The sequence below is a fragment of the Monodon monoceros genome, unplaced genomic scaffold (assembly GCF_005190385.1).
Source record: "Monodon monoceros isolate NGI ecotype Baffin Bay Population unplaced genomic scaffold, NGI_Narwhal_1 Super_Scaffold_20, whole genome shotgun sequence".
Classification (NCBI taxonomy): domain Eukaryota; kingdom Metazoa; phylum Chordata; class Mammalia; order Artiodactyla; family Monodontidae; genus Monodon; species Monodon monoceros.
The window spans coordinates 68,160,603-68,304,781 of NW_021703777.1; the positions used below are offsets into that span (position 1 = coordinate 68,160,603).

Here is a 144,179-nt window from a genome sequence, read left to right on the forward strand (position 1 = left end):
CTGGTGTAGTTCCTGTCCAAACCCAGACGACTGAGAACCAGGAGGCCAGACATATGAGTTCCAGTCTGAGTCCAAAAACCCAGGAACCAGAAGCCCTGCTGTCCTAGGGCAGGAGAAGATGGATATCACCATTCAAGAAGAGCAAGTAGATTTGCCCTTCCTATGCCTCTTTCTTCTAATCAGGCCCTCAACAGATTGAATGATGCATTGGTGAGGGCAATCTTCATTACTAAATCTACCAATTCAAATGCTAATCTCTTCTGGAAATACCCTCACAGACAAACAAGCTATTTTTACCAGCTATCTTGGTATCCCTTAGTCTAGTCAAGATGACACAGAAAATTAACCATCATAGTATCCTGAAGATAATAATAGCAATAACAAAACCCAAATAGAGTTCAACTACAAACTAAATTAGCTCATCCCCCTACACTAACAGCATAACAAAAGAGGCATGACCATTTACGAGCATAAACACTATTTACTTCAGTCTTTATTATTTTACATACAATTCCTGATACTCAAGAAAATTACGAGACATTGAAAAATGTAAGGCAAAAAATTAAAATTATTGTCAAGAGATAAAGCAGTCAACAAAATCAGACTCAGAGATGGCCCTGGTCTTAGATTATGAGATAGGGACATTTACATAACTAAAATTAAAATGTTAGAGGATCTACCAGAAAAAGTGGACAACATACACATGTGAGGAAAGTTTAGTAAAATGATAGATAACATAAGAAGGTAAAATAAGAATACTAGCATGCTAAAAATGCTACCAGATATAAAGAATTCCTTTAATGGATTTATTAGTAGATGGACATAAAAGAGAGAAAGAAGAAAAAAGAGAGAATCCAAGAGCAGAGAAAAAACATGGGACAGTCAAGTATATGTGTAATTGGGGTCCCAGAAGGAGAAGAGAAAATTTGGGTGCAGAAGAAATATTTGAAGAGATAATGATCAAAATGCCCATAGAATCTTAATCAGTATATATACAAAGAGAAACAAACAGATAAAAAAACTACCCACTTAGATACATCATAGTCAAAATGTGTGGGGGGAAAGAAGATTTTCAAAATTTTGTATGCAATCAGAGAAGAAAACATTACACACCAAGAAAAAATAAAAATAATCTTATTGATCAGAAATTATGCAAGCCAGAATACAAGATTTTTACATCTTCAAAGGACTGGGCAAAAAATAAAAACAAAGTGGAATTGTACATCCAAAGAATATATCTCACAGAAAACTAAGATGAAATAAAGAACATTTTTAACTGACAGCATGCCATGTTAAGAAATTTTTCATACCATGTTAAGTAATATGATACCAGATAGAAACTTCAATCTGGGCAAAGAAAAAAGAATGTGGGAAATAATACACACAAAAAAGATGCAAATAGAAATTACATATTTTCTTATTTTTAATACTTTAAAACATATTTGATTCTCTAAAGCAAAAATGTGAAAATATAATGTGGACCTTACAGCATATATAAAAGTAAAATTATGAAAAAACAATAGTAGAATGGATGGGAGTGCATAATTGGAATTATACTGTTATAATTTTCTTAAACTCTTTGTGAATTGGTATAATGTTATTTGAATGTAAAATGTGATAAGTTAAAGAAGAATATTGTAAGCCCTATGGCTACTGCTAAGGAAAAGAAATATGAGTAACATACATGCAAATTGTATTAAAGCCTTGAACATAAGACCTAAAATCATAAAACTCCTACAATAAAATATAAGCAGTAAGCATCTTGACATAGGCAAGACTTTTATAATCTGACACCAAAAGCAAGAGCAACAAAAGCAAAAATAAACAAGTAGAACTACATCAAACTAAAAACTTCTGTATAGCAAAGGGAACCATCAACAAAATGAAAAGGCAACCCAATGAATGGGAGAAAATATTGGCAAATCATATATGTGATAAGAAGCTAATATCCCAAATATATAAAGAACACATACAACTCAATAACAAAACAATCAGATTAAAAAATGGGCAGAAGATCTGAATAGACATTTTTCCAAAGAAGACAAACAGATGTCCAACAGTTACATGAAAAGATGCTCTACATCATTAATCTTCAAGTAAATACAAATCAAAACCTCAATGAGATACCACCCCACACCTGTTAGAATGGCTGTTACAAAAAAACAACAAGCGCTGGTGAGGATGTGAGAAAAGGGAACTTGAGTACATTGTTGATGGAAATGTGAATTGGTGCAGTCACTCTGGAAAACAGTATGGAAGTTCCTAAAAATGTAACTAGCATATGATCCAGCAAATCCACTTATACAAAGAAATAAAAATACTAACTCAAGAAGACATATACAACTACATGTTCATTGCAGCATTGTTTACAATAGCCAAGATATGAAAACGATTTAAGTGTTCATCGATGGATGAATGGATAAAGAAATTGTGATACGAATTGTAAGTATATTACTCAGGCATAAAAAAGAATAAAATCCTACCATTTGTGACAACATGGATGGACCTAGACAGTATTATGCTAAGTGAAATAAGCCAGAGAAAGACAAATACTGTATGATCTCTCTTTTACGTGGAATCTAAAAAAAAAAGAAAACAAAAAGCAAAACCAAACTCACAGACACAGCGAACATACTGGTGGTTGCTAGAGGTGAGGAATGGCATTGTGGGAGAAATGGGTGAAAAAAAAATAACCTGTGCCTCCTGGTATAATGCCTGGAAAAGGACACAAAATTTTTTCATTTGTGTTCTTGCCAAAATCATGTAACCTAAATCTAGTCAGAAGGAAATGTCGGAAAACTCCAGACAGAGGAACATTCTACAAAATAACTTGTCTACTCTCTTAGAAAATATCAAGGGTAAAATAGACAAAGATAGATTCACTATAAACAACATTATTGGAACAAATGTCAAAGTATGAATAATGTCTATAAATTATATAGTAGTATTGTAAAAATCTTAAATTCCTAATTTGGATCATTGTTCCTAGGAAATACACACAAAATTATTTAGAGTTGAGAGACAGCATGTCTACAACTTACCCTCAAATGGTTCAATAATAATGATAATGATTAGTAACAATATTATGAAGAAGAATATGTATATACGGAAAAAATAAAGGTGTGGGGAAATTTTTACAGTTGGGACTATCACAGAAGGGTGTCCCTATATTTCTTCTTATCATTATTTTCTGTAAGTCTGAAATTATTTCAGACTAAATATTTACTAAATAAACTTCAAAAAGAGATATAAGTAGTAGTGAAAATAAATGAAATCATGAAAATAATTAATACAAAAAGGCATGAAAAAGGATGAAAAAGAACAAAGAATAGATGGAACAAACAGAGAATAAGGATTAATATAATAGACTGACTAATCATATCCCAGATCAAGTTAAACTGAAATGGTCTAAACACCCCAGATAAAATGAAGGGCTTATCAGATTGGATAAAAAACAAGGCTGAGCTACGTATGACCTATAAAGAAACTACTTATTTATAAAGGTATATATAGATTAAAACTAAAAAAAGAAGGAAAGAAGAAGTAAAAAAATAAGAACAGAAATCACTTAAATTAAAAACAGAAAGACACTAAAGAACACAAATGAAGCAAAAAAGGTGGTTCTTTGAGCAGATCAATACAATTAATAATCCTCAGCCTGATTGATCACAAAATCGATTAAAAAAAAAAACAACACAAATTACCAAAATCAGGAATGAAAGAAGTGACATCTCTAGATACTACAGACATCATAGCAAGTATTGGTAATTTTTTTTCTTTATATGGACCAATAATAAATACTTCAGAATTTTTATGCCACAATACAGCCTCTGTAGCATATTCTTGTTTGTTTGACTCTTTTTGTGGCAGTTTAAAAATGTAAAAAACATTTTCACTTCATGGGGTGTATAAAAACAGGGCCAGATTTGGCTCTCAGGCTATAGTTTGCCAAACCCCAGTTAAAAGGACATTAAGGCAAAATTATGAACAATTTTAAGTCACTAAATTAGTAATTTACATAAAATGTACAATTTCCTCAAAATATAGAAACTTCCAATGTTCACTCAGGAAGAAATAGATAACAGGGCTGATTACATGTCTATTAAACGAATTGAGTTTCTAGTTAAAAACCTCCCAACAAAGAGAACTCCATGCCCAGATAACTTCAATGGCAAACACTAACAAACATTAAAGGAAGAATGTACTAGTTATACACAAATTCTTCCAGGAAATAGAAGAAAGTTGAGAATTTCCAACTCATTTTATGAGGGGGAAGAAAAATCCTACTAAATATCCCTCAAGAATATTGTATTAGTTTCTTCTAGTTGCTATAACAAATTACTACAAATCTGGTGGATTAAAACAAAGGAAATGTATTCTCTCACATTTCTGGAGGCCAAAAGCCTGAAATCATTATAAGTGGGTGTAAATCATGAGTTGGCAAAGCTGCACTTGCTCCAGAGGCTTTTAGGAACACTTCATTCCTTGCCTTTTCCAAAAAGAATTTGACATTTATGATAAAAACTGTCAGCAAAGGAGGAATAAAAGGGAACATTCTCAACCTGGTTAAAGGCATTTACCAAAAAAAAAAGCAGCTAATATCATATATATATATTCATATGTGTACAGTAATATTGACAAATGCATTCCTGCTAAGATGGAGAGTAAGGCAATGATGTCCTCTCTAACCATTATTACTCATATCATAATAAAAGCCTTAACCAGTAAAATAAGGCAAAAAAAAAAACACTAAAAGTATAGAGATGAGAAAGAACTAAAATTTATTTTATTCATATTTTGATATAATTGTCTACATAGAAAATTCCCAAAGAATTTACAAATTTTCTCTAGTACCAATGAATGTATTTAGTAGGGTTGCAGGATACAAGCCCTACTAAAATCATTTTTTATATATACCAGTGATAAAAAATCTTTTAATTTAAATTTTAAGAGACTATTTAAAACAGTATGAATAATGACAACTATAGGAATAATTTTAACAAAATATAGTCAATTTAAAAAATAAAAACTAGATAAATGGGGAAATAAAAATTATACTTGCAGTAAACAACTGAAAATCAAAATTTTAAAAATTTTATTTATAATAGGATCAAAAAATGTGAAGCACTTAGGGAAAAATCTAACAAAGTCTGTATAAGATGAATATGATGAAAACTAACACATCAATGAGAGAAATCAAAGAAAATTTAACTAAATGAAAAGTTTATTTGGAAGACTCAATATTATTAAAATATCAATTATTCCCAAATTGATTTGTACATCCAAAGCAATTTCAGACACAATCCCAGCCGTTTTTTTTTTGCTTTTTGTTTTGTTATAGATTAATAAGTTTATTTGAAAGTATTTATGGACATGTAAAGAACCTAAAGTAGTCAAAACAATTTTGAGAACAAAGAATAAAGTATGAGAACTCCCAATTTCTGATTTCAAAGCTTACAACAAATCTATACTAATCCAGATAGTGTGATATTGGCCTAAGGATCATTGGACCAGAATAGAGTCCAAAAATAGGCTTACATATATAACAGTAATTAATTTTCAACAAAAGTTGACAAGGTAATACAATGGAGAAAGAATAGTCTTCTCAACAAATGGTGATGCACCATTTGGATATCTACATGAACAAAAGGAGACTTTGATGCATACTTTGCACAATACACAAAAATCAACACTAATTGGATCATAGAATTAAACACAAAACATACAACTACAAAACTTTAGAAGAAGTCGTAAGAGAAAATCTTTCCAAGCTTGGATTAGGAAAAATGCTTTTAGGTCATCCCAAGCACAAACCATGAAAGAAACCAAATTGATACCTGTACTTCATCAAAATTAAAAACCTTCTAACCAAGAGAATGAAGACATATGTCCACAAAAGACTGTATATAAAGGTTTATAGCAGCAACTGGAAGCAAGAAAAAGATACGTCAACTGCTGAATGGATAAATAAATCTTGGTACATCCATACAATTAAATATTGTTCCCAATAAAAGGAACATAATATTGATAACATCTAATAGAGCAGAATCTTAAATTTATTATGCTAAATGAAAGACACAAGAAGACAAAATTGCATACTTTATGATTCTGTTTATATCATGTTCTGGAAAAGGCAAAGAACAGAGGTAGATATCAAGACAGTGATTGCCAGGACTGAGTATGAGATGGATTGACTACAAAGAAGTATGTTGAAAATTTTCAGATAGTAGAAATATTCTGTACCTTCATAGTGACAAGTGTCAAAACCTATGGAATAGTATTCCTAAACAGGGTAAATTTTACCAATTGTAAATTATATCTCAATAATCATGAGATATAAGCAATGTTGTTTACACTCATTCCTGTTAGGTTTTATCTGCGTCAAGATTTCCCAAAGCTAAATTCTGTCATCCAGCATATAAGTAAGCTTTCTCTTCTAGCTTCCTATTTTTCAGTCTTGCAAAAAATGCCTTTTAATTTTCTTTCAAGGTGACATTGATCAACTAAATCTATTCTGTCCTTGTTTGGTTGACTAACCAACTTTAAATCCACACAGACTACAGCTACTAAACAGACTGAAACAACATGGACCCCAAGGACTTCAAAGCTATGATCCTCCACCATGTGTGTTGGCAGCAAATTCCTGCAATGTAGTCAACTGAGAGGGTTGATTAAGTTATCTCAAAGCAAAAATATCTGTCTTGAATTCCAAGATGAAAAAATTAAACCTCTGAGGCTATTCCACATGTATATTAATGTGGAAAAATGATATTATTTGGCTTCTTTTTTTCTGATCACACGTCTTCCTTTTTATTCTAAGGGTATATAGATTCTTGATAATTGCACTTTGCTTAAAATTTAAATGATGTTAGTTGTGAGCCTGGAGGAAAGAGCGTGAATGCAAATCAGCAGCAATACGAGTAATTTAGGGCAATAGTTCTTAACCTTTGGGGGAGAGAAGAAAGAATCCCTTATAGATAGTCAAATATTTGCTGAATCAATGAGAATGAGATGAAGCTTCTTCTCAGAAAAAAACATGTATATTATTCATGTAGAATGGAGTTCAAAGACTATGAATCCAATTCATCTTTTCATTAAGAGGTCATCAAACCCTAAGAGAAGGATCACCATTATGTTGTCTTATAAATACTTGTAAAGTTCTTGGAAGTATTTTAACATTCCTTGGAATGTGATACGTTTAGCAAAGCTGCAAAGCTGGTCACATATATTCAGTGAGCAAATATGTATTGACTGCATTTTGCCGTTGTATATGGTATCAGTGGTTTCAATGGAAGTCTATATATCATTTGTTTAAGCATCTCCTGAGAAGCTTGTTAAAAATACAAATTTCAGGATTTTACCTACTGAAACTCTGAATCAGGTTGTACAGGGTGGTAGAATTTCTATTTTTAAAGGCTCCACTAGACCTTTCTGTTCAATAGCCTGGTTTGGAAATATGGTTCAAAAATTACTAAGTCCTGGACTACTTTTCAATGTTTATAGAGACATGAAATTATCTAACATGTTCTTTAAGTTAAACTTCTTCTCAATGAAAACAAATTACTGATGATAAATTTATTCCTAAAGACTACAGCAGTTAATTCCATGCCTTCGTAACCATTTCAAACATTTGTTCTGGGCAGAATAATTTATGGATGTTTTTAGCAATAATGAAGGAACCATTACAAAGTGAACTACTGACTTTGAAGAAATAATACTGTAATTCTAAAATAAAATCCAGTTTTCAGAGAATAGCACACTGATGTTCATAATTCTTCTCATGGGAAAATATGACAGAAATTAATATTGTAAAGACTTTTAAGAATCAGCTCTACTAATCAAATACTTAGTATTGGGGAAATACAATATTACGCATATGTGTTGTGTAAATTTGTAGATGCTTTCTCCTCTCCATCTATTCCACTTGTAAAATATTTTAATACAAATTTGACGTTGTTTTTATATTCCTCACTTCTCTGCCTCATAATTTGTTTCAAAGATTAATTGTCCATACTCCTGTTCTACCCTGGATATCCGGACAAATATATTCCTCTCTTTTACCCATGAGGTATGACATAATTTACCTGATTAACTTTATAAGTCTTGTTTTGATCAGCAAAAATTAACTTGCAACAGATCCTTGCACCATCTCAATTTCTGCTGAGAAACCTCTCCCCATATTAACCCTGACATCCCATCCTGTGTACCCAAATTTGTGACAAGTCTTCAATTCTTGATTATGTTTTCATGACTTAAATGCTGGTCTTATTTCTATAGCTAGTTATCTAAATAGATAAACAGACAGACTGACAGACAAGATAATTCACGAATTCACTCTTTTTCATCCAACAATTACAGTGTACCTACTGTAGCTAGGTATTATTAGGGACACAAAGACAAAAGAGAGAGTCCCAGCTACAGAGAGTATGCCATATGGTGTTATGACAAACACCATAATATAAAATACTTACTGCTATAAATGGAACACATATACAGTGTAGAAATACAGAAAAATAGATGTCAATATCTGATGATGATTGTGTATATGTAGAATCTGTCCACAAAGATTTAATGTAAAAATATATTTTACATTGTGAATCAACACATTAGGCAATATTTATTCCCCCAAATTTAGACACTAATATTCTTGGAGACTTTGTAATTTGGACTTTTCTCAGACCACCCTTTTGTTCAAAATGAGTCAGACTTCTATAGAATTTCATGGGTGGTGGTTGGTGATAAATGGCTATAGGTCAGCAGGGGTAGCAGTTGTGGAAGAAAGCTGGCTGTGAAGGGATAGAGAGCAAGGAAAAACTAGAAACTGGGGTGTTTCTCACAACCTCCAATCTTGACAACTCAGGTAATTTTCAGAAGAAAATGGCATCCATGGAAGGGTCCAATTCAATCCACGTGCTATCAGGTGGCTAATTAATGCTCTTGTGCAATGGTATCATATTTGGAGCTAAGTGTTAGTATCTGTTATTGACTGGCTGGAAATCTGCCAAGTCAGACCACACTTGGTGCATCTATATTACTGACTCTATGTATAACATTCATCACTTCGTGTAAAAGCACAGTCTATAAGGACATGGGTGGCTGGAGAAAGAGGGTAACTGATAGTCACACAGCACATCATCTTGTTCACTTGAATACAAAGGTCTTGTTCTGGTGAGGCTATCTTTGGTGAGAATCATAGATGGAATGAAAAATATGTTGACATTCTGTGTTTCTTCAGAGAGGTCTATTCAAATATCTCTTCCCCATTCTCTTGCCACCAATTTTCCAAGTGTGTCTCTTCCAAGCCTCTGACCTTTAGACACAAACTATAAATCAATGAAGATTCTACTTCTGACAATCTCTCATTAAAAAAAAAAATTCAACAAAACAGTTATACTACTCAAAGTTCTGCCTACTGGGAGTTTTCTTCACTTTATTCTGGAGGCCCTGGAGTAAGCTGAAGTTGTCTACTTTTGTCTACAGAATCATTTGTAAATAAGGCCTGATTTTTTTTTTCATCTTGTTAACTACTCATAGGAAATTCCTAATGAGACTCTAGGTGAAGATTGAGAGAGATGGGCAAAGGAGCTAGAGTAAGGGCCATAGGCATTTTAGCTATTTGCTTGTGTGTCTCAGTCTATGCCTCACTCAAGCCTGATCGCTTATGTGTTGCTATCATTTGACTATGGACTTCTGCCCATGCCAACAATACCAGTTCATGAAGGGTAACTCAGGTTGTATGGTAACTTGGTGGCTCACGTGAAGTGTTCAGTCTCTACTAGAGACCTGTAGCAAGCCAGAATCTATTTCTTAAAAGGAGAATAATAATCTGAAGAGGATGGCACAGCTTTGCTCTAAAATTTTAAAAGTCTTCTTTGTGATTCATTAACAGGAGTCTGTTCATAAGTGCCATACAGCATCCCTATATGCTACAATCATTTCAAACATAATTGGATTAGTATTCTTTCTTGGCCCAAGTGGTAGAGGCTCTTATGCAGTAGTCTAAACCTATTGCACAGATTTTTTCTTTTTCTGAGGCCTAATAAAAATAATAAAAGCCCTAATAAAAAACAGACTTTAAGGTTACTCAGTAAATAGGTTGGAGTAATAAACCTAAATAAAGGATATGTTATTTCTACAATCCAAAGAGACATTATGATCCTTCTTTAATGATAGGAAGGACCCGATGCACCAAATTTTCCTTCACCTTCACAGGAATATCTCCACACCCAGGTCACTGAACCCCTAGTAATTTCATCAATGTGTAAACAAGGCCCTGAATTTTTGTGGAATTCTTTCCCCACATTTTGGTATGCGTGTGTCTTACCAAGGTGTCTAGAGTAGTTTCTTCTTCCTGTCCACCAGATCCAATCAGAATGGTGTCATCAACTTAATGGAAAAGCATGATGTCTTATAAAATAAAAAGGCAGTCAAGGTCCATTTAGACTAGACTATGTCACTGGCTGGATGTTTGATTTAGCCCTGAGGTAAGTCAGCAACAGTGTATTCTGACCCTCTCCTCTGAAAGTAAACTTCTAATGAGTTTCACCACTGAAATGTTTGCTACACATCAGGTATCAAGAGACTCTGGAAACTCCAGTAATAAAAACAAACTGCATAACAAAAACAGCTGCATAATAAAAACAGCTGCAATTGGAATCATTACCTAATTAAATTTTTGATAATCTACTCTTATTCTCTTATACCCATCTGCATTGTGTATAAGCCAAATAGACAAACTAAATGTATCTTTAGTAAGAAGTACCACTCCTTCATCTTTTACGTTGTTGATGTGGTAGAGATGTAGCATTACATTTTGTTTATTATATTGGTAGGTAAAGAGAGTCCTGGGGCTTTTCTTGGTTTTTTTTCCCACAGGTCAAAGAATTAATTTGGTATTCTACAAGTTGCTGAGTATGTCCCTCACAACTATGCATTGTATACCTGGGATAAAATCACATGATGGGTTCAGGTGCACATAGGCCTACTTTGGAATTACCCCAAACCATAAATCATCTCATCTCTGTAGATGTCTACTATGGCTTCACTGGACCACAGTGGCATTTTGGATCTCCAGGAATTGCTGTAAGTTAAAACCAGGGCCTTATAATCTCAAAGAATCTGGTTATTCAGCTTCTACAGTCACTCTGATAAATGGTGGCAGGACTTCTGGGAGGAAGAATAGGACATAAATTTACAGAATAAATTTTTGTCTGTGTAGCTACAATCTTCCTTAAGCAAAACCCATCTCCCCTTCATTAAGAGGCTCTAGACTCAAGACTAGAAACTGGTTTGAGGGGCTTGAACTCTTTTGTGATAATTCAAATCACATCTTTCTTCACCAGACCTAATGCTTTGCTGACTATACACATCACTAAGGTTCTATAGGCTGATCATCTACTTCAGTTCCAAGGACACCATTATCATTTAACAAACAACAAAGATCTCTGCAGCTCAGACTATGCTGATTACTGTGTTGCCTCTGGTGTACATTTCTGTACCCATGCCCATCTTTACTCTGGTGATTAAGTGCCACCACCTGACCCCTGATATTCTAGGATTTTATCCTGTCCATTGAATACAGAAAATCCCTGAGATCCCATTATCTCCATTGGATTTGGGAATCCAGTTTGATGGCAGCATTTCCCACTATCATCTCTGGCCTAGAGACAATAGTCACCCAAGAGCTCGTCAAGGCTGCTGGAGCTCCCCTGATGAATACATTAAGGGAGTGTGCTTGGACAAATTTAGGGGCATAGATTGGAGTTGGTGAACAGGACAAATCCATGCTAACATCTATTTATTCTTAAAACTTCGGATACCTACTTTTCAGTATCATGGATGTTTTAACTTCATAACTTGCTACTTTGGGGTAAAGGATCAGTCAGTCATTAAAGCAAACTGCTAGAAATACTCTTGATTCAACATATTGAATCCAGAATCTTCACTTAGTGGAATGTACCCATTTCAAAGCATTTTGACCCACCCAGCATTATAATCCTTCTACCCTGATCCAATATACTTAAATTTTATTTTCATAAAGGCTCCCCAGATTTCTGTCAATAAGGACAATTCTCTTGGTGTTCATGGCACCTCCTTGTGGTCTAAAAGGAGACTTGAGGACTATAAATGCTTTTCTGGTACATACATGTTGTCACTGCATACTTTGCTGGACGAAGAGCTATTGTAAGACAAATTAGGGAGGAAATATGCAAGTAGAAGGATGTGCTCTCTTTGTGGAGCTTAAATGGCCATGGGAAACTATATTATTCTTTAGCTGCTAGTCAAAACCATACAAATAGACATACTGCAGGCTATTAACTAGATAAGTAGGGAGTTAGTTACTAGATAGGACCCATTCAAAGATGCCCTTGGGGCTGGGGCATTTCAATGCCAGTCCTGCTAGTGAGACTTTTTAAAAATAAAATATATTAGGCCATATACAAGGTGAATGAGTAATTGATATAAAGCTCCATCAAGATCTTTAAGGTTTTCATTAAATGTCAGGCTTTGATATATCTCCAAGTGCCGTACCTTTTCCTGTAAGTGTCTCATATTCTGAACAGGACTGTATTCCTTTGAATCACGGCTGCTAAAGGGTCATTCTTCAAAAACTCTTTCCCACCTTTGACATTTTTATGGGATGGCCCTTTAAAGTAAAATATGGAAGGTTTTCATGACAGTGATGTCCTGGTATGTAGCCACTAAAATAACAGTGTTGGTTAACCTGAGGTTGGAAAAGGTGTCCTGGGCAGAAATATAAATTATCTTCTTTAAAGCAGAGATCATGACTCATCTGTCATCGTAAAGACAACATCACGCAGCAGCTCAAACATGGGCTCTGAAAACTGACTCCCTAGATTCAAATCCCAGCTCTGCCATTTACTTGCTGTGTGACCTGGGAAAGTTACTCAATCTACTAGATCAGTTTCCTCATCTATAAAATAGATGTGCCGGAAAAGAAATGCTAGAAAAGAAAGCATGAAACATACAAGAAAGAACAGCGATAACCAGTGGCAAAAGGTCAGATTCAGAAACTACTATACAGAAACCCAAAAATGGGATGGACTTAGATGCTTTAGATCCATAGCTGCCTGCTACCAATGATCAGTACTCCCTCTCTTTGCTGTACTCTAGAGGCCAGGTATAGGATTAAGGAGATTGAACAAAGAAAGGGTGTGTGTCTTCAGTTTTCTGAAATCTCTTTGAGCTGGCCCTCTCTTCTGTTTGATTTAAATAATAATCTTATTGCATAAATTAAAGTGCTTGGGTTTGTTAATTTTTATCATGGCAATATGTAAATAGGAAAAATAGTTAATTTCCATGGTGTGATAAGAAGGAATAAATCAAGCAACAAGGTCTGGATTTTGTCTAATTAGAGATGGGCACTTGGAATCTATGCTGTTGAAAGAGATCCCTTAATGGCTGCAGAAGTATATAAAAGGAATAAAGCTATGCATGTGTTTGTTTATTTATTTAATTATACACTGAATACTTATTCATTCTACAGATATTTATCGAGTACCTATTACTAGCTAGCCATTGCTTTGGACAAAAGGGGTGAGTGGATGAAAACAAATGAAATCCTTGACTTCACAGAGCTAAATTATAGGGAGAGAAAGGTATTGACCAAATGTACACATAATATTAAATACAGATAAGCTATAATAACATTAAATATATACATAACAATACCAGGTTTGATAAGTACTATAAATTTTTAATATATAAAATTTTAAAACACAGAACTGATAATTTGGGTAGAAATACAGATACTTTTAAAAAATGTGTTATGTGCTATGATACAAATATGAAATGGTTGCTTTAAGTGGAGAGAGTATTACATGCATCTATAATGTAGAACCATTAAGAATAATGCCTGGTGACACATAGAACTCAATAAATATTAACTATTATTATAGGACAGACTGTACCACAGACTAGCATGCAGTGAACAAGCAATAAAGCCTCCTTGGGGGAAAAAAAATGACACCTAAACTTAATCAGAAAGAATGAAGAAAGACGAGGCAGATGGAGAAGAGGGAAGGGCTTTCTAAACTGAAGGAATAGCATATGACAGGACAAAACAAACAAACACACAAAAGTATGATATTGAGTGATAAGTTTAGGAACCTACAATTGTGATTTTGACTGAAGTATAGAGTTTGTGGCCATCAGAAGAAAAGTGTACCAGGAGAACTAGAAAATGACTCCAAATGTCCTCTTGCTCTGGAAAAGTCAGGTTTCAGGACAATGTTGAGAGTGGGGTGAGAACATCAGTGTCTCCTAATCTTCTCCATTCTCCCTGTTAGACTGTACATTCTAGAAATTACTACTCTGTGCCAGATCCTGTAACCAAGCGCTGGAGTGAATGAATTAGATTTGAAACCTACTCTCAACAAGTAAGCAACAGTGACAAATAACATTTTTTGAGTAATCTCTATTATGCATGTACTGTTTAAAGCAATCCCCATGTCTTCATGCATTTGATGCTTAAAACAACTCAGTAAACTAAAAATTCTTATAACCTTTCTATAGATGAAGAAAGCAAGGCAAAAAGTGGTAAGTCTTGGGGCTTCCCTGGTGGCGCAGTTGTTGAGGGTCCACCTGCCGATGCAGGGGACGCAGGTTCGTGCCCCGGTCCAGGAAGAGACCCACATGCCGCGGAGCGGCTGGGCCCATGAGCCATGGCCGCTGAGCCTGCGCGTCCAGAGCCTGTGCTCCGCAATGGGAGAGGCCACAACAGTGAGAGGTCTGCGTACCGCAAAAAAAAAAAAAAAAAAAAAAAAGTGGTAAGTCTTGTTCACCATTGTATTCTCAGTGCCTGGTACAGTGTCTGACATCATAATTTATTCATAAATATTTGAATGAATACATTAATAATGGACAAGTGAATCATATGGAAATCTAGCTTTGCTAGGCCAGGGTTGCACATTCATAATCAGGTCACTGTCTCACTGGTCATTTTGTGGGACAATTATAGGACAATGGTTTTCAAATGTTTTGATGCATGAGAACCTCCAGAGGTTCTTGCTAAAGATTCTAATTCATTTGGTCTGGGGAGAAGCCCATGTCTTTGCATTTTTAGTAGATACTCCAAGCATTTTATTCTAAGGTGATACTTGGATACATTTTGAAAAAAATGCTGTGAAATATGAGTTGATAATCATCACAACTAGGTATGAAATTAATGAATAATGGTTATGGCTTAGCCTGTCAAAGGAAGGAGAAGGGGTATGGTGACTTCAATGACAAAATGAAGAACATCAGCTGCAATGGAATCATTCTACTGATCCTTCTCATCCGTATGGCAGGGCTTCTCATTTTGGGCACTATTGAGGGCTCGGACTCGATAATTCTTTGTTGTGGGATGGCTTTCTTTTGCGTTTTAGAATGTGTAGCAGCAACTCTGGACTCTACTTACTAGATGCCAGTAGCTCGTCCATCCTCCAAGTTGTGACAACTGAAAATATGACAACTGAAAATATCTCCAGACATTGAAAAATGTCTCATGAGGTCAAATTGCCTAGAATTGGAAACCACTGCCATAGTGGAAGACAGGGAGCTGTCTCCAGACACTTTCCTACAGCAAATTCCGGCCTTCTAATCTAGATTTGTATACAGTATAAGACACCTGATCTGTTTCTCCATAAGTGTTCCTCTGTGAGACACTATGGTTTGTTTGATGAGCACAGTGTACCTTCTTGGCTTTTTTTCAGAGCTCACACTATGTGTCATCCCCCCTCCCACCATACACAAACACATACATACACACACACACACACACACACACACACACAACTGATTTAGCAAATCAAATGAGACAGACTGTCAGCGTCAAGACATGGCTGATATACAAAATCATCATTCCTTCTTCAGGTTCCAGAGGGCTCAGATCCCTTTAACATAGTTTACAGGAAATTATAGTTAATTTTGACAGCAGAATAGGATCAGTTTCCCAGAAGACAAATATTATAAGAAGGAAAAATAAATCAAAGGAAGAGACAGAGAAATAAAAAGTCAGATAAAATTTCTTGAAAGAAAGAATTTAAATAAGTTTGAAAAATTTCAGCCCCAAATTGGCAAAAACATATATTTCAGAAAATACAGAAACTTTCCCAGTTTGGAAATTACTCCAGTCCTTTATTTTTACAAGAATAAACAGACAATGTGTAACTGCCTAAGGATATATCCTTCACCTTTTCTCTTCATTAATTTCTCTTAACAGTTCTCAGCATCTTTCAGTTATGTATGAGAACAATAAAAGTAAAACCTTGTTAAGAATTTTTGATGGGAAAACTATAAACTACTGTTGTATAAAAATATGCAATATCATACTGCCACTGATTATATGCAGAAAACTTACTTAATCTTAGCAAAATGCAAAGAGTACCTAGACGAGTATTTGTTATTCACTACATACGTCTAGTGAATTCATTCCTAGTTCACTGGCTAATCAGAATGGTGATTTAGTGTGTGCACCCAATGAAACAGTTAAATAGCTATGCAAAGCATATTCTTAATTGGCCAGAAAAAAAAATAACTACCCAGATTCATATTGAAATCAACTTTAAATTTATTCACTTCAGAATCTATTATAATGAAACTTTATTGTTATACAAATTATTTGGTATGAGCTACCTTGACTAACATACTTTGTGGAAGAGAATAATGCTTCCTAATTAACAAGTAGTAGAAGAAAAACAAGGAAGTCAATACCTATTTTCAGAGAAGACTAGAAAGATGGAGAATCAAAGAGAGGGGAGAAAAGCCCAGCACTGCACCATCTGTTATTCTGGGCAAGAGAATACCTGTAACCTTGTTACCTCCATCCAGTTCCTTTAAGTGATTTCAGACGGCAGGGTAGCAACAGCTACTCATGCACAAACACTGTTACTTCTACCTTGAACTATTTGCTGGGAGACAAATACTCTAAGGTAACTCGGTGGTTAATTGCAGTTCACCCCTGAATCTGGTCAATTCCAGGTGGTTGTGAGGTGATTAATGACAACCAAAGACCCCAAACCCAGGGCTTCGGTGGGAAGCAGTGATTTAGAAGGGCATAGAGGCGGAAGATGGCTGGGCAGAGCAAACCTGTTTCCACCACCACCACTGTCTTAGCCTTTACAGTTTGTTCGAGCTGCCAGAGGCTTTCTAGTTGCCATGGCAACTGTTGGGCTCTGCTGCAAACTCAAAGCAGAGCCTCTGAAGTTAGGTACCAAACACTGGAGCTCAACAAACGCAAAGGGGAGAACAAGGATTACACATGTAATCGATCTCCAGCTCCTATGACTAAAATAACCTTTTTAAAATCGGCTTTTTGTTTATTTCTTTGTAAAAGGAGATTATTCTTGTCTAGTATTGTTCATTAGTATCATCTTCTGGTGCCCGGAGAGAGGAGACTGCAAATCCTCTCTTATAAGGCAGCAGAAGGGGGGTGGGTAGGAAACGTGATTACCAGGAATGCACCCAGCCCGCTCATTCATTCATTCAGTTATATATTTCAACATCTCCCGAGGACATATTTGTGCTGGGCATCGTGCCAGGTGCTGGGTCTGCAAAGAGAAATGAACCGCTCCCTCCCCCCCAACAAAATTAACAACAATAATTAACAAAAATTAGCAGAATCTTCGCGAGCCTTGGGAAAACCAATTAGGCACGGCAAACTCCCCACGGATCCCTCTTGGAAGACAGATTCAGAATCCAAACACGGGAGAGGAAACAGATCGCCGAAATAGAGTCAGGCAGGAGGGAAGGCTAGAGGGAAGAGGGAAGCCGTCTTTCCCTAGCGAGGGAAATCTGTCAGGGCCACTCAACTGCTTCTCTGAGGCTGCCAGGGAGAAGAGGTTTGTTTTTCTTTCAGAAAGACGGAGCCCTTTTCCCTACTGGGCTCGATTTCTAGTAGGGGAAGCCCCGCCTTTTGGGGCCTTTGATTGGTCCAACTTCTTTTCAGATAATTTATGCCAGCATCCTCTCGGTCTGATTGGCTCCCTTGCTCAATTCCGCTGGGAGTCGCATCCTACCTGGTTGGGAGGTGTACTGCCTTCCCACACTCTCCCTTCTGTACTCACCAGGCTGCAGCTAAGGTGGGAGAAAAAGTCCTGGCTTGGAGAACTGAGCGGAAAAAGCGATCCCAATGGGTTCTTGGAAAACTCTTCTCTTCTCCCCTTTTCTTCTGTGCAGTCAAAGGAAAGGGTTGAGGTTGATGTTCCTGTTACTGACCCTGCATCTGGGAAACTGGTGAGTAAATTCAAGGACTCAAAACTATTCTTTGGTATCTACCCACTCCCCCCTCATTTCTCTTTTTTTTAAAAAAAAATCATTCTAGGTTAAATAATTTGCATTTCCCTGGGCACATGTGCAACATTTTACCATCAGTTTATTTTTTAATTAGATCTACTCTTTTTCTGATAGAATGAAATTAGCCTATGTGTGAAGCATGGAGATTAGCTCAGTTGAAGCAGAGTAGAAACTAGTAAAGATTCAGTTACTGGAAGTGGGGAGGGGAGTAGAAATGTTTTCGCTACTACATTTAGTCAATGAATGCCACTGATGAACTTTCTGGATGATTCTGCATTTTAAAGACAAAGTTATTTTAGAAACTTGTTACAGAGCATGGCATGTATGATGCTTTTTTATACACTAATATTGCCTTTTCCCTTACCTTTTTGGTATTCTAAAAAAAAAATCAAAGTTTTACATCAAGAAAGATCATAAATATGGCTAAAAATCCATCAGGGTTGAAGCTATGTTACATTTAAGTTAGAAATAACCATGTATATTTTACTGAGCCAGCTTTGAATCATTTTTTTTAACTTGGCTGTGTACAAGTAAATAAATATTGTAAGGTGATGTGATTGTCCTGTGTGTGTGTGTGTGTGTGTGTGTGTGTGTGTGTGTGTGTGACAGAGAGGAAGAGAGAGAGGGAGTGCTTAGAACTCAAGAGTAAAATGCAATCACTATAGAGATGGAAAAATGCCTTTTTAAGTACTTGCATCACTGCTAAAATTTATTATTATGACGATTATTTTTAGCATATAGCTAGAGTGGATTTTCACCATTACTAACAGATAGAACAACTGTATTTTCTCTCCAAAAATAGAGAATAAAGTATGCTAAGTAATATTAGACTTGCCAGAATATGTTTGACACTCAATGTTTTTTAAATATTACAGTTTTAGTTTATTTACCCTTTTCGCTTAGAAACATAAATGTTCTGCATGAGCACAAACATACTACTTGATTAATTATTTCTTATATTTAAGTGCATTGTAATGGTTTATTTCTTTTAATATATTATAAAATTATGGAAGATATTTTGGTAGGCCATGTATTAGTGCTCTCATGCATCTTCATAATATCGCAAATGAATCTGTGTTCTCATAAGTAAAAACAGACTAACCCAGTGATTTTCTGAAATAACAACCTGTAAGCTGATTTATCACTGTAAGTGCAAGTTTCTCTTGCAACCTAACAGACGAGCTGCTTACTAAAGGGCATACTGTCTACTTAAAGAGATGTTTGGTTTTAAATAATACATTTGCTTCTTGAGGATATTTACATTATGAGAATCGTGATGGGTTTCAGACTCTCTTCAAGCTGCTCAGAATTAACAAGTTGTGTGGTATAGTGGACAGAGATGGGCTCTGGAAGTCTGGAGACATGATTCTATGTGTCAAGGGTCCTTAACCACTCTGAACACAGTTCCTTCATCTAGGAAATGAAGGGCAGTAGTAGATCATTTATGATTTCTTCAAGTTTTCATATTCAATATTTCTAAGATTTGAACTGAAACATAAAATAACTCAACAGCTGCATCACTGGCTTTTTGTAGCAGTTTTCAAGAGGGAAATTCTAATTGGGAATGCTGTGTACTTTTGTTTTGGTCATATGTATGAGTGAGAGAGAGAGAGAGATGCGTTATGCAGCTAAAATAAATAAATCATTTTATCATAGTACTATAGAGAATATGGATTATTCTGGCCAGTGAAAAAATACATATTAAAAAATAAAGCTGTATGTTGCTGTTGTAATTAACTCTTCGGGTCTCAGTTATGGGAGTGTATGTCTTCACTTTTCAAAGCAGCTAGAGTTGTGATGAACTTTTTATCCTTTTAATATTTAGTTGAAGATAATTGATGTCAACATGTATAAACCATTTACATTCATAATTTCTTCTTCCTTTCTTCTTCTTTTGAGGGACCTTTCTAAAAGTAATCACAGATGGTTCTATTTGTAAGAATTTTGATGTCTGATGCCAGTTTCTAAATTAAATTTTCAGTCACCTATTTTGGGATTTACCGAATTGGAGGCTATTATTTTTTGTATCTAATCAAAGACAGTAGCTTGTTTACTCATTATTTTTCATCAAGAGCATAAAGGAGAGGCACTTTATTGATTTTTACATTGCTGAACTATGAAAACCAATCCTGTTGTTGTAATTAAAAGCTGTAGTCATGGTTCCTATGTTTCATTCTTTGTGAGGCTCTATGACATCTTGGCAAGTTGGTTAAAATCTCTCAAGCTTGAGTTGACTTATTTGTAATGTTGAAAAAAATATAATTATAATCAGACTTTTGAAAAGAATTGAAAAAGTGCTTTGAGATTTTACATAGTCTAAAATGTAATTTATGGTAAGCTTTGACTAAGAAGTTATACTTTGAGAGAGCTAAAGAGAGATTGTTTTAGAGATTGTTTCTAAAAACAATCTCATGAGTCAATAATCATACAATTTAGCAGTCAGTTGCCCAAATGACAATATTTAAGTATAATTACATTATAAAATATATTATTTTAAAATAATTTCAGTAATATATTTTGTGGAGATGGTAATGCATGATTTTTCTTTAGGCATACAGAGCTTTGGCTTCATTTTCTAATAAAATATAGATGCAAATGAGTATAAAATGACTAATGATGCTCCATGATAATTAAATATTCAAAGAAGAACTGAGGGACAAAATGATTTTGAAGTTAAAATGTAAATGCTATAATTGATAAATCCCCTGTGTATAGAGTCTTTTTGGTATACTCGTCTTCCTTTTTATCCTATTATATACTATGAGTCACATTTTTGGCTTATCAACAAAAGGAAATGTTTGATTTTTTCATCTTAAAAATGAAAGAGACAAATCTAGTATTTTATATTTATATATTTATATAAAGGTGATTAAAATTTGTCTAAGAAAATAATAATGAAGGTGGGGTCCCAAAGAAGAGGAGACAGGCAGGGCGAAAAACTGAAAAAAAAGGGCTCTTGAGATATTGTCAAAATATGATGAAATGACTGCCACAAGCCTCAGAATAATAATTCACATATATGCATGCTACCAACTGAGAATCCTAGACTCGACCATTAGATGTAAATTCTAGTTTCAGCCTCAGCACTTCCCACTAGGCTGAAATCAGGCAAATCTTTGAGACAGAGACTCCTCGTTTGTGAAAAGTAGAACTGGCATCTACCTTTCCAGCTTGTTTCAAGACCAAGAGAGAAAATTTTTGCAAAGTACATGACAGTTAAAGTTTTAACTGAAAAGTCATAACAACAGATATTCTTGGAATCTCAGTAATTCTAGAATTTTTTATTCTAGTTAAATTTAAGTGCAGTAAACTCCTTGAATTGTTTGTGCATTATTAACTATCTTTTGGATTATGGGAGAGATCATTCAACGAATATTTATTGAATACCTGCTATGTGCTCTACACAGTGCAACTTGCTGGGTTTACAGTGGTGAATAAACTAGACATGAGAACTAACCATATGGATAGTGCTTGTGTCTAGTGTTCTACATGAGTACTACCATTATACACACTGCTGAGGCTGAGGTTTATGGTATTAACCAAAGGAAAACATCTTGTAGTCAAAATAAGGAAATATACCTTCACAACTCCAAAGATAAACAGGAGTCTAAATTTTTAAGGTTAGAGGGTACTGATAGAAAAGATCACAATCAGGGAAAGAGAATTAGAACATCATGAGATTACTCATCTATAATACCAGAAAACCATGGAGGAAATGTCTCCAAAATTCTAAAGATAAATGTTCAACCTGGAAGGTTATACTTAGCCGAACTACCAATCAAAAATGAAGGGAAAATAAAGCCCAGATACTGTTATTCTCCCCATTTCACAGATGGAAAAACCAGGGCACAGCAATTTTTACAAACTCACTAAAGATCATCTTGCTGATAATGCTGAATCCAAGACTCAGATCCCATGTGCTCTATGCCCAGAGCCTGCATTTTTAATCACCTTTCCTCCAAGATTACAAATACCATATAAATCAAAGCAATTAACGTAACTGTGGATGAGGGGGTTGGAAAGTAAGGGAGGGAGGGATAAAAGGAAGAAAGGAAAGGAAATGAAAAAAAGGAAAAGAAAGGAAAGGAAAGGAAAGGTGAAAGGAAGAGAGGAGAGGAGAGGAGAGAAGAGGAGAGACAGTAAAATTGACACAAGCTCAGTAAGTTACAGCCCGCTGTGTATTTATCACATAATCTAGAATATTATATGTAGTGCTGGATTAATTATTTTAGGAAAAACTTAAACGAACTGGAGTTCTTGATCTAGAAAAAACACCACTGGATAGAGAGTTAAAAGCAAGAATTTTGAATTCAGGTAAATTTTGTTGAGGAATCATATATTCTTAAGGATGCTAGAGAAAATCATTGTTGAATTTATTATGTATAGATGTTACAGACAAACCATAAACAAGTAGTGAAAGCTATGCGAAGCCAGATTTTCATCAGTACAAAAACACTCTAACAAAATAATGGATGTCTTGTCACTAAACTTCAAGCAGAAGCTTGTTAGAGTTCTTGTACTCTGTGAGAGCCAGATGAAATTTATGTTTTTTTCTACTTTTAAATATCTCAGAATCTAATTCTATCTGTACTAAAATGGTTTAACCAACTGAAGCCCCATGTTTCAGGAAATAGTCTTAGCTATTAATTCATTCAATAAACAGTTATTAAGCATTAGCATTCATTCAACAAATATTTACTCAGTGCCTACCATGTATTAAGCAGGGAAGTGGAGATACAGTGGAAAGCAAGACATAATCTTTGTGCTAGTAATGTTTGTATAGTGTATATAGGACATATTTGTGATAGTATACGTGCTGGACAAAGAAGGCAGAGCCCCTAACCCCAGTGAACTTAAACTCTAGTAGTTAATGTTGAGACGGTCTATCAATATAAACAAGTAAAGACAATAAAATGCTATAACAGCTACTTGCAATTCTAGATGAGCTATAGTGGTGACACTAAGGAGATTGGCATCAATTGTAACTCTGGGAAAAGATTGAATGCTCTTAGCTGTCATAGGCATAAGTTCAGGTCAGTGTTAGTGAAAAATATACGTAGGAAGATAACACTAATATTCTGTGGCCAGAGGTATGGTCTCATGCTTTGGTGGGCCTTTTGAAAACTATATTCCTAAGATATCCTTTACTTTGGTCATCTAACATATGACATTAAGATAGCAACGTCCTATTAAAACCTATATAACTTAGTTTAGTAGTAAATTTTTGAACTGTAGGCATTCTCTCCTTACAAATACAATTCATTTAGAGATTTAACATTTCTCCCTATTTTTAGACAAATATATTGAGTGACAAATATTTTGAGTAACACAGTGGTAGAGACTGTGATAAATATTAGGGATATAGAAAGGAAGTTAACATAGACCCTGAACTCCAACCTGTAGGTAGATGAGCATATCAGAAGATCTATGATTAGAATATAGTAGGTTAAATATGAAAATTTTAATATTGTTGTGATCAGGGTGTGATGTGGTTCTCCACATAGATGTAGGGCTGCTAGAATCAAGGGTTCTGGAAAACAAGTTAATCTTTCGGTAGATTGCTAGGACCATGACTTGTGGTTGCAGAATTTGTGATCCGTCTCAATATAGGCAGGTCATTTACCTCTCAGTCGGCCTAGATGTGTACCACTATTAGAATAATTTTCCAACACATGCAGTAGAGTGTTTTCAGCAGGGATTACTTTTCTACTAAATAGCCACATTGAGTAGAACAATGTAGCCCTATTGGTTGGATTAAATTTAAGTTTTAATCAGACATCTGTGTTCTACAATTTGTTACTCTGTGCAGGTGTCTTATGAGTGTATATTTCTTTCTATCATTTCCTTAGTACAATTCTTTCTGAAAAACCTGCAAATTATCATAACTGGAGTTGACTAGAAAGAGTGTTTTGTTGTTTCTGTTCTACTCATTTGTATTCTCTCCCTTTTGAAGTGAAAGTTCTGAGAGGACACTTATGTCAATGAAACTATTTTACCTCTCATTTTATGGTCCCAAGACTTAGGGAGAAGGTATATCTTTTAGCATTCAAAAGAACGACTCCCATTTCTTTCTTCCATTTAATTTTAAGATCTTTTCATATCGTTTATAATTTAATAAGCCTCAATATTATGCCTTAATTTTACAAAAATTTTAGCAGTCTGATAGAATTTATCTGATGCATAAGTGCATCAAAGGCTTAGAGAATGTGAATGTCATGAAGTGTTATATGTTTCTAAGTCTAATTTATGTTCTGTTATGTTGTATGAATATAAAGTGGAACAATGGAAAATTTGGTGTTCAGTTTAATATACTTTCAATCCAGCGGTAATTTTTTAATGGACTGTGAAGAAAATTATGGTTTCTTTCCCTTCCTCCAAAAAATATTCACATGGAACCAGTCTCAAAAGAACATTTATAATCTCTGTGTATTCATCATCCCCCTAAAGACTATTCTTTGGAAGCACGATTCCCAATTTTCTAAACTCTGTTTTAACAAAATAGCGTTGGCCTGCCAAACAAAGCAAATAAAAAAATCCCAAAACTGGAAAAATATATTGTTTTATTATTAGTACTAGTTGTTATCTTAAGGATCAATCACTAAACTATGAGCAAAGATGTTACAAAAAATAATCTGCTATATTTTATATTTTTCTGTTTTTGTTTTCTTTCTAAAAATATGTTACTATACTAATTTTTAAAAATCGATTCTGATATCAATCTGTCGCTTTTCTCATTAACTAATATAACCCTACACTCCTGTATCTTATCTCACCAGATCAAACTATGTTCTACTAGATTTAGGAATTAGCCATACCCCTTTTGAAACTAACAGTGAAGCTCTCTGTGCCCCAAGTAATCTCTATTGCCTTTAATTTCCTAACATTAGTGTAATTTTAAAGATGCTATGTATTCTACCTTACCAAGGAAACTACATAAAAATCACAGTGGATGAAGATGTCACATTTTATTCTTTCTCTGAGACTAATATTCCACATCTCAAATTGTAGAATCATTAATATATAATCCAATTTCTGTTCTATTCTGTGGACATAAAATATTTTAAATTTTTTACCACAAATAGTTTAGACCTTATTTTTCTTTACTTGTTTTCTTAAACAAACAATTTAAGCAATCTCTAAGTGATATAAATATATGTTGTTGAAATATATGGGAAAAACAAAAATTTTTTCCCTAATGTCATAATCGTTTTGATCATATAATGTAAATAATAATGGAATAACACTTAGTCCATTCTACTCCTCAAAATTACTTAGCAATTTGGAGCCTATACTTCCAGATTTTTCCATAAGTTTAAACAAATATGTGTATACACATTTGTATGTATATTTTTTATACAAATGAAATCTAACAGTTGTTTTTGTCACACAGCTAATATCAAAGATATTTTTCTAGGTTTGTACACCTACTTAGTTGTACCTCCTTTTTAATGATAATATGGTATTCTATATTAAGGGAGTATCATAATTTCTTAAATTTTTCCATTACAGATTCTCTTTTTTGTTATTACTAATATTGTTACTGTGTATATATATATATACATATGTACATGCTTTTAGTTTCAATATTTCATCAATGTTGCCAAATTACTCAATTTATTCTATTAGAGCAATTTATTCTATTAATGGTTATAAAAATGCCATTTATCTATATTATCAATGGTACTGAATGTAATGAATCTTTTAATATTTTGCCAATGTGATGGCTAAAATTTGTCACATTTTAAAGTTATTCTCCCTTGCTACCAGTAAATGTTAGCACAGTTTGTTATTTTTATTAGTCTTTTTTTCCCTCTGAAATTTCTGTATGCCAGTTATGTTGTAAATATCTTTGTCTCAATCTATCCTTTGTCTCCAGTCTTTGTCTAAACCGTCTTATGTCCTCCATGAGTTATTTTTCCTTTTTTTTTGTCATTTTTTTTTCCTTTCCTGGTTTGGTTACATGTTGCATAGAAAGACCTCCTCATCTCAAAAGTTAAAAAACGTTTTCAATATTTTCTTTAATAGTTTTATACTTTATTATATTTTGATCTCTAATATATCTGCAATTTATTGTCTAAGTAGTAATCTAATTTATTTTTTCTAAATGGCTTGATAAACCTTTCAATCCAAGTTACTGAATAATTCATCCTTTCATTTCTAAACTGACTAGTCACGTTTATTGTATACTGAATTTCTAGACACTTGGGATCTGAATTTGAAGGTTTGATTTTGTTTTCACTGATTTCTTTATGTGTTATCACAATATGGTTTTGATTACAGTAACTTTATTTTGTTTTCTTTTTATTCTGGCAAATTTCATCTAACAATCTATTTTTCAATAATTTCTTGTAATTCTTATATTGATTCTTCTACTTAATTACAGTATAATGATTTTAATCTGTTATATAGGAACTGTGGATTTTAATTAAAACTTTATTAAATTTATAAACTAATTTGAGAATTATGTATTAATAATATTGTTTTATAGCCAAAATGTTTATTTCCCTTTATTTTGTTCTATTCTTATATTCTTCAATTGGTATTTTAGTTTCTTCACATAAGACAGATCTTCCCTGCTATATTTTTTGTAATTGCTTTATAGATTGTATTATCATTGTGAAAGAAATCAGTTTTTTTTTTTAAGTTTATGATGGATGAATACTAGAATCAGAAAGCTACTGCTACTATGTTTTAAAATTTATATTAGGCTAACTACAATCAATTCTCTGATTAACACCAATAATTACAGTTTTCAGTTGTTTATTTTCTTTATTCACTGTATTTTACTTGTAAACAGCAAGATGATTTCTAATATTTGGTCCATTTATTCATTTACTTAGTGAATTTTTTTTTAATTTTATACATACTATATGTCAGGCTAAGTGCCAATGGTATCACATTGAAAACCTTAACCCTGGCTTTCAAGGAGCTTACAGAGGGTCATAAATAAATAAAGTAAATAGCTAATTAAGATGCAGTGTGATCAATTTTATGGTAAAGTTAAGCACTGGACAAACTGGAACACACTTATTTAATATTCTAGGCATGCTTCCCTTCCCCCTCCTCAAATTTTCAAAGCATTCCTCTCTGTGCCTCAAGTGATGGGTCCCAAATTCTTTTGTGTTAAGAGGATAATCACAGAATTGAGTGGACTATCACTTCACCTCTCTAAAACTCTGAAAGTTCAAATCTGTAACTCTATTATCTATCATCTTTTACTTATTTCGCTTCCCTACCAACTTTTATGAGCAATAAAAATGATTCAGCATTACTACCCTAAAAAGAGCTTTGTACAAAAGAATTAAGCAGGTAGAATATAAAGGCAAAAAGAAAATAAGAATTAAAGTTTTTAAATTTTATTTTCTTTGAATTTCAGATCTAAATTCGGTGCCTATACATACTCTTTAAAAGTTAGCTCCTGTAGGCTTTGACATTAAAATATAGTCTACTCAGAAACATTAGAAGAGGTATGTTTCTTCCCTGGAACTTGTCACTTGACTTATAGAAATGTATCTGATGTTCATAAACAAACACTAATTTGTCATGAGCAACAGATCACAGATGAGGCCTTGTTTGGAACTTCATCTGCACTTTTTTTTTAAAAATAACCCATTTTATTTATCCATTCCACTACTGATGCATATTTGGATTTTTTTTTTCTGAATTGATGGTACATCCACTAATGCTTCTCTGAATATTGTGGAACAAGCATTCTGGTGAACATACTATGCATCTGTGTTGAGTATGTACCTGGGAGTGTAATTATTGGGTCATAGAGTGTGTGAACATCCATCTTTAGGAGATAACACCAAGGAGTTTTCTAAGTGGTTTTAACAGTTTGCCCTCACAGCCCTGTACAAGAGTTCCAGTTGTTCCACAACCTCATCAACACTTGGTGTTGTCAAGGTTTTTTATTTTAACCACTGTGGTTTATGTATAGTGGTATCTCATGTTTTTAATTTACATTTTCCTCATGAGTAATGATGTGGAGTGTCTGTTCATGTACTCATTCCCATTTGGTTATCTTTGCTTGTGAAATGCCTAATCAAATCTCTGCCCATTTTTTTTTTCCTGATGGATCATCCATCTTTTTCTAAATAATTTATGGGAGTTTGTTACAATCTTAGAGATGAGTCTTTTTTTTTTTAAGTTTTGCTATATGATTTAATATTATTTATTGCCTTGTCCTAAACAGCTTGAAATTCAATTTTGTAATCATAGCATCAGCAATATGTATCGTATTTTTTTTACATCTTTATTGGAGTATAATTGCTTTACAATGTTGTGTTAGTTTCTACTGTAAAACAAAGTAAATCAGCTATACATATACATATATCCCCATATCGCCTCCCTCTTGCGTCTCCCTTCCATGCTCCCTATCCCATCCCTCTATGTGGTCACAAAGCACCGAGCTGATCTCCCTGTGCTATATAGCTGCTTCCCACTAGCTATCTATTTTACATTTGGTAGTGTATATATGTCCATGCCACTCTCTCACTTTGTCTCAGCTTACCCTTCCCCCTCCCAGTGTTCTCAAATCATTCTCTACATTTGCATCTTTATTCCCATCTTGCCCCTAGGTTCTTCAGAACCCTTTTTTTTTTTTTTTTAGATTCCATATACATGTGTTAGCATATGGTATTTGTTTTTCTCTTTCTGACTTACTTCACTCTGTATGACAGACTCTAGGTCCATCCACCTCACTACAAATAACTCAATCTCGTTTCTTTTTATGGCTGAGTAATATTCCATTTTATATATATATTATATATATATATATATATTCACCACATCTTCTTTATCCATTCATCTGTCGATGGACACCTAGGTTGCTTCCATGTCCTGGCTATTGTAAATAGTGCTGTAATGAATATTGTGGTACATGACTCTTTGAATTATGGTTTTCTCAGGGTATATGCCCAGTAGTGGGATTGCTGGGTCATATGGTAGTTCTATTTGTAGTTTTTTAAGGAATCTCCATACTTTTTTCCATAGTAGCTGTATCAATTTACATTCCCACCAACACTGCAAGAGGGTTCCCTTCTCTCCACACCCTCTCCAGCATTTATTGCTTGTAGATGTTTTGATGATGGCCATTCTTATTGATCTGTGTGAGGTGATACCTCATTGTAGCTTTGATTTGCATTTCTCTAATGATTAGTGATGTTGAGCATCCTTTCATGTGTTTGTTGGCAATCTGTATGTCTTCTTTGGAGAAATGTCTATTTAGGTCTTCTGCCCATTTTTGGATTGGGTTGTTTGTTTTCTTGATATTGAGCTGCATGGGCTGCTTGTATATTTTGGAGATTAGTCCTTTGTCAGTTGCTTCATTTGCAAATATTTTCTCCCATTCTGAGGGTTATCTTTTTGTCTTGTTTATGGTTTCCTTTGCTGTCATCTGCACTGTCTTACTAGATAATGGAAGAGTCTTCCCTAGGTGTCAGAACAAGGGCATTTGCATTGAAGTAAACTTTATATGAACTATATCCAGGGTGACTTTACAATTTATCATCCAAATTAGGCCATTTTGTGAGTGAAAGAGGTTACTATTAATATTGTAATTATTCTAGGACAACAGGTGTAAATCAAGATTGTCCTGGGAAAATCTTGATGAATATTTACCCTATGTATGAAAAATAGTTTATATTGATTGATTGACTTGTTATAGACATATATATATATTTTCTAGCTGTAAAGATGAATTCTCCTCATGATTATATGGCTTAGCATGCCTTGTCTTCACTTAACCTATCTCTCAGTTATCATTAGTTTAAAACTTTTGCTTGTCATATTCAGAAGAGTAATACAATCATTAAAGTACTCTTTTACATACAATAATTTACTATGTAATCAGATGGATTTGTCAAGGTATTAAACTAAGTTAGTAAGACCAAAAATAACAACACTGATACAGGTGACTCAGAAATTTTCTTTAGTAACAAGTTACAAGTGTCAATTAAAGAATATGAGAAGCGAAAGCCTCAGAGAAACAGATGCCAAGTTGGGATTGGACATGTAAGAGATTTTTGAGAGAAATGCCTGTGCAGGGTAAATGAGAGGAAGTGGAAGTAAGCAGAGAGAGCCTTCAGATAATAACGGAGGTCTGATCCCTGTGCAAGTATAAGGCAAAGAGGATGTTTGGGTTAAAAGAGTCTCAGACTAGAGAGCCCTACTAAATAGGCTTTGGCCAGGCCAGCAGGATTCATCCAACACAAGTTGCCCTTTAGAGGAGGCCCTAGTCTTGCAGGAATGGGTCTGTACTACCATTGCCACAATGTTCATTTATTGCCTGAAAGCAACCCGGGGAAGCTTGGATCTGGTACAGATGCAGTGCTCATCCAGAGGGCTGGCGCCTGGGCTGTCAGTCAACCATGTTCCTACCCCAGGAGAATCGAGTGGCAACTTTTTAAGGCTGCCAATTTCATTTTCTTGGCAGAGTGTAAAGCTCTACTTGTCTCTATAAAAACCTCTACTTAATTACTTATTTTTTATGATTAGAAATTTATTTCTGGGCACTATCTGGTGTATAGGAAGAAGCAGTTCATTCTTAGGTAGGCATTAATGTCAAATTAACTCCTTTTCATATAGTTATATTACAAAATTATGCAGAAAAATTGTAGTATACTATTAATATACAGAACAAAATTAAATTTTCTATAGCTCCACTAGCATAGAATACTTAGTGTATTCATTATACTGCTTTCCCGTTAAATCTTTAGCCATTTTATACCTAGGTTTTGATCAAGGCAAATTATTATATGTTACTTTGCATATAACATTAAATTATGAAAATAATTTAATATCTTTACAGGCTTTTCATAATCACCAATTGAATGGATGCATCAATCACACCATATGGACATATAATACTTTACTTAAACCTGCTCTTTTGTTTAAAATTTGTGCTACTATAGATAACACTGTGATAAGCATCTTTGTTTATGATGGTTTTTTGTATCATCTGAATAGTTTTCTCCTTCATTAGAAAATAAGATCATATAGATCAAGAATAAAATTTTACTTATCTTTTTGTCTTCAGCAATTAGCATATTTTGTAATACATGGTATTTCCTCTATAAACGAATTAAAGCATTGGACTGAAGACTGAGCACACACTTTAGAAAGTCTTTTTCATCAGAGAGAGTGTGTGTGTGATTCCTTGAAATTATTATTCTAACTTCTCAGAACTCAAAGGCAGAGACTAAGCATTCTACCCATGCACAACCCAAATGCACTTGCTAACTACTTACCATAAATGTTGTGTTCTTATAAATTAGAAAACTCAAAATCTAACTACCCTGGATTGTTTAACAAAGATAAAGTAAGATACCATGGAAACTTCAAAGAGAAAAGGAGTCTTCAAGCTAAATCAATCTTGTTTCAAATCCTGGCTCTATTATTTAATAGTGTGGGTCCTGCGAATTCTATAAATCTATTTTTTTCTAATTTGTAAAACAGGACTCGTAATGTTTATTTCATGGGATTACTCTGGATTAAATGACATACCTTAATATGGAAGAAACCTAGCACTCAGTTCATGAAACATGGTAGGAACTTACTCAACAGCTGATAAGAACAATAAAAGCATCAATCATCAAAATAAACATTTAGTAAAATTATATACTAAGGAGTATATTTATTTCCAATAATGATAAAATTATACTCATTCAAATTATTTAAGAGAAGTGCTTGCAAATGTCTACAACTTCCCATAATATTATCTACGAAAATAATACTTGTTTCCTCCAAATGAATGTTCACTCAACATAGGTAAATGTTACAAAACTTCCAGTCTATGAATGATAGTGAAACATCAGATATGCTATATGAACTATCTTTAAAATTATAAGTGTTTTTTAGTCACCAAAATAATACCAGTGTGAAATTAAGGTAGTTAATGAATATTCTGAAGGTAATTCAGAAAGTGTGGAGGAAAAATGAAGAAAATTAACTATAATGAAATTTCTTTTCTGCTTTGACAAAAATGAGGAAAGTTAGTTTATGAAGTCATTGAGGTCGATTTTTATATTACCTCTGAGATAGCTGGGAAAAGGGGATATAAATCAGTATAAGCATGTGCTTCCTGGATTACCAAGATGTTTCTACCCTAAAACACAGGAAAAACATATTTTTTCTGGGAACTTCCATTTGACTACAGTTATATTTCAAAGAAAAATCAAGTTCTTATACGTGCAGTGGTCTGCATCTATCCATCAGATGTTTTATTTTATAAAACTGGGATTTAAAGCTAGATGGATGCCCTAAATTTTGGTTGTTGACAATATCTCAGAAGTTCTAATTAGATAAAATTTTCCTGGAAGACACATGAGCAGGATTCTTAATATTTCAGTACTTTTAATGCTTTAATTTATAAATGAATGTATGTATGTATGTATGTATATATTTTACTGAGAGAAAATAAGAAATTATTTAAAGGAAATCATACAACTGTATTTCAGTAGTGTATATTTTTGAAGTTAAATATAGCAAAACAATTAATATAAATGAGCACTTCATTAAAAATCTGTTAAATAAATGTACTCCAGGAGTTCACATAGGGATAAAATTTGTATACTGTGGTAATAAACTAAAATCTCAGTGGCTTACAATACTAAATGTTTATTTCTCGCTCAGGCTACATGTCCATTGTAGGTCAACTGTGGCTATGTTCATGTTGCCTTCACTCTGAAAGTGAAGTCATGGAGTAGTAGCCTCTGCCTGAGTACGGCTGGTCTTCTGGCAGAAGGACAGAGATATGGTGAACCATGCACTGACAATAAATCTGCTTGGTAGTGATGTATGTTACATGTATTCCATTAACCAAAGCAAATTGCAGGGCCAAACCTGAGTTTAATGGGACAGGGATGCCTTGCAGAAAGGATTATTTCAGGTCACATGACCAAGTTAGAAGTCAGTGGAGTGAAAAGAATAATTCTCTGATAGGAAGAAGAGGAAAAATATTGAGAAGAATAATGTACTCCATTATCCATTAACTCTCCGTTAATAACTATCAATACAATTATTGTAAAGATAAAATGAGGTACAAATACTTACAGGTTAAGTTTTAATTTACAATGTTAATTTATACTCTTTAAAAGAATAAAGAGAGTGGATGTTAACTAAACTTATTGTGGCAATCATTTTACTATATATACATAGATCAAATCATTATGTTGTACACCTTAAACATATACAATGTTATATGCCAATTAGATCTCAATAAAACTGAAAAATAATTTAGAAGGATAAAGGGGGTAAAGGCTGCATTAGCTAAGATGTTTAGGTTCACAGCAAAAGAGATTTGAATGAATAGTGTAGAAATATCAACTAAGGCTGTTAAGATAAACTTGAATATCTACTGTGGGAGGGAAGCTCATCTCTCAAATATATGTAAATAAATAATATAGATTTACCTGATTTTACCAGTATAAAAGTTTATATATACTTTTTCAGTGGAGGACTAATATTTACTAAAGTTGGGTGTAAGTCTAGGTTGATCTCACTCAAATGAAGGTGGGGTTACTTACGGGTAATAAACAAAGTAGTTTGTTACTTTTGGTGAATTATAGATGAATATCTATGTTACTATATGTTTCTACCACAATTCATAAGTAAGCTGAAACTTTATGCTTGTTAAACACACAGGCGTAGCAGGAAGCATTAGCTATAGGACCAGGGTTTGAGTCTCAGTTTTGAAAATAAATGAGTTTGTGCTTTGGTTGATTCCCTACTGACTTGTTTCCTCATTTACAAAATAAAGGCAGTGGGTTATTTGATCCCTAAAGTCTAACTTCTAGTCCTAAAATGTGATAATCATGCTTTCCATATATATACACATATATATATGGAAAGCATGATTTTATATATATGTGTATATATATAGACATGTATATATATATACATATGTGTATATATAATATGTATATATATGTATACGTGATTATATATTTATGTATATATATGGAGAGTGAGTCAACCACTCATGATTTGGTGAGACAATCTTTGACAGAGTTCTTGGAATAGATGTCTGGGGTCTCGGTTCTTCTGACTTAAAAGGAAGAAGCATAGGTGTGTTCAATACTTTTTCCTTTTTTCTTTGAATCCTTCTTCACTCATCTTTCCTTAAGTCTTCTTTTCTACACGTGCATTTTAAAATACATTTTACCAGACTGATGATTACAACTTTTCCTGCACTTATTTACCTTTTAATTTTTATTTTAGGGTGTGGTGGTATAGAGTCACTTACGTATGGTTGTGCAGATTGTGTACCGCACAAATCTGGGGCCACTCCTCACATTATCAGTGCATAATCTCTATGGCCTTAAATGACAGTTGTGGGAGTGGCAAAACTTTATTACATTAATATTATATGATATTTTCTTGCACTGGATTCTTCATTTTTGAGTATTATTAAAACAGGACAGTTCATATGATGTAGGCCTTAGTCTTACTGAATGTAAAATATTTCGAATGCTTTTTTTCCCCTCTTATTATTCTCTTACACAATTAGAATAATCTTAAACTATTTTTTAAAATACACTACTTGGTTGAACTTTCTATTATACAATTTTTGTTTTTGAATTCTTTAGTGTTGATAAAGCAGATGATGAAGATGATGAGGATTTAACAGTGAACAAAACTTGGGTCTTGGCACCAAAGATTCATGAAGGAGATATAACACAAATTCTCAACTCCTTGCTTCAAGGCTATGACAATAAACTTCGCCCAGATATAGGAGGTAAGTTCGAGTAATCATTCTTGGATTTTGGTGACTGTGAAAGCCACATTTGCTGATGTTATTTTATCATATTTCATATTCCTTGAGTGTCCGATGTGTGTTAGAGACTGCGGGTTTGGCAATTATTATTTGGAATGGTACTGCTTTGAAAGCTTCACAGTTTGACGTGGGAAGAAAGACATCTAAACATTTTCGATGTAATTATTTTACAATTGCTACAACAGAGCAATTTTTGATAAAACTGCCTGAAAAACTAAGAGATATTTCATAAAAGGGAATATTTGAAAGGTATGTAGGAGTTCCAATTTTTTGCATTGCTGCACTGTTTTAGTTAATGTAGAATTATAAGCCTTGAGAGTATATTTAGTGTAGACAATCCAACATTGCTCTTCTTTGTCAAAATTGTTATTCTCAGTTCTGAGCATTTATGTATACATTTTATAAAATAAATAATCTCTAAGTTTCCCACTGCAACACTTTAAAACAAACAAAATATAAGTCAGCCAGATTTTTATTGGGATTGCATTAAATCTACAATCAATATAGAGAAATTGAAATGTTTACCATACTGAATTTTTACTGTACCAAATTCATGATCATCATATATTCTTCCACATATGTTCAATTTTTTATTAACGTCTTCTGTAAAGAAGTGCTGAATATATTTTACTAGATTTAATTTTCTATATTTGAAGTTTTAATGTAAGTATAAATAGATTTTAAAAAAATTTTACTTTCTAAGTTTTTATTAGCAGTGTATAGAAATACAATAGATATTTTGCTAATCTACTCTGTCCTCAGCAGCCTTGCTAAATTTATCAACTTTATGTATTGTTATATTAATGTAGATTTTCTATAAACACAGAGTAATGACTATTACCAATAATGACTACTTTGCCAATAGTGTTTATTTTGCAAATAATGAGCATTCTAATTAATTTTCAAAATTATACTTTTTTCATGACATATTGCACTAAGACTAGAGATCAGTGTTGAATAGTCCTGGTTTGTTCCTGATATCAGGGAAAACAGTCTATATTTCACTATTAATTATGATGTTTGATGTAAGCTTCTTTTTTTTTAAGATGCTTTTTGTAGTTCCTTTATCTTCTTATTTTGCTAGGGCTCTTTTTACTTCCCTACTGGTTCAAATGATTTCTGTGCACCTATTGAAACAATCATATTGATCATATTTTGCCCTTTATTCTACTAACTTTTTTTTCTGTAACTAACTTTGGCTGATTTTTAAAACTTAAACAAAATTTGCATGTCTGTAATAAATGTTACTTAGTTGTGACATGGTAATATTTTTAAAATATCACTAGATTCAGTTTGATAATATTTAGTTTTGGAATTTTATATATATGTTCATAAAGGGCATTAGCCAGTTATTTTATTTTCTGTAATGTCTTTCAGTTTTGGAGTCAATATTATGCTAGCATCTACAAATGAGCTATATTTCCCTCTCTTTTCATCTCTGAAAGATTTACCTAAAATGGATACTATTTCTCCCTTCAATATTTGGAAGAATTACTTGGTGAAGTCATGTTGGCCTAGAGTTTGTATTTTGGGAAAAAATTTTAGCAGTTCAATTACTTTATTAGCTTTGGTTAGTATTCAAGGAGTTTAAATTTTAAAATTTACTTGAGTTAGATTGTTTCATAACATCTTTTACGATATTTTTAATGTTTTTAGGATCTGAGGGCTTTTCTCCTTCGCCATTCCTGATATTAGTAATCTATTCTTTCATTTATGAATAAATCTTGAAGGGCTTTAAAATTTTTATTAGTTTGTCATAAAATCGAATTTTAGCTTTGTCAAATTTCTTTGTTGAAAATTTTCTTAAATTTTATTATTTTACACTATTTTGTTTATTATTAATCTATTTTTCACAATTTAATTTTCTGTTTTCCTAGATTATTTTAATTATTTTTTCAAAATAAAATTTAGGCTTAATAAAATATTATCTATCCATGAAATTCCCAGAAATCTTTCAGCCATGTTAATATTTACATAATCATAGAACCATTATCTAAATCATTAAATTAATATTGATACAATACTATTAACTAATCTACAGACCTTATTCAAATTATGGCAGATACCTCACTGATGTCCTTTTATTCTGTTCAGAATCCCAACCAAGATCACACATTGCATTTTGTTCTCATGCCTCCATACTCTCCTCTAACCTGGTATAGTTTCTCAGTTTTTCTGTTTGTTTCATGAACATGATAATTTTAAAGTATACTGGCCAATGGAACGCCCCTCAATTTGTCTGATATTTTCATTATTGGGCTGTGTTTATGCATTTTTGCCAAGAACACCGCAAAAGTGACATTTTGTGCTTTCAGTGTATTGTGTTAGGAGGCATGTGATGTTTATGTATCTTATTACTGGTGATGTAAACCACACTTATCATTAAGTGTGGTTTCTTCCACGTTTCTTCACTGTGAAGTTATTATCTTTCTTTTTGATTAATAAATATGTTGTGAGGAGATACTGCGCTGGGGAGAACTATGCAGATATTCTCAGCACACTTTTGTCCATTCCTCTGGTCTCTATCAATGATTCTTACCTGCAGGAGCATTACTGTGATGTTTGTCAAGTGGTAAGTCAGTATTATCATCATTCCTTCTACACAAATTAATTGTAATTCTGCAGTAACTAGGATCTGTGACTTGTCCAATTGTTTATCTATTCACTTATTTATTTACTCAGTGTAGACCTCTAGATATATGTCTTATCTTATAGTTTATTATCCTTTACCATCGTTTATTTTATTGCTCAAAATGAAAATTTGACAACTGGTATGTCCTATAATTTTATTTCTCTGTTCTTTTATGTTTCTATCATTTTCTGAGCATATCATTACTTTCTAGCACATAAAATTTTCCAGGCTCCTCTTGATCCAGCAATGGAATTCATCATTTCTCCAAGAACCCTGGTTCCTCTTTTTGTAGAATGGTATTTAGAAACCAAGATGTGAGCACCAGGTATATTTCTTAATATTGGGTGTCATTGCTTCTTGACCTTCTCATTGGGCAGAAGGAGAAAATATATGTTCTACACACACATTCATAGGCATCTATATTTCTATGTCTATCCCTGTGTATATGGATTATAAACCAGAAGTCAATACTGACAGCCCTGTTTCCAATCCAAATACAATAGGGTTCATTCTAACCTTTCCCTTTTCCTTATCTGTAATTTCTTTTTCCATCAGGGAGACACCTGGCTCTCACTTACCCATAGTATATTTTATTATTTGTTCAATTCCAGTAAATACATAAAGTAATTCTATAATTTTAACAGTCTATAAAAAATTAACTAGAATAAAATATCCATATACAATTTATTTTGCCTTTATCTTTGCAGTATGTAATCAAAATACTGTTCCCAAAAGTAACTTAGGTTAGTTCTTTTCTTCCTTATCCCCATTCAATGTGGTTATGTTAACCATTTTATGACAGTTTTGTTTCCATGTTACTGGTTATATTCCACTTTGAATGGAATTCATCTATGTTTACTTTTAGCATTTGTATGATTTTATTTCTTTTACTTAATTCCCTGATGCATTTGAATTTTATTTCTGTGTATGGTGTAAAGTATGAATCTAATTTTTATCTTTTTCAAATGGCTTTTCTGTTGACTCAGCATGATTTATTAAAAAGTCAATCTTTGCTTCCATTATTTGAGATGTCAACTTTATCGTATATTACATTTTCTTATGTACTTTTGTGATTTCTGTCCTTTCTATTCCATTCTTTCATTTGTTTTTCTATTTATTTGCCACCACACTATATTAACAGTAGAGATTCAACAGAATTTTGAGCCTAAAACATTTAGTATTAATATCTTATAAAGCTGGCCCCACCTCATATTTTCATTTTGTTTTGTTTTTCCTTTTCAGTTTTCCTGGCTATTGCGTGTCATTAAAAAAAAATAGGAGCTTTATTGTCAACAAGTTTAGGTACATTTTAAAAAGAGCTGTTGGTATTTTTATTGGGATTGCATTAAATTTGTAAATTAACTTTGGGAAAACTAACATCTTTATAACATTGAATCATCTAATATGGGAACATGGGCTGTCTTTCTAAATCTTCATGTTAATTTTGTATCTCTCTGGAATGTTTTAAGATTTACTCATAGATTTTTCATATTTCTTAAATTGAATCCTAAGTATTTAATTTTTTTCTCCTGTAAATATTTCCTCAACTCTAATGTCCTCTACCTTATTTCTGGTTTTGCATATCAATGTCATTGATTTATGAATGTTCATTTTATATCTTACTACCTTCCTGCTGCCTTACTGATTTTTTTTGTTAGTTTAAGCATCATTTGTTTACAAAATATGCTGTCATACCATATACAAAAAAGTATTTATTTTATTTACCAACTCATATGCAACTAATAGAATTATCTTGTCTAAAAGCATTATGTTGTTTCATTGTCTAACATGTCTAATATAATAATGAATAGTAGTGGAGATAATGGGTAATTTTGCCTCGTTTTAGTTCTTATGGAAAAGACTCTAGCGTTTCTTCATATGAATATTCACATTAAGAACTTATCCCTTGATTTGCTTGATTTAGTTTTAAAATCAGGAATTGGTACTGAAATTTTTCAAAGACTTTTTCAACATTTCCGGAAATAATTTTGAGTTTTATCCTCTTTAAATCTATTAGTATGGTGTATAGTATTAATTGAAACAATTTGCATTCTGGACTAAAGCTTTCTTGGTCATGATATATTATAAACTTAATGAGGTATTGGATTCTGCTTGGTAATATATTATTTAGTATTTTGTATTGGTATTTATAAGTGATATTCATCTTTTATTTTTGAGTACTGTCTTCATTTGTTTTAGCCATCCTTTTACATTTGTTTCATGAAAAGGTATTTTCCTTCATTTGCAAAGGTCTAGCACTTTATCTGGGTGTTAGCATCATCTGACTTTTGGAAGTTTGATAGAATTCCATTATAAATTCATCCAGGTCTTGTGCTTTTTGGAAATAGTTAATCACTTTGATCACTTTGTTTTCCTATGAAATTTGGTCTGTTTGTGCTTTCTACTCATTTTTGGTAATCTGTATTTGCCTAGGAAAACTATCTCTTTTATTTAGGTTTTCAAGTTTATTTGCAAAGAAGTCTTCAAAGTAATTTCTTAGGATTAAAAAAAAACCTTTTTCCGTTTCAATGTTTAGTTCCCATTTGTTATTTCCTATTTTATATTTTGTATTATTACCCCCTTTTTTCTGATCAAGAAAATTAAGAGAAGTGGATTTTTTCAGAATTTCCATTATTAATGAATGAGCTCTACTGTGTTTCTATTAACTACCTTGTAATTTCTACTTTGTCTTTATTATAACCTTCATTATATTTTATTTTGTTTTGCTTTTTCTTTTGAGTTGGAATTTAATTATTTATTTTCCCTCTTCAATTTTTGGTGTGTTACTATCTGTATTTCCCTTTTTCTCCTGTAGATTTTGCCTCATAAAGGTAAATGCATTGTTATTTCGTGTATAAATATTTTGTGTTATATCTTCATAATGACTCTCATGGCTTTAAACATTAAAAAGTTGTTTTTATTGAGATGGTTAAATTGATGCCAGTTACTTATCACAAGACACAGAAATCTGTACTTCCATTTTACTCGTCATATTTCACTATTATTATTTGACACTCTCTTTTCTTTCAATTAATGTCAACTCCCTGAAGGTAGAAAGCATCCTATCCCTCATTGCTAAAACAATGTCTGAAACATAAATTATGTTCACTTAATATTTACTGAGTGAACTTTTTTGAATAGAACCTAGCGTGTATAATCTTTTAATTTCATGTGTAAGTATTTTGAAAGTTGTTCTACTTTATGAATTTAGCATTTTACCTAAATTATTTCAGATTGAGATTTGGACTTTCAACGCTATATACATCTGTGACATCACATCGTTTAATAGATTAGACGAGACATGTCCTAAGTACCTTGATAATTATACCATGCATAGCAGCATTTGTATCTGTGCATCTCAGATTATACACAATGAATTAGTTAATTGTTCACATGATTTGTAGGCATTCCTTTCTGCCCAAAATTTGTGTTAACATCTTTCTTCTTCATAAATTATGAAAACAAATTTAATCAATTTACTGAGGACTTATGAAATTAATAACAAATTAACATTAAAAGGCTTTGTAATTCTAGTAAAGCTTTAATTTATGTTGAGTTTTCTTTTTTATTTCTTAACAACTTTTCAGGTAGAGTCTACAGCTTTTCAAACAATTTCAGTGATTTAAATAGTTTGATCTAATCTAAAAAATTACTATCCCAATGGATTTAAAGCTATCCCTCTCCCAGGATAGATGATAGACATGTGCCACTAGACAGGGACTTGGGGTGAGAAGGGGAGAATCTGCTTTTTTATTCCATCTGTTTAATTGTTCTAAGTTTCTAGTGATGGGAACATGCAGGAGATATGAGGAGTTAATTGGGTGCAGTTTGAAACTTTTGTCTTCTTAGTTTTTATTTCTTTTTGGGTTAACACCAAATGGCCCTTGGTACACTTGGAGAGGCAAACATATAAATAGTGAGGGTAGGAGGGTAGGAATAGAGTAGAAATGCTTTATGTTGTTGTTCATAGGCATTTTATACTGTTCAATTCCTTGACCTGGGGAATCTAGAGGCTTCTCTATATCTTCCACCTGCCTTAGCTCCTTTCATCAACAATCTAGTCTGGAGATACGTGCTGCTGGTGGCCAAAAAACTGGTAAGATGCCTCTGGTCCAGTTATCTTCCTTTGATGTGAATTGTACCCACAAGAAAATAAAATATCCTAGACATTCTAAAGAGTGGGTGTGCAGATACTCCATTGCTTCTCTTTCTTTAAATCTCCTCTCCAACTTTCTTTTCCCCTGATCAGGTGTAGGAGTGGAAGCAGGTTGATAAGTCTGCTGTCTAAAGAGACATTAAACTACAGAATAAGAAAGCAGTCTTTCATTCTCCTAAGAAGAAATTCCAAATAATTAAATTTACATATACTTAATGTATATTATGTATATTAATAACAGTCATACATTTGTGAGTATTGAATACTTGAAATTGGTTATTGACTATTGAGTACTTGAAATGTGGCTAGTATGACTAAATTTCAATTAAATTTAATTAATTTCTATTTAAATGTAAGTAGTAATATGTACTGTGCAGAGTAGCATTTTATCTGTTCATCTCAGAGTATACATAACAAATAACTTAAGTCTCTCCAAAAAGTGATGTTGGGAAAGCGGGACAGCTACATGTAAATCAATGAAATTTGAACACTCCCTCATACCATATACAAAAATAAACTCAAAATGGCTTAAAGACCTAAATATAAGACATGACAACATAAAACTCTTAGAAAAGAACACAGGCAAAACATTCTCTGACATAAATTGTAGCAATATTTTCTTAGATCAGTGTCCTGAGGAAAAATAAATAAAAGCAAAAATAAACAAATGGCACCTAATTAAACTCAAAAGCTTTTGCACAGCAAAGGAAATCATCAACAAAACGAAAAGACAGCTTATGGGATGGGAGAAAATATTTGCAAACGATGCGACCAACAAGGAGTTAATATCCAAAATATACAAACAGCACATACAACTCAATATTGAAAAAATAAACAACCCAATCAAAAAATGGGCAGAAGACCTATATAGACATTTTTCCAAAGAAGACATACAGATGGCCAAGAGGCAGATGAAAAGATGTTCATATCACTAATTATTAGGGAAATGCAAATCAAAAACACAATGAGGTATCACCTCACACTTGTCAGAATGGTTATCATCAAAAAGTCTACAAATAATAAATGCTGGAGAAGGTGTGGAGAAAAGGGATCTCTTGTACACTGTTGTTGGGAATGCAAATTGGTGCCTCCACTATGGAGAACAGTATGGAGGTTCCTTAAAAAAATAAAAATAGAACTACCATATGATCCAGCAATCCCACTCCCTGGTACATACCCAGAAAAAACAAAAACCTAATTCAAAAAGATACATGTGCCCCAGTGTTCACAGCAGCACTATTTATAATAGCCAAGACATAGACACAACCCAAGTGCCCATCAACAGATCAGTTAAAGAAGATAAGATATATATATATATGATATATATACATATATGTATATATATAAATATATATATAAAGGAATATTACTCAGCCATAAAAAGGAACAAAATATTGCCATTTGCAGCAACATGGATGGACCTAGAGAATATTGTACTTAGTGAAGTATGTAAGACAGAGAAAGACAAATACTATGTGATATCACTTATATGTGGAATCTAAAAAATAATACAAAGACTCTATATACAAAACAGAAAAAGACTCACAGGCATAGAAAACAAACTTATGGTTACTAAAGGGGAGAGAGAGGGGAGGAGGGACAAATTAGGAGTATGGGATTAACAGATACAAAGTACTATACATAAAATGTATAAAATAGATAAGCAACAAGGATTTACCATATAGCACAGAAAATTGTAATCAATATCTTGTAATAATCTGTAATGGAATATAATCAGTAAAAAATAACTGAATCACTATGCTGAACACCTGAAACTAACACAATAGTATAAATCAAATATACTTCAATAAAATTTTGAAAACAAACAAATAATTATTAAAGTGATCTTTTTAGGCATTCTTTTCTGTCCAAAATTTATGTTAGTATCTTTTCTAGCTGTCTGTGTTAGTATCTACTAGCTAAGGTATTAGACAGCACAGTCTCAAGTATCTATTTATCCATATCTACCTTTTCTTCCATGTGTATCCAAGTGTCTATTTGTCCATATGTAACCTAGGGAAGGAGATGGCAAATGTTAGTTCACATTCCTTGTTAGTAAGGCCTGGGAAGAAGCATCTGGACCCAAATATGACATCTTTGTGTTGAGAACCCTTGCTGTCTGTTCTAGGGCAATAATACATATTAGTCATAGTTCTTTCAAAATCTGTATAACTGCAATATCCAGATCAGTGGGACTATTTCTTTTTTAATACCATTTAGGGGCAGTAAGAAAAGACCATGAATCTTATTTTCCAGGATTAGAGTTTTTGACTGACTTAAATTAATTTTAATATCCAAGGTGACCAAAAAGCTACATATTATGCTAAAGATATCTTAGACTACTGGAATACAGCATGGTTAAAAATAAGTATGAAGAAAATATTTTTAAAATTCATTTTAGTTTATATCTTCTGATTGATAACCAATTACCCACCCAGAGTGAGCTCTCTTCAGTTTTGCCTTAACTACCTGGAAACTCGACGTTGAGCTCACTGTTTTTTTCTTTCTTTCTCTTTTCCTTCCTCTTTGTATTTTCTGGATTACTAAGTTGCCTGGAATGTCTATTTCTATATACTCGCACTAGGAGTTTACTTATATTCTGGTGAGATACTTAAAGCAAAGTACTTAGAAGTCACAGCACAGAAAGAGGCCTTGCAAAAATAATTCAGTGTCATCTTTACCTGTCTTCCCTCTATCTATCAAAAATGTAATTTGCTGTGGCAGTACATGCTTTTCTAAGTCATTGCTGTACTATCACAAAAAACAGATCTTTGATCTCTGTGTGTATTGATGAATTAAACATAGTGTGCCCACTTTCTAAACATCATTTAATAAGCTTGGAATAGCAATTTTCTTTTAGCTTCATTTTCCTAATTTTGAATTGAAGTATGGTGTTTTCCTTTTTAAATATCACTAAAATCCTGCAATTGGACAACCTTCTACTGAGAAAATCATAAAGCCAAGAAAGTACTTACTCAATTACTAAGAATCCTGTATTTTAAGTGATTTCACCGAAAAGTATTGTTCATAGCATGAATCAATGAAAGCAGTAATAAGTCATTATTAAGGAACAACTACAGATTTCTGTTGTTTTCCTTTTTATATTTTGAAGCATATAAGCACTAGCTGTAGTTTCAAAATTAATCTGAAATATTTTAATCCACTTTCAAGTTTATTCTACGTCGTGTTTTGGGGATGAAGTTTAAAGGATTGGATCAAATGATAGCACCTCAAAGTTATAAAATGATACACATAACAACTCAAAAAATGCTCATAGTTTGCAAATATATGTTCATTGTGTAATTTATTGAATATCTTCTGTGAATAGCAATGTTCTACGCTGGAATTACTGATGTAATATATCTTTTGTCCCATCTCAGAAGAACTTGATGTATGCGCATCATGAAATAGTGTGGCTCAAGCCCTAATGCCAGAGTTAATATTTCTGTAACATACATATATTTGCCTTATAGTTAGCTAAGGAAATGTTGCTATCAAGAAACCAGGACAGATCACTCATATCTACATCTTTCTCTACTGTAAAATGTGAAAAGTATGTCCTGTAAATAAAAATGTCCTCAAGAATATTACTCAGCCATAAAAAGAAACAAAATTGAGTTATTTGTGGTGAGGTGGATGAAACTAGAGTCTGTCATACAGAGTGAAGTAAGTCAGAAAGAGAAAAACAAATACCGTATGTTAACACATATATATGGAATCTAAAAAAAAACAAAAACAAAAACAAATGGTTCTGGAGAACCTAGGGGCAGAACAGGAATAAAGACACAGACGTAGAGAATGGACTTGAGGACACGGGGAGGGGGAAAGGTAAGCTGGGACGAAATGAGAGAGTGGCATGGACTTACATATACTACCAAATGTAAAATAGATAGCTAGTGGGAAGCAGCCACATAGCACAGGGAGATCAGCTCAGTGCTTTGTGGATAAGGAGGGTGGGAGGGAGACGCAAGAGGGAGGAGATATGGGGATATATGCATATGTATAGCTGATTCACTTTGTTATAAAGCAGAAACTAAGACATCATTGTGAAGCAATTATACTCCAATAAAGATGTTAAAAAAAATCATTTAGTTCTTGTCATAAGCGGTGTTCAGCCCCAAGTATCATGCAATAGAGAGCAGGCACTCAGTTTTTGTTGATTTATCAGATGAACTGAAAAAATCTAATCAGATAAGACTGGTACATTGCACTTAATTGCTTATAACTGTTAATAAATATACTAAATGAAACTAATAAACCTATTGTTATTAATTGACTTTCATAAAAGCCACTCTGTAAATCTAGTTATAATTAGCTTAATTATATGATATTTATTGGTTACAATTCATAGCTAGTCAAACATAAATGGCAAATGATTAAAGCAACTCATCTCAGAAGTCATCAGCTTAGGTTAAGCTATATAACCTTCTATAAGTCATAGAACCTACTTTATTTTATTTGCATTATCTCTATGTAAATCTCCATGAGATCTATGACAGATTTTCTTCTCACAATGTCTTTTTCCCTTCTTGTCTTCTTTATGAAACCTTTATACGCATTCCTCAACAAGTATTTGTTGAATCAGTAAATGAACCCTTTATGCTTTATATGGCGGGGGGGTAGGGAGTAAAAAGAAACTATGTGAAAATGTTTTTCATAGTGAACAAAAAAATCTCATGAGTATAAGTTATCATCATTATGGTAAATCTCATTATAGCAAGTCAAAAATACCCAACAAATGTTCAAAGCCCAAATCACAATCAAATATGCACTATTGCAGACAGTAGTTAATCATATCATTCGATTAGCATTTAAAAGGCTGACCTGTGCTGCACATTTTGATAGAATATAAGAATACAGCATATACCATTTAAACACTAACTTGGAAAACACAAATGGTTATGTACAAAACACAACAGATGAAGTCCACAGGGATGGCTGTACAATATATTCTAAGAATTAGATGAAAATACACCTTTCACTGGAACCAGCTATAAACAACCGAAAGGAATTTTGTTAACAAGAGAGGAAGGAGGTGTGAACAAATTTAATGAAGCTCCTCACAAGAATCAGACCTGGATGTAGACGCTTCAGATCTATCACCTCCTTTAATCATCATAACTATGCTTCAAGCTCTAGTGTGTGCCGGAACTAGCTTATACTAGCTCACAATAACCACTCATTATATATCGTCCCGACTCTGTATTCAGTGACTTCACACTGGTGTCTTTAAATCATTCATTGTGGGAGTATTTACAACATTGAAATCAGCAAACGGTACAAATCGGGGCTTGTTTTCTCCCAGTCCAAGAGCAAGTTTGTTAACATTTGCTAGCACATCATGATATGCACTAAGTAGGATAACATAACAATGTTTAGGCTCTAAAATCCATCTAATCCTAAAATTCTATGACTATTGCAGAGCAAATTACCTAGCATTTTTAACTGAATAAACTTCCTTAGTTTTAATGGATGATTTAGACAGTTTTAGTCTGTACACTGGGAGGTTTTTAGTCAAAAATGGTAATTTTTAGTTACATAATTTATTTGTAAAGTGAAAAGGTTGTTGTGTTTATATAATGGGCCATGCTTCCTCATTTAATAATGAGAATGTTTTATTCTTGAAAGTGTAAAATAGTAATAGTTATTAAGATTTATTTAAATGAGATTTATTTAAGACAACCTATGATTATATCTTTGACCATTCTTTTTCTTTTTTTTAACATCTTTATTGGAGTATAATTGCTTTACAATGGTGTGTTAGTTTCTGCTTTATAACAAAGTGAATCAGCTATACATATATCCCCATATCTCCTACCTCTTGTGTCTCCCTCCCACCCTCCCTATACCACCCCTCTAGGTGGTCACAAAGCACTGAGCTGATCTCCCTGTGCCATGCGGCTGCTTCCCACTAGCTATCTATTTTACATTTGGTAGTATATATAAGTCCATGCCCTCTCTCACTTCGTCCCAGCTTACCCTTCCCCCTCCCCGTGTCCTCAACTCCATTCTCTATGTCTGTGTCTTTATTCCTGTCCTGCCCCTAGGTTCTCCAGAACCATTTGTTTTTGTTTTTGTCTTTTTAGATTCCACATATATGTGTTAGCATATGGTATTTGTTTTCCTGTTTCTGACTTCACTCTGCATGACAGACTCTAAGTCCATCCACGTCACTATGAATAACTCAATTTCATTTCTTTTTATGGCTGAGTAATATTCCATTGTATATATGTGCCACATCTTCTTTATCCATTCATCTGTTGATGGACACTTAGGTTGCTTCCATGTCCTGGCTACTGTAAATAGAGCTGCAATGAACATTGTGGTACATGACTCTTTCTGAATTATGGTTTTCTCAGAGTATATGCCCAGTAGTGGGATTGCTGGGTTGTATGGTAGTTCTGTTTCCAGTTGACCATTCTTTATATTGGTATTTTGCAGTGAGGCCCACAGTAATTGAAACTGATGTTTACGTAAACAGCATTGGACCAGTTGATCCCATAAATATGGTGAGTAATGAATATTAAAAATAGTTATCTGGCATAGAGTTCTGGAGTATATATATACCACAATAATAGAAAGAATATGTGAATAATTTCTGATAACTAATTCTGAATGAGTTCTGGGCAACAGGTGCAATTAGTGATTCGTTGGTTGTGCATAGGCTGACTGCAAGGTATAGAGATGATTTTGCAGATGGTAGAGTCATTTTTTGAGATAGGGAATATAGCCATATGTGCCCTCAGATGCTGAAGGCACATTCAGGAGGAACCGTCCAGTAATGATTTGGATTTTAATTTCCAGGAAGAAGTTATGACTGGAAATAATTGTAAATTGGGGAGGGAAGAGGAACAAGCAGCATAAAATATAGCTTAAAGCCTCAATAAATGATCCAAGAAGATGCAGATTAAGAGGAACACAGATTTGAGAATCAGATGGTATTTATAATGAGGTCAATGCATGTAAAATACAGGTGGAAGAAAGAGAAATGCAGAAAAGGGACATACTCAGAAAAGTCAGAGGGTAGGAGAAGAACCAGGGAGAAAATGATATTGTATAATCTGAGGAAGAAAAGAGAATGGAAAAGAAGGAACTGATAACCAGTTGTCAACATACATGAGAATCCAGTGATAAATGGAATAAATTGGGCCCACTGGTGTTGGTTATATGGTACTGGTTATCTCTGTTAGGTGAAATTCAGTGGAAAAGTGAAAGAAAGAAACGAATAACAGCTGAATCGTACGTCTCTCCTCCATCCTCAAAATTGGTCTCCTATCCAACTTCTTGTCACAGAGCTAGAAATATGGGTTCTGCAGTGATAGACATGCAATCATGTGTGGATTTCAAGGTGATGGTGAGTAAGTGGGAATGCAGGTTAATTTTATGAACTACTACTTTGAGAAACTTGACTTAGAAGAGAATGAGGTAAGAGTTTGGCGGTAGAGAAGGAAGAGAGTAAAAGAGGAATATGAGCAAGAGAGAATATGAGAAAATGTCAAGGAAAGGTCATTTAGGATGGAAAATGGAAAAGTTTGTAACTATGCTTTATCTCTTATACACAGAATAAATAGTTTTCATTACCATTTGAAAGACATAATAACTCCAATATAACCCACAGACATTATTTAAAATAGGTTGAAAATGTGCTGTTCCAAACCCTAATGATCCCATTTCTGTGAGTCAAACTACTTGGTCCCATTCAATGAGCTCAATCATGTTATATGTTCATCTCCTCTGATTTGGTCACCTGTGTTACTCTCTCAGGCTGCCGTAACAAAGTGCCAGAGACTGCTGGCTGAAACAACAGACATTTCAGACATTTATGTCTCCAGTTCTTAAGGACAGAAGTCCAAATCAAGGTGTCAGCAACTTTGCTTTCTTCTCAGGCCTTTCTCCTTGGTTTGAAGATGGCCACATTCTCACTGTGTCATTACATGGGCTTTCCTCAGTGCATGTATTTCCCTGGTGCTCTTTGTGTATCCAAATTTTCCCTTCTATAAAGACAGCAGTCAGATTGGATTTGGGTCCACCCTAAAGACCTCATTTTAACTTAATCATCTATTCAAAGGCCCTATCTTCAATTACAGTCACATTCTGAGGTACTGGGGGTTAGGGCTTCAACATATGAATTTTGGGAGGACACCATTTAGCCCATAGCACCATGCAAAGATAATTCTCTAACCCTTTGATGATTTTTCTCCCTAACTTCATTTATTCATTACCACAACAAATTGTCTCTTTATTAGTGATCTTAACCACTTTATGCCTGAATAACCATCATTATATACTTGTCTGTGTCTGCTTATTCTTATAGTATTACAGCCATGCTCAGTTTTTCTCTTACTCAATATGATGTTCACATGATTGTCATTAACTTTCACAGCTGCCTATATTGATTACCGTACTGACAGCATTTTGGCCACACCATAATGGACATCTTTGTTGCCTTAGTGCAAATAAATACGAACTGGCTTGGGATAAGTTGAATTTGAGAGTCTGAAAATAGGAGCCAACTGTCAGGAGAAAGGGCTGGAGCAAATATTTACCAGGGATTAGCTAAACCTCCGAGGAATTGGAAAAGCAGTGTTAAAGTAAAGAGAGAAGGAAAAAGAAACAAATATCAGACCTTGAGGAACATATATTGGGTTGGCCAAAATGTTCGTTTGTTTTTTCCTGTAAGATGGCTCTGGTAGCTCTTAGTTGTCTTTAATTTGAAACAATTTTGTTAGATTGTATTGTGACAGCTGTCATATCAGCATGCATTAAAAAAAAACTTACCAAATTGATGAATTTTTGTGTAGCCATTTTAATACTGAAGGTGGAAGAAAAACAGTAACATTTTCGGCATATTACGCTTTATTATTTCAAGAAAGGTAAAAATACAACTGAAATGCAAAAAAAGATTTGTGCAGTGTATGGAAAAAGTGCTGAAAGGTAAAAATACAACTGAAATGCAAAAAAAGATTTGTGCAGTGTATGGAAAAGGTGCTGTGACTGAACAAACCTGTCAAAAGTGGTTTGTGAAGTTTCGTGCTGGAGATTTCTCTCTGGACAATGCCCCACGGTAGGGTAGACCAGTTGAAGTTGATAGGGATCAAATCAAGACATTCACTGAGAACAATCAACATTATACCACATGAGAGACAGCCGACATACTCAAAATATCCAAGTCAAGCATTGAAAATCATTTGCACCAGCCTGGTTATGTTAATCACTTTGATGTTTGGGTTCCACATAAGTTAAGTGAAAAAAACCTTCTTGACCGTATTTCTGCGTGTGATTCTCTACAGAAACGTAATGAAAACATTCCATTTTTAAAACAAATTGTTGCGGGTGATGAAAAGTGGATACTGTACAATAATGTGGAACAGAAGAGATGGTGGGGCAAGTGAAATGAATCACCACCAACCACACCAAAGGCCAGTCTTCATCCAAAGAAGGTGATGTTGTGTATATGGTGGGATTGGAAGGGAGTCCTCTGTTATGAGCTCTTTCTGGAAAACCAAACAATTAATTCCAACAAGTACTGCTCCCAATTAGATCAACTAAAAGCAGCACTTGACGAAAAGCATCCAGAATCAGTCAACAGAAAATGCATAATCTTCCATCTGGATAACACAAGACCACATGTTTCTTTAATGACCAGGCAAAAACTGTTACAGCTTGGCTGGGAAGTTCTGATTCTTCTGCCGTATTCACCAGAGACTGCACCTTCAGATTTGCATTTATTTCGGTCTTTACAAAATTCTGGAAAAAATTTCAATTCTCTGGAAGACTGTAAAAGGCACCTGGAACAGTTCTTTGCTCAAAAAGATTAAAAGTTTTGGGAAAATGGAATAATGAAGTTGCCTGAAAAATGGCAGAAGGTAGTGGAACAAAAGGGCAAATACATTGTTCAATAAAGTTCTTGGTGAAAATGAAAAATGTGCCTTTTATTTTGGCTTAAAAAACCAAAGGCACTTTTTGGCCAACCCAATATATTTAAGGACCTGAAAGATGAAATTGAGGTAGTAAGTTAAACAGCATAGTTGGCAAGAAAATGAAGATAAAGCAAGGGAAAAGAAAGTTTCAAAGAGTGTTTTAGTACTACTTCTACCCCAAACAAATTTGTATACAACCTCTTGGTTTTTGTAAAGATAAAACATTCTATATACCTGTGTGTATTGATTTAACATTATGAAAATATAAGATTTCATAAAGTAATGCCTTACTAAAATGTTAATTTTCTCTTAAAAAAATCATAAAATATTCAGTCTCTAATTAACCAATACTTAGATAAGCCCATTTGGGCATGTGGAAGTCTAAATTTTTCTGCATTGTATATGTTTTATTTGGGGCTTTTGTTTTCAATTTGAATGAATTCATTAAAGAAAAATGTGGTCATTAAAGAAGAAGTAGAATTCAAGACTGAATTTGTATTCCAGAAATATTTTGACAAGAATGGCTATCAAGAGGCTTCTATGATGATCTTCCTATATAAAAGTTTCATGGTATTAAATATTTAGTTTTCCCAGTGGGGCAAATTAGACACTTGTAACCTTGGACAGTGATAGTTTTTTAATAAAGCTAATTAAGTGAAATTACTATTAAAATTGGTGATACTAAAGCACGTATAAGAAAAAAAACTGTGGAATATTTGATAGTGTTTATTAAAAGAGAAGCATTGTCATACTAGGGATTAAGGAACAGTTTACATAGAAGACTATTTTAACTAAACAATGCAGGAAAATTAGAATTCAGTTATTATAAAATGAACAAAATTGCTTTGACTGTGAGTGTAATAAAGCAAGCAGACTTGAGTGTAATTAAGCAAGCAAGTGTTTTTTCCCTCTTTACACATACAACTTAAGTTACTGATAAGGAACAAAATTAATACATAGGTTTAATATTTTTATTTTTTCAAATGAGGCAAAATTTTGTTTGGTGCAAAATGGTTGTTTCATTTTAAGCTTGGCTACATAAAATAGTATCTGTAGATTACTGATAAGACCTAAAGCAATGTAATTCTACAATAGGATATGTCTTTCTTTTCTTTTCTTTTTAAATCCAGGGTTAGATTAATGGCTTCAATCCTGGTGCCACTGTCAAAAAATAGATATTTAATAATTGCATGTTGAAAGAATGAATAAATCAGTCAATAAATAGATCGTTCCTATAATTTCTATTTTGAGAATTTAAGTGCAAAGTGAATAACAGATGAACTAATGAAGATTGAAAGATTAACTTGGAAAGAGGCTGTTCAACTATGCATCTCTAATTAAAACTATCTAATTGTAAACAGAACAGAAATATACAATCAAAACTGAAGGCAAAAAATGTTAATAGAGGTTATTAGACTGGAATTAAAGTATTTAACCTCTTAATTTTTCAGGTTTTGAGGAGATTATGTATTTTCACTCTTTCAAGTAAATGTGTCAGGATAATTAAACAATTGCACTTATCCTCTGGTAGCAAATACAACGTTCAAGGGTTATAGCGATTCTCTGAATCAAGTCAAAATCAATGAAAGCTCCAGAGAATCCAAGATGATATTATAGGTATATAACACACGGGGAGTAAGTAGAAAACAGTTATAATTGAAAATTCCAAGTATAATTTGGACATGGGTTTACTCATAGGAACTGGTACACCATTATATAGTCCAATATTTAAGAGATTATCAATATACGCATTTTGAAAGTGTCAGACCAGAGAGAAAGACAGCTATACAAAACTGTTCAAGAACAAGATCCCATTTCATGTCTGTAGAACTTAAGTTTATATCATCCTAACTGCCAGGGTCAGAGGTCACATGGTCTTAGAATATGCTTCCGAAGCTGAATATATTCTTCCAGCGTGAAATTGCGATTGGTTTTGGTAATGGAGACAGGGATGAAGAATGAAAACACAAGTTATGAGGAAGGCAACTTAGAAAGGAGCCAGGGCACAAGCTGGGCTAGACTCCAAAGTAACTACCTGCTGGAGATGACAATGCTGGGGAGAGCAGTACACAAATAGGATTAAATTAATTTAGCAAAAGACAAGTTGTTTTCTTTCTGTCCAGTATAGAAATATTTAACAATAATGCCCCTTTTCAGACTCCTTTTACAAGAAAAGGAAAATCCAACTGCTCCCTATAAAAGAAAAAATATTCTTTAAAAGCATAGACAGAACTACGAAAGTTATAAACACTAATCATTATTGTATGGAAATACAGTACGGGATATAAGAGATTTTCCAGAAACCAAATTTTGTTCTATCATTCAAATGGAATGGCCAAACATCAAATGTGTGTATAGGGGGTGAGGTATAGTTAAATAATCTATTTGAGAATGGTGAGAACTGAAGTTTAATATTTTTTATTTTCCCTTATTTTATCAGACTTGTTTTTGACAATAAACTCCCTAGACATATAACTTGGGTTTAAACATTCTAGATATATTGAGAAAGCTGGTGCTCAGAATTTTTTTCTCCATGAATTTCTTGCAAGGAGCACATTTCTTCAGCATGGTTCATACAGTAGGTGCTAATGTTCATAGGTTCATTTTTCCATCTCTCTTTGTCTCTGTCTCTGCCTTTCTCTCTCTCTCTCTCTCTTCCCTCTCATTCCTCTCCTTCCTTTTCTCTCTTTTTTGTTCCTGCTGCTTCCAGATTTAAGGAAATAAAGCCTCAAGCATAGCTTCTACATATCAAATTAACCGTGTTTTTTCCTCTTACTATATTAACAGGAAATGGTCACTCCTTGCCAGCTATATTATTTTTAGGAATTATGAAACAGCAAACACATTAAGTTTATTTGTTTGGTTTGTACAATATTTTAAAGTTTGTTGCCATAGTTTTAATTTCTTTTCTTTTGCATATTATGTTAAGATTTATTGTTTTCATTAAATACTCTAAAATCTATTTCTTTTCACAGGCTTTATTTTAAAATAATATAGAATTTAGGTAAGTTTTGATTCAACACTAGCAGAGGTAAAATTTAAAATTATAAATAAATATTATTTTCAACTCTGTACTTCTTTGATCCAGAATGCTCACTTGCCCCATGAATAGGAAGTTAAAGCTCTTAGAATAAAGAAATTAAAATAACCTCTGAACTTCCAAAAATTATTAAAATAATTTTACTATTTCTTGAGTTGAAAAAAACACATTTAAATTTTTATTTTATGGTCTTATTTGTCTTTTATTTATGTAAGACTTGTATTGCAAAAGTTGGTACATTGGCTACTAAGTTAGAATATATATGGCCTCTTTCCTTTGGAGAAGTATAAAACCTAGTGGGGAAGATGTCTAAAAAATAACAAATTAGATCGATACAGAAGAGGAAGGGCCCGGAAAGTTCTGTGTATGAACACATACATATTTTAAGTTGCAAACGGTGACCCTATGCTATTTTATTTCTAAAAATCTTTCATTAAAATAGGATTTTTTCCTTATTATAAAAGAAATACATGACCAATATTGGAAAATTAGAAATTCCATTTAGGCAAAAGAAAAAATTAATATTCTAGATTATGATTATCCAGTGGTCACCATTGTTAACTACCATTTTAATAACTTCATGTACATAGTTTTCCCAAATGTTATACTATTAATATTATACATATTTTTATAACGTTGTGTCTTTCTACTTATTATATCATTACTGTTATTCCACTTAACTACTTTTTAAAAATATCATTAAATGTTGCATGATATTAGGGGATGTATTTGTACCATAATCTATATAGTAATACATTATCTAACATCTTGGTCAGATTTTGGAGGTGTCTATATTGAATTATTTTTTAATGATCTGCCTCCTAGGTTAGTTACAATTTTGAGTCCTTCATGAATTAGTAGATAGAGAATGTTGTAGAATGGGACTGTACTGCTTGGTAGTTCTGGCCTCAGGATAGGATTGGGGGAAAGTTCTGCCAGAATAAGGACCTAATCATACATGTGATTAAAAGGTAGGTAGCCTTGCTTCCTGCCTAGCTGATTCAAGGCACTATTTCATTTGTCAAATGTTATAGATGATAATAAATATATCTTATGAGTATACATTTTTCACCTCTTTGTTTAAAATCAAATTATATGAGTTATATGGTACCTACCAAGGGTTTTCAATGATAAACTCAAAGTTATTAGGCAACGGCTTTGATTGCTTCACTTCTTAATAGAAAATTTATTTACAAGAGGAGAATGACAAATGTTAATACGTTGCTAATAATACTCTTTAAAAAAAAAGAAAAACAATGAATATCTAAGAAAAAGCAGTTTAGCACATATGGTGATAATTAACATGGCCTAAGATAACTTCAGAGGGATAATATTTCACCATTTTTGAAGATTACACTTAAAATTCTGTTGAGGTACATTTATTAGTTGAATGTTAAAGTTTTCTTAAATACACACACACATAAACACATGTTCTAAAACAGTGTTTATATATAGAAATTTTATTTAAAGAGATGACAAGTTATACTGTACAGTCTGAGGAATTCTGTACAAATCTCATCTATGGATTTCTCTCTCTCTCTCTAACTCTCTTTATTTCTTTTACTTTTATCTTTATTTTGGTCAGGAAACCTAGTTATTGGATAGAAATGCCTTGAGGAAGTGATAGAATTTTAAGTCGAAATTTTCCAAACTTTTAGAAACCCAAACTGCATTTAAGAAAAATGCAATTTTTCAGTATTGCTTTATGAGATTCTGATTCAGTAATCTGGGATGGGGACCTAGAATCAGAATTTTGAAAATGCTCTTTGGGGACTTCTGGTCAACCAGTTTTGGCAGCCACTGGCTTGAGCCATTTTCAACTATAAATTTAGCAGGAATTAGGTGGGATTAAATTAAAATAACAAAGATGCCTATAGATCAGAAGTATTTTTATGAGAATGGGTCACTGGACAACACCATGTCCACTCTAGCCTTTATTCTTGTTTATGTTTAGAACAAGATCACCAAACCTTAGAGATGGGAAAGATCAGGATGATAATTTCGCATAGTGCCCTGATTTTTCCAGTGAGAGAGAGTAAAGGACATAGTCAGCACCCTACTCTAAGAAGTCACATAACTGGGACTCTGACATGATTTTCTGACTCCACCCAACCAGTAATTCTTTAGATTACACCATAACATCTCACTACACACACTAACTACAACACACTTTGGATGTATTAGTATTAGTCATTGTTTATCTGAAAAGTATTTACAATTATGTATACAATTAAAGACAATGCCCTACCTCCTACTCAGTTGTGTTATTTTTATATTTGTTTCAGCCCAAAGGCTTTAAATAATGTACTAAAGTTTTAGGTTTTAGATTGGCAATGAATTTGAACTCACATCAGTTACCCTGCAGTTTAACTAAAATCTGAAATAGAGAAAATTTGTTAAATGTCTCCACTTTTAACATCTTGCTATAATGGAAATCAAGACAAATCTCTATAATGGAAATTGTGCAAATCCTGCCACAGGCTTTGGCTTATCTGGGTAGAGCACTCAGCTTTGTGATATGCACAACTTGATCTAAACTACCGAAGTAAACGTTGGAAGCCAGCACTTCCAATAATAGTGTGAAAAATGCCATCCTAGTAGCATACTGATATGTCAGAAAATCCTCTGATTCTATTTTTGTGTTAAGATTTGAACTTGTAACAAAGAGTGGACCACAAAATTAACTTACATTTTAGAGATAAAGATTTCTCTTTAATGTTAGTATTCAGCTGTGTGTGATAGTCAGTTCAGGTAAATACAACTTCTGTCATGAAGTCTTTCTTAATTTTCCATAGCTGAAAATGATCTCTATTGTTTCTATTTCTGTTTAAGTCTATCCCCCCTAAGCATTATGAATTTCCAATTTTATTATTTATATATTCATAACAAGAAGTCTTCATGTTCATCTTTGTAAACCAAGAACAATACAGAAGTAACTCGGACACTGAAAAATATTTGTTAAAAAGTTAAGTGATGAATGCACATGGTGTTATGTACCTTTGGAAATCTAAATTTAGAGACATAAAAATAGAACCCAAAGGGTTGATAAGTGAACTCAGGATTTATGTCTGCTTTTGTAATATCTCTCAATGTACTGCTGATTGATTTCAATGATTTAAGTACCTGACATAATCTCCTTCCTTATTTCTTTTTCATTTGAAAAAACAGAATAACACCAAGTTATTTTACTTATCTTGTGATAGTTTCAAGAAGTTGGTGCTTTTACAATAATTGAGCAAAGTGGGGCAGAATCCTATGAACTTTTATCACTAAAGCTATTTGTGCTGGGGATTAACTACACTTGTACCTTTTCTCTACATGTTTATAGCCTTAGTATCTGGTTTACTGCTAACCATTGGCCCATCATATTTTGGCCGTGTGAATAGATACTTTAGGGAGAGATTAATGCCAAGGTGCTAAGATCAGATCAGGATCAACCCAACTTCATGATGTAATTATGCACTTAAATTAATTATTTAGGTCTGTATTTTGAGTGATGCTAATTCCATTACTAAAAAAAAAAGTATTGAATTAACCAGTGCTTTTAAATGTTAGACACAGCACATAACTGCAAATCTGACAGTGAAGTAGAAGAATGCACTACATGAACTTTCATCAGTTATGGTTTGACTGATTAAGTTAGAAATCAAGATGGCTCACTTCTTCACCTTTATTCACTAATGCTATTTTCTGGGCTAACTTGCAAGGAGGCAAAGTTTCATAATGTACTTTGGATCTCAAATGTTAAATGCACTGCTCCTCATCTCAAAATGTTTATCCTAGAAGCTATTCTTCAACAAGCTACTTGTTCTCAGTGAATGGAAGTTCCTTTTCATGTTTCTTTTGCTTATTTATTATGCAGGTAATTATAACCTCTAAATAGGAACATGAAGTACAAGAACACAGTTTGATTATTTTCTTGAAATTACACTAATACAAATGAGCAAACAAAATTGGATTTTTCACTTATGTATAAAATGGCACAGACTTTAATAACTTTTCATCTCAATGAGGCATTTATTAAGGATTAGTAATTTAAAAGAGCTTGGAAGTATTAGCCTTTGCAAAAAGTTTAGGAAGGGTGGATAATCAAGACAGGCTCTGTATCTTTCTCTTCTTGAACATAGATTGAGGGACTTGTGAGCAGAAAAAACTTCACACTTTCCCAAAAATCTCTGCTTGGAAGAATTTGGCCTTTGGAAGTTATAACTCTTTTAACAGTGATTAGCACATTTATAAACAGGTGTGCTAAAGAAGATCCCACCAGCTGCTAAGCAGGATTCACAGATGCTTGCTATATCCCAGCCCTATATAAGTTACTTCTCAACTGCAATCTTTAATGCCCTGTTAGTCAGGAACACCGAAGCCAGGTATACCTACTAAGTAGACTGAGATTTCCTCTACCAACCAATGTTGGATCTTTGCCAAGCCATAAACCTGGTGGGTATGTTAGTTTCTTCCTTTATCTTAAGCAGTTTCTGCTGTTCAATCCCATACAAAAGCACAGTGTAATTCTGGTATAGAATGTTGTTTAAATGGTAACCAAGACTATGTGAAGAGGGGGTCATGATGCAATGTTTTTGTGTACAGGGACCTCATGTCTTTACATCTATGCAAAACAATGAACGACACACTGTAGATGTTAAATATATGAATGATCACTAATTACATTATTATATGGGACAAATTAACCATAATAATTTATCTATGCATATTAGTCACTTTATAAAACATACATTTCATACTCAATTACATAATGTCTAGGCCTGTGTTGGATTTTAAATAATTATTAATATGTATGTGGCTTTCCCAAATTGCAATAGTGTTCATACGAAATAGATAAAATAATGGTGTTTAAAGGTATAAATTTATAAGGAGTATTAACTAATGCATAGAAATCTAATGTACAGTATAATGAATATAGACAATAATATCATACTATAATTAGATACTGTGATAAATATCACTATAACAGTAACCACATAACAATATATAAATGTACTAAAGTAACCTTAAACTTACACGAAGTTACAGGTCAAATTTATTCAATTAATAAAAACCACCAAACTGGGAAAACTGGGCAGGTACGTGTAAAAGTATGAGATTAGATCACTCCCTAACACCATACACAAAAATAAGCTCAAAATGGATTAAAGACCTAAATGTAAGGCCAGAAACTATCAAACTCTTAGAGGAAAACATAGGCAGAACACTCTATGACATAAATCACAGCAAGGTCCTTTTTGACACACCTCCTAGAGAAATGGAAATAAAAACAAAAATAAACAAATGGGACCTAATGAAACTTAAAAGCTTTTGCACAGTAAAGGAAACCATAAACAAGACCAAAAGACAACCCTCAGAATGGGAGAAAATATTTGCAAATGAAGCAACTGACAAAGGATTAATCTCGAAAATTTATAAGCAGCTCATGAAGCTCAATAACAAAAAAACAAACAACCCAATCCAAAAATGGGCAGAAGACCTAAATAGACATTTCTCCAAAGAAGATATACAGACTGCCAACAAACACATGAAAGAATGCTCAACATCATTAATCATTAGACAAATGCAAATCAAAACTACAATGAGATATCATATCATACCAGTCACAATGGCCATCATCAAAAAATCTAGAAACAATAAATGATGGAGAGGGTGTGGAGAAAAGGGAACACTCTTGCACTGCTGATGGGAATGTGAATTGGTACAGCCACTGTGGAGAACAGTATGAAGGTTCCTTAAAAAACTACAAATAGAACTACCATATGACCCAGCAATCCCACTACTGGGCTGAGAAAACCATAATTCAAAAAGAGTCATGTACCAAAATGTTCATTGCAGCTCTATTTACAATAGCCAGGAGATGGAAACAACCTAAGTGTCCATCATCGGATGAATGGATAAAGAAGATGTGGCACATATATACAATGGAATATTAGCCATAAAAAGAAACGAAATTGAGCTATTTTTAATGAGGTCGATAGACCTAGAGTCAGTCATACAGAGTGAAGTAAGTCAGAAAGAGAAAGACAAATACCATATGCTAACACATATATATGGAATTTAAGAAAAAAAATGTCATGAAGAACCTAGGGGTAAGACAGGAATAAAGACACAGACCTACTAGAGAAGGGACTTGAGGATATGGGGAGGGGGAAGGGTAAGCTATGACAAACTGAGAGAGTGGCATGGACATATATACACTAATAAACGTAAAATAGATAGCTAGTGGGAAGCAGCCGCATAGCACAGGGAGATCAGCTCGGTGCTGTGTGACCACCTAGAGGGGTGGGATAGGGAGGGTGGGAGGGAGGGAGACGCAAGAGGGAAGAGATATGGGAACATATGTATATGTATAACTGATTCACTTTGTTATAAAGCAGAAACTAACACACCATTGTAAAGCAATTATACTCCAATAAAGATGTAAAAAAAAAAAAAAAAAAGAGTTCGCCTGCAAATGCATGGGACACGGGTTTGCTCCCTGGTCCAGGAAGATCCCATGTGCCAAGGAGCAACTAAGCCAGTGGGCCACAACTACTGAGCCTGCGTGCCACAACTACTGAAGCCGGTGCGCCTTGAGCCCATGTGCCGTTTGTTTTTTGGAGAATAAAACCACTTCTGAGTGATTAAAATTTTTAAAATAAATAAATAAATTGAATTAAGCTCTTACAGGAAACATTAAAATTTTATTTGTTAAAAACTGTATGTGCAAAAATTTTAGTGGACTATGAAATTTAAATATTTCATCTTTGTGGCAATTCATAATTTGAAAATAGGGCTTTTCCACTGGAGGCTTAGGAAGGCCAATTAAAAATTGTTGGGTTATGGGATTATTAAAAAATAAAAAAATAAAAAAATAAAAATAAAATAAACCCACCGAAATAGATAAATGGAGATTTTCCACTCACTTTACTCTCTGTATTCTAGTCAAGTAAATTGTAATTTAAATATCCTGCCTGGAAATTAGGATTTGATCCAACTTCTCTATTGACAAGTTGATTCCTAATCTGTTTACTTATTATTCTCTCTACCATTTTAAAATGTTTTTCATTCATTAGTCAAGCTCCCAATTATAATTCCATTTATTATAAATATTTCTCTCCAGGTAAATTGGACAAAAGCTAGTATTACACCAAGAGTGAGTAGCCAATCTCTCCCATCTCAAGTGACTCATAAAATTTTGTATCTTTCAACTTACTCTCTTCCTCCTCTTTTAATATCAAAGTTACACACAAATACATATAATCACTTTCTTTTCTCAGTAGCATCAAATATGCATTCTTATTCATTAATTTTATCAAATAAATTTTAATGCTTATAATATGGTAGATATTCTGTCAGGATATAAAGGTAGATTATACCTAATCACCTACTCCTAAGAATTCTCTCATAACCATGCAATTTCCTACTTACAGTCACTTGCTGATTATGCGCAGAGCCTTTGCTCTAATTATGGCACTCATCAGGCCTCACTGTGACCACCATTATATGTGGTTGTTAGATATGTGGATTTGGGATTCAACCTACAGTGTCTCAGTTTTCATATCATCTGCTCTTTGATGTGGGGAGAATTATTTTATGTCTCTATTAATAAATGTTCCTTAAAAATAAAGATTATAGTAGTAATTATTCACAGGGCTGTAGTAAGGATTTAATGACATGATACTTGCAAAACTCAGCAGATACTTGGCATATTATAAGTGCTTAATAGGGTGTGTGTGTGTGTCTCTGTGTATGTGTGTATGTGAGTATGATTGCTTTAAAATATTTGAAAACAGTGGATCTAAATAATTGAAATTAATTTTTTGGACAAAGGACAAGATAAGGGCTTTTAGATAATTTGGCGAGTGTTTGCATTTTGATTTTGTAGCTTGTGACTTTTTGTGTGACTTAAGCATTCATAAATATCACAAAATTTAATATAATTGTTAACATGAAAATGATTGGCCTTTATGTTTAATAACTATATCCTACCTATTATAAATCTTGAATACAATTTACAAAAAACTATGTAAAGCCACACGCGACAGCAGTAATTATGAGAAATCTTGGATTTTAGTTTACGTGACTCATGTAAACAATGAAAAAAAAGGTTAAGATAATGGCATACTTTTTTTCTACAAAAAAGACTGAGTTTAAGTGCTATTTACTCACAGAAACTTTATAAAAATCCAACCTGAAGAAAATGTCTAAAATAGTGGCTTTACTATTATAAGTCATTACTCTTCTTTTTATCTTTTAGGAATACACAATAGATATAATTTTTGCCCAAACCTGGTTCGATAGTCGTCTAAAATTCAACAGTACCATGAAAGTGCTTATGCTTAACAGTAATATGGTTGGAAAAATTTGGATTCCTGACACTTTCTTCAGAAATTCAAGAAAATCTGATGCTCATTGGATAACAACTCCTAATCGTCTTCTTCGAATTTGGAATGATGGACGAGTTCTATATACTCTAAGGTATTACTGTTTAAGAAAACTTGTAGTTGCTCTAATTTATTTTCCATACTAATATTTGATCAACTCATAAATTTCCATTTTTCAAACTTGGCAAAGTGAGAAATATGAAGCTTCTTTTATACACTAAAATCTAAAATGGTGAACAATTGTGGAAACACTTGTTTAAGCTCGGAGTTACTAGTATGTGAAAAGGACTGAAAGCAAAGATGAAAAACTCCATTTCCCCTCTTTGAAGCAGAAGAGATTGTGGTACAAACATGTTCTTTTTAATCTATAGGGCAAGTGATTGACAGAGATTTTTCTCTGGGAGTTCATCCTGCTATAACATTTTAAAATATTCTGATTTTCAGTGGTGTAGTAAAACATCCCTAACACAGGATTAAATGAGGGTTGGGGTGTAAGATTCAAGTTTATTTAATTCATTGTCTTGAACATATCGACTCATTAAGAATCATCCTGTTAATGGAAAGATGTTTATGGTCAAAAGAAAACAATTCACCATACTTAACCAGGTACACTCTGTTAACCTGCATGTGTGTGCACGTATATGTGTTTGTTGAGATCCTGAAGTATGAATTTTTAAGTGTAAACACAGAGATCATACTTGGGCTAATTATGAGTTATCTTAGTTGGCTGGAGAGAAAAATGTCAGAATTTTCTTATTCATGTATGAATGTTATTATATTACTACTGTGAGACTTCAGAATTATTATTATTTTCTAGTGCATCACAGTCCATTATTGTAGGCCAAAATCACGTTTAAAAATTAGACAAAAGATTTTTAATGCCTGAAATTATTTCTCATTATTTAATATTTATTTTTCCATCTAAATAGATTGACAATTAATGCAGAATGTTACCTTCAGCTTCATAACTTTCCTATGGATGAACATTCATGTCCATTGGAATTTTCAAGTTGTAAGTGATAAAATACTTGATTTTTCATAGAATTTTGTAGCCTCTGATCCTATTTATTTAAAAATGTAAAATAAAATGAGATAAACTACAATTTATACAATTTTCAGAATTGTGGACTATGTTTAACTGTCTTAGATAGAATTGCAAATGACATATTTGTTCCTGGCTTTAAGTTAAAAAGTGGCAATAAATCCATAGTAAATATATATATTTTATCATTCTTTACAAATCTTAGTTATATCCATGTTCTTTTCTTATTTTGATTAAATAAGGGACTACTGAAGATAGATTTGTATTCAGATGTTTTTACACTGCCATGAATAAAAAGTTGATTCGAATTTTATTCATTTTCCTAGAGGCCAGATTTAACTTTATTACATTGTACTTTAAAATATATTTAATTGGTCTGGTGAAGAACATTTACTATATGGGTAGCAAATATTTGAGAAAACTTTAATGAGTTGGAAAAACCAAGGTATAAATAAATTTATTTTATTCAAAAGAATGAATGAAACACAGAGAAATGATTAGAGAGAAATAATTTAGATACAAACACTTAGTATTTTGTTGCAAAGAACTAGTTATAATCTTTCTATACCAATATCAGTTTTGTTTTATATTTACTAACATATTTATCCTCACATTTATCTTTATAAAAGTGTTTTTCTACATAATATATAATTCAGCAAGTCTTGAAAACCCATAAAATGACTTTAAAAATATTGCTTATGTCTATGAATTGTATAATGCTTTTTCCTTTTTTAAAATTCAATTTTTTTCAGATATCACATTCTAGAATTTATTCACAGTAGATTACAAGTATTTATAAGTATTATCCTGCTTCTTCACTTTAAAAATTCCCATATATCTCTTGCTGTCATTTATTAAGGATTTTCTTGACTTTCTTAATAATTTTAATCTCACTAAAATGTCCTTTTTACTTCATAGTCTCATCTCTTCACTACTCTGATTTTCTAACATTGACTTCTCAATGAATAAAACAGCCAAATAACAGCAAAGACTTGATTAAAAGGAACATTCAAGGACTAGTTGATACACAAATATTTAAAGATGTAACAATTACTGTATTCTCCTCTAGATATCATACCTGAATTCTTGGTATTGTCATTGGGAATATCCTATCCCTGTTAGTGCAATTGGGTGTTACTGACATAAATATAATAATCATAGCTATCTTTTTTCAGGCACTCTATAGGGGTCCAGTAGAGGATCCAGCCTTCTCCATCTAATATTTCACAACAAATGTATTTGGAAGATTTCATTATGGCTCCCATTTTACAAGTCAACATCATGAGATTTAGAGTGGTTACGTAACTAGCTCCCTGTTTCTATTTGTGCCCACATTCCTATATATTATGATTATACTCTATTACTTCTACAATTCCAATGAAAAAGAATGGGAAATATGGGAAAAAAAGATGCTAAACCTTTAGAACAAGAGAGAGAAGATGGAGAAAGGAAAGAGGAAACACATCCTTATACAGGCCAACAAAGATGAGAGCAATTTCATTGCATGGCTGATTAAGGGATCCTGGTGGGAAATGATACTCTGTTTTGGAACTTTTTAAAGTTGATACTGAATTTCATTCCGGTAATATGGTAGATTAACCTTTGTGTCTAAAACAATTTAAAACATTTTATTTTTAAAATCGTCTCAAAAACCTTTAAGTGATCACTAGGAAAGAATTTTCAGCCACAAAAATTCACATTAAAAGTTGAAACCAGAAAGGTAAGAAGGTTTGTAGCCTGAGGACATTTGCCAAAAAAAGATAAAATTGAGCTTCGATTTTGACGGCCTTGAGGATTGGAAATGTAGTAAAACATGATCGCTACATACATCTGGGTTACAAAAGGCTGGACACTTAGAGTAACATTAGAGTAACAAGAAGGAGCACCCCCTACCCCGTACACACACACATACACATACAAACACTAAGGTCTAAAAGGAAAGTTGTCTCTTCAATCAGCATACCAGGGTGAATTAACTCCTTGAGAGGATTTAACCACAAGCCCAGCCCCACATGGATTTTCCCAAATTTCCTTCACTTGGTCCAAAAAACCCTTGTGGATTTCCAGGAAGTGTAGCAGAAAGAAAATCATATCCTTTTTAAAAGAATTCACTTCCATTCTAGACAGGTGCAGAGAAGGCAAAGGCATTTTCAACATAAATAACAAAGGTCTAGTATCCAGAATATACATAAGAATTCAGATAAAAGAAAGATAAAAAGGAAAACCCAATAAAATAATGGGCAATTGACAAGCAGTTATCCAAAGAAGAAACCGAAGAATCCAGTAAACACATGAAAATTTTTCTAGGTTTTATTCATAATCAGGAAAAAAGTGAAATATAGTACACTCTACAGTGAAAATAAAGAAGACTGTCCACATAAACCTTAATGAGAATATGGATCCACATATATTTTCATACTCTGGTTGGTGAGAGATGAGTATAGTATACTCTCTATGGAAAAAAGATTGACGCTGTTTCATAAAGTGGGAAGTATATGTAATCCACGACCCAGCTACTCCATACCTAGGTATATATACCAGAGAAACTTTTGCATATACAATTGTGAGACATGTACAATAACATAACTAACAGCAGTGTTAGTAATAGCCAACAGAAAAGATTACAAGTGTGGACACAATAAAATGGATAAATAAATTTTAGCACATCTTTACAATACAACAAATTTACTACTACTACATAAAACAGCATGGATGACTATTACAAATATGATATTAAAAGAAGTAAGATATAAAATAATGCATCCAGTATGTTAACAATCAAGCAGAGTTCAAAAAGAAACTAGACTAAGCTATATATTTCAGAATTGCCTATCAAAAAAATCTATAACCAAAAAAACAAGGGGAGGATTATCACAGAAATCAGGTTAGTGGTTACCTGTGGTCGGGAGGGGAAATACTATATTGGAGTGGACACATGGTTTTTCCCAAGGCTAGCAAGATTTTATTTCTTGATTTAAATGGAGTCAACATGGATTATCATTATTTAATCATTATGATTATGCCTTAACCTATACTCATAAATTTTATGCAGTATTTTTTCTATATTTGACATATAATAAAAATGAGAAAGAATTTCAAAAGAATTTGTCTTTGGATGTTGGTATTGCAACAGCAACAGATTTGGATCTGCTAATGTATATATTTTTAATTTTAATTTTTACCTAGATGGATATCCTAAAAATGAAATTGAGTATAAGTGGAAAAAGCCTTCTGTAGAAGTGGCTGATCCTAAATACTGGAGATTATATCAATTTGCATTTGTAGGGTTACGGAACACAACTGAAATCTCTCACACAATCTCTGGTAAGAAGGAAATACAAATCAGTGATTAATCCTAGCATCAGTGGCATTTGTATTTAAATCTCTGGTTTGGAATCCTATACTTATATGTATTTTATAGCCAAAATAAAACATATTTTTTCTTCCAGGGGACTATATTATCATGACAATTTTTTTTGACCTGAGCAGACGAATGGGATATTTTACTATTCAGACCTACATTCCATGTATTCTGACAGTTGTTCTTTCCTGGGTGTCTTTTTGGATCAATAAAGATGCAGTACCTGCAAGAACATCACTGGGTATGACATGTAATATATTCTATAGTGTCATATGACTTTTAGCAACATTTTAATGTGATAAAAGTTTACAGTTTAATATGTTAGAAATATTCCTCTAACTGCAGTCTGACAAAAATGAACAGATACTCTAGTGCAATATGATGTTGAAATGAATATATGAAACAAGTAGGAAAAAGAATTGTAAAGAGCTTGAAATCTCAGAAATGTTTTTAACATAGGTCAAGGGAAGAATAAAACTAAGTAAGAATTAATGCATGAAAATCATACATAATCCCTGAATCTTAAATGTGATCAATATTTTCAATCACTTTTTATCAAGATTTTATTTTTTAGCCAAATCACTAATAGCCAGTATTTATTGACTGGTGTGTGTTTAGAAAGCTTTGAAATCCCCTTCTCTTACAATGGTGCTAACGAACAGTCAATGGTTCCAAAGGGCAGGTGCTGAAAGGAGCAAGAAGTTTCCAGGCTTCTGTGATCTATAAAATGTGTAATAAGTCTGTGAATATTTTTAGAGTTGCCTGTACAATAACACTGATTAAAAGGGTAATTTGTAATTCATACTTGATAAAATAGACTTTTCATCTTTTCTTTAGCAATGTGTTGCAATAGAGTCATAAGAAAATGTGTCTAATTATTATACATTGGTTTAAAAGAAAATGATAACCTAAATTTATGTATTGATATAAAAAGATGAATTATTGATTAATTGATTAATTCCCAACATCCGTATAAGATATGAATCTCACTACTGATAATTGTGTCCTAAAAACATAAAGAAAGTTGGGACAGTTTCTAGTTTCAACAATAAAGAGGTTTTCATGTGGTTTCTATGGTAGCTGGTGACTAACTCCATTTAGTAAATATAGTAAAATGCAAATTACATAAAAGCAGCAAAATAAAACCTGAAGTACCTAGTTCTATACTTGGAAATTCAACTCCTTGGGAATTTAAATAGAGGTATAGATATAGCTAGGGGATAAAATGCACTCATATCTGAGTTTTGTTTCCTACAATTATTTCAAATTATTTTATGTTCCAAGGTAATCAAATTACTTTAGTCTTTTTTGTATGCTTCTCTGAGTATACCAAATATTATATTTTGTTCTTAAATATTATTCTTATATTTCTTCCCAAAGAAAATTTGGATGGATTATTTCTACCATTAGGGTTATATGAAGACAAAAGCCTATGCCATAGTGTCATGAAAGAGAATAGTCAATAGTGGAATTGTGTTTTTACATGAATTCATATTTTTAATATTACCATATCAACTATAAAGATAAGCCATAGCCAGCTCTAACTTAAAGAGTATCTCTTACAACTGTGGACTCTATGTAGTTGGAGGATCAAGGATTTTTTTTTAAGTGTACATACATACATCCATACATCCATCATTGAAGGACAATTTCCTGAGCCCATTTATTCAAGATTGTATTTTAACAAACATTTATCAAATGCTTTATGTGAAATAGGCAGCATTCTAGGTGCTGCAGTGTTAACAGTGAACAAATTGTGATGTGCTCTTGTTCATGTTAAAACATAAAACATTTATGTTTTAGTGGGGTGTTTGTTTTAAAAGGAAATCCACCATATTATTTTTAAGCTAAACTCTGTGATAATAATGACTAAATTAAAGAGATAAATGTGTAGAAGCTAAGTTCTGCTATAGTTTTCCTTAATTTATGCAATAGAAATGTAATAGTATTTTAGTAAAGTGAAATTTAATTCCGTCATTGATAATGAAATCAAAGAACACATTGGCCTTAAGATTTTTTTTCTACTTGGGATGGGACATTTTTATGGAAGCCAGAAGTACCTTGGGAAAGCTACCTTTGTCTGACTATGGGAATGTTATGATTTAATAAGTTATTAAAAAAATAGTGCACAAATCAAGGAAGAGAGAAGACTGGTAGTCACTGAAATTATTTCGCACTTACCATATGAAAAGCCTTTAAAAATAATTTTGGCTTAAAAAAAAAGAAGCAAAAACTGTCAGGAATAATGGGAGAAATACACAAATCTGCAATAATAATTGAACATTTTAATACTCTTTCTCTTTCACTGATAGAATAACTACATGGAAAAATCAATTAAGATGTAGAAAATTTGAATGCAATTATCAAACTTAACCTGATTGATATTTATAAAACACTGCACCTAACTACAGAATACACAATATGTTCAAATGCATACAGAACATTAACCAAGATCTCAATAACATTCAAAAGACTAAAACTTTCCAGAGTATATTTTCTAACCAAAATGAAAGTAAATTAAAAATGAATAAAAATAACACAGATTAATAATGGCCTCAGTTATTTGGAAAAAAGTTAAATGACCTTTAGATAACACTTGGGTTAAAGAAAAATCAAAAAGGAAATTAGAAAATATTTCAAACTTAATTTTAATAAGAATTTAACATATAAATATTTGTAATATGCAGCTAAAGCATGCTTAGAGGGGAAATTTTAAATGCTAGTATTAGAAAGGAAGAAGGATTTTACATCTACTTTAAAAAATAAGTAAATACCTTTTATATAAATATATTATACAAAATTTATTACATTACTGTGCCCATTTTTTAGATGAGAGGCACAGAGGAGTTAAGAAACTTCCCTGAGGTCACAGAGTTAAGAGTGGGAACATGAGAATTTGAACCTAATTTGCCTCCATGACTTCCAATTCATTATACGTGTATCATCTTTAATTTTTTCAATCCTAAGCGATAAAAATGAAAAGATGGGCATGTGAAAGGAATTATTATTAAGGCATGTTTCAGTGTAGACATGAGGGAAAGAGGTGGATGTTGCCTTTACCATATCAAAGAGGCACTTTCTATTTTTTTCAACCCAGATGCTGCCACTTTATAAATAATTGACCAAATTAAGATTCATTTGGCATTATATTTAGTACTTTTTTGGAGAGAAAACAATCCCACTAATGGTGCCTTCTTTCATAAGGCAAAGAATGAGAATTAAGGCAGTTTAGATCAGAAGAGACATAACATGTGCAGCTGTGAGTTAGGGGCCCTAAAATTAGTAGTGGTAAGAACCACAAGAAGGCCATGGATAAAGAGAAACAGATACCCCCAAAGATCCATATACAGGGCTGGGGCCCAGGTGGGTATTCTAATTTTATATGTTGACTTCTTCAAAACATGAAGATTTACTCTGTCTTTTTAAAGTATTCCCTTGATATCATTTTGCCTGTATTCTTTACCGAGATGAAAAAAATAGGTCTAATTCAAGTAATAAAAAAAAAAATTCTATAGTAGTTTGGATTACTTTTAACTGTGTGTGGCACGAAACTTCAAATCACTGTAGATTAAATTGGGTAGAGGTCTAAAATGTCTTCTGGTGCTCTGGCTATTGTATTCCAGAAAAATGCAATTAGGAAGAGGGAACGAGGAGCATTTCCTATCTTTCTAATGACATCTTTTGGTAGTTGTTTACACCCTTGACTTAATTCTTCTTGGCTAGATTTCAGCCTGTGGCCACACATAGCTAAAAGAAGCTGGCAAATAAATTTGTACTTTCAGGCAGGTGCAGACTAGCTAAAAATTGGATAGTCTATTATTATGGAGGAAGGGAAGAATAGGTACAGGGAGTAAACTACCTGCGGTCTGGAGAATTTAGATGATTAGAACTCACAGAGACACAAAGAACACATTGAACACAATGTAGTTATGGTTACCAGAATTTTTTTTTTCTGTAAATCACAAGTAATTATATGCTTTTGTTTCCATTGTTTATTTCTGCTCACAATATTGCCAAATCGGTTGGAAGAATAAAAATGGTCTTATTTTTCATCATTTATTTTTCTTCCCTCCCTCCACAGGTATCACTACAGTTCTGACTATGACAACTCTGAGTACAATTGCCAGGAAGTCCTTACCTAAGGTTTCTTATGTGACTGCGATGGATCTCTTTGTTTCTGTTTGTTTCATTTTTGTTTTTGCAGCTTTGATGGAGTATGGTACCTTGCATTATTTTACCAGCAACAAAAAAGTTAAGACTACTAGAGAAAGAAAGCTAAAAAATAAGGCCTTGGTATGTTAAAAAAAAATCTCTATTTTATAAGCAACAATTTACTGTTAGAGATACTCTTTTCTCATGTTATACTTTCTTAGACTGATATGGTTGCTAGTGGTACCTTGACAAAAGATAAAAAAAATATTAAGATGAAACTGGGGTACCTAACATTGCCCACCAGCAAAAGTATTCTTATATTTTTCCCTAGAAAAGACTTTTGGATCACCTTTGTAAAGAGTGGTTATTATGCTGTGAAATTTTCTACAAGTAGTAAATTCTTTGTACCTAAAAATTATTTAAACTCTCTCTTTGAATCTATTTTTGTGATAGGATTTGGACTTCTTACACTGGTACCCCACAAAATTAACTTAATTTTTAGAGACAAAGATCTCTCTTTAATGTTAGTATTCAGCTGTGTTTGAAAGACATAGCTTTCTATGTCATAGAGAAGATATCTGTTTGGCTTTTGCATATTTGTACTCACTTACTCCCCCTTCCTAAGTATATATCTACCTTAACTTACATCACATCAAGTTGATAAATTAGAATTAACTCTACTGATTCTAAAATACTTAAGTATTGGATGATTAACTATAGTTTCTTTTTATAATGGCAATTATAACAACTTTAAAGTAATATCTAACACTGAGTATTCCAGGAACTCCTTTATATGCATAATTTCATTTATGCTCATAGGCACCTTATACATACAAGTTCAGTAATTTGCACAAGGACAAACTTAGGAAGTCAAGGATCCAAGACTCAAACCCAGGTCTTTTATGATAACAGAGGTCAAGCTTGTAATCCTTCCTTTATGTTGCCTGTTTTCATAGGACTCAGAAAAGTAAACATCTTTTTCTCCAATATTAACAAAAAAGACACTTCATTGCTAATTCCAATAAATGTTTTTAAAGCAGATTTTTTCCAAAATACCAACATACTTGAGGACTATATAAAACAGTTATGCATGAGTGGCAAGCTTGTAAACCTACCATAGCATGTACATAATGAGGCATGGGATTTTTCATGTTATGTCCTAAATTTGTAAGTTCTAAGATTCAATGCTTTTTCTCCCTTCCCCCATTTTTCATTAGTTTCCTTATAAAACTTTACCATACTTTTAAATTATATTTTACCTTTTATGTTATACTCCAAGGACCAAAGTCTTGTGTATTTGGTTCCAGATTCCCACAATATCCCAAGGAAGGAGAGCACATTGTTGGTGGTACACATTTCAGAACTTACATGGTAGAATTAACATGTGACTCTCTCAACTTGACATGATTTTAGCTTATCCATAGGATTTATTATGGCCTCTGAGTGGACAAGGCATCAGGGGGCAATGATTTCAGCTTTAAAATCCATTTGCTAATTTTTTAGGTAAAGAAAAACACAAGTTTTCTACTATCTTCCTTTAATCCAAGCCAAACATCCTCTCTGAATTTTCCATTTCATCATTTACTCATCCACAGCTGTGCTTGATTAATACCTTGACAATTTTATTTTTGGAAATTGTGAATGAAAATGTTTAGAATAAAAATAATTAACATCATAAGCCAGACAATGTACAATCTCACATGGATTCTAGAATTTCATTCTAAGAATATGTAATATAGGTACTAATATTATCTAAGGCTATTCAACCAATAAGTGGCTACTGTAGGACTACAGATAATCAGTTTGACCCCAGATCATGTGCTCTCAACCACATTACCAGATGTCTCATTTACTCAGGAAGCTGAAACATTGGAGTACGAGCTTTAACATTATGACATTCATTTAATCATTCATTCATCAAATATTAATTAAGGACACCCATGTTCTAGGCACTGTTCTAGAATAGTTATTTAGGAAAAAAATGCCTGTATGTTGAGTATTTAAAACTTAGCACCAAACCCAAGAAGCAAAATATTAAAGATGAAAAATTAAGGAATAAAAAATAAATGAGAGCTTTGAAGCATTAAATTGCAAATATCAAAAGTTAAATTGATATGTAATTGACTACCTAGGTAAGAAAAATATTTTTAGAGCCGTCCAAAATAAAATTCTATAGTAGTTTCTTTCTGTTCAGTTATGTGCTTCGTGAGCTTTTTCAATACACAATGACACTTTAAGTGAAAAATTGGATCAGTAATCAAATCTGACTCCCTGCCTAGTTCAGTGTTTAGCCATATGGTCTTGCCAATCAGGTAAATCAGGGCACACTTTTATGAAGAATAGATAGCTCTGCTTGCTGTTGTCTCAAAATATTCTATTTAAGGGCTTTGTGGAATCTGTGTTTTTCTTCTGTTCCAGCCAGGAGGATCAAATGCAAGCCTAGACCCAGAAATCTTGCAGCATCTTGCCTTTACACGTGTTTTAATTGTTTGTGAGTTTATCTTCGTTCTCTCTCTCTCTCTCTCTCTCTATCTCTATCTCTATCTCTCTCTATCTCTGTCCTTCCATCTGCCCACTTTATTTTATAGGCTTAAAATTCTGAGTTGTTTAAAATCCAGCATTTCTCTTTTCTTCACCAAATTATTTATGGCAATAGGCCAGGACCAAAGATCTTGCCTAGAGTCACTGAAAAGTCAACATGTCTGTTATTAAAAGAAACTAAAATCCCCTTCTTGACATCTCTTTGACTGCTTAGCTGAGAATCCCAGAAAACTCCAATTTATTTTACTCAGGAAGAGATGATATTTGAACACAATAGATTTTTAGCTTCAATGACCCCTCTAAGAAAAATATAAATTAATAAAGATGCTTTCTACCTTACTCTCCACATGATACATTGGACCTTTTCTCTCTTTCTTTTTCTTGCTCTCTCTCTCCACCTCCCTTCCTCCTTTCCTTCTTCTCCCCCTTCCTCCTTCCTTCCTTCCTTCTTTCCATTATCCCTTTCTTCCTTCTGGCCTTACTTATGTCCATATTTCTTTATTTCTTTCTCCTTTATTTTTTATTGTGAATGTCAGTGACATTTTGACTTGGTCCATATTACCATCCAATATATTTTATTGGGTTTTTATTTCTACTCATTAAGAATATGATTCACATGTGTTTGTATCAATATCTATTTTCACGAGAATCTAATAAGTTAACTATGTTGAAGTATAGAATCAAGATCCTTATGAAACATGTAAAGATCTCAGAAAAGCAATAGTAGTAAACCAGCTAACTAAAGAGTAGTTCTTGTTGAAACTGAAATAGCCCATTGATGATAAAAAAAAAATCTCAGAAAACCGTGTTATACCTACATCAGGAGCCTGATCTACCCATTTGAGGTAGAACTTATTTGTAATCTCTCAATTGGTTAAAATGTTAAATGAAGGAAGTTTATTTCACCAGCCATGAACAAGGCACTATGAAGAAAATAACGACACAATGTGTTCTCTGCTTTCAGGGATCTTTGAATCTAGTTGTGGAAAAATACATTAGAAGTGTAAATGTAAGATAATAAAGTACAGTCCAATATAAAAATCAAAAGTAGACAAAGACACTATAAGGAAGTAGCAGTTAGGTGACTGGTTTCAAATACCTTTTCGGCAGCAAAATATTTTCTATGATAGATATAAGTTAAGAATATTTAAAGATGTTCTTATTGAAATAGAGATAGGTACCACAAAGTCCGAACAAAGTGGCCTGTCCTATGCACAGAGGAAATCTTGAGACATCATGTAATATGGTCTGTGAAGCACTAACAAGCACATAGTGTTGAGAAGAGGCTATGTCATTGTGAGCCAACAGTGCAGTGGGTGGCCTTTTTCATTTCATTGTAAATAATTTATTCAAAATGTATGTAAACTAACTCTTCCAAAGGGAATTTGATAGAGAAAATTACAAAGAAAGCATGGCATCATTGAAGTAGTTCTTTAAAGAATAAGTTGCAGTTTTCAGGAAAACAAATTATCAAGCATATTTGAGAGAGAAGGAACCATGTAAGCCAAGTTGAGGCATACATATAAGAATACAAAGTAGATTTGTATATTTCTCAGGCTTTTCATCTAATACAGTAGCCACTAGCCATATGGCTAGGTTGATTTAAATTAATTAAAATCAAGCAAAATTTAAAATTTAGTATCTTAGTAGCATTAGTCACATTTCAAGTGCTTAATAGCTACATGTAACTAGTGGCTACCATATTGAACAATACTGATACAGAACACTTCAAGCACTGCAAAAACTTCTCTTGGACATTTGCTTCTATGTTTTTGAAAGATAATTATAAGTAGCATGGAGTATATACTTGAATGGCAAAAGAAGCAAGGAGATAAAGGCTATTGCAGTAGTTCAATAAGTCATATATTACTGAGAGTGGAACTAGGGTATTGGAGTGGAAATAATGGGTGGAAGGTTGTGTTTTTTGTTTCTTGTTTGTTTGTTTTTGCCCACAATACCCAACCATAACATTTTCTTCACACACAAAAAATATCGTATTTTCAGCCAGTGCATATCTATATGAATAAACATTCTTCTACCTTTCAGAGCACAAAAATAATGAAAAGATGAATCAATACACAGTTTCACAAATTATAAACCTTCTTTCCTGTAATGGTAATTGGCAAAGCTCCTAGGAAGGATTATTTGATATTGGTGAAATGTGAAGTACAGTAAGAAGTTTACTTGTGCATGGTTGAAACAAATGAACAAATCAAACAGTATATAAATGTACAAGTGAGAATACAATTCTCTGCTTCACAGCCTTGGTCCCAACCCTCAGAATTTTTTTTTTTTAACTTTCTATTTTTTACTTTCCTCTGATAATTATTTCCATTAACTTCTAATTCTTGGAGTACCAAAATTGACAACTCAGAATCACCAAAATCCACCTCATGTCTATTTTTAAACATTGATGTAGATCTTGTAATTTTTGAAATTCTCACTGATAAATAACTGGGATTTTGTGAAAGTTGATTGGAGAAAATCTGTGCTTAGTTTGGCATTCTCATGTGCCACTTTTTGAATGAGAAGTTAATAGTGATATTAGTTAATATTTCATAGTATCAATAACATGACCTAATAATGTTTGCTAATCATATTGCTAATACTTAATATTATTAATTGTATTAGTATATGATCTAAATAGTTATTATATTATTGGTCTTGGTGCTTAAAATATATTTTGTATATTTAACTATACGATTAATCTATAAGTAAGAGTATTTAATATATAACCAGACACATATGTATCTTTAATAGTGAGAATGGGATGGATTTCTCAAAATGTTAAGTTCAGCTATTCTTAGTGACTTTTTTAAATAACAAAAAAAGGCATAGTCTCAAAACTACATCATTTGAAGTAAAAGGAAATTCTATTCAATTGTGTTGTTTCTTTTTATGTCATTTAAATGGATCTATTTTATTTTTTCAATGTTTGCTATTTGGGGGGCAGCAGGATTTTTATTTGAGAAATTGCAAGGTGGGTTTTGCTGTTGTACTTCAGATAAATAAGGCATATAATGTTTATATTGTTCCAATTAATTTTTCAGTGGTTTCCAAGTTCACAAATGTGTCGAGAGTATTTTATTTTACTGATACTGTGTCAGCTCTTTGGCTATTTTTCTCAATACATATAAAATTCATTCCTAGTCACATTCATCATTCAATAAAGCGTAGTTTCTTTCAATTTATGAATTGGTGGCGTTTTGGGGGAGGCAGCAGGGAACTAGAAAATTGTCAATCTAAATTGTCACTGCAATAAGAAGCTCTCCATGATTTTGACCACCAGGGATTGGTCAATGTTTTAAATGAACCATTTGCAGTTTTCCTCCATTTTTGTGTACTTTAATCATACCTCTCATGCACAATTGATATCTTCTAACAAACACACCATCTTCCCATTTATGGCAGTTCTGAATGATATATGTAATGTGTTTTATGCCATATAACCTTGAAATTGCGGACTAACAAACTTGCATTTTGACCACTTTTTCACTCTGGTTAACATTGGAACATATGTTATTTAAGTATTAAGTAACAAGAAAATGAATACCAATTTGCCTCATTTTTATACATAAGTTTAGTGCTACACTAAAATTTAGGAGTCTAGTCGAGTATCTCCAGGTGTCAATCTCAAAAAAGATCTGTCATTAACATTTAATAACATACTGCCTCCGTTTTTCATGATATATCTAGGCAAGTGAAGTCATGCATTTGTGTTTAGGGCATGGTTTCTTACCTTCAGGCTGCATATTCTGTTCCTAATATGGATTTTATGACTTGTGTGATGGTTTTATCTTTTTAAAATATCACTAAATGTGATTATTTGCTTCTCTTTGCATCTACTGAATGTTTAATATGTAGTGGGTCAGATTCTATGTTTCTTTTCAGAAATGAAATGGGTTTGAATATAGGTCTAAATTTTTTTTAATTATCATTTTTTGTGTTTAATTTTTAAAATCTTTCTCATACAATGTTTAATTTTCATGGCTTTGAGATTTATTTATTTCAAAATTTAGGATGAAAAAATTTTATAAACATTTTCATTAGAATTTAAAATCAGGATAAAACAATTGTTATAATCTCAGCATTGTATTCAGTGTTTACATAATGACACCACTGATTATAATAAATTGTAAGATTCACATTTTAAAATAATCCCTGAAATATGTGGAAGTCCTGAGAGATGAAGCAATCTTCATCTCATCTCTTCACTCATATTTTACTTGCCATTTTATTCAAGCGTTCATTAATGTATTTCTTTCCAGGAACATTTTTGATGAGGTCCAAGTTTTTGTTGTTGTTTTTATTGTTATTATTGCTTGTTTTAGCACATATTTTATAGTCAATTATGATATATCCTCTCCAGGAATCAACAGTAGCAATGACAATTACAATACTATTATCAATTGGCAAGGGAATAGTTGCTATGTTTCAAATATTTCATTTGGTGTTTTATGTATATCATCTCATTTACTCATCAAACAGATCTATGTATTGTTTTTGTGGCTTTGGTATGGCAAAAGACACAGACACAAAAGAGCAGTGACATTTCCTGTTCAAAGTTACAGGACTCTACTGGGCAGAGCTGGAGTTTCAGCCTAAGTGATTGCTTTAATATTGCACAATATCCTGACTCCAAAGTTATTGCTCCAAAGTGATTGTTCTAAAGTGTTGGCTTTAATATTCCACAGTATCCTGGCCATGCTCAATTTTTTATATTTTTAAAAATTCTTGTTCTTATTTAAGTATTATTCAGAACATGGTATCATCAAGAGTTAGTTTGATATGTGTCCCAAAAAATCTTGGTAAAAATAATAACTATTACTACTAGGCAAGACGAAGCACGGATCATTTTACATGTCATGAAGTTTATTCAGCACAACCATCACAAAAATTAGGTGGTAATATAATTCCAGCTGGATAGCTGGAATGAGCAGAATTTTGGTAGAATTAGCAGAATTTTGAATACCAGTTGTTCTCCAACCTGAATTTTTACCTCCTGCACATTCTGTCTCCCAAGTATGATGCTTTGTGCCTATCCACAACTCCAGACCTCATATCTGTTTTATTCATTCATAGCTCCTCAAAGTTTTCTGCTTTATCAGAATGTCATCTTTACTATTTGTTCTCATTATTACTAAAATAAAGTACAGAATATAACCATAGCAAACAAACACATGTTTATAGCATTGTAAATGTTTTACTGTAAAATATCATAGAAAAATATAGTTTATTCTCATTTTAGAATTAGATTCATGGTTAACAATAATTCAGTAGAACAACTTTCTAAAGGTATAAAATATATTTAATTTTGAGTGTTTTTTTCCCTGCAAAATCTTTGGAATGTAAAATAATATTTTTATGTGCTACAAGGTAAATTATAATCTAAAAACATGTTAAATTGGGTATTCATTTGATTTTTGGAAAATAAGATTATTTTTACTGCATGTCAGTCTCTCAGAGTTTGCCTTGAGGGGACAAATTGATCTTTTTTATGATTTTTTTTCTCAAAACTCATTTATTATTTTACTCAGATGTCCTCTGGACTCCATCCAGGATCTACTCTCATTCCAATGAATAGCCTTTCTCTGCCGCAAGGAGAAGATGATTATGGGTACCAGTGCTTGGAGGGAAAAGATTGTGCCAGCTTCTTCTGTTGCTTTGAAGACTGCAGAAGAGGATCATGGAGGGAAGGGAGGGTACATATACGCATTGCCAAAATTGATTCCTATTCTCGAATATTTTTCCCAACAGCTTTTGCCTTGTTCAATCTGGTTTACTGGGTTGGCTATCTTTACTTATAAATTCTACTTACTAGGCAAAACTCATAAGAAGTCTGACTAAATCCAATATAATCGACTGTCCTTCAGTAACATGAAGTTTAACTTTAAAATGCAGAGAAACCAATGGTTAAAATGTGAATAGTTATTTTAACTATTTTACAGCTTTCTTGGGTAAATAAAGTAGCAGCTTTCAGATTAATATATGTAAATTTATGTAAAACAGATTAGTTGCAAAATTCAGTATATTAAAATAGTATTATAAATTTGTACTTTAATTTTCTTTATTTTTACATATATCCTATTATGATTTTGAATTTATAAGTTCTGTGATTCATATTTCAAAGACGGAATAATTTTAATATATATTTTATTTAAACATAACCTATCGTTTGTAATGGTAGCTTAATCTAATGCCTAATATTTATGTAATATGTTTTTGCCTAGAAAATATTGTTAATTTGATTTTTTTTTTTTTGCTTTTTATTTTTATGCTCTGTTTGGAATAGAGTTAGTTGAAAACATATGAAACATATGAAAACAATGATTTCATTGGATCGACTTCCAAGAAACTTTACTCCCAAAAAGAAATTAATTTATTTTTAATTTTTTTATTATTTAAAAAAGAAAAGGCCATTTTACCTTATCTTTGATCCAATTCATTTCCTGATGAAACATTAAATAAAACTCCAGTTATATTCAGGTTTGGTGATTTACAAACTAAGATGGAAACCATCAAAGTAATTTAAATACAAGGCGAAAAAAAATGAAGAATATTACATTTAACCATTTTATTCTCTGTCGCATAGCATTTATGAAGAATGAAGAGATTAACACTGAAGTGTTTAGATCTACCGACCCTGAAATTAAATACAGAAAGAACTGACTTTTTCTTAACCCTCTACAAAAATGTTACATTCCTTAAATTAACCAAAAGCATTGAGGAACAGGGCTTCTATTTGCTCATTGTGGCTAAAGAATTATTATCTAGCAAATTGATTTGAAATGCATATTGAGGATATGGTCTTAATTACGTGCTATTAACATTTTTCAGACCAGAAATGTTCTAGAAACACAGTCTTAGGCTTGTGTTCTATATTGCCTTTCCCAGTTCCTAAATTTGGACTTGGTCAGCTTTACGACTTTGTTATCAATTTTAATGATATTGTCTTTTTTTAAAAGATGTGAGCAGGCACAAAAATCATGTTAAAGGTGGAGTTCTATTAGAGGCACCTCTAATGAACATGAGTGTGTGGAGCTCTCTCAATTCTGAGAGGAACAAAAATAGTCTTACTATAGTTTAAAGCCTGTTGCTTAATAGTTTCCAAAATGTCTGCTTTGTTAAGAGGCGAGATAAATTTAGGCTTTAATTAATCTATTCCTGTAACTAGTTGGGCATATCAACTATTTATAAGAACTCCCTATTCATTCACCATTACCTAATTATCTGTAAAATCACCAGAGTGATCTTGAAGATAGCCTTTAAAAATTGTTTCCATTGTCAAGAGCAACTATCAGGATGAATAATTTTGTGATCAAGGCCTATCTTATGGTATGTGGAGGAAGCTATCACCTGTGCTCCTGACACCATGTGGATAGTGAATACATGTGTATGCTCTGGCATGGTTATACTTATGATTTTAGAATATATAGTGTTCTGGTTTTTTTAATCTAAATATGTTTCATTGGGTATCCACCACCTACATATGAACTTTTTTACTTTGCTTATAAATCTTGGAAAAACGTAAGCATCAATTAAATGATATTGCCCAAATATCCACCGACACTGTTTTTTTCTGAATGGAGAGCCAAATTAAACTTTGGCCATGTATATACTCACTTACAAAGTGCTCATGCATTCATTGTTATAACATTGAGTATTGATGGATATTCTGAACGTAAGCATTCATTTAAAGGTAAATGAAAAATGAAGTACCAACGAAGAATAAATCATTTCACTAAAATGTATCATGGCTATTTCCATGCTTTAAGCTATAGCCTTCTCATTACCATGGGGGCAATTTTAATTCTGGGATTCTTTCAAGTCTGTCAGCATGACCCTATTTTAAAATTCTTAAAAATGCTTAATATTAGTAGGTTTGATTTTCTCACTGGTGTTCCATTAACTTGGCTTTAAATGTTGACAGTATTTACAAGTGGAAATAAAATGTGATATGATAAAAATATGACAGATGCTTTTCTAGATACATTCATTGTATATATCATCAAAACTAGTGCTTTGTTTTCAAAGCCAGTGGCATTTTGAGCAGTTCTGTTTAAACAAGCAGATCAGAAAGGGAAGTGTGTAAAAATCTTATTATTTCTAAAAATGAGAATGAAAAGGTGAAAATGCAGTTAGATTATTTTTACAAGAAATCAAATAGAGCTTACTTTCAAAGGGTATGCAGTCTAATCCCTGTTTCTCTCTTCTTTCAAGTATTAGTTTTATCATCTTGAGAAATAATTTTTTAAAAATCCTCCTCTTTCTCCAGGTAAGTTATATCTTAATTTTATTGGATTCACTGGTACTTGTGTTTCCTGACTGATTTAAATGTTTTTAACACTAATATAGACCAAAAAAGTGGATATAGATGAGGGGAGAGATAATTGGAGCAGACAGACTTAGAATAATTTGGAAAAGTGTTCATTCACATCGAGCCATCCTCTAAATATGTGAGCAGGATCTAGAAGTATCAAGAAGGGAAACTGCGACTAGCATGATTTTATTCTCTTGGGTTTACAATTGCATGATAATATTTTATCTATTCTTGAATTGCATAGATAAACTCAATTGAAATCAATTCCTAAAAGGCCAAGTAGTTTCTGGAAAAAAAACAAACAAACTTAGATTTCCTGAGAATTCAGTAGGGAAAGGGCAAAATTAAAGAATAAATCTAACTAAATATAAAGTGTTAATGTAAGCAGAAATTAGATAATTCATTGGCTACATTTTATTTTAAAGATATAGATTTCATTAAGGAGTTTTGAAAACATTAACTTTAGGTTAAAGTACAATAAATGTGGGTAAATATACAAATAATCACCAGGGTTTTTTTCCCCTTTAGTGTGTTCCCATATTCTGACATCAAATTTAATCATAAAATACTTATATTTCAGTTTAAGAACAAGATCAATATTGAGAGTTGCATTCTTTCCAATTATTCAGCATCAAAAAGAATGATTGACAGTACTCTCACATCAAGGGCCCATAATTGTAAGATGTGAAATTGTATTCCAAGTCAAGGTGTTGTGAAGAAATGCATCTCGTACTTTGATTACACAAGAGATTTAGATAGGATGACTTTTTTGAGTTTAAAATTTAAATTAATAACCAAAAATTGATTAGATATATAATAAATGAATAAATATATGTACAAAATTATCAGTTTTATACCAGTGTCTATTTTCACTCTTGCAAAATTCAGCAAGATACCATTCACAATTATTTCATTGATCTTAGCGCTGGAGTTTAAGTGATCACTTAGACATTCAATAATTTAGCATATGTCCCACCAAAAACATTTTGAAAATAATTTCTGACCAAGCTATTTTTCTTTATATCATCAAATTTATTTAACTCCTCAATGTCACACCAAATGAAGTCTAGACATACTTGGTATTATGTTTCTGTTGGTCATTGTTTTTTACTGCTAGCGAGCCCTTGACAGAGCACTGTAAAGTCACAGAAACCATTACCAAGCCTCTATCAAAACATTCCAAATGGAGTTTCCAGACCCTGTTGACCACATTGCTGTAGTCAATGTAAGGTCAGTTCTATCTTTTTTTGCTTGTGCATTTTGGAAATGACATAACCTAATTCAAATATTTATGCAGCACTTCTTATATATAAAGTACTGACTTAGATACAATAGGGAATATAAAAATGAACTCTGGAGGAGATTATAATATAATCAGAAGACTAGTTATACAATTTAAGGGATGGAGGATAACTCTGGGAAAGTTTCTTGGAGAATATAGGCTTAGAGATGGGAGCTTGAGAATTCAATATGTCAATAGGCGAGGTTAACAGAGAATACATTTTGCAGTTGAGTAAACAGCTTGAATAAAGAAACAGAAGCATGGGCACAAATAAAAGTTCCATTTCAATTGAAGGTTAAGATTCATATAGGGAAGCAAAGATGAGGCTAGAAAGATAAGTCTAGCCCTATGGTAGAGAGGCAAGAATATGAACTTCAGAGGGCTGAGTGATATCAATTCTTGAAGAGTTCACAAAGATACATGAGTACAGAAGCACCATTATTAATATCGCAAGAGTTTCATTTATTGGTGTGTGATGTTTGGAGTAAGGAAAGCCAGTTAGGAAGCTACTGTAATACATGAGGTGAGAAAGAATGAAGGTCAGTACGCAGGTGATTGAAGTTCAATGGAGAAGGGGGAAAGACAGATCCTGAATAAAAAAAGGAAAAATGGCAAACATGAAGCTGTGATTAACAGGCAACTGAGTGACATGTTGTGTGTAAGAAGAGAGGGGATCCTGTATTGCATAGTAGGTACTTGGGTGTAAATGAACACTAAAACACTGCAAGGAAATTCCGGATGTATTACAATCTTGTTTGCTGTTACTTTTAACATTTTAATCAAATGCTTATTTTTCTTACTGATCTATGTTTCCCACATTAGGGATGAAAAAAAGAATAATCTCCTGAAGTATAATCTGTCCAGATTATTATTATTTTGTGAGAATCTGTTCCTCATGAAAAGGGCTTTCTCTTCAAATAACTTTCTCTTCTTTCTTTCTAACTAAGAAAAAAAAAATAATGTATTTGGACAAAGAGAGGAAGGGAGAACTGTGAATAGAAATAGGCTGCTGTGTGACCAGACAAATCCAGGATTCTGATTCTCAAACAATTTCTGAAATATTTGTCTCAAAATAAATTAATTTATTTTTGGACAATGAAATATGTACCTGGAAGCTTTGAGTCTGGGAATAGTTAAGATGAGCCTGTAATGCAGTTAAGCTGGAAAGAGCTAATTAAAGGACTTTTAAGATATAATTGACCTAAATAAAAATAGTTTGGATCTCGATAAACCACTGTAATAAGAGTTATTTGTGTCCATAAAGTGTATGTAGTCACATCGTATAATAAAGTTTTGTGGCTTGTGACTGCAGTGGCTTCCGCTTCATCATTTTGGGGAGCATTTTGTGTGTGGCAAAGTTATCTCAATTTATCAAAGTATTATGTCCTTTAATGATTCTAAATACAAAATAAATTCAGTAACGTTATGAAATAGTTACATTCTCTTAAAATGTGTCTTTTTTATAGTTTTCATATAGATATGTCCCTTTTTTAGTTTTAGAGTATGTAATCATGATTTTAGCATTGAAGTTAATTTATGATCAATGTTATTTCACATTTTTCTAATTAAGAAAATAAATTTAAGAGTTCTCTTTGACACAGAGTTCTGAAAATGAATTAAACTGAATGAATTAAAAGGTTAAGCAAAGATAGTTAATATTTATGCATGATTTTCACTACCAAGACAATTAATCTGGATTATTCTAACAACTTGTGATTTCATCCTAATAGGAACTGCCAGATAGTATTCCCCAGGTGAATCAATAAGAAAAATATATATTAGTGAGGATTAATACTCGGGCCATTCCAAATACCTTGTGTTATGAAAATGTATTATTTCATTTGAGGAAACAGTGAAGGAAAATTCTCTGCCACAGTACTTAAAAAAAAAGGAAAGTGTGTGATTCTTCCTTCAGGTTCATTGCTGTTTTTATTAAAAAAAAAACAAAAAAACCTGAATAAGATGAAGGAGGTTTTAGTGTTTCTTGAGCACTTACCATGTGTCTGGAACTTTAAGTGCATTCTATATTAATAACTTAGACTTCAAACGAATGAGCTCTATGTAACAGATGGAAAAACTGAGGCTAAGTATATTAGATACATGCTCCAAGCTCGTATACCTGTAACCTGAAATTAAATACAGGTACCTCTAGTTATACATACACTTCTCTTTCAGTTACAAGTAACTATTCTGATGACAATGTGATTGTTCATATTCCAAAACTAGAACAAGTTTCCTTCACAGAAGAGGTGTTTAGACTTAAAAAGCAGCCTACTCAATTCTGTTTGAAGCACAGAAACCCTATATTATTCAGTAAGAGTGTAATCTTTGTTATCTCCTTGTTATTTCCAGTGTGGACTCAATGTCAGCTGATATATTTTACACAGGTACTATAAGTGTTCTTAAAAATTACTCCTGATATCCAATCAAATATAATACAGACTACCAGGCATGCCTCAGAGATATTGTGGGTTCAGTTCTACACCACTGCAATAAAGTGAATATCGCAATAAAGCGAGCCACATAAATTTTTTGGTTTCCCAATACTGAAGTTATTATAGTGTTTATACTGTAGTCAATTAAGTGTACAATAGTTTTATTTCTAAAAAACTTACATACCTTAATTTTTAAATATAGCTGAAAAATGCTAACCATCATCTGAGCCTTCAGCAAGTCATAATCTTTTTACTGGTGGACAGCCTTGCCTAGATATTGATGACTGCTGACTGATCTGGGGGGTGTTTGCTAAAGGTTGGGTGTCTGTGGCAATTTCTTAAGTAAGACAAAAAAACGGAGTTCTCCTCATTGATTGACTCTTCTTTTCAAGAATTATACCTCTGTAATAGGGAATGCTGTTTGATAGCATTTTACCCACAGTAGACCTTCTTTCAAAATTGGAGTTAATCCTCTCAAACCCTGTCTCTGCTCTATCAACAAAGGTTATGTAATATCCTCAATTCTTTCTTGTCATTTCACCAGTCAAGTTTGCTGTCTTATATGGACATGGTTTGTGGCGCACCCAAAAAATTATAACAGTAACACCAAAGATCACTGATCTCAGATTACCATAACAAATATAAAAATAATGAAAAGTTTCAAAATATTGAGAGAATTAACAAAATGTGACACAGAAACAGGAAATGAGCAAACGCTGTTGGAAAAAAATGGCACCAACAGACTTGTTCGATCCAGGGCTGCCACAAACTTTTAATTTGTAAAAAATGCAATATCTGCAAAGCACAATAAAGCAAAGCACAGTACAATGAGCTATGCCTGTGTTCACTTTTTAGAAAATGGAGTGGCACACTATGGCCACAGCAATAGTAACTGGCTCACAGCCATACCCCTTTATTTACATATTGTCTGCGGCTGCTTTTGCACTGTATCAGCACAGTTGAGTAGGTACAACAAAAATCAAGTGGTCCTTAAAGCCTAAATATTTATCCTCTGTCATTTTACAGAAAAAGTTTGCCAACCCCTGTTTTGGAATAACTTTACTGTGCTATTTAAAAAGGCGCCACATTTTTTAAAATGCATTTTCTTAATTTTTAAAAAATAATACAGTTAATTGCTCTCCACTGTATTTTATAGTCTCAACTCCTCTCAAAGAAACATTAATCAAAGCTATGTTCTCCTTTTTTAAATTTGCTAAAAAAAACTGTTGTGAATCTGTTTCATTAATGAAAATGCATGCTTCATAATTATTTCAATGTTTTTTGAAGTAGATAAAGTAGACTAATCTAGAGAGAAGATTGCTGTTACCACTAAAATTGACACAAGATGCTTTAAGTAAAAGAAAAGTGATAAATGCAACTGCTAAAGTAATTTTAATATTTTCCCCCTTGAGACAGCATAAAGTATGTTTTCTCATTAAAATTGTTTGTGTCAGTATACTATCTTGCTTTTAACATTTTTCACAGTATTAAAATCCAAACAGCTTTTTCTGAATAATTTTATTGGAATAAATATTTAGTTCACTTTACACAGTACTCATAAGCTTTCTCTCTGCATTTCAGGGTGTGCACTTCAATAATCAAAATTTACAATTCCAATAGTCACAAAACTTAGTTTGTTAAAATTTTTATGCTCAATAAAATAGGAAAACATCTTTAAGATAATACTATATAATAGGTAACTTTAGTAATGATACATTCAACATTTACCATAAATCAAATTTCTGAATATTGATTCAAGTACACTACTAAAAATTGTTTATGTTCATACTAAGATTTAGATTTTTACTTTTTTCACTTTTTTAGCTTTAAACCTTTTAAATTATTGTGCTAAAATTTCAATTCTTCATTATGGCTTGTCATTTTAAAAGATTACTCTTATAATAAAATTTCAAAATTGTGAAAGCCTCGCTATACATTGATATTAATAATTAATATTAGCGTATCCTTTTACCACACATTTTAAAATTAATGATCTCAGCTGATGAGTAGCAAAGCCTGTGCCATATGAGGGACCAATAGTAAACATTCCGTTTGGCAAACTAGAAACCGTGAGCTTGGGTGACCCAGACAACATGACACACATCAAGTTCAGTCGTTCGCTTATAAATTCTGTTTATTAAGTAAACTCTGGATTTTAAGATATATTATAAAAGAACTAGAGCCATTTGTACTGCGTGCATAATCCCTCCTATCTTTCCTGACTTTGTCTTCTCAAGGATGAGTAAGAAAGGTGAGAACATGTACTCTTAACTCAGAGTGTTTTGATGTGTTTTTCAGTCATGGTCCCAGAAGGAGAATGATGGGATAGTTGAACTGTGTAACTTGAGGAGGGTTTAACAAAAGGACACTTTAAAAAAGTATGGGAAAGAGTTAGGAATGCCTCCAAGCATCTTCCAGAATCCTGAAACTAATTCCAGAAGGAAGAGCTGGTGCCAAAGGATCAGAGGGGAGGGAGTAGTTGCAGGGAGCAAGAAAGAAATAACTGTGGGCAAAAGGACATTTGGCAGATGCTGGCAACTTGTGGCAACCTTGTTGGAGGATCCTGTGGAATAAATACCTCAGTGACATCATTTCCCTTCTTCCCTCCAATCTTCTGCTAGTGCTCCTCGGTGGCAAACTTTAACTGGGAGCCGAGAGCAAAGGGGCATTTGATTTGATCCATACAGGTCAGTTTTCTGGGACACAGAGCAGAGGGCAGAAGACTGGAGATATTTGGAGGGGAAAAGGGAAAACACCCAGAACAATGTTTGAGGGCACTACTGAGAGATTTAGGACTGATTACAGTTAATGACCTTTATGGTCACATAATTACTTTCTCTCTGCCTGGAAAAATAGAGCTAGAGGCATCTCCTGGCAACTCGGAGCTCTGGGCCTCTCACCGCACAGTCACCAGCCATGGCTGGATCAGGATGCCTTGGCAAAGTTGACCTATGCATCAGAAAAGCTTCTCTGTCACTCCAGCTCTATTTTCTCTGATACAGGCAGGTTTTATTTGGTGTACATTAGTGCAGTAAATTTTTACGTATATGTTCGTTCTAAGAGCAAAGGGCTAATTTACAGATTTTTTTTTATTTGACATTTGTTACCAAAATTCCAGTTAGTTTTTCTTTTCCTTTGTCTCTATTATACACCTCTTTTTATTGATAATTTGAATGGAAGAAGAGAAGCAGGACCAGGAAAGACAAGATCCAGGTCTTTCTAGCTCTTTCTTTTTTGCTAGGATTACAACAATGAATATGACATAGTTTCTGACTTCAATAATTATTATAAACTAAAGTGTAATAGTACATGCTGAGCTTTCACTATGTACCTAGAACTATTTACAAAAATTCAATTGCACATGAGGGTGAAACTTTAAAATGTATTGATGGTATTGACTGGTCTGCAATTGAACATCTGCGATACACAAACACACCATAGTTCAATTCTGATTTAACCACCTTTGACAAATAACTGTAATACAGGAAATTGCAGTTGACACACTAAACTAAGTATAGTGAGAATGAGCCATGTTTTTCTATGAGGAATTGTGAAAGGGAATGGCTTCTGAGAATAAAAAAAAAAAAAAGTGGGAGGTAAAATATAATATAAAAATAAGAAAAAGTAACTTTAGCCAGTACATAATATATACTTGGCATTATCCTAAGAACTTTATTCATAATAACTAGCTTAATTCTTACAACATCCCTAAGAAGTAGTTACTATTTTATTTGTAATTTACACAGCGAAGCTGAGGCACAGAGTGTCTGATATACTTGCTCAAGGACACAGAGAAAGTGAGTAGCATACCTGGGATTAAACCCCAGCATGCCAGCCTGAGACCTATTCTCTACATCACTCTACAAATTGCCTCTCTATGCATACAGGATCCACATACTGATGAACTAAAGAAACAAGATTATTTATATTAATATATAACTGAGAAGTCAAAGGCCAAATATTAATTGTCCTAGCATGAGACTGCAGGGATAAAGGGTGAAGGAAAAAAAGGGCAATCTCCAAATGGAATATACAGATTTCATATTTTAAATCCTTTTATTAATTAAAATTACTTCTACAATGATTCAGCAATCCTGTATATATCCCAAAGAATTGAAAGGAGCATCTTGAAGGGATAGTTGCACACACATGTTCATTGCAGCATTATTGCAATAGCCAAAAGGTAGAAGCAACCCAACAGCTATCAACAAATGAATGGATAAAGAAAATGTGGTATATACATACAATGGAATATTATGCAGCTTTTAAAAAGAAGAAAATTTTGCCACATGCTGCAACATGGATAAAACTTGGGACAATACACTAAGTGAAATAAGTGCATTCCTGTGAAACCTTTTCTAAGTCTAAACCATGTAAAGCGAAGAAGCAATTACCTTAGGACACACCTAGCTAACAGATGCCCACAATAAATAGAAATAAAGTACATATGCTCACAAAGTTGAAAGCTATGGCAGATTGATGCTAAGATGTTGTGTAGTTCCTGGAGAAGGCGCTTGGTGGTGCCATTCTTGCTGCTCAGGCTGTGCACTGCCTCTATAAAAGCTTATTGCAAAACAAATGCTGAACACTATTTTCACTTTTCACTTTTTTTTTTTTTGTAAAAGCAAAAATCCTCTTAGGATTTATTTCAGTTAGCAAAATCAGGTACCAACATAGGTCTTTCCATAAAACTTAAGTGGCATAAAGTGCCACTTTCCATAAAACTTAAGTGGCATAAAGTGCCACTTTTGAAAAGTGGGGTGTACCTGTACTGCAGATTCCCCTTTATGAGTTATCTAAAGCAGTGAAATTCATAGAAACAGAAAGTAGAATGGTACTTGCGAAGGGCTTGGGGAAGGGAGAAATTGGGAGCTGTTCAATGGATATAGAGTTTCAGTTTTGGGGTTTTTTTTTCAGATTTTTTTTTTTTTTGATGTGGACTATTTTTTGAAAGTATTTATTGAATTTGTTACAATATTGCTTCTGTGTTATGTTTTTTGGTTTTTTGGCTGCGAGGCATGTGGGATCTTAGCTCCCTGACCAGGGAGCGAACCTGCACCCCTGCATTGGAAGGCAAAGTCTTAACCACTGGACCACCAGGGAAGTCCCGAGTTTCAGTTTTGCTAGATGAAAAACTTCTAGAGAGCTGCTGCACAGCAATGTATATATAGTTAACACAACTGAACTGTACAGGTTAAGATAATAAATTGTTTTTTAACCACAATTAAATATATGTCTATATATCTATCTATAGAAGATAGATAGATATACAGAAGTTAAATTACTTCCCCAATCTTCTTTGCAGACTAGATATAGATGAGTAGTATCAGCAATAGTCATTTATATTTAGGAAAATTAAAACCTTATTGTGTAGTAAGAAAGAGAAACAGCTTTGAAATTATGCAGAATTGGAATCAAATCCTAGCCCTCCCTTACTTCTGTGTGGCCATGGACAAATTACTTAAATTTATAAGCTTTGGTGTTTTTTTTTAATCTAAAAATTGGAGGTAACATATAATTCAAAGGATTTCATAAAGATAACATTTATGGAAATACTTGGTGTCTGGCAGATGCTCCAAAATTGTTAATATCTGCCCTTGATGTTTATGCGAGGGGTAAGACTTATGAAAGGGAGATTTCTTGAAATAATGACTTTTTGCTCGAGGACTGTAATAGGAAGCAACTTTATATAGCAGATGAAAATGTGATTCTGAATTCAGATGCACAGTTTGTAGCCTAGATCCACTAGTTACTGACCACATGGCACTAGGAAAACTGCTTAACCCCTTCAAGGGTTGAGCCACACTCATCTCAACCATAAAACATGGATGATAATAAATGTACTGATTCTATAGAATGTGCAGCAGACACTATAAAGTGAGTGCCAAAAAAATATATTCCAGAGAAAGACAAATATCATAGGACATTACTAATATGTGGAATATAAAAAATGATACAAATGAACTCATTTACAAAACAGAAATACATTCACAGATGTAGAAAACAAATTTATGTTTACCAAATTTATGGGGAAGGGGGGAGGGATAAATAGATAGACATACCGAAGTTATGATGCTGAGCATATCCTAGAAGAAGAATGCATTGGTATCAATCTGCATGTAAGTCATAGTTTGGGATTAACATATACACACTAGTATATATGAAATAGATAAACAACAAGGACCTACTGTATAGCCCAGGGAACTATATTCAATATCTTGCAATAATCTACATTGGAAAAGGATCTGAAAAATAATATATATATGTATATATATAATTGAATCTCTTTCCTGTACACCTGTAACTAACACAGCACTGTAAATCAACTATACTTCAATAAAAAAATATTCCAAAACCCTATCTTTCCCTTAGGCTTTCTCTACTATAGAGGAAAATAAAGAAAATAAATATGTGTTTTCCCATACTTTCCTATAATTTAAGGGTGACCATGTGATCCAGTTCTCATTAATTATATGTAAGAAAGTGCCTGGGTGTTCCTTCTAGCAAGATTTTCTTTTTCTTCTTAAGAAATAGACTAGTGTCTGCAATCAGCCCTTAGGCCTGTCAGTGTTTGGCCTTCCCCTTTTTCCTCTTGGAATTCAGACAAAAAACCTGGAAGTGCAAAAGTTGATGTATAGAAAAAAATAGAGATCTTTATACCACTGATGAGTTGCCACATAAGCCTTAGACTACTTATCCCAGAATTTCTTGTCATTATGGATTAAAAAAACCAAAAACCCTCTATTCTTTTAGACACCATACAAGCTTATCACAAGCATTAAAGGAAGAAAAGGGAGGAAAACACTTAGCATGGTGACTTGCCTGCCGCAAATTATTATTGACAGGCATGTATGCCTAGATGAATGTGAATCTCACAACCCTTCTATTTCATATTCTATGATGCTGAGCATATGCTACAAGAAGAATGCATTGGTATCAATCTACATGTAAGTTATATTTGAATGTTTTTATCACTTTCCTAACCTTTGCCAATAAATACATAATTATGAAAAGCCAATTGTATTACAGGTTTCCGCAATTTTTACAGTTACTTCCCATTATATTCTGATTGATTGGTTGAACAGTGAGGAAAATAGACGTTCAAGAATGCATGAGAATATATTGTAAAATCTTCCAAAGAGTGTGTAAAAAAATCATTTCTGGGATAGATTTTACTGTTGCATTAAAAAAAAAATTTGCATCTGCATCTGGTTTGGACTATTTTGATGAGCTTAAAATATCTTGAGGGGAGTAGAGTGTGTATACCATATGCTCAAGCCTTAGTTCATTGATTAGTTTATTGAGCTGAGCTGACTTCCTAGTGTAAAGCTGATTCATTTTTTGATTCATCATAGAGAAAGCTAATAAGTTGAAATGCTCTTTCTACTATTATGGAAAATGTATGTTTCTTAATGGGCTTTATAATGGTATAGTTTTCAACCATGACTTGCTTTCCTTAAACTATCAAGATGAAAGTTAAAGTAGCATTTAATCTAAAACGATACATTCAATGAAGTAAAGATGTGACTGGCTCTTTGAAAGCATATGAATCAAATCACATTTCCAGAGTTCCATTATTTACTGAACCAATTCCACAGTAGATTGTGTTTTCAAGAAAAGGTTGCAACAACACTTTCCAGCATACATGATTTGTTTGTTTGTTTGTTTTGCGGTACGCGGGCCTCTCACGGTCGCGGTCTCTCTCGCTGTGGAGCACAGGCTCCGGACGCGCAGGCTCAGCGGCCATGGCTCACGGGCCCAGCCGCTCCGCAGCATGCGGGATCTTCCCGGACCGGGGCACTAACCCGCGTCCCCTGAATCGGCAGGCGGACTCTCAACAACTGCGCCACCAGGGAAGCCCTGTTTGTTTGTTTTATGATGTGATTTTTGACTTTCCTCCAATTAAAAGGTAGGACTTAATTCAGTTACTTATTTTCTAGAAATTTCTATGGTATCTGGCCTTGCCAACATCTACAACTTTATCTAGTGCCATTTCAAAGACCCTGGGTGTTCACAACAAAGAACCTTGGCATAATTTTTTATTTTTGCTTAGATTATTCTTTTCCCTACAGTTTGCTTTCTTGGCCCATTCTTGTATTGTAGATCTAAGCTTAAGTGTAATCTAAAAGAGGAATCCTCTGACTACTCTGTAAATGTGAGACCCCCTTTGTTATTCTCTATTCTCTATATATGATTGATCTGAGGCCCATTATTCACTTTGAAACACTTATTATAAGCAGTAACTTTCATAAGTATATACACACATATTTATTAATTGATTAATAGATCGTCCTCTAAGTTGTAGCTTCAGTTAGTGAGGGGCCAAAATAGCTACCAGATAAGACAAAATTAATAACTATTATTTGAAAGAATCATTGAAATAATGATTCAAAAGAGAAGAGTCATAATTATACCTTGATTACAATACAACAAATGTATAAAGTTTTTCAGGTAAATGGACAGTATTTAATGTTACCATCAATTAGAAAAAAAAGGAAATGGATTGAATAAAAATTCAATTAAACAATACAACAAATGCAGGAAAACCGGAAAATGAATAATAGTAAAGAAAAATTAAAGATTGATAAACATGACATGAATTGATAAACACAGACAAGCAATTAAAAAATAAAAGAGAAAAATCACTTATAAAACAAGAGAGAATAAAAAAGATAACTAATGTAACCAAAGTTGTAAATGTAAGGAAGATGAAACATCAACTAGAGAAATAATTGAGACATTTTAGAATACTTTGTGCAATTACACAATAGTAACAAGGCAACATGAAATAGGCACGATTGACATAAAAGTATTAGGTATGCCAACAACAATGTGAATCAAAGGGAAAAGGCACTGGAGTCAGAGACATATAACAAGGGATTATTTTACACTTCAAGAAATAGACTAGAAATAAGTTTTTAAAACCTCCCAATTTGACTTTTCCAGAAAATATATTTTAAAATGTGAAAATAAAACTATAGGCCTATTGCATAAAATATGTCACATATATTTTATATAAAATTCAGCATTAATTGTTCCATACCTGACAGAGAATATTACTTGCTACATATGGCCAAGAACTTCTGAAATGATAACTAACTCAAGAAGATTGTGAGATGTAGCTTCCTCGAGGGTCTTCCTGAAGCTAAATTTCCATTTCCACAGGCTATTTGATATATCTCATATATATGACAATTTAAAACAATATTTTTAGCTCAATAACTTATAGCAATAAATGTGTACATGCACAAATATACTTTTAATATTTCAAGGAAAATAACAGTTGGAAAAAAATGATTTATACATTATTTATTTCAGGCAATTTTACCATTATTTGAAGTTATTTCAAATCAAGTTAATTAATGAAGGAATATACACGTACTAAGGGGTTTTCAAAAATAGCATTTCTGAATTCATAAAGATTAATTCCAAGTTGAATATTCTATGCTTATTCAAGCTTCAATTTTTCTCTACCACAAGGAAATTTTATGGAGTACATTTTATTCACAGTCCTCTTGAAAAGCTTATTTAATGATTTTATGGATGCCTTAATTCTACTATCTGAAAAACTCCTGGCTATGAAGGTAGGAAATGGATCCATGTCAGGGAAGGAAATTCATTGTCAACATGTGCTTAAATAGTGACAATGCTTGATGCATTATTTCATTTAATTCCTGCAGTCTACCTATGAGGTAGTTATTTTATTTTAAATTAGGTACTAAAGGTTTTGGTACTAGAGTTATCTGTGCAGGTCATGCTGTTGGTAAATAGCAGAGTGAGACTTGAACTTAGATTAACCTGACTAAATACAGTGTGTGTATGTGTGTGTGTGTGTGTGTGTGTGTGTGTGTGTGTGTGTGTGGTGTGTTTCCATCTTTCATGGTTTGATATGGAGAAGGATAAAAGAAATGCGGTTAACTCTATTAAAAGCAAAATAAATTAACCACAAGTCATAGAAACATTAAGTATGGTAGCTCTCCAGCAAAGAAAACCATAAAAAAGACAAAAAGACAACCCTCAAAATGGGAGAAAATATTTGCAAATGAAGCAACTGACAAAGGATTAATCTCCAAAATTTACAAGCATCTCATGCAGCTCTACATTAAAAAAAAACAACCCAATCCAAAAATGGGCAGAAGACCTAAAAAGACATTTCTACAAAGAAGACATATAGATTGCCAACAAACACATGAAAGAATGCTCAACATCACTAATCATTAGAGAAATGCAAATCAAAACTACAATGAGGTATCATGTCACACAGGTCAGAATGGCCATCCTCAAAAATCTACAAACGATAAATGCTGGAGAGGGTGTGGAAAAAAAGGAACCCTCTTGTACTGTTGGTGGGAATGTAAATTGATACAGCCACTATGGAGAACAGTATGGAGGTTCCTTAAAAAACTAAAAATAGAACTACCATATGACCCAGCAATCCCACTACTGGGCATATACCCTGCGAAAACCATAATTCAAAAAGAGTCATGCACCACAATGTTCACTGCAACACTATTTACAATAGCCAGAACATGGAAGCAACCTAAGTGTCCAACAATAGATGAATGGATAAAGAAGATGTGGCACATATATACAATGGAATATTACTCAGGTATAAAAAGAATCAAAACTGAGTTATTTGTAGAGATGTGGATGGACCTGGAGTCTGTCCTACAGAGTGAAGTAAGTCAGAAAGAGAAAAACAGATACCGTATGCTAACACATATATATAGAACCTAAAAAAAAAAAAAAAGGTTCTGATGAACTTAGGGGCAGGACAGGAATAAAGACACAGATGTAGAGAATGGACTTGAGGACACGGGGAGGGGGAAGGGTAAACTGGGATGAAGTGAGAGAGTAGCATTGACATATATACACTACCAATTGTAAAATAGATAGCTAGTGGGAAGCAGCTGCATAGCACAGGGAGATCAGCTTGATGCTTTGTGACCACCTAGAGGGGTTATGGGTATACATTTAAACATATAGCTGATTCACTTTTTTTTACAGCAGAAACTAACACATCATAAAGCAATTACACTCCAATAAAGATGTTTAAAAAAAAAAGAATGGTGGCTCTCAATGTGAAATATTATTATAAACATCATGAATTATTTTTCTAAATGATATTGTTTTAGAACAATATTTTATTTCCAAATTACTGAAATACCACCATAAACATACTAGCATTTTGAAAATATATTAACAAAGTAATAAAGTAAAGCCAAATTGCCCTAGGATAGATGAGAGCAGTTATTAATGAAATAGGACTTTCAGAAATCATAAAAATAACAAGTAACAACAGACTTAAACATTTTCTAGTAAATTGTGAAAAATGGAAATAATCAACCTATTTGTGATAATCACAATCACAAAGAACTTGAGGAATCTTACTATTGTTTTAATTCCTATTCAAATAGATTGGAGTATAAATATGATTTCTTTGGTAACAGATTTTAATAGTCACAAGCCACCCAAGACAAACAAACAAAAACCTTGGACTCAGCTTTTCTCTTATTGCCATCATCACCTTTTCTACTGAATATTTCTAACTTTCTCCTAAATATAAAAAAACCTTCACTAAGTTTTCACCACCGAGTTTTGATGGATATTTACCCAAGGATATATTAACAACTTTCAGGTTTTAAAATGTTTTCTGTTCTGTTTGTTTCATGAAACTCTGACTATACTAATGGTAATCATTTGACATATGTTACACTTGGTCCTTTTACAGAAACAAACAAAAGAAAAGTGGTTTAGAGTCAAACAGCCCACTATCCATCTACTATATCCAATCACATTAAATAAATCACCTGAGTTTTCCATTTATCAGTTCTAGAACAACTGAATATGGTCCAAGTATTCTGAATCTCATCTTGAATATCTAAGTCAAAAGTCCTTCCAGTATATGAAAAACCATCTGTTACTCATTTGTATTTCAAGGACTTCTTCTAGACACAGCATAATATTATACATTAATCTTAAGAATTACTGTAGAAACATTTGAAGTGATAAGACACAATTTTTGGAATTAAGCATCATCAAGAAATTTCAAATATGGCTGATGTTATGGAGAGTAATAGATGACCTCATCTCACCAGAGTCAATATTTTTCATTTCTATTACTGGTTTCCAAACTACAGGAATATTTTATCCATTCTTTCAATGTGACCTTTTTGAAGTAAATACTAGAGCTCATTCTCTAAAGGAATTCCTTCCTTGGTGCATGTGCAGTGGCAGGTGACATATGTAAATGTGCAATGGGATACCTGGGTTCTCCAAGAAGCAAGTCAACACGGGATTAGATATGCAAGAGCTTCACTGGGGGTAATTCCAGATGAATTACCATTACCAGCTTTACCTTGCATGATTTTCTGAAATAAAATTTGGAGATAATGTAGGTAAATCATATATTTCTACACTTAGATGATCTGTTTTTCAGGAAGTGATAATAATACTTACTTGACTAAATACATCTTCCCCAGTCTGTCTTCTATACTGATGCTTCCAGTTAAGCAATAGAGGAGAGATACTGTGTCTGGAATACCTTTGTTAAACACTCAAACACCTTTTCATAATGATGGGAGGTTCCAGGGAGTCTTCACTGCCTTCCTTCTGCTAGAATGGATGAGTTTTTCTGAACTGTAATATCCACTTATTTTTGTATTCTGAACTGTAATATCCACTTATTTTTGTATGTTTTACCATTTATAAGGCATTAGGGGACCTTACTTCATTTGATCTTCACAATGTCTAGAAGTAGCTAAAGAGTACCACTAGTCCCATTGCACAGTTAAGAAAACAAGAACTAGTTATTTTCTGAAAGTTAAAGAAGTACTCAATTAAGGCCAAAGATATGAGCCTTTTCAAGGCTAATTCCAGAGTTCTTTCTAACACAAGGCCATTCCTTTCTGACTGGTGTTCCTTCACTTTGACCAGTCCAGACAATCTAGCCCTGTGAGATGTGAGGAAGGAAAGAGGGTTCTTGCTGAGAGAAGGGATTGATCCTACAAGAACAAATGCCCTTTGAATAAAGGAATATCTGAGGTCATTTGGCCTGGTGGGCAGTAAGGAAACAAAGGAGCAAAGAACTGAAGGTATTGAGAGGTGGAAAGGGAAGGCTCCAGACTTCCTAGATGTGGTCTACCTGTTGCCACATGGAAGATCCAATATATTTCACCAAGACATTCCACAAACTTAAGATCATAGTAAAGTACTGCAGGATTGAGTAGTATACAGCACAATATATGTCATTTTTAACTCTGCCAACTAATTTGATTACTGTAATAATGTTCTGACTAAATTAATTTTAGAGATTGAGGAAATTGGGACTCAGTGAGGTTTAGTGATTTTGATAGAAGTCATCAGCTAGCAAGCCAGAGCTGAAAATAGAACCAGCTTTTGACACCTATTTCTATTTAATTTCCTCTACATAAACCTCAGTGAACTGTATTTGTTGTATCTAAGACATTCTGGTCCTTTGAATCCTATTGACAACATTAAAAATAAAAATAAGAATAGCATTTGAATATCAAAATTCTTATGAAACATAAGGTACTAGGTAGAAGCTAAGCAATCTTCTTAATAGATATATTTCACTTTTCATGATGATTCATAGTTAACTTTTTTCCTGTAAATCTAGGCTCAAAATGGTATTGTCTTTGAATTTCAGTATTTTATCTTCTCAAGAAAAACTTAGAATGTCATTTATTAAATAATGACAGATTTTAATGTAGGTTAAACTTTATCAACTTTTATACCAAACAAGCAATAAAAATAAGGTTTTAAAAATTGACTAATTATAGTTATGCTAAAGTAATTTGTAGTTACAACACCAAGATTGCAGCTTACCATTAATTCATTGGGGGTATAATTATTTAACAATGTTGATAGAAGAATTAGCAGGAGAAAGAGCCTAGTGAATGAAATATGATTTGTTTATTCATTTTTCAAGACATTAGTGGGAATACGAAAGCATTAATATAAGGCCACAGCAGTATTTGTCTATCAAAAACAAAGTGCCTATAGAATTTTTGGAATGACTACCTGAATATCAGGAAATGTTAAAATCATAATACATGTCAAGTATAGAAAAATACCTCAGAATAAATTTAAGCTACACAATGTTGGTAAAATATATGGAATTTGTTTTGATAAAAATATATACAAAGGGGCTTCCCTGGGTGCAGTGGTTGAGAGTCAGCCTGCCGATGCAGGGGACACGTGTTTGTGCCCCGGTCCGGGAAGATCCCGCATGCCGCGGAGCGGCTGGGCCCGTGAGCCATGGCCGCTGAGCCTGCGCGTCCGCCGCCTGTGCGCAAGAAAGAGAAAAAAAAAAAACGCGGGTCGCAAGCGAACCGCAAAAAAAAAAAAAAAAAAAAAAATATATATATATATATATATATATATATATATATATACACACACACACACACAAGGATAATTTACATTGTCAGGAGCTGAACTGAGAGAGGGAGCTGAGCCATCAAGTGTCCGAGTAGTGCATTAAACAGCAAACCCAAAATGAAAGTGTTAAACCTTTAACTACTTACTGCTATGATATAAGCTAGAGTCTGAAATAGGATAGAGCTCCAAGTCCCCCTTTCACTTCTCCAGAATGGCACGTTAGTCCAGTGTCAGGTGGATTAACACAGAAGCGAGGGGTGGGTCACTCAGGGTTTGAGGAAGCCCTTAACAAAAGGCGCTGGCAGTTTCACGGACCTTGGGTTGGGAGGAGAGCAAAGGTAAAGGACTAGGAGTGAACAAGTACTGGGTCAGACTGGGTAAAATTGCCTTCAAGTTTTCTGCCTCTTACTTCCTAAGGAGGTCACAGCAGAGGTACCTCTACCCAAGGGCCCAGATGAAGACCTGGGAAAGAAGATGCCTGGGCTATCTTCTCTTTCTTCAGGTCCCTTTTCTAATATCACCTTATCGAGGAGGGCTTCCCTTAACCTACTGAAATAGCAACATCTTTTTTCCCTTTCACTGCAATTGATAACCGCTTACTCTACTTAAGTTTTCTCCATGGGTTTTGGTGACAATATTAATCAAATAATTAATCCCACATTCTTTTTCTAAATTTTCTATTAAAATGTTACTATAGTTAAGTATTTTTTACATAGGATTTCTAATGAATAAAATGGTTGTGTTAAAAACCAGAACAAGTGTTCAACAATTTCCTTTGAGTTTATGTTCTTCCAGTATACATTTTAACTAAGATGAGGCCATTTCTAATTTTCTTAGTGGTCAATATATGGAACTAAAGTTTACCTTTAAGTAAAATATAATTATTATAGGGAAAAAACTAAGTTAGGAGATATTTTGTTCAGTTGAAACAAACTCCTCAAACGTTTCACTCATTCAGCCATTCATTCAACCATTTATATGCAGAATATTTTCATTATGTTCATTTTATATATAAGGTTCTAAGTTAGCCATCCCATATGCAAAGTTAAATAAAGCATAGCCCTTGTCCTTACCTTTACCAGAACTTGATGTCTAAATCTAATTATAATTTTGATCTAATCAATAAAGCAGGCCCAGATAAACTATCTTCATTAGCAGCAGTATTAAAATGACCTTATATGTTATTTTTTTTGCAGGAGATGATTGTCTTTAAGTGATTTTCTAATGATTCTGACTTTTCAGCAATTCAGATGATGTTTCCTAATTCCACATCAGTGAAGTTGGATATTATCCTTTATGTTTTTCCCTTGCAGGAAACTGCTTTGAGGCCATTTAGAAGAAGACTAATTTGTTCTTGCAATATCTTGCCAAGCTAATTGACATAATTTTCTTCTACTTATATCTTTTGCAAGATGGATACATTCATATTTCAAGAACCTAAACTTATACAATATTTGCTGTAATTATTAAATCATAAAGAACAGGACTACTTGCACTATTTTTCTTAAGGAGGACTAAATTCATATCCAGTTGACTTTGCAAATATATAGACTAATAACAGAAAACGTGTGCATTTTCTTCACTGATTAGATTTTCTATTCTTCTTCCATGGAGAATTTCTTTAAAGCAGTGATAAGTCCTAACAACTAGATCATTTTATTAGGTATTTTAATGTACAAGAACATAAAGTTATGTTAGGTAGGTTAGATATTTTATATAACATATGTTCTCGTTATAGAGAATATATTTTCAAGTGCTTTGACAGCTGATTTCCCTATTTTAGAGAAGATAGGAAATTTGGCAAATCAAGGAATGATCAAGCAATTTTAATTACCATCCATACTGAAATAAGTTTGCTTGATTTATTTTTTTAACTTGTCAGTTTATATCTGTATCATTGAAAGATATCTCAAATTAGATTTTAAGTAGTGATGAAACAGATATTCATTATGACAAGATAACTTGACTACACTATGGTTTGAATCACATCAAAATTGAATATATAAATATATATAAATTTCAAAAAATTGCCAAATGACTTTCTATTTCTATAACTAACTTTTGGGTTTTAATCTCAAGTCAAAATTATCTCCTAGACTCATAATGCCTACTTGTACTTTCCCAGAAACTAAGAAAGAAGATATATAAAAAAGAATGAAACAAGTCCCGTTAATTGTAGAAACTTACAATTTTGTTAGTTATTTTGACAGAGTCATCTAAAATATCACTAATTACTTTAGAATGTGAAAATTATATGAGTTTTTTAGTCAGTATTATAAAAATGTGTTTAACTTAGAAAAAGTAATTGATAAATTTAGAAAGCTGCTAAGAATTTTTCTTGTAAGATTATTATTTTTTATAAGTTTCCTTATTTCCTTAATTTTCGCTAACATATCAAATATAACCAACTGTTTTTAAAATTTTAAAGTAGATGTAAAGTACTGCACATCAGGTGGTTAGCAACAAATTATCTAAACAAAACAACTATATAAAAGACAAAAACAGGAGCGTGTAGGTAAAATAGTCTATTTTATACTTTGATGTTAGCTTCGGTTAGACGAAATGACACAAAAAGAAAAATTGGAAAAGAACATATGGTACATGAGAACTCATCAAGAAAAAAGTTAATGACTCTGAAGATTAGAGACAGAAGTCTAAGCTACCCAATTTAGATAACTGGTCAAAATGCTGCTAAGAATTCTAAATCATATTATTAAATTCGGGATAGTTTTGTGAAAAAAGAAAACCATCAGCACTGCATGCAGACTTTTAATAGAGCTTTTCTATAAACCTTATTCTTTTATATTTATGTAGTCTACACATTATAATTATTGCTCATAATTTCACTTACGAAGAGTTAAGCCACAGGTAATGTAGGAAAGACACTATAAAAGATCATTCTTACCTGAATTTATTCTTACTATATAAGTTGAAGAATGGTGATTTTTCTAACTCTATCATTCTTTGACAATGATCAGTTTGCATTCTACTGTAAGAGTCTTCCCTTCTCCCTGAATTTATTTGTTCGCTTGGTTTTTACTGACTATGTAAATCATGAATTTTTTTTATGTTTGTTGTGATTTTTTTCATTGATCACATCTCTTTTCACTTATTTTCACAGCATCTTTGGGTAGCAACATAATCATTTAGAAAACTGTAATGAAGTGAGTCACTTACTCTTTTAAAATATTTAGTATACTGTATATAAGTAACAAATATAATTCTTCTCAATTATTTTAAATTTTATAAGAAAATATTCCCAGTGTTAACTTGATAGTAAAAACTGCTATATATTTGTATTGCCCTGCTTCACATCTCTGGTCTCCACAATAATTTTTTCTAAATACCCATTGTGTTTTAATCCATAACTGTCATTAGTTATTTTGAAGATTTACTTTCCTAAATTTGGCCAACAGTGGGAAAATTTTCAAAACTGGTTCTTGTGTCATTTGTACAGGACCCCTCATTTTTGAGTGTCTGTATACTTTCTGACACAATAAGATATTCCAGAATCATCTTCTACTTTCCCTGGAATTGGCCATTTCTCTAAGTACTCCTATTTTACTTTTAATAGGGAACAGTATTTAGAAAACAAGATACAGTGGTAAGGTGTGCTCACTGTGGCTGTAGTTCCATTGCTTCTATCCTTGCAGAGTACAGAAGCAGGAATTATGTATTGTAGGGCTGAGCAAATTTGTAAACACAGTGATATTTCTGGGAGCCAGGGTTCTCACTATGGGAGAAAAGACAAATAAATATAGAATGGAGAAAGAAAAAATGTTATTGTATTTAGTTGGCATTAGATATATCAGCATAAAATGATAAATTTTTGTCATTTGAATTTATTTTTATGTAAAGAAACCTTTAACTTTTGAACTCATCCTAGTTTTCTCAATTAATAGACTTTACACTTCTGTTCCCATTAACATGAATGAAAACTTTACAATTGTTTTTAACAGAACATTATTCTCACAAGATGCTTTAGGGTTGAATAAAGATTTTGTAGTCATTAAGTTTGGAAAATACTGTATTCTCTATTTCCTTTCTGGTGCTAGATGATACACAGTAGCATTTTAAAGCTCCTAAGAAGTCTAGCGTTAAAAGAGTCTATCTAACCACTTTCCTTAAACTATTTAATCACAGAATCCTTTTCCCATTTAGAAAAAGGAAAATCTAATCAAACTGGCATTACACAGAATACATTTTAAGAAATGTTCTTCTATATCGCTTCTACAGAAGTATGTTCTTGAGTTTGTCAATGTGGCCCCCTTACAAGGGAGCAAAACTAGAGGGAACACATTATTTTCACATGTGCAAACTGTACACAAGGATTATTTGCTGCCTTAAAAAAGGAGAAATCCAAGGATAAATTTTTCTGGCAAGATCCAAAGGAAATTTCAGCCAGAGTCTGCTGATGGGACTCTTCACTGCCTCCAGTTTACAGCTTTAGGTGATGATTCAATAAGGGAACCCTCCTGCCCCGTTGGTGGGAATGTAAAGTGATACAGCCACTACGGAGAACAGTATGGAGGTTCCTTAGAAAACTAAAAATAGAACTACCATACGACCCAGCAATCCCACTACTGGGCATATACACTGAGAAAACCATAATTCAAAAAGACACATGCACCCCAATGTTCATTGCAGCACTATTTACAATAGCCAGGTCATGGAAGCAACCTAAGTGTCCATCAACATATGAATGGATAAAGAAGATGTGGCACATATATACCATGGAATATTACTCAGCCATAAAAAGGAACGAAATTGTGTCACTTGCAGAGACATGGATGGATCTAGAGTCTGTCATACAAAGTGAAGTAAGTCAGAAAGAGAAAAACAGATATCGTATATTAATGTATATATGTGGAATGTAGAAAAATGGTATAGATGCACCTATTTGCAGGGCAGGAATAGAGACGCAGATGTAAAGAACAAATATGTGGATGGGGGGGAGTAGGATGTATTGGGAGATTGGGATTGACATATATACACTATCATGTGTGAAAAAGATAGCTAGTTGGAACCTGCTGTATAGTGCAGGGACCTCAGCTCAGTGCTCTATGGTGACCTAGATGGATGGGATGGGGGTAGGGGTGGGAGGGAGGCCCAAGAGGGAGGGGATATATATATACACGTATAGCTGATACACTTCATTGTACAGCAGAAATGAATACAACATTGTAAAGCAACTATACCCCAATTTAAAAAATAATATGTGTTTACAGTACTAGTCAGTAGTTTAATAATCCAAAAGCCTTATCCAAAGCCTCTTTTTAATACCAAATCCAGGAGACAAATAAGTTGCTGCTTCCTTAGTCTTAAAAACAATTGTCTTTCCTTATTTAACAGCAATCATTTCAGTGTAGGAAGACTTGGAATTACAATATGACAAATATTACTATATGTCTAAGAGCCGTGTTCACTACACATCTACACATTTGTTGTTGAGAAATTGGTTTCATCCTTGGATAGATAGAGTAGTTGGAAATGTAGAAATTGAAGTAGGTATATGTAGCATAATTATTGCTAAAGACTATGCTCATTATTGTCTTTTTAAAAAATATTTATTTATTTATTTGGCTGCTCCAGGTCTTACTTGTGACACGTGGGACCTTCGTTGCCATGGGTGGAATCTTCGTTGTGTCATGCAGAATCTTTTAGTTGTGGCATGCTGGATCTTCAGTTGCAGCATGCAGGATATGGTTCCCTGACCAGGGATCGAACCTGGGCCCTCTGCATTCGGAGTGCACAGTCTTAGCCACTGGACCACCAGGGAAGTCCCTCATTATTGTCTTACACAAATTAAAACTCACAGAATTTTTTTGCATATCCTAGATAGACATACAATTTCTTTTGTTAGATGGATAAACCAGTTCAAGCCAGTATTTCTTAAAACTCCATAATACCTTTAATAAATAAGAGAATACACAATTTAAGTGATCCTGCTTCTTTTACTATTTTGTTTCTCTCCTGGTTTTATATAAAGAAATTAGAAACATATTAAAAGTTGTCTAAGTCATTTCTTCAAATTTCTCTCAGTTCTCAATATGCACAAGAGCTCTAAAATTAAGATATCTTTTTTTTTTAGCGGTACGCGGGCCTCTCACTGTTGTGGCCTCTCCTGCTGCGGAGCACAGGCTCCGGATGCGCAGGCTCAGAGGCCATGGCTCATGGGCCCAGCCGCTCCGCGGCATGTGGGATCTTCCTGGACCGGGGCACGAACACGTGTCCCCTGTCAGCAGGCGGACTCTCAACACTGCGCCACCAGGGAAGCCCAATTAAGATATCTTGCAGAAATTCATTGATATATGTACTTTTTCATGATTTTTATACTGCTTTATTTAATATAGGTGGCACTGTATCTTCAGTTCAAAGAAAAAAAAGTGTTTGCTCTGCAACTATTCACTCAGCCCTTTCTATTTGCTAGATATAATCTTAGAGGTTTAGAACGCAAAAAGTGAAGAATACATGGGCCCTGCTTATAGTATAGATGCCTGTAGTATAAAAGAAGGCAGGCATGAAATGAGATATATGAGTGGAGATTGTCAGAGGAACCATAAAAATATAATAAATGAAGCATTATGGAGCACAGCAAATGAAGACATTGATAATACCTATAATGTTCATAAAAACTGACGCTTTTCTGAATTAATTTTCAACAATTTCACCTTAACCACCAGCTAAAATCCTGTGAAGACATGGTACATTGTATTCTAAAATTCAGGAAAAACACTAATACGTGAATTATAAAATTTCATGAACAGAAATACCACTGTATTTCCTTACATTAAATTCACAATAGTAGTAAAGGTAAAGCCTCTGTGGTAATAGAAGGACCAATGCCGTGGAAGGAGCTGTATTCAATGAGAGACTTGGCATGTAGCATCCTTTTCCTATTTATTCAGTCCTGGTTCAGGACAGGGTTGAGAAGGCAGAGAATGCCATAGACTTAAAACTCAGTTGCTTTAGAAGTAAGGTAAAGATGTTGAGTTATATGATTCTTAAAGGGCCCTTGAAGCTTAGGACTTTATATATCTAATCCTAATTCCATTAAGTATGAACAGGGCAGAATGCAGAAGAGGCGAGAATGAGCAGGAGCTGAGCCCAGTAGGTCGCAGGACTGAATAAATTCTGACAACCAAGTGGAAACAAAGGTGTATTGGCCCCTGTAGGCAAAGGACAGAAGTTATGGGGGGCGGACAGAGCTGGGGAGAGGTGTGTAAGAATGAAAAGGCCAGGTGAGGACTCCTATCCAGTCCTTTTTCCATTATCACTAAAAAATGGCAAGAACCTGGATATTACATCAGATACTAAAAAAATCCTATCCTTACTCTGATTTTTCATGCAATAGCACAGGAGAGCCAAACACCTACACTTATACCCCCACTCCTTGTTGAACTGCAAGCACACAGAGCAAGGAGCTGAACAGTCAACCTGGAGAAAGCATCCTCTCTAGACCAGATTACAGGTTTCTCTTTTTGCTTTAATGAAATGTTCCTGGGCTCAGGGGAAAACATTCCACAAGTCTGAATGAAATCTCTTTGGTCTGAAATTTGTGCATAAACCTGGAAGGAGGTAGTTTTCATGTGGTTTGGGGTTTTCTGATGAAAATTTCAGTGTTCTGGTTTGTTTGTTTCCCCTCGGAGTCTTCACAGATGAGCCTGTGTGAAAGTTCCCAGCAGATATTTCATTTTATTCGCTTTCCTTCTTTCTCTTGTGGCTGATTTTTATCTTTCTCTTTCAAACTCACACAGCCTAGTCCCTCAGAGCTATGTGTTAGGTCAAAATGTTTTTGCATTGCTCTGTGAATGTCCATGTGGGGACGAGATGCTCCTTTCATTGTAGTACATGAGCTAAAAACTCTGGGGCACATTTTTCCATCAGAAAGCTAACTTGAGTCCATCTAGCCCAACATCTTTATTTGCTAGCAGATCAACCTGAGGCTCAGAGAGGTTAAGTAAAATTGACTTCCTTACTCTTATGACCCTAGTGACTCAAGGCTGCTGCTATCTCTTCCTTTGTTTGCTACACACCTACCTAAGTGTGTATCACTGTCTTTAGATTTGCCTTTTGCAACCCATTCTCCACATTAACAAATGAGAACTCATTCAAAAATGCACTCTTCATGCCATAAAATCTCTAAGGCTTCCCACTGCCTTAAGTAGCCCCTTAATTTCCATTTCAAGTCTGTGACTGATATGGCCACTTCTGATTTCCAGCTTGAACTCTTCTCACCTCTCCTTCTCAAGTGGTGTCCTCTACGTTACTGACCTCAGCATGTTCTTGCGTGCCCCTGGGTTTTGTATTGATAAATGCTGATTTCTTGCTCTATAGAAACTTCCACCTTATCCTTAAATCTAACTCCTACAGGTTATAGAGTTGAACTCAAATATCACTAATAACTCCTGCACACTGCTTTAGTTCCTTGCACACCTCCCTCCCTCCCAAATACCACTTAGCAACTATAATATGTGTTGTAAATATTTTTGACTGTATGTTTATTCACTAGACTATGAGCTCCATCAAAGCAGGGTTTTTATTTGTTCTTGCTGATTGCTGTAAGTTATACAATTAGCACAGTGCCCAGCATATGAAGGACTCAAGATATCTGCTTATAAAACAAAGTCGAAACTGGAAACAAATTCTCCTGCTTTTTAGTCTACTATTCTTTCCTCTACTCTATATATTTTAATCTCACTTAAATCACCTATAAATCTACAATGACAGTCTGTGTTTATTCATGTCCCCAGCCTTATTTACTACCCTTCAGCATGCTGTGGTTCCAGTTTATAGAATTAACTGCTGCTCCTCTAAAGTGCCACCTCATTTGTATCTTTCTTCCTCTACTTCCTCCTCAGTCTGGTGAAATCTGTTCATAGATCACCACCTCTAGGAAGCCTTCCAAGATTCCCCAGGTTGACACTCTTGTGTCTCCACTGTACTTGGCACACATTTTCATTACACTTGGCACACATTTTCAAAAGGACTTTTCCTACACATATTTGGCACATACTTCCAGGATGACATTTTTTATATTTGTTTAAATGTTTGTCACCCTAATAACTTCAAGATTCATGGATTTAGGGATTATGATTTACCCACCTTTCAATGTCAGTATTTATCACATAATCTGATGCATGTTAAGCTCAATAAATGCCTCTTGAATAAATAACGAAACTGGTATGATATTTTTCCCCGTTCTTTTTCCCTTTAATTCCTGCAAATAAGAGACAAGTGGCACCTCACATATAATAAAGCAAGACACATTCATTTTATGTCAGAATACCCCTGGGTTCCAGTTTTACCACTGATGAGCTGAGTTACCTGAGGCCACTCCTTTTACCATTCTGAACTTCAACTTCCTGATCAATAAAATGAGTTGAAAATAAATAATTGAATAAATAAAGTTTAAAATTAAGATATTTACATGAAATCCATTGTGACTATTATGAAAATGAATGCAGTGTTTTTTAATCAGTGACATGATATTCTGATGTTATCTTTTTTTTTTTTTTCCTGCGGTACACGGGCCTCTCACCGTTGCGGCCTCTCCCGTTGCGGAGCACAGGCTCCGGACATGCAGGCTCAGTGGCCATGGCTCACGGGCCCAGCCGCTCCGCGGCATGTGGGATCCTCCCGGACCGGGGCACGAACCCGCGTCCCTTGCATCGGCAGGCGGACTCTCAACCACTGTGCCACCAGGGAAGCCCTGATGTTATCTTTTATTACTAGAAATATACAGATTAAAAATGAGATCTGAATCTTTCCTACAGCATTGAATTAATTTTATATCAAAAATTCTTTCTGGTAATTTAAATAATTATGAATGATTAATTAAAAGTAATTTAAATGTTTATGAAATATTATTTTTCTTCCTAAAGTTTCCTTTTTTATTTTGTAAATTGAACATGCTCAGTATATAAAATACAGAACATTTACAAAGATATAAATAGTTAACAAATCATTTTTTATTTTTATCTATAAATAGCTTTTAATTATATTTTGTTGCATTTCTCTCAGTCTTGTATCTATGTGTACTTTTATTTCCTTGTTTCACTTAACTGTGATCCTTATCACATAGTCTACATTGTATTCTTCTTTTTTAAATTAATCATCATATAAGCAGAATTCATGTTATTTTTCACTAAGTACATTTTAATAATTGAAATTAAACTAATATACTAACAATTACTTTTGGACTTTTACATTGTTTCAAAAATTTACAGTTACAAATTATGTTGTACTAACTATCATTTTGCCTAAAGTTTTTTAACTTAAAGCAAAATTACAAAATATTATTTTTAGGTCAAATAATAAGAGATTTTACCTTTCATTATAAATATAGTTAGACTGATTTCCAAAATGATTATACAAATTTTCACTCCCACTAGTATTATGCAAGAACATTAAATGTAAAAGTGTAAACTTCTTGCATAGTACATTCTTGTATTTTCCCATATCTATGCTACTTTAAAAAATAATTATTTTTTATTTTTTCATATGTATTTCTTTACCAATGAAGTTTACTTTTCCCCTAAACAATATATGTCCTCCTTTTTGAATTATCTATTTATGTATTTTATTCATTGATCTATTTTAAGTATTTCTAATAGGTTTAGTGGGAAAAACGGTCATATTATTGCAAATATTTATCCTACTTTGTTCTTCATATTGGCTTTTGAGTTATATTGAGCGCTTATTGCATATTATCACTCTTCCATGTGGTTTACCCGTATTAACACACTTAATCCTCACAGCAGCCCATCCATTGAGTACTGTTATTATTCTTACTTTAGGCATAAGGAATTTAATATATAGAAAGTTAAATAATCTGCAGTAGCAAGTTAAAATTATCACTCGATGTTGTGGCACTAGCACCTATGCTATTTGGCAGTATACCATGCTGTCTCAAGAACTAAATAAAACATAAAATGTGATTATTTGAAAAAAAAGGATTTATTTGTTTTACAATTTCTTACCATTCTTGATGTGATTCAGCAAACCATTAACTCTTTTTTAAAGAAATAAACTATGTGGATCTACAAATTTAGATTGTTATACATTACTATATAAGGTAAAATGTATTTAGGTTCCCAATTTTGGGCTCTTTCATTAGTCCCAGATGCTGTATGCAATTTCTAAGAATTCATATGTCTGCAATAGTTTAAATTACTATAGAAAAGCAAGAATCTTTCAGCAGACATAGGGAATATAAACAAAACAACCTCGTCTAAATTCACTATGCACTCCAAGTTTATATATAGATCTGGCTTCGGTAAAATGAAACTATACCTGTTCAAAATGACCTGCTGAAATCTCTTTTGACTTTTACTCTCTCAGAAATGGAATTTTAAAATATCAACTATATATTTTTTTGAAATGTCATTATTGATAAACATTGGGTGTACTATTTCACAGAGATTTTCTGATTTCCCATGAATTATGTTTGCAGTCTTAAGTAGCAAGAACCGTGTGAACATCAAGCAATATCATTTATTAGATAATATGGTGACAGAATAATTTACAATGCACATTAAATAAACAAGCCAATGCACCCAACATAGGAGCACCTCAATACATCAGGCAAATGCTAACAGCAATAAAGGGGGAAATCAACAGTAACACAATCATAGTAGGGGACTTTAACACCCCACTTTTACTAATAGACAGATCATCCAAAATGAAAATAAATAAGGAAACACAAGCTTTAAATGATACATTAAACAAGATGGACTTAATTGATATTTATAGGACATTCCATCCAAAAACAACAGAATACACATTCTTCTCAAGTGCTCATGGAACATTCTCCAGGATAGATCATATCTTGAGTCACAAATCAAGCCTTGGTAAATCTAAGAAAATGTAAATCATATCAAGTATCGTTTCCAACCACAACGCTATGAGACCAGATATCAATTACAGGAAAAAATCTGTAAGAAATACAAACACATGGAGTCTAAACAGCACACTACTTAATAACCAAGAGATCACTGAAGAAATCAAAGAGGAAATCAATAAATACCTACAAACAAATGACAATGAAAACACAGCGACCCTAAACCGAAGGGATGTAGCAAAAGCAGTTCTAAGAGGGAAGTTTATAGGTATAGAAGCCTACCTTAAGAAACAAGAAACATCTCAAATAAACAATCTAACCTTACACCTAAAGCAATTAGAGAAAGAAGAACAAAAAAACCCTAAAGTTAGCAGAAGGAAAGAAATCATAATGATCAGACCAGAAATAAATGAAAAAGAAATGAAGGAAGTGATAGCAAAGATCAATAAAACTAAAAGCTGGTTCTTTGAGAAGATAAACAACATTGATAAACCATTAGCCAGACTTATCAAGAAAAAAAGGGAGAAGACGCAAATCAATAGAATTAGAAATGAAAAAGGAGAAGTAACAACTGACACTGCAGAAATACAAAAGATGATGAGACATTACTACAAGCAACTCTATGCCAATAAAATGGACAACCTGGAAGAAATGGACCAATTCTTAGAAATGCAAAACTTCTGAGATTGAACCAGGAAGAAACAGAAAATATGAACAGACCAATCACAAGCACTGAAATTGACTGTGATTAAAAATCTTGCAACAAACAAAAGCCCAGGATCAGATGGCTTCACAGACGAGTTCTATCAAACATTTAGAGAAGAGCTAACACCTATCCTTCTCACACTCTTCCAAAATATAGCAGAGGGAGGAACACTCTCAAACTCATTCTATGAGGCCACCATCACTCTGATACCAAAACCAGACAAAGATGTCACAAAGAAAGAAAACTACAGGCCAATATCACTGATGAATATAGTTGCAAAAATCCTCAACAAAATACTAGCAAACAGAATCCAACAGCACATTAAAAGGATCATACACTATGATTAAGTGGGGTTTATCCCGGGAATGCAAGGATTCTTCAATATGCGCAAATGAATCAACGTGATACACCATATTAACAAATTGAAGGAGAAAAACCATATGATCATCTCAATAGATGCAGAGAAAGTTTCCGACAAAATTCAAAACCAATTTTTTATAAAAACCCTCCAGAAAGTAGGAATAGAGGGAACTTTCCTCAACATAATAAAGGCCATATATGACAAACCCACAGCCAACATCATCCTCAAGGGTAAAAAACTGAAACCATTTCCACTAAGATCAGGAACAAGACAAGGTTGCCCACTCTCACCATTATTATTCAACATAGTTTTGGAAGTTTTAGCTGCAGCAATCAGAGAAGAAAAAGAAATAAAAGGAATCCAAATTGGAAAAGAAGAAGTAAAGCTGTCATAGTTTGCAGATGACATGATACTATACACAGAGAATCCTAAAGATGCTACCAGAAACCTACTAGAGCTAATCAATGAAATTGGTAAAGTAGCAGGATACAAAATTAATGCCCAGAAATCTCTTTCACTCTTATACACTAATGATGAAAAATCTGAAAGTGAAATTAAGAAAACACTCCCATTTACTACTGCAACAAAAAGAATAAATTATCTAGGAATAAACCTACCTAAGGAGACAAAAGACCTGTATGCAGAAAATTATAAGACACTGATGAAAGAAATTAAAGATGATATAAATAGATGGAGAGATATACCATGTTCTTGGATTGGAAGGATCAATATTGTGAAAATGACTCTACTACCCAAAGCAATCTGCAGATTCAATGCAATCCATATCAAATTACCACTGGCATTTTTCACAGAACTAGAACAAAAAAATTCACAATTTGTATAGAAACACAGAAGACCCCAAATAGCCAAAGCAATCGTGAGAAAGAAAAATGGACCTGGAGAAATCAGGCCCCCTAACTTCAGACTATACCACAAAGCTACAGTAATCAAGACAGTATGGTACTGGCACAGAAACAGAAATATAGATCAATGGAACAGGATAGAAAGCCCAGAGATAAACCCATGCACATATGGTCACCTTATCTTTGATAAAGGAGGCAAGAATATACAGTGGAGAAAGGAGAGCCTCTTCAATAAGTGGTGCTGGGAAAACTAGACAACTACATGTAAAAGAATGAAATTAGAACACTCCCTAACACCATACACAAAAATAAACTCAAAATGGATTAAAGACCTAAATGTAAGGCCAGACACCATCAAAGTCTTAGAGGAAAACATAGGCAGAACACTCTATGACATAAATCACACCAGGATCCTTTTTGACCCACGTCCTAGAGAAATGGAAATAAAAACAAAAATAAACAAATGGAACCTAATGAAACTTAAAAGCTTTTGCACAGCAAAGGAAACCATAGACAAGACCAAAAGACAACCCTCAGAATGGGAGAAAATATTTGCAAATGAAGCAATTGACAAAGGATTAATCTCCAAAATTTACAAGCAGCTCATGCAGCTCAGTATTTAAAAAACAAACAACCCAATCCAAAAATGGGCAGAAGACTTAAATAGACATTTCTCCAAAGAAGATATACAGATTGCCAACCAGCACATGAAAGAATGCTCAACATCATTAATCATTAGAGAAATGCAAATCAAAACTACAATGAGATATCATCTCACACCAGTCAGAATGGCCATCATCAAAAAATCTACAAACAATAAATGCTGGAGAGGGTGTGGTGAAAAGGGAACCCTCTTGCACTTTTGGTGGGAATGTAAATTGATACAGCCACTATGGAGAATAGTATGGAGGTTCCTTAAAAAAACTAAAAATAGAACTACCATATGACCCAGCAATCCCACTACTGGGCGTATACCCTGAGAAAACCATAATTCAAAAAGAGTCATGTACCACAATGTTCATTGCAGCTCTATTTACCAGGACATGGAAGCAACCTAAGTGTCCATTGACAGATGAATTGATAAAGAGGATGTGGCACATATATACAATGGAATATTACTCAGCCATAAAAAAGAATGAGACTGAGTTATTTGTAGTGAGGTGGATGGACCTAGAGACTGCCACACAGAGTGAAGTAAGTCAGAAAGAGAAAAACAAATACTGTATGCTAACACGTATATATGGAATCTAAAAAAAGAAAAGAAAATGGTCATGAAGAACCTAGGGGCAAGATGGGAATAAAGATGCAGACCTACTAGGGAATGGACATGAGGATATGGGGAGGGGGAAGGGTAAACTGGCACAAAGTGAGAGAGTGGCATGGACATATATACACTACCATATGTAGAATAGATAGCTAGTGGGAAGGAGCCGCATAGCACAGGGAGATCAGCTTGGTGCTTTGTGACCACCTAGAGGGGTGGGATATGGAGGGTAGGAGGGAGGGAGATGCAAGAAGGAAGAGATATGGGGATATATGTATATGTATAGCTGATTCACTTTGTTATAAAGCAGAAACTAACACACCACTGTAAAGCAATTATACTCCAATAAAGATGTTAAAAAAAATAAAATAAAAATAAACAAGCCAGTGCATAAAATAAACCTTCCAGTTTGAATTCTTGTAGAGGAGACAAAGGCTATGTAACAAATATCAATTTAAAAGATACAACTTATACCTCTTAACAGAAAAGAAGAAAAAAAAAAAAAAACACCAAAGCAAAATCCATCCTGATTACTGTAAATGCTGTTCTCAGTTTTAAAAGAAGGGGCAAACTGCATTAAACATTCCAACATGGGAAGCAATGTGTCATGTTATTCTCTTCCATAGCATGATGTGATGGGTATTGTGTCTTATGACCGCTGGTAATGTCCACCACAGGAGATGTCAGAAGGAAATCTTGTTGTGAAATGTCAGCTCTAAAGCCCTGAATAGTGTGTTCACAGAGAGAGTGCTTAGATCAGCCAGCTTCAATGAAAACCCACAGGAAGGTGAAAATATTCTCCCCTACTATTATAAAATACATAACTCCTGAATGAATACATTTAACATCACATTACACTTTTTTTGCTTTCATATTTTAATATGAAGTTGTGCTGAGTATTTTCTCTTACACGTTGTACAGCACTGTAGTATGTATTGATAATCATATATAACATGCATTAAGCACTTAACTCTCACAGCGATCGTTAGTGGTAGGTGGTGTCACTATCTACTGCGAGAGAAATTAAGATATGCTTTTAACACTTTCTGTTGATCCTAAGATATATTTCAACATCAAAAGCTATTACTATTACAGTACTTTCATCATTGCTATCATTCCGCGATTAGTAACTGATATGCATATTGAAAGCATATGTGGTAAATTTAATTACTGAGTCAGATCTATGCAGTAAATAAATTTCAAAACCATTTTTAACAGTTTTACTAAATGCACAGGAAGAGTAAGATGAGATAAAAAGATTGTTAATGTTGATGTTTTATACAGTACAAAACATTTTATCATTATGCATTATTGAAGTGCCTTTTAATGGGAAGATTCTCTGAAGTTTTATTTCCTTCAAATACTGGGGACAATGATTATTCTCACTAGGGAAAAAATGCAACTTATTATAGTTACATATCAAGACAAACGTATTCATTGGCATATGTTCTGTTTTAATTAGCAGTCAGAGTTCTGCTGGGGTTGCTTATCTTTGATAATTGAAAAGAAAACTTTAGCAGACACATTTACATAGACAATTTATCATGTTACATGCAGACCCAATCACAAGTCAGTATGGGAATCAGGCAGGCAGGAAGAGGGGATTGACCTGGGAGTTGACATGACCAAAATTTGAACTGACAGTTCCAGGACCAGAACTTTGCACCCACAGATGTGGAATAAAAAAGCTTTGTTCTGATTCACACCCACTAAATATCTAAGGGCACTGGTCTGGGAGCTAGTACCCACCATAGCAGACTCTAAGCACAAATGGGGTTGCGGGGGACAATAAATCCCATTGAGGTCATAGTGAGTAGAGTGTTGTCAACCACGGGGAAGACACTTATGAGAATATAATTAGTTGTTATAGTTCGCAACAAATTCAGGGCGAAATGAGGGCATAATCTCAATGATATTGCACAAATCTCATCACTCTGACTTGGCAGAGAGGAGGAAATGGGGAGCAGTTAAGTTCAGGCCTGAGGCCTCACTTTATCCATTTTAGATAATGGGCTTAAAACAGAAAACAAAGTGCTGACTCTATCCATTGTCTAAAGGCTTCTAATATGCTACCAGGGTCATTGTCATTGGCCTGGGGACAGAAGGGAACTGTATCTGCATCTGTCAGGCTTCATTAATTGGGCAACTCAGCACAGGCATGGAGACAGGGATCATAAAGCATTATGATTCAGTTTCTTATTCGTGAAGTAATGACAATTGGATCCCTAGGAGAGAATGAGCTCTTAAATATGCAAGCAAAATCCACCAGTTAGAGAAGGGTAAATATCTCTGCTTATAATATCTGTTCATTAACTCAGCAGATAATAATTGAGAGTATACTAAGTGTCAGGCATGTGTATAGTTGCTAGGGTTAAAGATATTAAAAAGTAGTAGATGCTTATACTCTAAAGGGCAAACTCAATTTTCCTTTCCCTTTCTACAAACCGGAAAATAATTTATTTTACCATCAGAAGTTCCTATGTATATACTGTTGTGGTGAGATTGAGGAACTTTGAATTTTGATAGAGTGTCTTTGTATTATTTCCTATAAGGTTTTAGGATATCACTCCCTAGATATATAATTAAATGTGAATTTTGCTGTTAAGGAGTTTTGCAAAAATTTTATTCCAACTAACTCTGACAAGTTGTTCTGGACAAGCCTGAATACAGTTGTAGTTAAAATAGCAGATTTGTTTTGTTTAGATTTCTATCGAGGATAGTTTAGTTCATCATGCTCTTCCATTCATGGGACTCTATGGTCATCAATCTTTACAAGTCCTCTCTCATATTTTATATTTGATTTTATTTATTTCCTACATTTTATTTTATTTTACACCCATCCTGCCCTTAACTACATTCTCACTTTCATATATTATCAGGGAAATACAGAGATAGATCTTTTCAAAAATATATAGTACTGGTGGGTGTATGTATATGTTTTAAATATATCTTACAATAAATAATAAACAGTTTTAAGAATTGTTCAGGTCTTAATATGTGTGAAGCACTCTTCAAAGTGTTTTTCATATATTGACTCATTTAAATTCTTAAAACAATTTTATGGTGTAGGTACTATTATTTTCTCCATTTACAGATGAGAAACAGAGGCACAGAGAAGTTATGTGATTTGCCCTAGGTTACACACCTAACAAGAAGTCATACCCAGATTATCTGGCTCCAGAAACTGGAAGTTTTAACCCATCTCTATTTATTTTGCCTCTATGTATGTCACATCGTGTCGTAGATCTATTTTCCATATCTTAATTTTCCACTTGATACTACAATTTTCAGTCCACATTAGCATATAAATATCATTCATTGCTTTGAACTGCTACCACTGCAGCCTGTTCTATAGTACAAGGAAACTATATTTTATTTAACTGTTCTCTTTGTTGGAAACAGCCAGATTATTTCCAGCTCTCTGCTTATACAAAAAATACTGTAGTAAACATTCTGCGAATTTCCCTTTTGAGCCCATTTTTGTTTGGATGTGAAGTGGAATTGCTGGGTCATGCTATACATTTACATTACATTTTAACACGCCATGTTAAAATACTCTCCAAAACAGCTGTACTAATTTTCATTCCAAGAGGAATGCATGCAGGTTACTATTTTTTCACATAATATACAACCCTTGATATTTATCTATGTTTGCCAGTCTGATTGAGGGTATATCACTGTGGTTTTAATTTGCCATTTCTATTTACTAGCAGAGTTAATTCTCTTTTTATATAGTTTTAGCCATTTTTTTCTATAACTTAATTGTTCATATTCTTTGTCCATTTTTCTAATGTGTTTACTTATTTTCTTTGAAGTAGTTTCTTGGACATTTTTTATATTAATGTAGAAGTCTTTTTAAATTTTTAAAATTCTTTTTGACATTTTTTTAATCAACAGTTTCATTATTACCTAGACTAGTCACAATCATAAACTGCAAGCAGGTATTCTTAATGGAACCAAGAAATTTGGTGATACTCACAGATTATGGTGACTGAAACAAAAAGAATAATGACAATAACAGAAAATCCATAATAGAATGTTAGTGAAAAAAGACTAACACATTACATCAGAAAGTTAACTAAGCATAACAACCCAGTGAAGTAGGTGTTGTTATCTCCATTTTAATGATGATTAAACTGAAACTCACAACAATTAAGTTACTTATACATAGGATTCATAACTGAAGGTCAATAGTACTTGAGTAAAGAAAGATGCAGTGGGCTTCAAATCTTCATTTCTTTCAGCAGAACAAGTGATTCTGATGGATTTAGTTCTTCACCAGCACTTCAAGAAAGACTATCTAAATCCTACATTTGTCAAATTTTGTGACTACTGCTCTATGTGCAGAGATGAAAAAAATTTATCAAAGTGTGAATAAGGAAGAAATCCAGAACTTCTTTGCCAGTTGTCACCCTTCCTTTCTCTATAGATATAAATGCTCATGTATCTCTTGGTCCACATATAGAGAAGGTGTTTTGGCAAAATATAATTGAAAACAAAATCTTCTGTCAATTCAGAAAATTTCTCCAAAATGTAGAAAAAGAAAACAGTTTATTATTGAGTAAGCATTATCAGAATGTGATGTGTATAACAGGTAATCTGCTAAGAGGTTTAGGTTTCCAAGACAGAAAGAAATCTCAACCTTTTTATAACCAAGCAGATACAACCCATTGCATATATATTCTCAAGATAAACAATAACTAGTCCTCGAGTAGGGGGATGTGACAGCATCATTGACCACACGTAGTGTGATCGCCGACAATACCCTGGTAATCGGGATTACCATCTGTGTTAGTTACTTAGCTAAATTCAAAGGAAAAATAATCTTTTCATATCTCTATGACGGGTCAGTTTTGCAACTTGCAGCCAGTTGAAGTTAGGCTCCTATTCTCCGACAGAAGCTGGGAAATAGGGACCCTATCTTCCTTGGATGTTTACATTACAATGAGATGGTTTCCAGGTCCTTGAGAAAGCCATTCCTGGGTATTCAAACAGCCAACAAAAACCTTCTTTAGCTTTTACCAAATGTAAAACCGATAGCTAGTGGGAAAGCAGCCACATAGCACAGGGAGATCAGCTCGGTGCTTTGTGACCACCTAGAGGGGTGGGATAGGGAGGGTGGGAGGCAGGGAGATGCAAGAGGGAAGAGATATGGGGATATATGTATATGTATAGCTGATTCACTTTGTTATAAAGCAGAAACTAACATACCATCGTAAAGCAATTATACTCCAATAAAGATGTTAAAATAAATAAATAAATAAAAATAAAATAAAATGTTTTACATACATTTCAAAGAGATAGAGAAAGAACTTACACTTAGAAATTTTCTAAAGCAAATGGTCTAAGAAAAGGGAGGAGAGGGAGTTCCTTTCCCTTATTTTTAACATAGAGAATTAAGCCTCCTATTTTTACTTTGTATTTGCCCTTACGGGTGCTAATGTATTCTGCAGTTAATATCCATGCATTTTCTACAGCGTCCCTAGTGTCTTTTATCCACTGGTAATTTTAGGGTAGCAATAAACATAACAGGGTTTGTTAACAAAATAAACAAAACAAGGCATATGCTTTGATAAAACATTTTATATGTATTAAAACAATTAGTACTCACCAAAAACTATGAGAGCAATACTATTATCCTCTTTTTTAGATGAAGAAATTGACAAACAGAACTGAAATAACTCAAGGTAGCCTGGTTCTGAAGTCTAGAAAATAAGCTACACTTATAACCTGCAATCTGTTTTACATAAAATTTTCTCTCTCTCTCTCTCTCTGCCTCTCTCTCTCTCTCTCTCTCCCTCGCACACACACCTCCTCATATCTTCCACTTCTCGTTAACAAAATTTTGATGACAAGTTTAATTCTGAAAAGCACTAATAGTTTCCTTCCAGACAATTTTCTGAAGGAACAAGACTACTCTGACAGCAAATGGCTGCTAGTTATTTTGAATGTTTGGAATTTATGCTTAGTTAATTCCTGCTCAATAAAACAAAAACTTATAAAGCATTAAGACAGGGGATACAAAAGAGAAAAAGAGCTTGCCTCACAGTCTTTGTTATTTCTCATTATAAAGTATGTAGCATGGCCTCTAAAAAGCTGAAATAGTTTATTATATTTCTATCAAAACAAAATTTATTTGTATAAGACAATAATGCCCACAAGCATATAGCTACCAAAGCAAAAATCTTGCCTGCCAAATGTGTTTTCTTATTAAATCTCCAAGTAGTGTAAATTAAGTGTAGGTATTAGGCTAAACACTGAGAATAGTTTGGAGGTAAGGTCTTGGCCTTCAGAAATTTACACACTAATGGGAAAGGTGGAACCATTAACATTCCAAGCACTGTCACAGTTACAAAACCTCTTTTGCATTTACTACCTCATTTGGTCTTCATTACAACTAGTGATGTATGTCTTATTTTAATTCTCACTTTGCAGGTAGGGAAATTGGGGCTCAGAAAGGTTAATTAATTTGTCTAAATTTACATTCTAAATGAGAGAGAGGCTGAAACTAGAACTTCTTACTAAATGCTGTGCTCATTCCACTCCACAATAGCTGCTTAATTTACTAATACTGCCTTTAAAACAGAGTGAAGTCAGAAAGAGAAAAACAAATATCGTATATTAACGCATATATGTGGAATCTAGAAAAATGGTATAGATGAACTGGTTTGCAGGGCAGGAATAGAGATGCAGACGTAGAGAATGGACATGTGGACACAGGCGGAAGGAGAGGGTGGAATAAACTGGGAGATTAGCTTTGACATAAATACACTACCATACGTAAAATAGTTAGTGGGAACCTGCTGTAGAGCACTGGGAGCTCAGCTCTGTGATGACTTAGATGGGTGGAATGGGGGGGGAGGGAAGTCCAAGAGGGAGGGGATATAGGTATACGTATAGCTGATTCACTTCATGTACAGCAGAAACTAGCACAACATTGTAAAGCAACTATACTCCAATAAGAAAAAGAACCCTCACAAAAAATTTAAGTAATAAATTCAGATAATTAATCCACTTAATTTTAATAAAATAATTAAAATTAAAAAATATATATAAAATCAAGATTTCTAATACTAACCAATTTACCAATATTTTACTAAAAGATTTCTGGTTCATTTCCAAAATCGAATTTGGAGAATCTCTTGTTTTGTGTTACTCAGCACTCATTTCACCCATATTCTGGTAGCCACACCCTGATTTTCATGAAAGTTAGATACCTAGCTACCACTTGACCTTAGGGTTTGTAGGGAACACTGTTACTCCAATCCTTTTGAATTCCTGTGAGCCCTCGCCCGGCTTCCATGTGCATTTGCTTCCAGTGGTCTGCATTCAAGACTCCTCTTCAGGAGACTGCCCTCAGAACCCTGGATCCACTGTACCCTCATGCACAGGAGATCTGGAGATCATGTTTATCCAAGCCCAGTCATTGAAAAGGGTAGGAATAAATTACACACCAGCTTTCCATGTGGGAAAAGGTAAAAGACATCCCTTTCTGGACAGTTCCTGAAACATACCCCTTTTCTGGACTCTGCCTAAAATTACATCCTTGCTTGTTTTCCTTCTCATCCCTGTCTTCCTTTCTGGTTTCTTCTAGGAATACTGCCTTACTTACCTACAAAGGAACCTGGGGAACCTGACCTAAGACAGAGTGTATCATATGACCTGACCTTACACAAATTGGTGACTCATATTCTCCTGCCGTAGGTTTATGTTTAGAGTTGATACACAATTTAAACCAATGAGAGAGAATAAGATCCCGGGAATCCTATGGGAGAGAACACTGTCCCTTCTTAAGGAAATTGGAGCTAAGAGAATGTAGAGTTTTCACCTTCTGCAGCTAGTTTTTCTGAGCCTGTTGGAGAGTAGAGCCAAAACAGAGTCAAGTTGAGCCAAGTGGTGGGGAAAAAACAGGTGCTAAGGATCTCATTTATGCCAGTACATCAAGCTTTGCCTGAAGGCTGCCCTACCTCTGGACTTCTCAGATACTTGAGCCAAAAAAATTCCCCTTTTTGCTCATGCCAGATTGGCTGAAGTTCTCAGAAGAATAACAAACTATTTCCTTATTAGTAGAGGAAAATGAGATACATTTTTTCAATTGATGTAATGTAAGGAGTGTTGAGTCCATTTTTTGGTCAACAATGAAAAACTACTTGATATCATTCAATATGCTCAAATTTTAGGATTATGTATTTAAAGATAGAGAACAGGCCACTGCTTTTTAAAACTGTTTTTATAAGTATTTTCTAGAAAAAGATAAAAGGGTCTCCCTGAAATATCATTTTTGTGCTAATAAAAATTCCATCTTTGACAGTAAAACCAGATTGTAAACAACACATTAAAATTACCTTAGTAATTTTTCACTAAATTAACCCAAGGATTTACATACTCTACATGCAACATGTACACTTTAAGTATTATACTATTGATTACTATTTATGAACGTTGAGAGAGGAAAGGGTGGTATAAATAATTCCAAAGATAGCACATCCTCACTGAAAAGAGATTATGTTGTTATTATTATTACTATTATTAATTAAAAGCAGTGTATAACTAAGAGTATGGATTCTAGAGTGATATGGGTTCTGGAACTGTATGCAAATTCTGACAGATTCTAGCTATCCAGCTGTTTGATTTTTGGAAAAAAATAGCTTTTCTGAGACTGAATAGCCTTATCTGTAAAATGAGAATTATGATGGTATTTATATAATTAAGTTGTCTGAGGAATAAGTAAGATAATTCAGTTCAAATACTTAGCACAATGTTGGCCATATATTTATAGTAAAAATTTAAAATCAACAATTATTATTGTTTCCAATGGGGAAATTGTTTTTTCACATTTGTCACATACACTGGTTTTAAAAGAAATACTTTTTCACAAAAAAAATCTCTTTAACTTAGTAAATAAAAAGCTTACATAGCTAAAAGTAAAATATTTGACAGCATCCCATATCTGTGGAGAGGCTCTCAATGCCATAAGCACAGTGGTCAAATTATTTATATTTTATTTTTTCCTTTTTACTACTATTTAGATATATTGTATACAATAGGATATTTTTGAAAAATTTAGCATGAATTTATCAAGGACTATTCAGATTTGGAGTTATGCACCCTAGATATTTTAAAGAAAAGAATCAGGTTAAAAGTTGTATTTTTAGTGAGGCCTCTTATTTGTAAAAATTCATAAATATATGTGAATTAAAAATTTCTTGAAAGATAAACTCCAAAATTTTAATACTGTTCAATTCTGGGTTGTGAGATACTAATATTATTTTCATCTTTTTACTTAATTATATTGACTATTTTTCATATCATTTGTATGATTTACTTTTCAAATTTAAAAAATTAGTTTTAAAAAGAAAAATAAGGCTTCCCTGGTGGCGCAGTGGTTGAGAGTCCACCTGCCGATGCAGGGCACGCGGGTTCGTGCCCCGGTCCGGGAAGATCCCACATGCCGCAGAGCGGCTGGGCCCGTGAGCCATGGCCGCTGAGCCTGCGCGTTCGGAGCCTGTGCTCCGCAACGGGAGAGGCCACAACAGTGAGAGGCCCGCGTACCGCAAAAAAAAAAAAAAAAGAAAAATAAGCAAAATAAAATTAAATTAAAATATGGCTAATGTTGCACATGCTCATCATAGTTAGAGAACACGCATAAGTAGAAATTTGTTGTTTCCCTAATTTCTTGATTCATTATCTACACATGGCAGTTTTGCTGAAAATCATCTATCACTCAGAGTACAAGTATGGGTTAAAAAAAAAATACTTTCCCAAAATATTCCAGAGAAGCCTAAGTCAGAAAATCTCACGTACTGTCAATAGCTTCATTCTCTATGGGTTAAAGCCATTCCCTTTAGAAAGTCATGAACTTAAATAATTTGGAATCCACAGCCTTCTCTTCTGTAGCACATAGTTAAGAAACTGAGTTTTGGGGCCATTTCTGTAAAGGGAGCTATAAATAAAATCTGTTCCTTTAACAAGATTTTTTAAAGTCTAGTATTGAGTTCCTTAGATTTTTTTTTATTGTTTATTTTTTAATCTCCCCTTTCTAGCTCTAGTTTCAAAAAGTCAAAGTAGAGAGAACATTAGGCAAGACATAGCAAACTGCCTACAAGTGACTTAAAAAAAATTGGTATTTGATTCAGAAGTCTAGGTCTTAGTTGAGTCTCTGAACTTGGAAGGTTAGGTGTTTCCAAAGTCACTTCATCTCTCTGAGACTTATCTGCCTTATATAATAATTAAAGTTAGGATTAGGTGAAGGCTGAAGCTTTTTCTGTCTCTAAAATTACATTTTATATGTTTACAGTTAATTCCTATAGTTAAAATCAAGTTTTAAAAGTCCCAATACAGATTTATGTGTGAAATATATTAATTATAACTTCTCATATCTGTCAAGACCACATAACCAAAGTTTTCCCATACCCTACAATTTGACAGCAAATTTCCTAAGTAATCTTCAAATGCTTTTCTCTATTGAGAGTAAAAATATATATATTAATTTGGAGGTCATTTAAGATATTAGTTCCATTTAAAGGAAAATAACAGCATAACTTGTTTTTCCTCCAAATATATGTAAATTTATTTTGGCTCTTGCTAATTCATAGAATAGCCTAAAAATTAGTTATAAAATCTTAACAAGAAATGAAAAAAAGAGATAGGGAAAAATTAGGAGGAAAGAAGAAGGGATGTAGGAAGAATGGAAGATAAATATAATTGCTCTTGACGCCTTAAGAATATTTAACTTTTGGATGTCTTAGCCCAGATTCTCTAAAATTCAGAGCCTGAAATGAAAACTTATATGCTAACATTTTATGGGTGAGGAAAACTGAAATCTCAGGAAAAATGGAGTGAGGGAAAATGAGCTGAGGATAGAAGAAGACCCCACATAAGAGGGTGCATTTCTGAGCTGGCTGTAGCCAGGTAACAAACATAGACAACTTCTCAGTGTGAGGGGCATCTGAGAGAACCACTGTGCTGCAGAAAGTTTCTCTGTTTCTTGTCTCCCACTGACCAAATTCCTCCATAGGGCTCTTATACCCAGGCTTCCAAGTTTTTCAGTTCAGTCTTACTGGGCATCTTCTAGGGGAGCCAATCTCAAAGTAGCAGAGGAAGCCTCCAAAAGATCTAGTGGTGCCTTGTGTCTCAGAAGCAACAGGAGAACCCGTGGCAGAAGGCAACTGGTGTAGGTAAAGGTGTGAGGTGAAGTGCTGCCTATCTATGTCAATGAACAACATGGCAGACCAGGAGCCCCAGCCTGAAGGTCTGCTGCCCAAGCAGGTAGATTACCATGAACACCACGACACGGCATCAGAGCTCAGTGGGACTTCCTCTCCAGAAGATTAAACCTACCAGAAGGAAGATAATTCCAAGTGATCTTTCTGGAAGTTCATTACAAGTTCATTACATCGTGCAGAAAGGGAGATGTGAGCAAACCTGGAGAGTCACCTAAACTGCGTCCAATGCCTGGGTATAATAATTCTCCATTTCTGTACTCTGCTTTAGAATTATTATATAATAATATTTTTGTTAACCAGCACGCATTTCTAATCTATTCATTCTCTGAAGATAGATGGCATTCTGAAGGAAGTCAGTCCACTGTAAATTGGTCTGCAAGGAAGTTATTTATAACAGGAAAGTATAGCTCTGTTTAATAGCCAGGTAGATTTATTGCAGAAAACATTCATTGCCTGAAATATTATTTCAGGTTGTAAAGGTCAGCATAATAATATAATTTCCACCAATTAGCTTTTATGCAACCCTTAGGTAGCCAATGGTAAAGATTATTTTTAAATGATATCTAAGGATCAATTTCAACTGGCCACAGGCCTTTTGGCAATGGTTGTTCTGTGTGTTTTAAAAATAATGTCAAAAGAAAAACACACACACAAAACTAGCACCAGTCTCTCTTAAATTGATTTTGATATAAGTACAAGACTGGAACATTAGTTCTTGGAAATATCCAACTCTTTCAAAGAATTGAGCCTTTCTTGAAAGAGAAGAGAAACCATCAACACTTTGCTGAACAGGGATTTCCCTGGTGGCGCAGTGGTTAAGAATCTGCCTGCCAATTCAGGGGACACGGGTTCGAGTCCTGGTCCGGGAAGATGCCACATGCTGCGGAGCAACTAAGCCTGTGCACCACAACTACTGAGCCTGCATGCCACAACTATTGAAGCCCGCATGCCTAGAGTCCATGCTCCACAACAAGAGAAGCCACCGCAATGACAAGCCTGCACACAGCAACGAAGGGTAGCCCCCGCTCGCCGCAACTAGAGAAAGCCCTCACGCAGCAATGAAGACCCAACACAGCCAAAAATAAATAAATAAATAAAATTATTAAAAAAAACAAAAAAAAACTTTGCTGAACAATGTTAATGGATGGCTTGTTTCTCCTCATGAAACTGCACAGAAAGATAAACCATGAACTATAAATGTGTATTTCTTCTCTCTTTAATTTGTACTCAACCTTATTTCACCAATATCCTATAAGGTTTGTCATCATTAGGAGCCCGCAAGGTGGTAATTCAGAAAAAAATTCCTTGTGGGTAGGAGGATAGATGATAATTCAATCGATTGATAGACTGCCTATTAATTAAAAATATATATTCTGGTGACACACAGGAAGTACTTCAAGATTACTTTGAATCAGAATTTTTATTTATATCAGAATCCATAAATTCAAACATTTCTTCTAAATATTAAATTACCTTAACTGATATTATATAATTTTGTCCACAAATGTTGTGGCTGAGGATGCAGTTTTTCTTCCAATTCTAAATTTCCCTTCCTTTTTTTTTTTTTTTTTTTGGTAATAGAACTCTTAAATGTTAGCAAGGTACATGATTATCAGAATAAAGACCATATCCCCTAGTCTTCCTTGCAGGGAGGTATAGCCACCTCACTAAATTTGGCCCATGTCTTGTGAATAGAAGTGAGAGCGCACCTTTTAGATCTTGGCTTGAGGGAGAGGAGAATACACTCCACTTCCCTTTTTATCTCTTCCTTCTGGCTGAAAGAAGCTATGTTGGTCAATGTAGAAAATGTAAGTTGTGACAGAGATAGTAATGCTCACCAGACATTTCAGACATTCTATGTATTTTCAATATACCCCAAACCCATGTATTTAGGGAAGGCCAGATGCCTACTTCTGCTCAGCGAACTGGGAGAGGAAGTGACCTCTAACACTTCCTGGCTTAGGTAGGGAAAATACCAGGTGCTAATCTGCAGTATCTCTCTCCCTCTGCAACGGTGACCAGTGAAGCTTCATATTCCATTTGTTGGTGCTATCAGATCATAGAGTCCCCATCCTCCCACGTTCCTGAGTGACTTTGTGGAACAGAGCTCTTTGCTGATGATATGCTACAGAGCAAGTAGACAATAACCTTTCTTACTTTAAGCCTCTGGGATTTAAGGGTTAACTTGTTAATGCATAATAGCTTGTCCTAACTAATGAATGGACAGAGGCAACATTCTATGAAAGGTAGAACACGGAGCTGAGAGAACTTGGGTCTCCAGCACTGTGGAGCTTTCATATCAGTTTTGGGCCTCTTAAAGAATTAGTTAAGAGAGAAATAAACATCTTTCTTGTTTAAACTTCTGAACTTACCACCTTATATATGAAGTTTCACAGTATCCAAAGAGTCATTTACCAAATTTGAATTTAAATTCTTTAATGTTTATATTTTCTAAAATAAGAATTATAATTGGTCACAATAAAATAACAAAATCATAATTGCTAGGATTGTTAAAAACCACTATTTTGGAATCTCCTTTGAATAATGGTCTCTGAAGATATTCTCATCCAAGATTGTTGTATTTTTAAAATAAATACACATAACATACCTAATTCTGAACTTGCACACCATCTTTTACATAGTAATGAACTTTTATTGAACTGTTACTACATTCCACAAATTGTACTATTTATGTGCATTACTTTATTTACTCTTCACAACTCTATAAAGTAGATACTATAATTACAATCCCCATTTTATAAGTGAAGAAACTGAGATATAGAGAGGAAGATAACTTGCTAAAAATCACACAGACGATAAATGTCCAAGACAAGATTCAAACCAAGTTTTTAATGATTTAAGAGCCTGGTCTCTGACATGATACTATATTTGTGTTCATGGTGAGATAAATGCACACAGGATATTAAAAGTACTTTTTAAATTTTATTCATCTTAAATGTATTTTTTCCTTTTTCCCTTTCTTTCTGGTTTTCTTCCTCCCTCCTCCTTCCTTTCTTTCTTCTTTCTTTCCTTCCTTCTTCCTTACTTTTCTTCTTTCCTTTCTTGTTTTCTTGTGTTCTTTCTTTCACTTTTTCTTCTTTTAAGAATGAAATGCATGCATGCCTTACTCAAGATTAGAAATCTGAGGATTGCTGCATTTGTCTCACACTATATGGCAGTAGATCTGCATGAGAAATCATGAGCTTCCTCTGCTTGCATCAAATCTCCTGTTACTCCTGTAGATATAATTTTATATCTGGAAAATAACTTTTTTGAAAATAGCAAATTCATGCTGGAGGATTGTTTTGCAGACAGTTCTAATGGCAGGATCTATCTCATTTTCATTGTTCCTTTCACTTCATTTAGTACCGGTGCCTGTGCTGCTCTTTGCTGTGTCCCAGCATCCCAAGTGGCTCAATAGGCAGTCCCTTGACATGGAGTGAGACGCCTACAAACTGAGCTGGGGGACTGTTTCTGGCTAGGCTCCCAGGGTGGGTGTGAAACATATGGCAATGAGAGAGGAAAATTTCTGTGCTGGTATTGCTACTGACACTTCTAATATAATTTTGATATGTTAGCATAATGAAATATGTTATACATGTTAGAATTACAGAAATAAAAAGCATGATCTTGCAAAAGGTGTTTCAAGACTAGAAATAAACAGAGAATATGCATGATTAAGGTTTAATAAAGATAGATATTCTGTACTGTGGTAGCAAGAAAGAGAGATGTGGAACAGGATTTAGTCACAAAAAGGAGAGGGTAAGGGGTTAGAGAAGGCTCTGGGAGCAAGTGATCCCTGCTCTGAATCTTAAATAATGAGTAGTAGTTAGCCAGGCAGGTAATAGTAGGAATATTATGTTGGGATGTACAACATTGCTATTACACAATCATTTTTCAATTATAAAAATGACAATTTCTAATGGCTTAACCTAACCTAACAAGTGCTTTTCATTGATCCAGGAGTCTGATAATTATTAATTTATTTAGTTCTCATAACTATCATAGGAGTTAAGTACTGACGTTTTACACTTAAGAAAATGGGCATAGAAAGGTTAAGTATATTCTAAAAAAAAAAAAAAAAAATCAGTAGAAAAGCCAGGATTCGAGCCCAAACAATCTGGCTCAGTCATTTTCTTAAAAGCACTGATTTGCAGTCAAGATAGTAAAGGACACTCCTTTCCTCTTTAGAAGTAGATGATTCTGTTCACATATATCTACATCTAATTCTCATCAATTTCCAGCATTCATGCTAGCTTAGGGCCCTCCTACTAGAGAAAAAGAGAATGATTATTTAAAATATTTATTCACAAATAAAAGTTTACCTCTTGATGGCCTCTAGATTATAATATCAATAAGGTAATATTGTTAGGACTTTAAAACTTACATACTGTATAGTCAAATTTTACTAGATTCATTGAGTGTCTTTTTTCCAATTAAATATATCTGTTTTATAGACTTAAAAGTGTGTTACATGCCAATTTAAATATTTATTGCATGTGTATACAATCACAACCAGAACACTAACAAGAATTTTTTAAAAAAATATTATATAAGCCCATTTACAGAAAGGAGACAACTTTAATTTCTAATAAATTGTTTATAAAATAAACATACAAAAACGCTCCATTAACTACATTAAAGGCTATGGCATCATGGTGACTTGAATAATATAAATGGAATCAGTAGATTTACCACATAATTTAAAATTAAATCAGCTGTGAATACATGATTTGAATATTAAGTTTGGGTATAACTGAATCAGTTTTTACTCTTATAACTAATATAGTTTCACAAAGTTATATAGGTCAAAATCAAAATATTTTAGTCAAGGTTTTTTGGATTTTTGTTTTTGAGCTAATTGCTCATACTAACTCAAACAGAGCAAGGGGTTCATTCAGAGAGTTTATAGAACTGATGGAACGTCCTAAGCCAGAATAGCTATAGACAAGGCAGAATCCGGATTCCACTACTGGTCTGGGATGTGCTGGTTGATATAGGTCAGGAGCCCTATACAGGTATAGGTCTAGCAAACCCTGGAGACTTCAGCCAGGTACACTGCTTTGATCAGCAGGGGAAATACTCTGACTCATAACTCTTATTTCATGTTTGTATTAGTCAGCTAGGGCTGCCATAACACAATACCACAGACTTGGAGGCTTTAAACAACAGTTTAAAAGCTGGAAGTCTGAAAGCTGGAAGTCCAAGATCAAGGTGTTGACAGGGTTGGTTTTTTATTGAGGTCTCCTCCCGTTATCTTCACATGGTATCTATTTTGTGTGTGGTCACCTCTAGTGTTTTTCAGTTTGTCTAAATTTCCTCTTATTATAAGGACACTAGTCAGATTGAATTTGGACCCACCCTAACTTCCTCATTTTAACTTAATCACCTCTTTAAAGGCCCTTACATTCTAGGGTACTGCAGGCTTCAACATACAAACTGGGGGAGGGGAAGGCATATTTCAGTGCATAATATTCAGTTATACGACCCAAAGTCCTGGGTACGATTTTTGACCTATGTATGGATTTATTTTTTTAGCTTGTGCCAGATTTGGTCACATTCTTAAATGTTTTTGGACAATTCAGGCTAAAGTATGTGTAAATTTTACAATTACATATTATAACCAATAAAGGGTATATTCTTTTCCATTTTTTTCAAATTAAGCATAGAAAATGATTTCTATTTGTATTGCTATGTAAGAGACTACCTGAAAAAAATAAATTACTACTTTTTATCGTTCTATGGGTTGATTTGACCTATCTGGGTAGTTCTCATTCAGGGCTCCCAAGTGGTTTTAGTCAGAAACCACAGGCTTGTGCTGGAGTCATCTGAAGGTATAACTGGGCTGGGGTCCAGATGGCTCTTCATTCACATGCCTGGCACTTAAGCAGGGATGGTTGGAATAGCTGGAGACTGACTGGCATCTCTTTCTTTCCGTATTGCGTCTCCACATGACTAGTTTGGGCTTCCTCATAGAAAGGCAGCCCAGAAGAGTTAAACATCAGATATGACCACCAGCTTTACTCCATAAGCTTTCCAAGACACTCAGACAGAAACTGCAAAACTTCTATGACCTTGTTTCAGAAGTCGCTTTCACCACATTTTATTTATTACATAGGCCAGCCCAAATACAACCCAGGGGCTGGGGTGGGGAGGGGCATACAACAATGTGAATATCAGCGGCATTGTCCATTGGTCCATTGGGAAGCCATTTTGAACACTAACTACAACACTTGTTTTATTTATAATAGGATTAACAATAACGATTTGCAATTAGATGGAGGGAAAGGGAAATTTCCTACTGATAATTTCCTGAAAAATACATCAGTAAGTATAGAATTCTCCGTGGCACAAGTAGGTTTTAACTAGTTATTAAAATAAACTGAGTAGAAAGTTTATTGTAACTTTCTACTCAGAAAGAAGATTTAAATCTTCTTTGTTGATAACAACAATATCCAATATAATCATTTGCACTGATGTATTACCAAAGTATTCCCTTGTAGGTGTTTTATATAAAGTAATCAACAGTCGCTAGTGTGTGGCCCATGAAGGCCTTCCACCCAATATGAACTGACAACAAACAACACATACCATTAGCAAGAAACCTAAATCTACTGTATTCGATTTTTTTTTTTTTTTTTTTTTTTTTTTTTTTGCGGTACGCGGGCCTCTCACTGTTGTGGCCTCTCCCGTTATGGAGCACAGGTTCCAGACGCGTAGGCTCAGCAGCCATGGCTCACGGGCCCAGTCGCTCCGCGGCATGTGGGATCTTCCCGGACCGGGGCACGAACCCGTGTCCCCTGCATCGGCAGGTGGACTCTCAACCACTGCGCCACCAGGGAAGCCTTACTCTATTAGATTTTGAAATGAATTGTCTTATTATATCCTCATTGCAGCCTTTTGAAACAGCTATTATTCTTCTTTTATTGATGAGGAAGCAGATGAAAGAACAAGTGGAGATATTTTTTCTAGTTAACATAGCTAGTCAATGTCAGAGCTGGGATTTGATCTGTGTTTCTCTGACTCTATATATTTAACTGTGTACCAAGTCTAGGCATCTTAAGGTAAATCTACAACATGCTTTCTAACCAATCTACCATTTTGAGAATTAATCAAATGGGTAATTTAATAAAAATCCATGGGGGTAAGAAGATCTGACACTTGTACCAACAGACTGTCACTTCCCTTGCCAGTTATTGTTCAAGGGAACAGGAGCCTTGCCTTGGCAGTGACTTTGCTGAGACATGGAAGCAAGAGCTGGCAATTCTCTGAAGCAAGCCAAAGTTAATGCTACCTCTTTTCTCTATAAACAATGGAGGAATATCATCATCTGAATAGTAGACAGGACAATATTTCTGTAATTGTTTTGAAGCATCACAGCGCCACATTTTCTCTTGCCATTAGTGATTTGACATGCTTTTAGTTACTGTGATATTAGTGATCTGAACACTTCTTTACATGTTAACTTAGTGTTTGCTGATCATGGTGAACACTACTAAAGGAAAAAGTATTTAATAACGAGTTAATAAGCAAAGCCATGCCATACTAAGAACACGTCTCAAATTATATATCAAGAAGGCAACTCCAAAATTGAGTAAAAAATAAGAAATTACCTCAAATATAATTTGAAACAAAAAATGCCGTTTAAATATTTTTTCAAGTATTAAACATAAAATCCTGGGGTAAGTTTGTATTGTCAATTTGAAGTTTTATTTTTATAGAATGATATAATCAAACTTTCAAAAAAGATAATTACATTCCTACATTTTTGAAAAACCTACTTGAAGAGACAATCTGTTAATATAGATGATTATCTGAAAGCATAAAATATATACTATTTTCAATGAGCTGCTAACTCAGAGAGTAAGTACATGGATTACTTACTATGGTCTATTTGGAGGAAATACAATTGAAAACAAAATTTCCTCTCAACCCAGAAAACCTCTCCACAAAGGTAAAAGGGAAAGTAAACAGTTTTGCTATTGAATAAGCATTAAACCAGAATGGGATGTGCATCACAGTCAATCTTCTGAGAGACTTCAAAGACAGAAGGAACTCTCGCTCTTTTATATAGCTGGGCCGATTCACCCGTTACATACACGTTCTCAATTTAAATGATGACTGGTCCTCAAGAAGTCTTGACAAAACCATTTGTCACACATAGTTCATCCTAAATTGACTTGGCAGTTGAGGTGATTATCTGTGTTGCCTAACTGATTTTATCCAGAGGAAAATAAACTTCTCATATTTTTCTGACAAGAGGTAATTTTAGAGTTAGGCACCTGCTGCAGTTAGGCTTCTATTATCCCACAGAAACAGATAGGTAAGGACAGCATCTTCTTTGATGATTACATTTTAAAGGGATGTTTCCCAGGTCCTGGAGAAAGACATTCCTGGGTCTTAAAGTTGACAAGAGGCTTATTTAACTTTTAAAAAGATTTGCTTACATTTCAAAGAGAGAAAGAAATAACTTACAATTACAAGTTTTCTAAAGTAAATGCTCTAAGGAAAGGGTGAGGAAGGGGAAGGATTCTATTTCCTTATTTTTATCAGGGAGAATTAAACCTCTTATTTTTAATTTTTATTTGCCTTTACACTACTGTCTGTAACTGCTTCTGGTACTGAAAACAGTGAATCAATTTATGAAAGAAGACCCACATAGTGATTCTATGGGAATCAGGAATACTAGAAGCTATCTGAATTTTTAAAAGAACATATTTGATGCTTTGGATTTTATAATTGGAAAGTGATTATTAGTTTTACGTTTAAAAGATATTAGTAGACAAGTCCTTGGAATTTACTTAAAATTATATTTTAAAAAGTACTATACAAAACAATACTATATTTATGTGGTGTTATTATTTTAAAATGCTTATCATTTTCAGTCTGTCCAATCCCTGACCTTTCAAAATAGTAATATTTATTGCATCCTGTGTCTAAGTAAGTCACTGGTGAAAATGATGCCCTCTCAAGTTATGTTGTTAACCTCCTTTTATAGGATATCTATAATTGCAATTTATTGATATGTTAACTAATTTTCATTGCTTAATATAGAAAAAAGATATTTCCCCTTTTTTTTCAAACAATTTTTTTTGAAGTCCACAATTACCCCCATGAGAACTAGCAATTTTAGGAGGACTTTTTTTTGTTGTTTGTTTATTTTAATGACTTCATGAGATTTCTCTCAAATAGCTGAATGAATAAAAAACAAAACTGCATTAAGCTTGAATATTGGGAGTTTGGCAAGGCTCCCCTCCATTAGTTAAGAGGCTTAATTCTATAAACATGTTTTTCATGCAAAAAAGTAGGATTCAAATAATCACTTCAGCAAAATGACAACTAGTAGATCTGAAATTGGGGTTGACAATAGAGTGAGTGTGCAGCTACTTTACACTCCACGATCAGGAATACCTCTGTGTGGGAGTGGACATTTAAGGTGAGGTTATCAGTGGAAAAGTCAGGGTGATGAACACTATCCTGATTTTCCTAGGCTGATGGTGGGGAATGTTTGCTACATTCTCAAACCTAGAAGAAATTCGAAATGCCTGTGCTGGATAGAATAGCGCCCTCCCAAAATTCAGTTCGACCTGACACTCAAAACCAATACCGTATATTAACGCATATATGTGGAACCTAGAAGAAATTCAAAATGCCTGTACTGGATAGAATAGCGCCCTCCCAAAATTCATGTCCACCTGACACTCAAAACCAATACCGTATATTAACACATATATGTGGAACCTAGAAGAAATTCAAAATGCCTGTACTGGATAGAACAGTGCCCTCCCAAAATTCATGTCCACCTGAAAACTCAAAACAAATATCGTATATTAACGCATATATGTGGAACCTAGAAAAACGGTACAGATGAACTGGTTTGCAGGGCAGAAATAGAGACACAGATGTAGAGAACAAACGTATGGACATCAAGGTGGGAAAGTGGCAGGGTGGTGGCGGTGGTGGTGGTGGTGGTGGTGGGATGAATTGGACGATTGGGATTGACATGTATACACTGATGTGTATAAAATGGATGACTAATAAGAACCTGCTGTATAAAAAAAATAAAATTCAAAAATTCAAAAAAATAATAATTGTAACAAATTCAGTAAAGACTTAAAAAAGAAAATGTGACCTAATGTGGAAATAGAGTCTTCAGTAATTAGTCAACACAGATTAGAGTGGGTCCTAATCCACTGACTGGTATCCCTACCAGAAGAAAAAACAGAGACCAAGAGACAGGGGGAGAATGCCCTGTGATGAGAATGGAGTGATGTGTCTAAAAGCTAGGGAACACCAAGGATGCTAGCAACCCAAGAAGCTAGGAAAGAGGCATGGAACAGTTTGTCCCTCACTCACTCCAGAAGGAACCAACCCTCTTGACACCTTGATTTCAGCCTTCTGAACTTTAGAACTGTGAGAGAATACATGTATGTTATCTTAAACTACCCAGTTTGTCATAACTTGTTACAATAGCCCTAGGAAACGATACAATGTGTTGGCAAATGTTTTCTGTGAAGTGCCAGATAATAAATATTTTAGGTTTTATGGGTCACATAAGGTCACTGCTGCATATTATCCTTTACTCTATTTTTATAACCCTTTAAATGTAAAAACGATTCTTAGCTCTGTGGACTATACACAAAGAGACCCTGGGCTAGATTTGACCCAGAGACCACAATTTGTCTCCCCTGCCTCATTCTCTCACTCCCTTGCTTTAGGAGAGAAAGAGATTACATGGCCAAATATAAGGATATAATCAAGTCTCTATATTAGGAAGTGAAGTAGAGGGGGTTGAATATAAACAAGCATGAGTTTGGAAAACTTTACTTAGTGCACATTTTGTTGGATTTTTTTCCCCTCACATTTATATTACACATTAAAGCAATGCCTTGTTCAGAGTCAAAGCTTAAGAAATGGAAAGCTATTGTTATTTTTATATCTATGTCTATCAGCGTAAGGCATAAACATTAGAGCACTGGCTCATAATGAAGGAAGTTTGAATTGCTAGAATGGTCAGAGGAGAGTCATGTTTGGACCATTTTTATTATCATCCCTTTGTTTTGCTTTCTGCAACACAATATGCATCTCTGTCCAGTGTTTGATTGGACCTTTTAACAACTTAGCTTAGCTACTGATGATAGAGAATAGGTGAGGGTATTGTTTCTAAGATGATTTTTTGGCCTATGAGGTAAAATTAATTTAAGCAATGCACTGACCCATTTAAGAGGTGTTATTGGTTGCTATAGGACTTGTCTTTGTTAGTGTTTTTGGTTTGGGGGAAAAGCCAAGTAGACATTCATAAATTCTTGAGGTTCTGGATTATATATTTCATTACTCCATGGTGAAAACACAGAGATCACTAAGAAGAGTAAAAGGCTGAAGAAGGGGTCCTCAAGTATAAAGCCTTGTTATATCCTGAAGAGACTATCAATGGCCCTAGTTGACATGGGGATTAACAGAGATTACTGGTTTCCTACCTTTAGAGAAACTCAAGAAACCTTCTCCCCTCTCTTCACTCCTTGAAGAGGAGAGAACCTAGGACTCATATAGGCCATCTTTCTACCAGGTAGTGCTTTATCAGGAGTAGGATAAATACATTAATTTGGGGGCCAACTTTCCCTTTTGGGAGGTTGGCTTTACTACGCCTTACTTTTTCTTAGATCTTCTTGTCTAACTGTCAAGGTTCTACTGTGGGCAAAAGGAAAAGGCCCGCCCCAAAAAATTCCTTTTGGCTCTTGTAGCTTACATAATGCACTGTGACAAGATAGAGTTTCCATATGTAAGTCTGTCTTGAATATCAGTGTGATTTTTGTTCAGAGTATCCCCTCTGGATATCTTTCTCCAGATCTCGTGGCTTCCATTTCTATTAATTATGTTTGGCTAGCTTCTCAAATTCAAATGATTAACAGAAAAGATTAAATCAGCTCTCATAAATTGCAAAAGCAAAGTTTTCTGAAGTTAAGAGATTTAAATTCTGAGTTTTCTTATCACTTCATCCTTTCTTCCTTCTTTGCTTCACTGGTTGCTTACTAGTTAAAGGATTATGATAATCGAGTCAGTAAACTAGACTCCCTGCAGGACTTATAGAAAAGGAAATTTTTCCCAGTTTAATGTACTCTGTATGCCACTGTACATGGACAATGCAATCACAGTTTTAAAATAGTTACAAATTGATAAATACGATGTATTTAAAAGTTTCTATCAAAGGCCAATATTCATTTATTTCAAAGCTCTCCATGTAGAAATATTTCTAACACCAGTTAAAATGAAACAAATTGACCAAAGGAAGATTTTCTCTACTTTTTAATTAATGTATTTACTTATATTCTACCCTTTTCAAAGCAGATTTAAGAAGGCTCGGCAGATGACTTAACTCCTTTGCAGTGAAATGCATGAATATACAATATTGTTTTCCAGGCTTGAGTACAAAGGTGATATATAAAATTGAATACAAAAATTGAAACAAGATCGTTACATGGCTATTTAGATATGCTGCATTTATCTAATTAATTGTTAGGGAGAAATACTCTGAGTCAAAAATGAAGAAATAAACCTAATCCAACATTTTGTCTTTTTGGTAGATTTTTCTCAAATATATTCTGGACAGGAATGTCTGGCTCTTAGATTTCTCAAGAGGAAATGGATTTCATAGCATCCCTAAATAACTCATTCTAATACTTAAAAACCAACTGTCAGAAAATATTGGTTAAGCAAATTTGAAATCCATTCTTCTGCTCTCTCAGTTCAGTTCAGACTGAACTATGGAGAGACAAAACAACAGGATTGTACTGTTCATATAAAAATACTTGTTATAGGGCTTCCCTGATGGCGCAGTGGTTGAGAATCTGCCTGCCAATGCAGGAGACACGGGTTTGAGCCCTGGTCTGGGAAGATCCCACATGCCGCAGAGCAACTAGGCCCATGAGCCACAACTAGTGAGCTTGCGCGTTTGGAGCTTATGCTCCGCAACAAGAGAGGCCGCAACAGTGAGAGGCCCGCGCACCGCGATGAAGAGTGGCCCCCGCCTGCCGCAACTAGAGAAAGCCCTCGCACAGAAACGAAGACCCAACACGGCCAAAAATAAATAAATAAATAAATTAATTAATTAAAATAAAAAATAATACTTGTTATATGCATGTATGCTGTACAAGTAATATAATTCCATCAACTCATGAGTCTCCAGATGCCCTGTGGGACATTGTGGGACATTGTGATGAATGAGGCCTCAGAAAATCTCCCTATGTGAGGAAGAATGTTTGTCAGAGCTAGGGACATAATTCCAAAGTCAGTATGAATATATGTATTAAACATTGCTCCAAAACATTATAGGGAAAAATAAGTGTGATCAATATTTATTCCTAAATTCTTTGTCACATTCATATATCACAATCACATTTCTGCAGTTCTACAATGCTGCCATTTGTTGAAATGCAATCCTTTTTAGCTTGAATATATATATTTTCTTTAACCTTTCCTTTATTACTTTGTGCTTATTTCTGTACACTCCATCTGTGGGTTTTTAAAACTATATATGTATAGTTTTATATATATATAGTGATATATATATATCACTTTTTTACATATATAGTGATATATATATTTTTATATATATAGTGATATATATGTGTGTATATATATATATATATATAACTTGCTTGAGCACACAAAAATAAATGCAGCATTTTCATCCACTAACAAGGACTTGATGAGGGAGTTTTCAAAAACCAGAGAGCTCTTTAAGACAATATGTAATTAAAAGGTTGATTATTTAGTACACAGCCCAAGGAACATGGGGATTCTGAGAAGATGGAGATAAATGAGCACAATTTTCCTTTCTTTTCCTAATCCAGGTTGGCTGATTCAAAAAGTTGAACCTGGGAGCAATCCTTTTTACTCTATGTTTGGGAAAACAAGAATGTCATGGGAGGGAAAAAAAATAAACAAATGAAGGCCTTTGAAACAAAACAGATCTGGGATTAAGATAATACTTTGACATTTAGCTGGATGGCTTTACACAAGTCAACTAAATGTATTATATCTTTTTAAAATCAGGATAGTGTTCTCTCATATGGTTTATTTAAAGACTGGAGGTAAACATCAAACACTATGTCTCTCATATAGAAGTTACTCAATACATAATAGCTACTAAAATTATTATAATTACTATGTAAGTCAGAAATAAACAAACTTTACCAAGTCACAGTAACCTAAACTTTTACTTCTGAATAAAAGTATCTCTTTTCATCATGCACAAAATTTGTACCCATTTTGGAAACACACATGAATCAGGTAAGTTCCATGTCAGACAACGATATGGTACTAATGGGTTTTTTAATTTATTCTCAGCAACGAAAAAAAAAAAATAGAAGTCAGGCAGAATCAATACATTGAGAGTTCTGTGACAGCAATAATTTTTTGTTCTGGACACTTTTGACAGGGGTATTTTAAATCTTAGTGAGTAGCATCCTTTAGAATTGCTTTTAGATTTCTGTAATGTGAACTGTATTATAAGGACTCGGAATTTTTTTCCAAGAAAAAGAAGTAACTGTAAACCTGAAGAGATGTTTGACCTCTTGTCAGGTCAGGGGCTTCAAGGGAAGAATGGTGGTTCAGGGACAGAAATACTTGGCTGAAGTCTGCCTTTATATGATTTGAGTTTAATTAAATGAAGCTGATGAATTATGCAATAAGGAAATGGCACTATGCTGTCAATGATTTAAAGCCAGAAATTCTTGTGTAGGAAAATGATAAAATTTCCCATAGTAGAAACACAGATATTAAGCCCTAAATTCTGCTCACCAATGTTAGTAAATTTACACAGAGTGATACATATTTTCCCACATTTTTAGGCAGTGAAGACACAGGTGTGCTAGATTTGTCCTAAGTCACCATTATCCCTAAGGATTCATTATTATTCTCCAGATTTTATACATGCACACTTTAAGGCAGGGTTTCCCTCAGATTTCAGAGTCACAGGGTATAAAGCAAAACTTATTTTTATGCCTCAGTGATTTCAATTAAATGGCCCAGCCATCTATGAATGTCCATTCCTCTCTGCCTTGGTGTAAGACAAGGATATGTGCTTAAGTATCACAGAATTCCTGTCCTCTGCTGGGGTGGGAGTAGCAGTCCAGCGAAAGGCGAATCAAAGCAAAAAATGGATGCCCCCTATTGACCACCCCTGGAACGTCTGATCTGTATATTTTACAATCAAAACGAATCTCTATACAAAACAGAAACAGACTCATAGATAAAGAAAACAAACTTATGGTTACAAAAGGTGAAAGGGATGGGGAGGGGTAAACTAGGAGTGTGCGATTAACAGATTCGCTACTATAAATAAAACAGATAAGCAACAAGGGTTTACTGTATAGTACAGAGAACTATATTCTGTATCTTGGAATATAGTTCAGATATATTCAGTATAATGGAAAATAATCTGAAAAAATATATATATATATATTGTGAATCAACTGTAATTATAAAAAAAGAGATTTTGTTTCGGTAGCTGAAAAGTGATCTCTAAACACTGTCAGATCATAGTCATGCTAGCTTCTGGGAAAGTTGAGGGGATGAGTTCATGTCAGGGCCAGCTTTCAGAAGCCAGGGAAGTTTAGATGCATGGTTTCTGTGTTTCCAAACGTCTAGAAAGTTGCTCTCCAGCAAGGGTCAGCAAACATGACCTGCAGGTCAAATCTGGCCCACTATCTGTTTTTATAAAGAAAGTTCTTTTCTTTTTTTTTTTTTTTTTGGAATTTGCAGGTTATTTGGAAAATCAACAAATGATCACATCTTTCTTCTCCCAAACATTTAAAAAAATCTTACCAATCCATGCTTCTCTCTATTTCAATATAGATAACAGTGAACATTCAGGCTTTGTTATATTCATAAAACATACAGAGTACAAAGCTTAGTAAACACAAAGAACACTGCTTGATTTATTTTCCCTGGTTAAGTGTGATTCGTGTTAAAAATCAAAGCCAAATTCTTATGAAACTATCATAAAATGTGGCCTAGTTCTCTTAAATAACTGCATTTTACAGTTGGCATTTCCATTTGACCTCTGGACCAAGCCAGGAGTGACTCACGGGCCACTACAAATAAAACTCTAAAAACTAAGGGTAGGATTAAATAAAAACCTCATCCATCTTCTTCAGTCCAGAAACCAATGTGGTATATATTTGTCCTGAGCTAAACCTAGAATGTAACAAATCTCTTATTTGTAATCATAGCACAAACTTAAAAGTCTATAGAAGTGTAAGTAGATTTCCAGAGAGATTCCTTCCTAGATGGCATTTTTGATATAATATGTGCTAGTCAAGGTATCATGTATTCCTTTAAGCCTCTACTTCGTTTCTAGTTCACCTGCTGTTCAATGTAAGAGGGATCATTATGCCTCATTTTCATGAAAGCAAGAAGCTAGGCAATATAATATCTTGAGATCATTTTCAGATCTGACAGGAATATGGGAGGCATTCATTGAAAATTAAGCCATGTCCTGGCTATTGTAAATAGAGCTGCAATGAACATTGTGGTACATGACTCATTTTGAATTATGGTTTTCTCAGGGTATATGACCAGTAGTGGGATTGCTGGGTCGTATGGTAGTTCTATTTTTAGTTTTTAAAGAACCTCCATACTGTTCTCCATAGTGGCTGTATCAGTTTACATTCTCACCAACGGTGCAAGAGGGTTCCCTTTTCTCCACACCCTCTCCAGCATTTATTGTTTGTAGATTTTTAGATGATGGCCATAGTGGGAAGCAGCTGCATAGCACAGGGAGATCAGCTCGGTGCTTTGTGACCACCTAGAGGGGTGGGATAGGGAGAGTGGAAGGGAGGGAGACGCAAGAGGGAAGAGATATGGGGATATATGTATATGTATAGCTGATTCACTTTGTTATAAAGCAGAAACTAACACACCATTGTAAAGCAATTATGCTCCAATAAAGATGTTAAAAATAATAAAAAATAAAGGGAGAATTCTTTCAATAAACAAGCAAAAAAAAAAAAAGAAAAAGAAAATTAAGCCAGTCATCATTTTATTTTCACTCTGCAGAATAGAATATAAAAATTAGCAAATTCTGTATCCTGTTAAATCTCTGGAATTCCATCTGGGAGGTCTTGCTGCTGCCCTAATAAGGGAAAAAAACACATACAAACACATACACACACACACACACACA

General features: G+C 33.7%; 1 protein-coding gene and 1 non-coding gene across 2 annotated transcripts; one reads left to right on the forward strand and one right to left on the reverse strand.

The window, feature by feature from the left end:
• The first annotated feature begins 17,997 nt into the window (after positions 1 to 17,997).
• On the forward strand, positions 17,998 to 82,657 carry GABRG1 (gamma-aminobutyric acid type A receptor gamma1 subunit). The gene is made up of 9 exons (XM_029235497.1): positions 17,998 to 18,237; positions 34,887 to 35,035; positions 48,304 to 48,371; positions 63,071 to 63,291; positions 64,127 to 64,209; positions 67,426 to 67,563; positions 67,689 to 67,841; positions 71,682 to 71,893; positions 79,831 to 82,657. Exons 1-9 carry the CDS (start codon positions 18,134 to 18,136, stop codon positions 80,098 to 80,100), a joined length of 1,398 nt encoding a protein of 465 aa, XP_029091330.1. The 5' UTR covers positions 17,998 to 18,133; the 3' UTR covers positions 80,101 to 82,657.
• A 23,782-nt stretch (positions 82,658 to 106,439) lies between these two features.
• TRNAR-CCG lies at positions 106,440 to 106,512 on the reverse strand. The gene has a single exon. It is a non-coding gene; the product is annotated as a tRNA-Arg (tRNA).
• Positions 106,513 to 144,179: the final 37,667 nt, after the last annotated feature.

Excerpts from the sequence above, each read along its gene's own strand:
- GABRG1 (XM_029235497.1), top strand. The coding sequence starts at position 18,134 with ATGGGTTCTTGGAAAACTCTTCTCTTCTCCCCTTTTCTTCTGTGCAGT. Across the intron at positions 48,372-63,070 it reads CAGTTGATCCCATAAATATG|GAATACACAATAGATATAAT; the intron begins GTGAGTAATGAA and ends TTTATCTTTTAG. Across the intron at positions 71,894-79,830 it reads AGCTAAAAAATAAGGCCTTG|ATGTCCTCTGGACTCCATCC; the intron begins GTATGTTAAAAA and ends TATTTTACTCAG.